A 143,830-nucleotide genomic window follows, 5' to 3' on the forward strand; every position below is an offset into this window, starting at 1 on the left:
CAGAAGTAGCAAAACAAAGGCAGCTGTTAACATTTCCAAGTGGTCAAGTGAATACCTGCAGAATATGAAATCTCCTGAGAAGACCCAGAGTCAGGAGATTTCCAGTTAGATAGTCAGACCAACTTTCAGTGACCTTTCTGAGAGAACTGAAAACGTCTGGCTGCTTGTCAAAACTGAACATCCAACCCCATGGCTGAAGGAAACCCATAATAAGAGATAGCCAAAGCAATATCAAAGGCATGAAGTCCAGGAGATCCAAGTAATGCAGTTGTTTTGGGAATATCCTTTTCTGCACTGCATGCTCCATATTGTTTCGTAATCATATGCAGACACACTAGTTCTTGTTCTGGTCTAATCATGACATCACAAGACTTATTGCCTTGAACATACAACCTCAGTGTCCCCTTTTGGAGATCTCTTAACAGGATAAAACTGATCCAAAATGTTAGCAACTCTTTCATCAGTCCCCGGTCTTGCCTCTTTCCACGTTAGAGCTACAACCTTCATTGTACAAAATTTTTTCATACTACTGACCATGAGCAAAGATATAAAAATCTAGCTCCTAACGGTTTCAGATCAGGAGTTCATAGCCTGTACTATAGTCTGTACTAAGTATAACCATTCCTAGCAGCATAAACCCCTTTTCTAAGGTGTGAGTAAACATACCCAGACCCTGGCAATCACTGGCCATCTGAATTTGGGGTCTAGAGTGAATCAACAGTATAGACAGTTCTGGAGAAATATCCAGAGGTGGTAGAGAGCTAAGGAAGGTAGACAAGGTGCCAAGTTCATTACAGGAGCAGGACAAGGGAAAACCAACAGGGTTTGTGGGCATACTGGTCTGAATTTCCACACTTTGGTGATATAGTGCCAGTAGCATTGATGCTCTAAGTGCAGAGATAAATCATTTGCTGGGGGAACTAGATTCAGGGCCTGCTGCTGTCAAAAATGGACACCTTCCTTGCCTCTATTGTTCTCAGAGTCCAGAGCAGCTGCCAAGCTTCCATCTGCCTCTCACTGGTGAATGTTCTGTTCTGCAAAGAGCCAAAGCCCAGAGTATCATACTCCTCCCCCAGGGTAAATCTCTCCCCAAAAACCTATGTCTATGCAAATAAAGATAGCCTTAGAAAATGACATCAGGTGAGCAGAGCTGCATTTAATTCCAGGGCTTCACTTCAAAAGGTGAATTCATGTCCAGCCTGGACTTCTATAGGAAACCGGCTTTTCTGCAATCACACCATCTGACTCTGAACTCCCCAGGTGAGGTTCACATCTCCCTGTGTTGACGTGCCAGCCGTGGGACTCCAATCCAACATGCTCTCCGATTCCTTGTGATTCTTATTACTTATGACAAAGCAACAAATAGAGGCGAGTGGACAGATAATCAGAGGTAAGTGATACAACTGAACGACAGCAACATCTCAGCAGGGAACAGGCAACTGCTGCAAACCACTGGCTGTTACCCTGGACACCCGGCCTCCTGCAACACAACAGACCTGCATTCAGAGGACTCTCCAAAAACCTACTTTCAGCAGTGAATATAAATGCTCTAGGAACCTGACTCATTTCAGCTTTTCCAGGACCAGCTGTTTTTAATTCCTCTCACTATTCAAAATTGAATCACTTGAATTTGTAATTTTTAGTCCAAACAAAAGGCTCTATATTTAGGAGTTGGGGTGGAGCGAGGAGGGGAAATCTGGTTCACCCTCAGCTACTGCAGAATCGACCAGCACTGGAGTTAGCATTAATGTGCAGAAACAGGGCACCTCAGCTGTGAAGCAAGGCCTGGGTTCCCTGTAGCAGCTGCTGTACACCCTCTTCCTCAGATGATAATGTACACCACAGACTTCCATTGCAAATGTCTCTTTGCAGTTATTTCTCCTAGCTCTCCAAGTCCAGAACTACTCTGCTTCAGATAAAGTGCTAAGTTATCTTACTCAGATTATTGGCTGGGACAATGAAAAATATTCCATCTGCTAATTTTTATTACACCAAATTGAAACCAGTCATTAGGATTTATCAAAGCTTAAGGGAATAGATAATTTCAGGAAGTTTTTTTATTGGCAGTCTTGATGTAATTAAAAGTTAATTATCCTCAGGAAGCTGGACATACAGCTTGTATGTCCATGTCAGGACAACATGGAAATGTACACCATGCCCCTACAAGACTACAAAGATGCTGACAGTGTGGCCCAGGCATGCCTGCAAAAAGGCTGACTCTTCAGCAAAGCTCAACAAACCTGTGGCACACCTTAGCACTCCCCTACACACAGCTCACACCACCGAGCTGCCCCAGGACACATACACTGGCATCCAGGGCAGACAGGGCTACAAGCATCCAGTAGATTTGTCTGCCATTCCTCCTCTGTGACACACCAGGGATCTGCCATCTGAAGTAATTCACCAACACTTTGGCCAGACCCTGCTGCCAAGGGAAATTCAGCTGGACTTTTACTCCCATACTCCATCCTTACGCAATTCCTATCTCTTTCTTCACAGGACCTCCTCATCAAAAATCTCCTTGGCACAACCCAAGCTGGCCCTTCTCTCACTGCAGGAAGAAAAAGCTCAGCATAAAGGCAATTTGTACTGCAGAGCATACATCATTTCTCCAGTCAACACGTGAATCTGGCCAGAGCTTCTTGGACTGCTTTACAGAGCAGTGGACGCTGTCCAGAGCTCTCTGCTCAGTGTCCCTGACAAGATGGCCATCAAAGACTAGGTTAGGGGTCAGTCACCCAAAGCCATTAGCACTCCAAAGTGATTGATTATCATCATGTGTGGTCTCAATCAAGAGCCGGTAATGAGCTGCATTCATTAATCCCATTTATATGTTTGCATAGTCCAGTCTTGAATTTCAGAGAATAAAAAGGCTTCATACTGAGATCAGTACATCATGCTACCTGGTCAAGGATAAGAAAGTCATACAACAGATCAGGGATTTGCATATTTTTCTGTATTTTGAGAATTTCAGCCCAGGTATTTCTGAATATTAGCAGTCCAGCTCCACAGCACGGTCTGCACACCTTCAAACAGCACCAAGTTGCAAACTCCCTTCCACAGGTCTGTACTGCAGTTTCATTTGCACTTCCTTATTTTTACATTTTCCTTGCACAGTTAAAACCACTTTTGATGAACAGAGCTATACCCAACGTTACATCCATTCCAAGTTTCTCTTCCTTTTTAGACCATTATGGATTTTTTATTTTGTGTGAGATGACCACTTATTTCCTACCTGTAACCCACATCAAAAAAGGCAGAATGTTCTGAACATGCCACCACCAGGTCCTTGATTTGTCCCATCTTCCTTAAACCATTCCTCTCTGACAACCTTCTGCACAGAGCCCAATCACCAAGTAACTTGACTTCACACCCTACCCTAAGATACCATCTTGAATGGGCCAGACTTCCACCCTATGCATGAATCCACACTCTTTTCAATAGCATTAAAGCCACAGTTTCCTGCCTCCCCCTCACAAAGATTCCCTTGAGGAATTATAAAAATAAAGGGTGAAATTCTGGCTCTGCTGAAGTCCACTGGAAAATTGCCATTGAGTTTAATAAGGCCAGGACTGACCTCAACACTCAGAGCTCCAGCGCAGGGCTCAGCGTTTCACACACAAGGACAAGGGAGTTTTCAGCTTCACCACTCCTGAAAATAATCCCCAGATTCTCAATGAAGACACTTTCATTCTATTTTACCCTGTCAGAAGTATTCATATTGATAAACTCACTGACCAGAACAGTAGAAACATGCCAGATTTGGAATTCCCTGTGAAATACAGTTCATTTGAAGCAGTTAACTCTGAAGTAGAAACCATATTATCTGAAAAGATGACTGCATTGGAAACCGCACCCGCCTTAGATAGCTCAAAGAATTTGCTAATTGCATGGTTGGCTGTCAAGAAGCTGTCACAACTTTTCCAAGGATGAATTTAATACTTAATTAAATTTTAAAAAGTCCTTTTAAGATGGACAGTTTCAAAAGTTAAGAGGAGCTTTTTTTCTTAAGAGGGTATTAGTTGGTTAAAAATAGATCGGAATAATAAATGCCTTTAAGTGTTCCCAGGCCCCTTTTTTGTAGAAATGTTTTTAACATTTCATGTGGGGAAAATATATATATATATATATATATATATATACACACACAAGTGAAAGGTAATGATACTCAGCCTTTTAACTGCAAAAGAACAGTACATTAAATGTGACCAGAAAGTAATTGTTTAAGCAATTCAAAAACCTTATAATTATGCAATGAAACTTAAAATGAACAAGGCAAAGGCAATATTGACTGCACAGTAAGTTTAAACAAACTTTTACTTTTCTTCTGAAAATCTCAGTCACACCAGGTCTCCTTCTGTGCGATGCCTCAACATATGTAGTGCTGCTGCTCCATGCCACAACGCCCTGCTGGAAGCAATCAGTTGAGGTGGGCAAATGCTATGCCCAATACTTAATATCCTTATTTCAGACCCATAACCCAGAACAAGGAATTCTTTATTTCTTCAAAGGAAAGACCACCTCTGTTGAACACTCTTTGACCAACAGCAGAAAGGTAAGAGATGCCTGGGTAATGCCAAATGGATGCCAGGATGAAAGGGCCCTCTCCAACAAGGGCTTTGTGAAGCCCTATTCTGGTGGTGGGAAGAGCAAGAGGAACTAAGCTCCTGGCAATGCTACCTCTAGTCATCTCTAGAAAGGCAGGATCTGGCACAGACATGATCTCCCAGAGCTGCTCATAGTGCAGGAAAGGAATTTGAAAGATGTAGATTAAAAATACTGATTGGACAAAAAAGAGGAAGATGGGAAGAGTTTGTGATTGCTCATAAGAGAAAAAACAACAGAGACAGAACTACTCTCCTGAGGAGGCTCTTCCAGTGGGATTCAGTGATTTAGGAAATGACCTGGTACAGGTTTTGCAGATTGAGCTGCCTGCTTCTTTGTATGCAGAGGAATAACTGGTCATTCTTCAGAAAAGGCCAGATCATAAGTTATCAATCCTGACAACCAACTGTTGAACTCAAGCCCATTGTCTCAATGAAAAGAGCTAAGAAAACTTAAGGCCAAACCAGATAGAATGAATAGAGCAGCCATAGGTATACAACAGCTCAAAGACTGGGACTGGAAGGATGAAAATAAGAGAAGGAAAGTGGGAGGAGGGAAAATGGGGGGAGGGAAAGGGGGGAGGGAAAAGGGGGGAGGAAAAGGGGGGAGGGAAAAGGGGGAGGGAAAAGGGGGAGGGAAAAGGGGGAGGGAAAAGGGGGGAGGGAAAAGGGGGGAGGGAAAAGGGGGGAGGGAAAAGGGGGGAGGGAAAAGGGGGGAGGGAAAAGGGGGGAGGGAAAAGGGGGAGGGAAAAGGGGGGAGGGAAAAGGGGGGAGGGAAAAGGGGGAGGGAAAAGGGGGGAGGGAAAAGGGGGGAGGGAAAAGGGGGGAGGGAAAAGGGGGGAGGGAAAAGGGGGAGGGAAAAGGGGGAGGGAAAAGGGGGGAGGAAAAGGGGGGAGGGAAAAGGGGGAGGGAAAAGGGGGGAGGGAAAAGGGGGAGGGAAAAGGGGGGAGGGAAAAGGGGGAGGGAAAAGGGGGGAGGGAAAAGGGGGGAGGGGAAAAGGGGGGAGGGAAAAGGGGGGAGGGAAAAAGGGGGGAGGAAAAGGGGGGAGGAAAAGGGGGGAGGAAAAGGGGGAGGGAAAAGGGGGGGAGGGAAAAGGGGGGAGGGAAAAGGGGGGGGAGGGAAAAGGGGGGAGGGAAAAGGGGGAGGAAAAAGGGGGAGGAAAAAGGGGGAGGGAAAAGGGGGGAGGGAAAAGGGGGGAGGGAAAGGGGGAGGGAAAAGGGGGAGGGAAAAGGGGGGAGGGGAAAAGGGGGAGGGAAAAGGGGGGAGGGAAAATAGGAGGAAGAAAAAGGAGGAAGAAAAAAAAGGAGGGGAAATAAGGAGGAGGAAAAAAAGGAGGAGGAAAAAAAGGAGGAGGAAAAAAAGGAGGAGGAAAAAAAGGAGGAGGAAAAAAAGGAGGAGGAAAAAAGGAGCAGGAAAAAAGGAGCAGGAAAAACGGGAGGAGGGAAAACGGGAGGAGGGAAAACGGGAGGAGGGAAAAAGGGAGGAGGGAAAAAGGGAGGAGGAAAAGGGAGGAGGGAAAAAGGGAGGAGGGAAAAAGGGAGGAGGGAAAAAGGGAGGAGGGAAAAGGGAGGAGGGAAAAGGGAGGAGGGAAAAAGCGGGCGAGAAAAAGAAGTAAATCTATTTCTCAAAGCTCAGGGATAGAAGAAAATTAAGCATAATAGAGATGATCCCAATCTGTGTATCATGTAAAGTAGATTCTACAACTTCTACCATTTGTTCGTCAGGGTTCAAAGAATTCTAGTATGATATAGGGTGGAAATGAGGCTTTTTAAAAATTTTTGGATAACAAACAAAATTACATCAAAAGGTTAGACAATCTCCTTAAAATTTTGAGTCCTGACTAAAAGATGTTGGGAATGTATGGTATACAGAAATTCTAGATAGAGGAAGGGAATTTTGAATCAGTTTTTATTCCACAATTAATGTTTAGAAGATTTACAAAAGAACACTTTTTATAAAAATTAAATGTTAATATAAAGTGTTTACTTTTTAAAATTACCTTTTTTATTAGACTATTACTATTCTGTCCTTTCTTATTGCTTCAAATCATTTTAGACATTACTTTTGATGACTATATCATTTTTTAATTACTTTTTCAACTTTTTTTGGTCGTTTTTGTTGTTGTTGCTCTTGTGTTATGTTTTGGTTTGATTTTAAGTTTTCTAGACTGTCTTTTCGTTTTGGAAACTTTTTAATGCCCTTGTTTAATTGCACGCTGTATCAATAATGGTAAAAAAAGGTAGAATTAAATAGTAAAATTCCACAAAAATAACATGTCTATTTTTAATGAAAAGGAAAAAAAAGCAAAAATTTACTGTTTCTAATCTGGAAATATGAACAACATCTAATTTTGTCAACATCTAATTTTGTTTTATCTAGCTTTAGTTGACCTAATGCTTAACATACTAGAAGAAAGCACTTCGGACAAGAATTATTAGAGTCAGTGGAATTAAACAAGTGCTAACCATTTTGGGTATTAAAAAATAAAAATAATAACCATTCTAAATGGTGCCTATTTATAGAAGGTGTCTTTATGGACTCCTTTACCAGTGAAACATTTCCTAGGTCTAAAAAGTATATTACTAAATTAAGCTCTTTCTGCTCTTCGATGACATGCGTTATTGAAGAAACATCTAACCTGAACTACTAGGAATTTGAAGAAAGCTATAGCAGGGCATTGACCTCTTTAGGAAAACACAGAAGTAAAACATAAGGATCATGTTTACTCTGCATGAGTTTCCTGTCAACACTGTTTATTATTGAGCAATAAACACACTTGGACTGTAGAGATACATCTTTAGAAGAGGTATTAAGAATCAAACAGTTTCTGTAAATCTTCTGAGTGGTATTAACATTCAGATTTAAACAAGGTTCCACACATAACACACATTTGATCATCTAACAGGTCCATGTCCAAAATATTTCTGGCTATAGATGTACAGTTAGTATCCGATTCTTCCACTTAGCCTAGCCAAAATGCTGAGATTTAGCCTTATTTTCACTAAAGATATCCTAAGTTATTTTTATAACTGTCTCTTGAGTCTCATTTTTGCCAAGGCAAATTTCTGATGTGGTGGTGGGCTGTAAATGTTTCTTTCTTCCATTTCCCCTCATTTATCCTGCTTCATGGCATTATCTGATAAAAATGCCGTGGACACCCTCACTCCCTCGTGCAAAATATAAACAGATGGGACATCAAGAAAATGCACCACCACATGACTGTGCCCTCACTGCTGTTACAACTGGTTGGAGTCCCGAGGGTGATTTACAGCACTATGAAGGTGACGTTGATAGTCAGGACCAGATAACATTGCTTCTTCAGCAGAAAGCAACCCCCACAAAACCTCATCCATTAGCATCAGCACACGCGTGTGATCTACCAGAGGCTGGAGCAGGGAATAATCTAAGGAATATTTCTCCAGGATTTTATTTTTAATTGTTTAGGGTCACTCAAAACCAAAATGTCTCCGTTTTCTTGTCAAAAAATGGGAGAAAATGCATTGCAAATGCATTTCAGACTGAAAGAAAAGTTTCAGTATGCTCACAACTGGCAAGTGGTGTTTTTTTTCTACTAGAGAATATTTCCTTACTTTTAGAATGTTATATTTCTATGAAGTTTAATTGAACCTGATCTCAGAACCCCCATTTCGAAACAAAGCCTAAACATTTAACATAAAAAATGCTGAAATGACAGCTTTCACTTCGCTTATTTTTTCCAGGGTGGGAAACCTTGGCAAAAAGTGTTTGCCAAGTTTGACAAGGTTGACCACAAATAGTTTCAGTTGAGCCAAGTCTGATTTTCCAGCAATTATACAAGATAACTATTTGTTTTGCCTATCTGTAAAAATAATATTGGCAATCCCACCATAAACCTTTTGTCAATAGCTGATAAAACATAACATATGTGAAGACACAATAGATGCAGCCTTTCTTTAACAAGGGCCTTGGCCAGATATGAGTGCGTGTGGACTGGTGGTAATGAGAGGTCTTGATGCTTATTAACCCCTCCATGCTGTTGTGTTGTACTTGTCCCCTACAGCATGTGCCCATCAACCCCCTCTGCCCAATTCTGTGCCAACTTATACCAGTACAAACCATGGGCACAGGTCCTCACTATCTGTTATGACTATCGGTTACAGAGGGCAGATACTGCAGAAGTGGACCCTTCAAACCAGTTACATATGTAAGAATAGTATCTAGCAAGTGTGTGTACACAGCCAACCTTCTCCCGCTCCTCAGAAAGTCAATGTTCAGAGCAAACCCCTCCTCTGACTTGTCAACACACACTGCCTCACTGCTTGCCCTTTTGAGATTCCAGGCCTGACGGAAGGTGATGGGAATTGAACTTCTGCTCTCAAGAGCACCTGGCTTTGTTATCTCTAAGGGTCCAGGAAGATTTCAGGCACTATCACTCCATGCCATGTCCTGACACTTGACTCACAAAGTGGCACTGGTGTTGGCTTACCTCCAGGCTGTAGATAGTGACTGTCAGCAGTGAGGTGAAAATGAATGGGAGTGGAACAGAAGCAGAGACCCTACTGCCTCTTTTAGGGAAACACTGCATCTGAAATGGCCAAAGAGTCCTCTCTCTTCTGGCTGCCTGAACATCCAGATCTTCATGGCTGTCCAGGAGGCTGAGCTCACACACGATTTTTCAGTTCATTATCTCTGTGTTGATGGCCACTGCAAAATAAACAAATAAATAAATAAATAAAATTGGTCAAGACTAAATGAAAACTGATGAAAATCACAGCAGAAGTTGGATCTATGATACATGTTCCAATTACCAGTGAAAGAAGGGAAGCTCCCCACTTTCCCCATGCAGTTTGTCTCTTCTTCCAGAAGTATACTTATTATATCTAATATACTTATTATATCTAATTATAGATATAATATATAGATATATATAGATATATAGATATATAGATATATAGATATATAGATATATATAGATAGATAGATATAGATAGATATATTATAGTATACTTATTATATCTAATTATATTAGATCTATTTTCTGGATTTGCCAGTCAGAATGAAGAGACTGAAAGACCGTAACCCTAGACAATATAACAAACTACAGCTGATAATTTGATTTGTTTTGAATACACTTGAGTCAGAAGCTATAGCCTCATGATAATAGCATGACATCTCTCTGGAAACAGATACCAGACTACTAAACTGATCTTCTCCCCATTGTTGATACTTGCCTGTGTTACGTGCATAAGACAGATGTAGGAATGCCCTAGGAAGGAGGGAGATAGAGCTTTCAATGAGAAACCAGATAACAGCAAAGAAGCAGCTGCTTTAGAAAACTTCATTGCTTCTAAAGCATTCACAACTGTAGAGGCATTTAGTGTTTGCTCTTTTATCAGTGCAGCTGCAAGTGATAATTCAACCTCCAAGTGGTCTGTGCTTTTGTTCCATTTGAATTGAAAAATGCCCTAACAAAAATCCTTGCTTTGTATCAGGATTATATGCTTGAAAAGAACTGAACAAATTGCATTTAGAATGATCAAAATGATCCATTTTCCTTACCATGTTGCTAGCAAAGGTTGATATTTGCGAATCAAATTTTATCCAGTATTAATATTATTGCCTGATGCAAGTAAGCATATAGCTTTATCAGTCAAATTCTAGGACAGATTTACCCAAAAGACAATTATCTAGATTATCTTCATCTCGCAAACAGCAGTTCCCACCGTCACACATAGACAACACTTGATTTCCTAAGCATCTTTATTATCTCAATATCCCAAAATAGAATGCCTTTTGTATACCAATGCCTCTATAAGACTACACTTGCAAATGCTGTTTCTCCTATTAGGGAAAACAAAAAACAAAAAAACCCCACAACAACAAAAACCATTCTTCCACCCTACTGCACCATGAGCATTACTTCTTCAAAGCCTCCCTCCTTCTAACTCCACAGTGTCCTACAGAGCAGCCAGCAAGGTAGTAAGGAGCTCTAATGTCAGAGACAGAGACTAAGGCCCAGCTTCTTGTATATTTAGGAACCTCATTCCCACTAAAACCAAGCCTTTATCCTAGTTTGAATCCCACCTTTTGTGAAAGACAAGGTCTCTCCTGCTGAAGAAATCTTCAGCACAACATAAGATGGGTGCTGTATCTTGTGATGTAGTGATCTGAACTCACTGCCCACCCCAACAAAACACCATAGCCGTTTTGTCTACAAAATACGGAGAAATGTTTATTTGTCTAAATATAGGGAGCTGTATTTAGACAAGTATTTGAGTCCAGGGAGAGACTCAGCAGGAAAAACATACTGCCAGACACGCCTACTGGATGCTCCCCATTTCCCAAACAACAATTTTCCCCAGCAGAAATGTTGATTTAAACTGTTCATGCTAACGTGAGTGCAGGATAAGGTTATGTGATTCTTGGAGCCACCACACCGGGTCATGAATGATGTAGTAATGAAAAGAAAATTCCTTGCTCATTGCACAGCAAATAAAGACAGGATTGTGAAACTACTCACTGCCGTGCTGAGCTCTGTATACGTACAGAGTCAGATTCTCTGAAAAGCCCTGCACAGAGGATGAAGGGTACTTTTGAACACCATGTCACAGTCATTTCTCTAAAAACTTAAGTGCTAAGCACTATGAAAATAGGATTTTGAGCACAAGTTCTGATATTTATACCCCTGTGTCAAAGTCTAGGCACATTACCTGCTCACAGATGCTGATGGCCCTTTAAATTCTGCTGTGCCATGCATGTGTCCTGGGTCAGAAACTACAAAAGCCTCTTGGGAATTACCTCGGGGCATGATGAAATATCTTCCCAGCAGGCTGGCAAGCTTTCACTCTCTTAACCCCTAAACAGAGATGAACCCAAAGAGGTTACAAGATAACCTCACCATAACCCCAGGTTTTCCCTGCTGAGCTACTGTAATAAAAATCTCTCCTGTGGAAGAAACACTGACCACAGGGAGAAAAAAAAAAAGGACTTTCTGAGCCTGAGTTTCAGTAGTACAGCATAGTCACAGTTTCCACTGACTCCACTTAGAATTAAAGGTGCTCAGTGGCTTTAAGAACTAGAACAAAGGGTCAGTTAAGATTATTTATTTTCTGCAATGCCTTATATTATAATGCCAAGAAGTTTTTTTTCAGGACATCATTATTTCAAATTTCCTAAGCTTTCTGTGTTTTTGCTAGGGATAACCCCCCCAAAAATGAGGTTTTTCCACAACTGATAGACACACTGAACTAACTCATGAGTAGGTAGGTTTTATATGTGGAACATAGATTGCTTTTAATATAAGCTTTCTAGAAAACCCAAAAGTCTACTGTTTCAGCAGAGACATACAAAAGCTTTGGTGGAGGGAGGGTGTATTTTTAAAAGGGAAGCATTACAAAGGACTGATTTTTTTTTTTTTTTCCCTTGGCTTAACTGGGACCCCAGACTGTAACCTCAGCCAAGCTGATAATTGAGAAAGTAAACTAATTACCGTGTATGTCCAGAGTCTGCCCTGCCACAACTTCACTGACCTGAAATTATCACACTGCACCTTCTTTTCCACACTTTCTCAAAATTCAGTTCAATGAAGCTGGGCTGTATCATCTGGTACCTTCAGGCATAGAAACATCAGCCCAACAAATCTCTGTGTAGTGGTCTGAGAGCATCTGTTGTCTTTGCTAAACAAGCCTTTTGATTACAAAAGTCAGGAAATAAATAACAATTTCAAGAAGTTCCTGAAGCCTCCATTTAAAATCCCTTAAGTTGTAAGTTCAAGGAAGGCAGTGCCTTTGTGACAGCACAGCTGTAGATGAAAAAGATTCCCAGGGCCTCCTGGCTATTCTGAGTCCTGGTCTTTAGAATTATATGAATATAGGCTTAAGACCACCCAAATTCTTTTTTTTTTTTTCCTTTTTGAGAGGGGTAGAGAAAGAGACCATGCACATAAGCACGTGAAAGAGACCATTACCCTTATGTTGGACAACTGTAGTTTTACAGTAACAAAGATCTGACAGGCAGTATTGACCTCTGACAGCAGCTGTATTTACATTATAGCCTGAAAGGGAAAGTATGCTGGAGGCAATGGTATATACACTGCATGCTATGGTGGCCTTTAGAGAGATATTTTAACCCACGTGCAAAATCCAGTTGCAGGAATTTGAGTTTCCTTCCAAAGCAGACCCAGGGGGTAACTGACTTCTGCTTAGGAAGTACATGGCTGAGTTTGCACCTAAATCTCAATTCTCTACTCAGGAAACATTCACACAGCAGTAGGACGTGTTCTTCTGGAGAGCCAGAACAGCGATTTGTCCGTGACCAGACAATCCTAGTTATCTCCTATTTTATTAGGATCATCAGTATGACTGATATGCTAGAAGGAAACAGGATGACAAGATACAAGCTAGACAGCCTCTAGTTTGCATGGAAAGTTTAGAAAATGGAAAAATAAGAGATCAAAAACCCCAGTTCAGTCCAAAAACCTAAACAAAATACTCTCTTTTCTTAGCAGAGAGGAAGGAGGTAGAAGTATTTTGAATACCACAGTTTAGCACCTTATCCTAGCTAATCTCCCTAGGCTCCCCAGCAGTTCAAGAGAGAGGATGGGAGGTTCCTCTGAGGATGACCCAGAGCTGGAGGCCCCAGGTCTGCACTGGTGACTCAAGTGAGCACAGGGACCAGAGACAAGCACCTGAGAGGCAGGGGACATGCCCCTTTTAGATTCAGGATGAAAGCAATCCATTTGTACTGGGTCTGTTCCAAACAGAAATCAGTTATACAATCTTTTGACAAGATTTCTTTGTTTTTCTAATTGATTCAGGCTTTCTTAGACTGATGTCTCAATGCAGAATCTAAACAAAGAGAAACGTAACCTAGTGCTTGCCTTTTCAGCAGGGGAAAAAAAAGAAGTTAGGAACATTGCTCTGTCCTACATTGTAGCTTCCTTGTACAACTCCCATCTTTATTTATTGTTCTTCCTTCACACTATGAGTTCTTGTATTGCAAAGAAAAACAGTCCCTGTCTTGAAGAAGGTTGGCAGGGAAATCAAATTTAAAACAGCAATCACATTTGCAGCAGGGTAGTCAGCTAAAATAATCAACACTGTGATTTATACTGTGGCTTCACTTCAGATAGCAGGCAGCTTAGAGCCCTGTTGTGCCAGCACCCTGTGAATGGCAAGAAAAGAGCTCTCACAAGCACATGGAAAGCATACCTGGCCAGTATCTTCAGGTGCTGAAGCTTTAAGCATATGCACATGTCCCACTCATTCCCTTATTCCCAGCTGCTTTTAATCATCTGCCAAAAGCAGGTGCCTGTTCATTAGCCTGAATAACAGATGTGCTCAGTGGTTCATGACTCAGGGTGCAAGAGGCAAGATGTGGTAGGCAGATGGGACAGATTGGTGGAGATGTGAAAGAGGAAGAAGGGACAAAGTTCAAAGTCACAGGAAGATGTAGTATAAACTTGTCACATGGGAGGCAATTTTCAGTCCATTTTATGTTTGGACATAAAAGTTTTCAGCAAGGGAACTATTCCAGTCTTCAAGACCTGAGGAAACGCATTGGCATAGCCAGAGGGAAAACGTGCAGCAACCTGGGTTCAAGCTTGTTCTCTGCCACAAGCTTTCCTCTCACTCATGTCCAGCCACTTACCCTCTGCCTGTTGCAGCCCTCCCAAGAGTGAGATCACAACAACCCCATGCAGCGCTACAGGCTGGGCACAGAGTGGTTGGAGAGCAGCCAGACAGAGAGGGACCTGGGAGTTTGGATTGACAGGAAGCTGAACATGAGCCAGCAGTGTGCCCAGGTAGCCAAGAAGGCCAATGGCATCCTGGCCTGGATCAGGAACAGCATGGCCAGCAGGTCCAAGGAAGGGATTCTGCCCCTGTATTCAGCACTGATGAGGCCACACCTCGAGTACTGTGTCCAGTTCTGGGCCCCTCAGTTCAGGAAGGAGATTGAGGTGCTGGGGCGGGTCCAAAGGAGGGCAACCAGGCTGGTGAAGGGACTTCAGCACAAGTCTTGTGAGAAGAGGCTGAGGGAGCTGGGGCTGTTCAGCCTGGAGAAGAGAAGGCTCAGAGGAGACCTCATCACTCTCTACAACTCCCTGAAAGGAGGGGGTAGCCAGGTGGGGGTTGGTCTCTTTTCCCAGGCAACTCTCAGCAAGACAAGAGGGCATGGTCTTAAGTTGTGCCAGGGGAAGTTTAGGTTGGACATTAGAAAGAATTTCTTTAGGGAGAGAGTGATCAGGCATTGGAATGGGCTGCCCAGGGAAGTAGTGGATTCTCCATCCCTGGAGATATTTAAAAAGAGACTGGATGTGGCACTCAGTGCCATGGTCTAGTAACTGCAGCGGTAGTGGTTCAAGGGTTGGACTTGATCTCTGAGGTCCCTTCCAACCCAGCCAATTCTATGATCAGACTAACAACAGTGACCTCTCATCCACAGGCTTGAGTTGTGGAATGAAAAGGCAGCTTGGATGACCAGGAGGTACTCAGGACACCAGGCATTTGAGTTTGTACAGCTTCCTTAGATGTTACTGGTTAGCTTCCCAAGGCTCTGAGAAAGAGGATAATCACTGTTGGGTGTGGTGATCTTAGAGGTCTTTTCCAACCATGACAATTCTGTAATAATTACTGAAGGGGAAAAAAATAACAAATTAAAGCCTCTTCATTGATTTGTGAGCTTTTCATTGCTTCTAGCCAAGGCAGTTTTGGCCAGTCACACCAAGCCTGACAGGCATCAAGCTCTCATATGTAGTTTAAAGAATAATATTCTGTTTCCTACCTTCCACATCATTCACCTTGAAGAACCCATAGAAATTTTTCCACTCACTCACCAATATACAGCTCCATTGCACTTATCCTGGCCTGGGTACCTGCTGTATAGTAAAATTTTGCACTTCCAGTAAAATAAAATTGAAACACGAGTTAAGAGGGTAGTAATGGTGCATAAGCTCAAGGGCCCAATTTTGGTTTCACATGCAGTCTTAGCAAAAGCCAGCAAATCCATGGCTATCAATCCACAGCAGCGATTCCTCCCACCTACACTATCCTCATATATAAGCTGTAGGCTCTGTAGAAGGGAGCAAGACAACTACAGCTGACACAAGAACCCTACAGACAACATGAGCAGCTTTTCCAGCAAGGCTCTACCCATCTTCTTCCGCTGACAAAGAGTCAGTAACTCCAGAAAGGGCTTAGAGAGGGGAGTAGGGAAACTGCTGCAGTTCAGTCACTGACGTAGGTAAACCTACCAACCACCCCTGCTGCCAGAAAGGACTGTTTCAGGGACTCCTTTCCACAATATTGGGAATCCCTGCAAAACTCCCATTTCTGACGTGCTGCTCTTCTGTGAAATATCCACAGTGTTTGCAAAGAAGTGATTATGAATGACTAACCAGCCATGCATATATTTCAAGAAAACTTGGAAACAACCTTGTTATTTTTGGAAAGGCGTACACTTGTCCAGGGCAAGTTGGCAAGGAATTACTGTGGAAAGTTACCTACAGAACAGAAAGTCTGGAGTGCCACCTACTGCTTTACTCTGGACTTTAAGTTCTGATTTCAAAAGGGAAAAAAAGACTAAGTGCTACCTTGGAGTAGACCCAAACTCAGACATCATCTAGACCTGACAAACACCCCCAGCAGATTCCTCACCAAAAGGTGCAGGAACACTGCCACCAACTATGTAGGAGCTAAACCCACCTGCAAACTTTGTGGCCCAAAGCACAACAGCCCTTCAGAAAAGCCCTGTTAATTTTTATCATAATCATGCAGAGTATTTTTGCTATGTGCACAAGTACTGAAGCTGATTTAGGCTTTTAATACCCCCTCAACTTTATCAAAGATTAGTAGCACTAAGTTCTGAAGATATTCCAAAATTATCCCCATAATATTTCAATTATATATTTTGATATATCCCTAGATAATCCAAAGTAGCATTGTATTGTCCATTGTATGAAAGCATGGTTCATTTATTTTTTTAAATGTTTGAGAAAATTTTGTATAATTTCACCTTTTAATGTAATTATAAGCCTTTCTGCCACACAAAACAGAACCATTTCCTGGCCTCCAGCCTGCTGGTCGGTTGTTACTGCATAAACTTTCACTAGGTTCACAACTTCTCAGGCATTTGCACATAATTTAAAAAAGAAAGAAATCCACAAGTAAAACTCCCTTTTGTTTGCTTTGAACTGCCCAGTCAAATACATGACTGTTCTTTGAATATATTTCAATTTCCCTAACAAAAAATGCACAAAACTTAGAAGAGTCCACAAAGGAAACAGATTCCCCTTTCAGATTATGAGTTACAAACCAGAAAATAAAATATGCAAAAAAAAAATGCAAGGAGAGGGTTGCTTTTCTACCCCAGCTAATAGAGAGCACCAAAGAACCGTAATTAGAACGTGCTACTCAGTACGACATATTATCCATATCACCAAAGATAATATATCCATTTATTCATAAATGTGGTCTGGATTATACAGGCACTGTAGATGCTTGGTTCTATGGTGTCTGGTCTGTTTTGTGTTTGGTTTGGAATCCATTCATTTAGTCCTTAATTTGCCATTAAGGAACTGATACAGCAAGTGTGCACATTAAACATTTAAATACAGGTGCCCAGAGGCATACATAGTTAAACAACTGCAAGTGGTTATCGCTGGAAGTTTCGACAAGTTATTTTCCTTCCTCTACAAAGATGAGGTTAAAGGTTGGACTAGACGACCTCCAGAGATCCCTTCCAACCTAAATCGTCCTGTGATTCAAGCACATGCAAGGACAGGAACAGAAAATTTAAAATCAGACACAATGTAGAGAATAATGCTCTGGAGCATCATTCTCCACTTATACCAGGACTGGACAGAACTCATACAAAGACTGGTTCATACATACAGACCTGAGGAGACTTCAGTCCACATGTTCAAAAGCATCTAGGTGAGAAATTTCCATTGATTTCAGTAGGACTGGAGTTCCTACATACCTGGGGGGAAGCAGGACAATGATCCTGTACAGACTACAGACCTATGGCAAAGCTCAGAGAGACCAATTTCACCAGTTTCAGTGTCATGAATTTAAAGTTTTCTCAGTCACCTGGAGCATAAAACTACAGAAACAACATAGTTCTGGGATGTCTGAGAAGTCTGCAACTCCCAGTGAGGAAAGGAATTGGAGGGGACCCTAAAAGCTACTTCACAGAAATTCACTAGTTAAGTTTAATTGTATTGTATCTGTAACCTTGTAAAAACTGACCTGAACCTCTCTTGTGCCAATTGCAGAAGTCCTTCTACAGAAATTAAAGGGATTTCATTCCATAGCCAATAAGAAGTTTATCTCCACTGGTCTTAGCTAAAACAAATTCTACACGGACCTTAACAGATGTTGAATAGTGTCACACTACTTAAAGGAACATTTTGATGGAATACAGCAATAGGAAAACATATCATCAACTTCCACTGTTTGTCCTTGCAAAACCTCCTACAATTTGGCCTGTCAGAAAACAAAGAGAGGGAGAAAGGGAGGGAGAAAGGGAGAAAGGGAGAAAGGGAGAAAGGGAGAAAGGGAGAAAGGGAGAAAGGGAGAAAGGGAGAAAGGGAGAAAGGGAGAAAGGGAGAAAGGGAGAAAGGGAGAAAGGGAGAAAGGGAGAAAGGGAGAAAGGGAGAAAGGGAGAAAGGGAGAAAGGGAGAAAGGGAGAAAGGGAGAAAGGGAGAAAGGGAGAAAGGGAGAAAGGGAGAAAGGGAGAAAGGGAGAAAGGGAGAAAGGGAGAAAGGGAGAAAGGGAGAAAGGGAGAAAGGGAGAAAGGGAGAAAGGGAGAAAGGGAGAAAGGGAGAAAGGGAGAAAGGGAGAAAGGGAGAAAGGGAGAAAGGGAGAAAGGGAGAAAGGGAGAAAGGGAGAAAGGGAGAAAGGGAGAAAGGGAGAAGGGAGAAAGGGAGAAAGGGAGAAAGGGAGAAAGGGAGAAAGGGAGAAAGGGAGAAAGGGAGAAAGGGAGAAAGGGAGAAAGGGAGAAGGGAGAAAGGGAGAAAGGGAGAAAGGGAGAAAGGGAGAAAGGGAGAAAGGGAGAAAGGGAGAAAGGGAGAAAGGGAGAAAGGGAGAAAGGGAGAAAGGGAGAAAGGGAGAAAGGGAGAAAGGGAGAAAGGGAGAAAGGGAGAAAGGGAGAAAGGGCCTGTTTCAGAAACACCAAGCTTTTAATGGTACTCCCAAGCAATGTGGCTTAGAACAGAAAGTGAGGAATATCAGGACAATATGAGAGAAGACTTGGGACAAGAGACCTCAACTTTAAAAGACCTTAAATTGAAGGAATAAGAATCATCAAGGTCATTTCCCCTATACCCAGCACTGATGAAGCCACACTTGGAGTATGTACCCAGTTCTGGACTCCCTAGTACACAAAAAAACATGGGTTTACTGCTGCAAAACCAATAAAGTGCCACAAAGATCATTAAGTGACTGAAGCACCTTTCACATGAAGGGAGACAGCAGAGAGAACCTGAGACTGCTCAGCTTAGACAAGAGTACATTTAAGGAGAGCTTATCACCTGGTATAAATACCTGATGGGAGGGGATAAAGAAGAGGGAGCTTTGGTTACTGGTGCCCAGTGACAGGACAAGAGGCAGCAGGCACAAACTGAAACACAATGAATATCACCTGACCACAGGAAAAATACTTCTTTTACTGTGAGTGTGGTCAAGCACTGAAAAAGGTTGTGCATAGAGGCTGTGGAGTCTCCGTTCTCAAAACCAGGATTCCCAAAACCACTCAGTTTTCCTTGGTTTTTAAAAGAGCTGATAGAGATCAAATTCTACTCAATTGGGCAAGTCAGAATCATTAAACTGCAATAAAGATCAACAAAAATGCAAAACTGCAGACCAGATGTAATGTATGCTGAAGTACCATGACTGTCTACTTCAGACTGTTCTCTACCTCATCCCTTCGTACTTATAGGAGAAACTTTAATAGCAGGATTCAGACTGCATAATCCTCAACTAAAATGTTATTGCATAAACTGGATTCATTCACCTGCCTCAGTGGCAGATATACATACAAACAGATATCACGGACTGAAAAAGATTTGCCTTTAACCCTGTGTCTGAATCAGAAGTACTGAGACAACTGTTTTTCAGTTCTGAGTAGTATTGAATTTGAGGGCTAAAAATGGGTTTAATTAAATACAAAATGAAAGAATTTGAAGCTAAAAAAAAAAAATCAAATACTGATATGAAATCCTCAGTTTTAAATCTATTTGTACCATTCTTCTGTGCAAAACACCTGAATTTAATAGCAAACCTTCCAGAAAAGAACATATAATATATATAGAAGTGTCTCGCTACTACACAGGAACTAAATCTAATCCTGTGTCTATTTAAGAAATTGGCAAGTTATATTAATTATGTCCCCAAGAACAAGGTTTGGCCAACTATCTTTAGTGCCCCTGTATAACTGGTAGTCAAATAAGCCTACGCATGTAGGCAGCAGTGTGCAGAAGTCAGCAAGTGGCACTTAAAAAGCACAGCATCAATTCACAGTACTTAGCAAACAGCCATGGTTTCCGTGGTGGTTATAAGGAATTTGCCTTTGAATCTGCATTAAGTAGCCAATTTTTCTACATCCTGTTTGATGCACTTAGAAAACATCTGTTTTGATTAACTTGAAATCAGTGCAGCACGTTAACATCTCAGAGGAAATTAGGTTCGTTTAATATGGATTTTAAGGCTGCGTTCCCTTTGCTCTAGTGATATCAGAAAGGGCTTTCTATTTAGAAGTTGTGCTTCTGCAGTGCCCAGCAATGGTGGAAACAAAGCACCCTGAGCACCAAGTAATATAGGCTGAGACAAGAGAGGCCCTGATTTACTTCCCTGGGTGGTGGGCAATAATTCAAGGGAGAAATTGGCCAGATGAGTTAAATCATGTGGGATCCAGACTCTAAATGGGATCCCAAGTGGTGTAGTTTCCCCTTACAAATACAGCAAACAGTGGGAACCTTCAACAAGGTGATCTCTTGGCTTCTGGCATGGAAGGAAAGAGGTGACACAAGATGTTTCTGAGAAGGAAAGGTAAAGAAACTGAAGCAAGCTGCCACCACCTTGTGGGGAAGAATCCCTGCCAGAGTGCAACCACTTTCCTTCCAAATGTGTCTTTTGAGGTGCAGCAAGCTGAAAGATGGGCTTTCTCCACAGAAAAGCTAATTTTCTTCTGGAAGAAGGAAAAAAAAAAACAACAAACCAAACCAAAACAAAATATGCCAAAACCAGCAGTAAACCCTTTTGGAAACATCACTCCAGTATTACAAGTGTTATAACTCTGTTGCCTTATATTGCAGTATTCCTCTCTAGGCAGCTATCTCTGGTTTGATGATAGCTCTCAATGCATATTTGCTCTCTCCTCCCAAGGAAAAGACCACTCTCTCATTTTTATCTATTGGATGTTACCTGAGTTCTGCAGCTCAGAGTTTTCAAAGCAGCTTCAAATTATGAATGAGTTTCAATAAAGTTTGGCTAACAAAGCTCCCTCAAGCTGACTTGAAAAGCCCTCCTGTGTCTGTTCTGCCTCCTCTGACAAGGACTAATGTATCACGTATTTCTTCACATAGAGTCCAGGTCAGCAGAGAGGGCTATGACAGGGAGGTTGTACCTGTTGCTGTAGCAATGATGGCTAATCCAAGCTCTCTGATGAAGCTTGGCAGCTGGCGCAGTTTCCAGGATTTAAAGTTCTTACTATGGAAATCATAGTAAGGCAAATTTGCAGACCTTAGTTTCTTACTTCCCCTCTCATTTCAAAATACCGTCTAGTTTTCAACACAGCTCTAATGATAACTTCACAAAACTCTGTGGTTTTGCTTTGTAGATCATTTAAGTATTTTGTCTCAAGTTGCTCCACAGCTCTATTATGTCAGCTCTAAATGAATCAAAGAAATCTCAGAGCAAAAGCTGCTTGAAATGGGTAATATTCTTCTGGATACAAGTGGAACCACCAATTTTGCCTGATGAGGTTCATTTGAAAGACTACATTGACTTAAGCAAATCTTTCAACATGCATGGCAGGAGTTTAAAGTTTCTAATGGACCATGAAACCAAGCAAGTTTCATCGGAGCTCTTTGAGAATGCTTTTCTTAATTCTACCTCCACATCACCTAACAATTTTGCCACCAATCTTATGATGCACAAGACCCATGGGGGAGATGTACAAGCTGTTGAGGAAAGCTATGACAACCGTATTAGAACATACATCAGGCCCAGGGAGACCAGAAGTTATTCACCATCTTGTAAGTCAGAGCTCCATGGGCCAGTCAGAGAGCAAGTACTGTTCAGAGAAACGTTGATCTCCTGTTAACAAATAAAAACTAGTTGTGGGGGTTTTTTTTCTCTTTCTAAACAGGTTTTTGTTACAGAATGCTGATTCTGTGATTTCTGTATGGAAAGAGGGGCTCTGAATTACCATGTATTCTCTGGCATCCTCCTGAAGTGTCTTTTAAGCTCACTATTTAAAGAAAGATTAAAAGCTATAGAAAAACAATACAGTTGCTGAAATTCAGGATCAGAGTTTTGCTCTGTCACAGTGTTCCTACACAAGTTCATCTCTCTGTGCTCTATATCTGATTTTCCAAGCAACTGAGACTTCCTGCCTCATGGACATCATGTACAGTGAGAAGCTATAAATACTTCTCAGTGTGTGGTTGTAGCAAGGACCAAGAACATGAATACTTCATGTACCTTTACAAAGAAGGTATAAAATTCACGAGTCTCACCATTGGTACCAAAACACACTGCTGACCACTGGCCAACACAGGTATTTCAAGCAAAGTTGAAAGCTTGAATAATTTGAAGCCAGATTTTAGTTTATGCCTGTGCTCCATCCTAGAGGGATGATAAGCATAAGCAGATAACAGCTTTACATTCATTTTGAAATCCAGAATACGCATCAGAGAATGGCAGTTACCTCCAAGCAATGAAAGAACAATCATTTTTTTTCCCAACTGAAGAATTCACATGTAGATTCTTTCATAACAGAGCTTGGAGGGGTCTGTTTAGCAGCAGACCAGCTAGATTTGCTCTCTGGGCAGTTGTGACAGAGCAGCAGATACGGGTTTGCTGAACCCCTGAACAGCAACTGTGTTTTTCCTTTTGGTTACGGAAGTGGCAGCTCCACCAAATTCCAGTTCCTTTTCAGTAGCCAGCCCTTACTGACCTTACACCCCCCTTTTTATTTAAGTTTAAACATTATAATCTGTATTTACTCTACTTGTTTGTCAAAAGTCTTCCTTTAAGAAAAGATAGGTGAAGGAGAGAAGCCTTGTGTTCTTCCTAACATTAACTTAGAGGACAAAGACTAGAAAACTCTTGGTGACACAGACTGGAGTCAATTAAAACAAAATATTCTGCATGCATACTCTCCTCAAGGCAATATCTGCCGCTAGTATGTAATGCAAACCATGTTAAGCAGCTCTGTCTAGCCTGATTTCTATCCAGCTACCAAGGATTCTGACTGAATTTCACCAGACATCAACGTGCTATTTTTTTGTCATTAGAGAGCACCCAGGGAAGTAGCGAAACAAAATGCTTCCTGCTGCTGTTAAAAGCAGGAGGCTGTGATTTCAGTTCAGTCATCTGCTCTCACATTCAGTAATCCACAAATATTTGAGCTTTCTGGCAGCATAAACCCCTCTACAGTAGCAGAGACTTTTTCTCTAAATGGTCCAAGACATTTCCATGTTTGTCTTCTCAGGCTATTGATAGTAAACTGCTTAATAGGAGAGGGCATCTGTGATGCTTTTCCTGATTATCAATAACAGTTAGAAGGCTTAAACATGGCCTGTCCTGCTTCGGTTTTTAAAGGATGTTAATTGAGATCAGATACTTACAGCTGAACTTAATAGCAGCAGAGTAAGTGCACAATCCAGACTACGGAAAAAAAGCTTAAAAATATTTGTAATGGTTAAAAAAACCCAGATCAGCCACAGATGATAACTTCAAAGCAATTAAGAAGTTCAGGGAAGGACCCTGAGCCATTTCTGGTTACCTACAGAGCACTCACTGAAGACATGTATGGAACTCCAGGAGACCAGAAAGAATAATCTTGCTGATTTTGAAGAGACAGGAACAGTTTGGGAACATTTAGCCCAGTGTATTTACCTGATTATAAGCCTTACTGTAAATATAAGACAGTAAAAGACACCCTGTATACCTGCAGCAGAAAAATGAAAATTTCATCCCTTACTCCACCCTGGCCTACAGTTCGTACAGAGATGATACATAGGCAAGCAAAGGTTCAGTATAGTCCTCAAAACACAGCTCCTCTAAGACAACATGGAAAATCATGGTATTTGTGAAATGATTATAAAGTAGCAAAACAAGTGGTTGAAGAGTTGTATTCAGTGAGTCATTGTTAACCATTCACTGGGAGACTGAGAGAATGCATTTACCAAGGTCTTCATCCTAAACACATCTGTCACAGTGCAATAGTATTCAGAAGACCTTAAAAAGCTTTTTAGAGATTAATTTTTAAAAGTATAATTTTTTTTTTTAATTTTAGCCAGGGAAAAGTGCAAGTACTTTAGAGGACAAACACAGAATTTCCAGTTGCACTGATCAGCTGAAAATGCCAGCAGAAAAAAGTTCAGAAACCTGTTAAACACCTTTGGAAGAGAGTAAATCAACAGGAATAACAACATATGTTAGCACATCAGGAGATTTATAGAGTAAGGCAAGGGCAAAAATGGACACATTTTGCAAGACACCAAATTTAGCAAGGGGTTCAGTTTTTTGTTCTCTTCTTCCCCTATGGATAGGACAAGAAGAAAGAGCTACATTTTACAAATGAGAAATTCGGTTGAGAGGTAAAAAAAGATTTTAAGAAGTTAAGTTACAGTTACTTGGAGAGATTATGAAAAACACCTGTCACAGATTTCTAGAACTTGTCAAGGTGGTTTAAGGTAATTATTTACTTGATTACAGGTATACCTGCCAGCCCCTGGTAACTCCCTCCTGTCAGAGCACCTTCTGTTGGCTCCTCCTTTTCCCTGATAACCCACTTCATATCTGCTTGCCTCACTATCTCTTCCTTGAACCACTACTTCCCCTCTTGCCCCAGAGATGGGCAGAGGGAAATCCGACTTTAAAGAATTCTGTCTCAACTGACTAATGATTTGTTAGAATTAGTGTCACTAATGAGAACATTTTTCAGCATTAGCATAAGTGACCCCTTATGCTAGGCTTATACAGTTGCTTCCATTTCAGCATCCTGAACTTTAGGAGTCATGAATAACTTACACATGCATACATCTTGGCTGAAATTTTCTAGGCATGAGGTAGACTACGTAGGAACATCAATGACTCCCACATTATGCAGCTTCCAAGCATTTTCCCAGCTTGGAAAAAAGTATTGTGTCACTGGAGAAATAACCCATGATCCTATAGCTAAAGTCTATAGGATAATAAGATAATAATGCACATGCACAAGGCAGCAGAATCACAACTAAACGTCTGACTGTGGCATTTCTTACCTCTCAGAACTTAACTGTACTTCAACGTTGTATTACCATCAGCTCTTTCTATGGGATCTATTTTACAATGGCATGTGTAACAAGTGATATCTATTGCACTTTATTATTCATCTTTTTCCACATATTGACATTTGAGAGGTAACCAGGGACTTTGCACAGAGTATGTCTGGCAGGAGTGGTGTGTACTGATTAATGTCCTTGCGGTGCTGATACGAAACACATGGGTTATATTAGCAAAGCGATGTATGAAATGATACATTGGAAATTACTTACCTGTTCCATGAACATGACTTACTAAAGTCAGGAATGTTCTAGTGATTAACTCTTACAAATGCATATGAACTTCTTTTTTGGGAAAAGGGTAGTATTATCAGCTACCAATAGCATGTAATGGTTCAGCCCTAAAATCTTCTGAGGTGAATGGCTATGATGCTACGGTAGCAAAATTATATATACAGATAACAATTAAAACACAGTTTATCCTTACAAATTGAAGCTATTTCTTCTTCAGATTTAGGCCACAATTTAAAAAGAATCCTTATAAAAGTCCTTAGGCATATGCTTAACTCTTAGTAAAATCAACATCCCACTGAAACTGTTGAAGTTAAGCATCTGCTTGAATATTTACCTGACTCTGGCCAGTGGGGACTTACTTGCCAGAGTTTTATTTTCTTTATTGATACAATATAACTCCAAAACGTTGTGGACACAAATATTAGCCAAAATTATTAGTTTTTTCTCAATTTCTTGGCCTTTTAAAAAAATCTGGTCTGGCTAGAAGACTGCCTTATCATTAGGCCAACATATTAAATTTCTCTGTCAGTAAAATCTATCTATAGACATACAGTAACAACAAATTAACCTCAATCTGACATGAATGAAAACAGTTTCTAAGTGGTTATAGTTCCTAAAACTGAATCTATATGCAATAAATATAATTATATCACTGAAATTGTTAGCACGTGTTTTTCTTTTGCAACAGACATGTTCACCGTACCATCTTTGTTGTATTGATATGTTCTTTAGTAGCCCATTCTGTGCCTTCATCCTTGATTTAAATCTATGGTGACACATTTTTAAACAATAGCAGGAAACCTCACTTATGACTTTAATTATAAAATGGTGTTATAAAATTATATCCACATTTTACTTTTGGCAGTTGGCAATCCTCATTTAACATAAATAACCCTTCTTGGCCTCAGCAGTTCTCTTTGGTTGATTTCAATGCTTACTGTATGTAATTGATATAAAAACACAAGGTTTAGGAAGCAGTTATTGGAACTTGTTAAAAGAAGTAGTCAAGTTCATAAACACAGTCATTTTGCTATGTTACATGCCAAGAGAATTAATAATATACACTTGGGAAAAAGGGAAAAATTCTGGCTTTTTAAAGAAACACTGATGTAACTACAGTATTCCACTCCTATGTTAATTGTTTGGCTCACAAACCCATGGCTTTGTTTCTCCTCTACCCACAGCTGCTTCCAATAATCTTCTAAAAACTGACACATACATACACACACATACATATTATATGCAGACATCCATTTTTAACTGCACATGTGGACTAACACCAAAATAATTCTGTTGTTTTATACTAAGCAACTAGAGCAAATATGTTAACCTTGTTGTATAAACAAAAGGAAAAGACAATCACACCAGAAGCTGCCCTCAGAAGGCTGAAGTTTAGCACTACTAGAGATGAAGCTTCTTCAAGCCACTGCCAAAAGCAAATTTCCAGCCAGCTGACACAAAGGGGCTGAGTTTCAACTGATGACCCCCAAATTTGTACAAAGTCATCTTTGTCTGTCTTATGTTTAGACATTGACAGCTCTGGTCCAGGAGCATGCAAGAGGTACATGTTTGCATGAACAATTAAGTAACTCCAAAATGGAATTCTCAGATGCGCAATGGTCACACAAGGGTACAAGATGTGCCCTGTACCTAATGCAAGGACAGACCAGCATTTGAAAAACTGAAGCTTAACATTAAAATGCAACATTTTCTTAGCCTGGGGTCAGCTATTGCACAGCATTACTCACAGGATTAAAGATAAGCATGTACTTAAATGACTTTGATGAAGTGGAGACAAAAAACAGCCCAGTCCTCAACAGGGTTGGGCACTCTGTAACCTTCAATGGAAGCTACTGATCATCCTTCACTTTTGAAAACAAATCACCTAGGTTAGGCCCTGCTTAAGATTTTGCAATCTGTTATTTTAAGGACCCAGCTTCAAAAATTTTCTAACTTATTAAAGCTAATTTATGAGGAAGTTCAAAAACATTGAGACTGTTACTTTTAAGCTTCCACTTGGCTGGTTTATCTCAAACCTCAAATAAAAATCAATTTAAGACACAAGAAAGAGACTTTGTGCTTTTTTCATCAGGATCCACTACCTCAGATCATGAGAGAGGCAAGTCACACAACAGGACACAGCCATAGTACAGGACTACGTTTGTGGACAGTTGGGGATCTGCAGTGCCATAGATTGTCACTAACAAATGCCAGATGTGGATGGCTGGAAACAGAAGCAGCCAGGGAATTCAGAGGAAAGTTGAGATGCTTAAAATGTATGTGCTGTCAGTAGTATGATGGGAACGCAGGACAGAGGGGCCAGATGTGCTAATCTCACATTAAAAGAGACTAGACAGACCTGCAAGAAAAAAGGTGAATAAAATGGTTAAGTAAATGAAAGTTTCACTTACAGGCCATTACCTTGAGGTGAAGAGTCCGCTTTAGGAATATGGAAGAGACAAACAGTTTTGCTGCCTCCTCTGACATATCCCCACGCTATCAGTTGGTTTTATACATCCAAAATATAATGTAGTTGATATTTGCTTAGTCAAAGGTGTACACACCTATCCATTGTATATAAACCAGCCTCTGAAACTCAACCAAGTACCAATTTGATTCCTATCCCTTTCCACTGAACAGGGAGAACACACCAGTACCATTGACTGTCACAAGAAATGTCTCTCATCTGTAGCTTTCCACTTCCAACCAATGCTGGAAGAAAGAGCCAGCCTGTGTCTTTGGCCACTCATTAAATCACTCAGCCAGGAATGCTCAAGGACACTGGGATTTCAAGACCGACTCATATCCTCCCTTCCTAACCCTGCAAAGATGGACATAGCCCAGTGTGTGACATAATAAACTTCACAAAATAAATCAGTCCCAGGAGTTTTAATTCTCCTTCATCACTGAACTTTAATACCCATTTCAATTCTCAAAACTCATTCCCCTGCAGCTGAGACCTACAGATTTTAACTAGGGCTCTGCCCAAGAGAGAGGTGTCAGATCAGTCTTGCTATCTATAAGGCACAAGAGGTCCCAAAGCTAGTGGCTCTCACCTTAAAACCAGTGTATTAGCAGTAGCCACAGCTCTTACGGTGTAAGTAATCTGGACTGCCCTCTTTCTTCCTTGGGCATCACCAGGTTTGTGGAAGTGTTCAAAGCAAACCTGAAAACACAGTGACAGAGAACACCACTTTTTTTCTCAAGTGCCAGGTCCTGGGGTTCAGCTGAGGAGGCCAAGCACACCAGCATGTCTTTCTCTGCCCCACAGGTGTTACTCTGTTTCTGAATAAATGAGAAGCTGACTATCTAGCCCTAGCCCTGGAAGGAATTATTTCAGAGGACACCAAGACTCATGAGACACTTGCATTTTCTAACATAAATTTTGATTTTGCTATTTTTATCGAAAGGAGGTGTTTGGCAAAGGGGGTAAGTGCTTCCTTCTCACACTTCCTATTGCAATATCCAACATTAATCCTTTAACCTTATAATTAAGGATGGTCATATTTTCTGGAAACTGAGGTTTTGCAGAATTTCAGGGGACATCAGGGGGAGGAGGAAAAGGAAGTTACAAAGCATGAAGCTTACCTCTTCTTTCCTTATAAGCCTGTGATTTTCTTTCCCCTGTGAAAGAAAATTCAGGTTCTTTTCTTCTGCCTGTCATCTTTTTCTGCTTAAAGACCTATCTCCAACACTTGTTCTAGATTTACTTTGGAGGCCAAGCCCTAAATTGTTCAGACTGCCAGTGCTCCTAATATCAGCCTATACCAACAAGCAGCCCCAGTGTGTCTGCCTCCATGCTTGGCAGGGGAAGATATGTCTGCATTGAGGAACTCACCCATCACTCTGCAGAGACCAACTACAGCTCCCTCAAAAAAAAAAAAAAAAAAAACCAAACAAAACAAAAAACCCACAAAAAGTAAAACAAAACCAAAAAACAAACCAAAAAATCAAACAAAAAAAACCACCGCCACACAACACAAAGCAAATAACTGGCTTTGGCATCATTTGGGAAGCATCTAGCCCCAGGGTCCCAAAAGAGAATTAATATTCAGTCAGATATAATCCCTATTTCAAAGGAGACTGAATGCAATAATTAAAAAAAAAACATCACAGCTGAGAAACTTAGGTTTCCTAACTTAACCAGCAACTGAAATCAAAACCCAAAGCCACATCCTCAGCTAATATAAATACTGTGCAACTGAAGCTGATAGAGCAAGGCCTGTCAAACACACCCAGTCCCTCAGTCATCCTTTTTAACAATGCTGAGGCAGAATAACTTCCCTAACACACATGGGGAGGGAACAGTATTTCTCTGTTCACATGCTTTGGATAGGAAGCCATAGTTTGGGATTTGCAGTGGCATCAGAGTGTTCTCATTCAAGTACTTGTTAGAAACAAAGTAATGGATGATAGTAGGCATTAGAAGCCTTGAAGGAGAAGCAGGACAAAGATTATGTCCTTCGGCTCACTATCGAAGAGTTGAATATTCCCAACAGCCTCAGAAGTCAAGAAACATTTCAATTGGTCAGCTTAAGCCTTGCTATCTGTCTTAACTTTAAAACTTAACAGTGAATTAAAGGATTGTTGTGCTATAGTGAGCAATATAAATATTTTTAAAGCATCAAATATTTAGCTTTCACATTCTTTTCATTTAGCAAATTATTTTTTTTTTAATGAGCTGATTTCCCAGAGCAGGGTAGATTTTTTCTGTTTGGCTTGTTTAGCCTTGGCAAACAAGATATTTACACCCTTCAAGAGCCTTCTAACCTATGGGGCCTAACTACTACAGAAGACACTTGACTGTACCTACGCTCTCAGTTCAGGGTACAGAAACAGGGATCTCTCTCCATGTTCATCCACAGCTCAGAGCATCTACCCTGTGTGTGCATGACCCCTAGAGAAACACGCAGCTCCACATCTACAGGGACTCCTGTTTCTCTTGTTGGTCCAATAAAAATAACTTTATATAAATAGGCTGGTTTTCTTTTTTAATTGCTCCTCAGCTCTCAGCACCACACCACAATTTTCCCTGCCCTGAAGTTTCTGTGGCAGCATTAGCCCATTGCTGCTGTTGAGAGGTACTCTTGCACAAAGCCCTTAAAAGTTCACTACCCTCAAAGCCACTGGTTTTATTTCCCTCCTTAATTTCAACTTCTTCCACAACACCTGCTTATCCCTCACATGCAGGTGAAGCTTTTGCTAATAACAGACACATAATGTTTCTGTAGATTTCAATTCCTCCTGCTGGTTGCTTATCCAACAAAGATGTAATCTTTGCAGTTCTGGTGAAAATCAGCAGCACGTCTATAAGCAGAGCTTTCCTGGCTGAAAAAGAAACACTCTGCTTATAGGACCTGGGAGAGAGTTGGGTTACAATTAATTTTCAAAAGTCTGCAGTTCTCACTCGTCCATGAAAAAAAGAAGGCTTTTTTGCAACTGTAACAAACTCTCCAAAACTTTATAAACCACCAGGCTAAAAGATCCACAGGAAAAGGCCAAGAGATAGCCTCCTCGAGAAATTTATTGAACAACAATGTCCTCTGCTGGCAGGAACGAGACTCAACTGCTGGACTTCAGTGCCTTCCCCATCATTCCGGGAACAGCATCGTGACTACGTCATTTAAAGCCCTAAGCAGGAAGCCAAGAATAGAACAAAATCAACACACCGATGCAGTGCTATTTGAATAGTCTTGTCTGGTTTATCTCAAATGAGGACGGAGGTCAAGCTATATTTGATGCATAAACTTCTGATGACAGGAAATAAACGTATTATCCAACATTAACTTTTGTGACTGCTGCAGTGAACATGGCAGCAACGTGAAATGAATTCTCCCCTCAACCTTACCACTTGTCATCCACTTTTCTTCAGCAAATCAGATCTATTCCACCTACTGAGGTTTTGAAGGCAGAAGCGTGAAGACACTATTTGTCCAACAAGACCTTACCACAAAAAGGAGCTGAGCTACTTTCAAGAGCACATGAGCCTGGGATTTATTTACAAGCATTACACATATATTAGGTTTCCAGACTGCTCAGGTTTCAAAAGAGGTATACAGGCTCTCACCTGACCCAACTGCTCCCCAACTCCTTTTAATGCTCTTAAAGCACACTGGAGTTGACAGCTGCTCTAGTTGGGTTCCTCCAAATGCTGATTCTGAAGAGCCTGACTTTGGTAATACTTCCCTAAATATCTGCTCCAAATCTTAAAATAAAAAACAAAATCCAAGTTTAGGTCTACTGCAATAGATGTTTCTGGAAACAGAGATTAAAAAGCACCCAAAGAGAAATGCTCCGTTTTCATTCTTGGCAGGCAGCTATTCCTTCTATACCTCAGAGGGGCAGTCACACAACTGTACATGCAAAAAAAGCTCATGGATCCCAATTATCATCAAAAGCAAGCATTGTTATAGCTCTAGTTAGTTCTAGGATCTAACCATAATCCTAAAAGCATATAATGACATGCTTTTCCCATCCACAGAGCCTGACAATTCTGTTGAAATTCAGGAAGGTAAACATGAATTATCCAACATATTTAGAAAGACCGAGCAAACTTTCAGGCTTAAACTTTGTCAGATCCCTTGAAGTTCGAGTCTCTTTGCTCTTTCCAACTACATACTCTGGTCTAAGAAAAGCTGTTACCTCTCCCAGTAAACTTTGTTTCCTTTATATCCTCAAAGTACTGCAGTTACACCACCATTACACCACGAGTTTTTCCAAATTTCTTCAGCAGCCAATAGAAGTCGTCAGTGGAAGAAAGCTCCAGTACCTGCAAAGTGACTACACTGCTGAGTAAGGAAGCAGAAGCCAGGCTCAAGATCAAACAATTGTGAATAAGTGCAACAGCTCAGAACTGGCAGATTTTAAGCGTCACAATGACAGTATTTTGGCAGGGAACAGTGAAATGCTGTACTGTAAGGTTATATGAGACAAGGTGATCAAAATAAGCAAGCAAATTTCATCAAAGAAAAAAAAAGTGGAACTATTTCTCATGATCCTTTAGCTTAGTCACCAATTCTATTTATCTGTTTTGAGGGACCATAGATACTTTTATATAACTCAGGACACAAAGAAGAGTTCATCAGTTTCTATATAAAGGAGTCATTTTGGACAGATCAAAACAATAAAGGCACAGGACTCCTGGATGACAGATGCCAGGATGTTAGTAATCATAAATGGTTTTCAAATATGGCCCCATCACCAACCCCCACAGTAGCCCTTTCAAGTGGGAATTACAAATTGCTTACTCGGAGAGGAAATTTCAAACAGACCACTTATCAAAAAGTGCCAAATAAACCTGTCATTGGGATAGAAGTTACAAACCATTCCTAAACTCTGCAGACATTTCCTGAGCCTGTGAACTCTGATCTTGGCTTCTAATAAACATGACATCAGCTCCCCAGTACTGCAGACACAAGACACATGACCCACCACAATGTTATCGCTTCCTCTGCAGTTCCTTGTAGGATCTGTTCTAAAGCACAACATCAATGGAAGACTTTCCACTTACTCCAAAATTGGTTTTGGATCAGGTCCTTAAGGGGAGGTCAGAAGAAGCACAGCACACTATCAGTGCATGTGCTACAATTTGCAGGTATCCACTTAAAAGCAATGCTGGATCTGATACCTTTGAGGGGTTTTCCAGGTATTGAATTAGTAAGGGGGTTTAAGACAAGACTCCTGTTGCTGTCAAAGACTTGAACTGCTAACAGCTCAACCTAGAAATGTAACCAAGCCTCTAAAAACTCTGATTATCATGCATACACTGCGTGGCTACTGAATAACATCTCAAAATATATTAAGAACAATTACAAAATACTAGAAAATTTCAAGCACAGTTTGTTTGAATGACAGTCATCTTCATTTCCACAGAAATTCTAGGGAAAGATTAAAAAAGTTAAAGTTCTACATTTTACTTTTTCTGTCTAGGCACTTCCTTTGCAGCTAAGTTTTTGGTTTTGAAGCTAAAATTAGAAAAGAATATTTAAAAAAAAAAGTTCCCATTTATCTCTGGGCTGGAAACTTGACCAAGAACCCTACCCTGAGACACCGGACAAAACGGGCTATCTATTTTAAGCTAAGATCTTAACATGAACAGAACTAGGGCTCTTAGGAAAAACTTTAAAATACATTATCAAAAGAAGATATTTGTAAATACTACGGAATATTCATCTAGAAAGTGAGCCTCCACTTCAGCCTAAAGGACAGACATTTCCTTCATACTTGAATATTCCTAAAACAAAAAGCCTCATGATTAATACATGAATCCTCCTAGAAAGGAAATCTCCAAAAGCCATCATGAATCCTCGAAGACAAGTATACAGACAAAGAGGTAAGAAGCAAAGTCCAGAGTCTGGGGAGCATAACTGCCTATTTTTCATTTCTGTGTTTTTCTCTTCCACCCTCACCAATTCAGAGAGTGCAATTTCTGTATCTAGCAAAGTCTTCTTGATCTGCATTGGTCAGAAAAGAGAGTTAGCTGCTCCATAGTGTAAACTGGCCACCACCATCTCTAGTCAAGTGTATAGCAGTTCCACATAAATAGCATTCTGGCACAAAGGTGCCAAAACATTCTCAATTCACAGCGGCCTTGGCACATGGCTAGCCTGCCAGTTACCAGCCAAAAGTTTCACTCTCCTCATTGCAGGATACCACCTGCAGTTCTCTGGAACACAAAGAGGTCATTCTGCAAAACAGACACATAACAAACGTTATCTACCACTATCACAAGACTGAGCTGGGCTCAAAGCCCTCTATGCTGTCCTTGCTTCTGAAATGGACAAGAAATGCTCCCGTTTCAGGTTGATGGATTTCACTCCAAGGACTTTTCTTAGAAAGGGAAAAGAAACTCTAAAACACAAGATCCATAGCCTGTATATGCTGATGACCACAAGAAACTATCCAGTTTACATCACCTGATTATTTAGCCTTCTAGATTCATATATGTAAAAATACGTGGATCTCCCCAGTACTAAAAAGGACCAGCTATTCTATACCAACATCACAAAGCCACAGCACTTTAGTAGTAACTCAAAGAGCAAGCGATGAAATCCAAGTGCCAGGGAGGAACCTGCATAGAGAGGGGCTCACTGGAGTCCAGGGTTAGTCAGAACAGCCAAGCAAAGCCACACTGTTAATAATGGAGCCAAGTGATCTTAAATGACCAGGAAAAATCCAGTGCTTTGGATTTAATGACTCATGGAGCAGTGCAGTACCTCCTACCAACGTGCTGTGGCATTCATACCCAGAAGGGAGTGTGTCAGCTACTGAGTCATGCAGCTCCAAAGCACCGGCTGCCGCCAATCCAAATACAAACCATGCCCTGCCCTGTTCAGTCCTGACATTACCATAGCCCAAGGTTAAACACATCTCTCAAGAGCTTTCTAAAATAAAAACCTTTCTGGTTATAAACAAAATACAATTTCCAAACCCAGGTTACCAGGATCATGCCTGAAACCCCAGCAATTTCCCTGCATGCCCATTTAGCTTCAGAACACCAAAGCTCCTACAACACAACCTGCTGAAGGGACAGGAAGAAAAACTGATTGGCCACTTCAGAGAAAACTTTAATACAGTAGCAGGACTTGTGTTTTTACACTACTGACCTACTTTTGCAAATCCCTGGAGTTGATTTTGTCCAGCCTATAAAAAGGAAGAGCTATAAAGGTAGCTATATTCAGTTGTTATGCAATAGAAAGCACAGCTGCACTGAACAAAACCCTTTCTGCAGCAGCACAGTGAAGACTGACAGCATGACTTGCATGCATCACAAAGGCTCAGAAAGACAAATATATTAGAAAAGGGACTATTAAAATAATGCAGCTGGGCAGAGTTAGTTGGCAAAAACCAAAATATTGGGGTGGGATTTAATTTTTTGGAAGGTGCAGTTCACAACTTGAAGCCTTCAAGGCTTGAAAATTGGGGGCTTGCTCAATTGCTTCAAAAGGGAATACATTTGTTAGGATGAACATATTTGTAGCAAATCATGAGGGACCTGCACTGCTCAAACTGCAGCACTCTTTTGGATAAAGAAGAGCTCACCTTTCCAGTGTCAGCCACAGTAAAAAACATTCATGGGTTGATCCATGAAGGTACAGCAAAGAGTTCATACCAGGCAAACGCCCAAAGGAACACCTTCAAAAGGATCATTCATAGCTGTAAGTTAAGCATCTTTTGAAGAGCTCTGCAGAACTGATTCAAAATGCATAATCTCACCCTGAAGAAAAAGAGGTCACAATCGACAAATTCAGGCTAGAAAAAGAGAATCCACCGCTGGTGCTCCTTAAGGTCAACCCAAACACATTACACAGGTGCTCCCAACAGAGGTTCTTCAAGAGCAGCCACAAAACCCCTGCCCAGCCGAGACAATAAGATGCCACAGGAAGGAGGCGTTTTCCATCTGAAGCAAATTGGCTGGAATAGCATCTGCAAGCTTGTAAAAACCTCAAATCAAGTTTGATACAAAAGCCAAGTCCTTTTGCCCTTAATAAATTCCACACAAAAGCATGAATGACATAGGCCAGACACCACCACATCCTCAAGTTCTCCTGCCATCTGTACAGTACAGCTGCACTGACTCTCATACCAGACACCCTCACCACAGAGTCTTCTCCTAGCAATTTCAGGCCTCTTGTGGGGATAAGTTTTGTATAAGCAGCAAGTTGTACACTTTGGCTTAAGAGGTATTTTGAAACAGATAATGCTCCAAACAGACATTATAGTTAGGCATGTTAAAATACATATTTATATTTAAATAAAAATTAGAAGCCACATAGCCTCCACTATTTGCTTTTCATTAAAAAATAAAATCAAAAACCAAATATCAAACAAAAAGACCCATATGTCTATAAAAATACTATCATAACATCTTTTTTTATTAAATGACATTTCAGTTGAAGATCTTCTCTCCCAGATATCATCTCTATAGTGGTGTCTCGCAGTATTTTACAAGCATGCAACAGTCAAATCCTGAACAGGATGCCAAGCACACCTATCATGGCAGAAACCTTCAGTGCTTGCTGGGCACAAAGGTCCCGTAACCTGGATGAAAATATAAACTGCACTCATTGATGCAAGGACAGAGATCCCATCACAGATCTCAGTTCTATCATAAGGCAAGGGCAAACGGAAAACAGGGAGGAAAATCAAGCTTTCCTCAGAGTCCTAAATAGAAAGCATGTTGCCTGCCCTAAGGATTAATCATGCAGATGGATACGAAAGGTGGGTTTAGCCCATGTCCATCCTGTACAGCCCTGGCATCGGATGTCGTGGCACGTGCTGTCACCAACTAACACGACCGAGAAGGCCACCAGATGTCTCCTTCCTATGTCCCAGTCAGTCAGTGATACCCATCTCGGGGTTTCCCCTGTAAATGAGGCTGCAGTGGCATCTGCTGGTCACAGCCCGGAGAGGCAGGCAGGATTTTTGTCGGCCTCGGAAGATCCTCATGTGACTGAAGAGCTCTTCAGGTCGCTTCGGTTTTTTTCTTCACTGCTGTCCCTCGTTGTTATTCGTCATTTTTGCTTTGGGGATGCTACGGTTATGGACAATACAGCTGGAGAGAGGAGTGACAATGTCAGTGGAGAGAGGAGTGAAAACCTCAGGGTCATAAATGCATCACTCCAACCAACCCGGAGTGAGGTACAAGGAAATTCAGTGCCTTTTTATTTCTGGATTAGCTGGGCTTCTGAGCAGGCCCATACAACTGGGACATTTGGACCTCCCTTGGTATTCCTGTTTACCAGACTGTGCAGCATTTCTATTTCCTCAGGTAGTCTGAAGGATCTGCATGAGTGAGAGACAGGATGTAATTCAATTCCAGGTAAAGACAAAAAACGCTGAACTCAGACTGGCAAAAATGATTAAATGAGAGTTGTGTACATGTGTGCTAGTGTGAGAGAGTAGTTTGCCAGTAGGGAGTTTCCTTTTTATCAGCTTTAACTGCAAAGCAAAACTAAACAAAGGCCAAGTTGAATGCAGTTAAACATCACAGTATAGCTCTCGGTTTGTGGACATTCAAGTTCCCAATATCCATTTGATTTTACAAATAAATCAGTTTCTTTCTGCCACAGAGAATAAAATAAGTGGGCCAGCCACAAGTGCAAGCACAGACAAGAAGCCCAATCTTGGGTCAAGGCCAGAAAATGAGAGCTGCAAGTAATGCCACTATTATAACAACTGATATTTTAGTCATCTTCAAAGATAACTCCTTTTTAAAGAAGTATTTAAAACAGTACTTCAAGGCTTGAAAACTTCACCAGTTTTTAAAAGGAGCTGTGCTCTGATGATTTTTTTTTTCTTAAATCAATTTTTAAATATGAAATACAATATTTGTTAATCGGTTTGAAACCCTTTAATCTTCTTTTCACATTTTCTTCACTGTTCTCAGTCTAGCATTGCTCTCAGAGGTGAATCACGAATTAACATGAGAGGAACAATAAAATCATAAGACTTGGTAATCCAGTCAGAGTCTGTGGGGGAGAAAAAAAATAGAAAAGGAAAAAACTACCCTTAGGCACATGAATCTGCAACATGATTTTTCAGAGTGTTAACTATGCTACAGCTTTCACCAATCAGTCACAACCCTTGTGGGGGAACTCTAGGTGCTGCTCAGCCATTTGGAAAATGCTTATACCAATCTAGATGCCAGAATAGAGACAGAAAAGTCTTATTTAAAGCTTCTCTTTTTAAAAGGCTGGGTCTAGCACTAAAAAAAGAATTACGTCTTTGGAAGGGAAAACCAACTCTAGCAGTGCAGCGCTTGCATTGGTTTCCTCAGAAATTATTCAGGGGAATTGCACAACCCACTTCTGCAGGAGCACTGTTTAAAAAAAGTCCACTAATGCATCCCTTCACAGACAGAGGCAGCCCTCTGTTCTACATCGAGTTGTATGGACCAGGGAGGATCTCTTGAGATCTTTCAATGTCAGCCCACCAGCCTCATCCAGCCAACAGTGCACACGAATGTGACCCCACCTGCAGCAGAGTTGTTGGAGCTCTGTTCTCTCCCTGGCTGTGACTCAAAGACCAAAAACTGGCAGGAGTTCCCAGGGAAAGAGCTGCTTGGAAGCCAGCACAGATACCACCACCACAAGTCCTCTGTGAGCCTCAGGACTGAACGCCCAAACCCTGCCCTCAGGCAGCAGCCCTTCGCTCCAGCCAGCCTAACCCAGAGCTGGGGGCTCTGCAGGACTTCCCAAAACTGGAGCCAAAGAGGCTCCACGCTGTACAACTCTGCCTCTGCCACCTGCAGCTCAGAAACACCTGATTTACTGCTCAACCACTTCACAACCTCCAGCCATTCTTCTTTTTGTGCAAACAGAATAAGGACTTCTACCCAGAGAGTTTCCCCTAATGCAGCTGCAGTCTTATTGAGACAAAAGCCTGTCTTTAGCCAATCTGCACATATAACATTTAGTTTCATTTAGATCTTGTAAATTCAACTGTAATATGTAAAGCATCTGAAAAGGATGAGGAATGGTTTAGGGTATTATTAGTATGAACAATTTTAACCTGAAAAGGTAGAAAAAGGACAGAGTTTATCTGAAAAGCTTCCATCCAAATAGCCTCAATCCAACTTCAGATAGTATCTCAATGTCACTCCAACTGAGAAACAGTAACCTAAGGAAAACAGTTATAATAAGAGCCTGTAATCAAACAACTATTTTGAACCCAGTCTTTTGCGTTCTGGTTTTGGAAAGAATAGTACCCAATCCTGTGTTTGCCTTTGGAACTTTTTCTTCACCTGTTCCTACAGTTAAGAGTAGAACTGCAAGGCACTCCCATCAGATATGATCCCATACCTCCACCATTGACACAGACCAGCACACAAAAGGATAAAACTGTAGAGTTTTGCTCACAAGAATTCTCATAAGAATTCTTTTTAAAGCATAAAGGAACACTATTACCAATATTTGCAGGGCAGAGAACAGAAGCTCAGTTATTTGTTTACTAAGCAAACTCCAGCGTGTGTAATCAGCCCCCTGCACAGCTCTGTAGGATACAGCCATTTTTTATTGTGAATAATTCATCCAATCACCAAAAGGCTGTTACCAAAAAAAAAAGTATCAAATCTCTAGATTTGACATCAGGACTTTATCCTTAGTTCCATCTGTTGCAAGGCACATAACTTTACACAGACCTCCAGACATTCCAGTCCTTGAATTTCTTAGAACTTCTACTACTTTTCTCAAGCATACAACAAAGGTGTCATAAGCATGTTAAATTTTAACTTGGGATCTACAAGAAACACAACAGGAGTGCAGAACTAAATCCACTGGCCAACATTTTATATAAAGCTATATCTTGCAGCCTATAACTTTTATTTACACAGTCAGGTATAATAACTTTTAACTCAGAACTTTTACAGCTCCACAGCAGGTGCTTAGACTCTAAGGGTGGAGAAGGAAAAGGTATTTCTTTCAGTTAGCCACACAAATACATATTTAAGGGCAGACTTCAAAATTGGCCTACATTCACTTCGTACCACCTCCCTGTAGCCCTAACTTGGCAGAAGCACAGGAAAGGTAACAGCAAAAACTTCTAAAAGTCACCCAAGCACATTTGACAACCAAGCCACTAATTTATTTTTTTTTCTAAAAAGACTGAAAGACACCATTTTTTTGCTCTGTGTTGCCATCACTGTACTCAAGGAAGGTAAAAGGCTGAATGGGAAGATGAGTTCATCCTCGGTCGTGAAAAAGCAGTCCTGGTGGCAACTAAATATTTGCAGAGCTTCATCACTTTGGCCGAAAGGAGTATGACAGAGGTATGAATCACTGAATCAGCTGTCTGGTGAAAATACACATTGTTATGGTCCATTTCAGGCATTACTGCCCTTGGCCTGTTCTGCTTAGCAAAGACCCCTCTGACTCACCCTTCTCTGCTTCTCACATCCAAAAAGTTTCTGGTAACACTCTTAAATGACTCAGACTTGTGCTAGGCAAGGCAGTGTTTCACCATGAGTTCCTTTTTAAGCATGAGACAGACAGAGACAGGGGGTAGATATTCAAAATCCCTCAGAGGCACCTATGCCTAGAGGGTACATACACTCTTTGCAACCTTGATTCATTATGGATCACTGCTGCTTCCCTCGGCACCAAGGAAAACCCTCTCACATCAAACTCAGGCCCTGGGTCAGATCTGCAATTGAAGCTTGAACTATCCTAAATCAAGAGTAAGATTGAGGGATTTATTTATTGTTCCTTTTAATCCTTTTAGTCCTGATTAACGGACTGAGATTCAGAGATGACTTCTAGAGTTTCAGATATTTAGTCCTCAGCTACTGTGGTATACCAGTGGTATAGCGAAAGGACACCAAAAGATAAACTATTAGCACCTCTAACATTGGCCATTTCTTACAGAGTAGATTTTAAACACGGAGGCCTACAGATCCACTGTGGTAAAAATCAGCTTTTCTCAACAGTTTTGTCAGTATTGCCTGGCTCTCATCCCACGTATGCTTTTTTTTTTTTTTTTTTTTTTTTTTGGTCAGTAGTAGAGGGGATGCAAGAGATACATTGCTCCTTCACAAGAAAAATAATTTAGCACAACAAATCCATCTGCCTTCCCAGTGCATCTTGAAGGCATACTTTAGAAACCTTATTACAAAGTAATACTCTGCAGGTGGAGAGAGGGCACCACTCTTGTACACCTCTGCTTTTTGGCTTTGATGCTGTTACCTCAAGAATAGGTCCCTGATGACTACCTACAGAACACAGGAACATGACACTGACCCTCTGTTCTCACCTTTATCAGAGTCCTTAACTGGAATGTGAGCCAAGATACTCAGCCCAGTAACAATAGTTTGGTTTTAAGGCTTCAAGTACATTAAAAGTAAATTCAAAGGCACCAGATACAAATACAGACACAAATGCATCCGTAAGTGCTTTACAAATGTCTTTATGTAATTTTCATCTCAAAGACTACTATAAGTCTCAAAGACTACTATAAGTCAACTACTGCCCTACCAACTCAGGGCACTCTGATGTGCAGTTATTTAGAAAAGCTGAAGTAAGTTTCTAAAGAAACTTGGGGGAAATACAGCACTTGCAGCAAGCTGACACAGTTCCACGCCCCTTCTGCGGTTCTGTTCTGGATCCGCTTTTGACACAGCCTGACACAGCCCTAGTGGGAAAGTCTGCTTATAGAGAAGGAAGACGTATTACACCTAACACATGGGGGATGTGATGAGTAGCTAAGATATAGAATAGATATAGAATAGAATGGGGAATCTGGAGAATAGATGCATCCATGAACTGAAGTGACCCCAACAGTGGCTGGAATTTACTACTGAGCAAGTTTTTTTCCCTTCATTACATTCACATCAGATATACAGAGGCCTACCAAGAGAAGATACCTTCTCCACACCTTGTGTGTCTTAATAGGAGCACAAACATAAGAATAGCACAAGTCTTACGTGCCCACTTGGTGACAATTTAAAACACCAGCCTTATAAAAGTACAGAGAAGCTATAAAAAGTGTATTGGAAGAAAAAATACACTTTTACCAAAAAATTTAATATTTATCATTCTGTCTCTGTCATGTTACCTTCCTGTGCTTTCAAACCACATTTGTCTACTGAGAGACTCTTAGTTACAGCTGTTTGGTAGGTCCTACAGGAAGAGTAAACAGCTCTAAACAGATCAGGTTGAGCCTTAGTTGACTAATTCCAAACACAAAGCCATATGTTACTCATATCCAGTATTCTGAATCTGAACACTCACTCTCAACTAGAAAAGGGTTTTAGCATGTAAACTGATTAAGAATGTAAATGCAGCTTCCCTGTCCTTTTTCAGTTACTGTTTTCCCCACTCACCACCTCAAAGGATGAGAGAATTACAGGTCTCCAAATCTAATTTCCTCAACCTCTCATGAACATGCTGCCTCCAAAACACACTTTGCAACTCTTCAGAAGTAAATCATCTTTGCCTTTAGTCCTGTGGGTATGGTTCAATGATGACTGAAAATCCACCCAGTTCCTGACACCTACACCTTGAAGCAGTTTATACTAGATTCAAAGATAACTTACCCAATCTTCTTTGTCTTCTAGCTTTTCTCAAGATCTTTTCCTCTTCACCCAGCTCCTCCAGCATACAGCAAGTGCATTTCCCTCTCAAAGGGATCTGGAGGGTGGGCAGGTATACGAGAGTTCCCCCCAGAAACCCCAGAGCAGTTGAGGAGCAAATGCCATAGCCTTCCAGGCACAGCAGAACAACACTGACATCAAACTCCACAGCCTTTTCCCTCAAGTTAGTTATTCACAGGCAACAGGGGGAAAAAGAAATTACTGTTTGCTCTTAATAAGAGGTCAAGACTCGGACCTCTGGAGAGTCATGGTTTGTTAATGCTTCCAGCCTGGCAGCCACCTTTGCTTGTATCTATTATGTCCTGAGCAACTTTTTTTTTTTTTTTTCCTGATTTAATCCAAGGCCTGCAGTTGTGCCTTCAGGAGAGATGCTCATGTGCTTAATCAGTAGAGCACAAAGATTTGTTTCCAAGCTAAACAACAACAGACTCAGCTGTTTCCAAGCTTCCCTAAACTTCTGCATCATGTCTCTGCTTAGGCTGAATGGAGCACCATTTAGCTTTAGTTTTGTGTCTCAGCCATGAAGGGAAGGCAAAACAAGTTCACGTGACCAGGAAGAGAATACATCAGAATATTCTGGCCCTTTTAAGTTTTTCTAAATTCCTTTTTCCCCTATTGAAAGTAACTCAGACTTGAACCTCATGTTACCCCATGGCCTTTTTTGTGAAAAATTATTTGCTCATCTGCACTCACAGCTGGATTTAAAAAAGAAACAAGCCAAAACCAAATAGGTGGCTTACCACACTGTCTTACAAAGAACTAAAAGACACTGAATAAGGAACTACCAAGGAGCAGGAAAAATACTGCTCTGTATGGACGGCTGAGCCAGGAATGCAGAGTAACCCCTTCAGTGCTCTCACCAGCCAGAACAGCCACACCAACACTCAAGCAAGGACTGAAGATGCAGCCTGAACTTAATTAAAGCTCCTGGAATTGGCTCCAGGTGAGTCTGGTTGGGGCCATTGAAGGCCTATCTGTCCCTCCACATGACTGAGAGCTCTGCAAGGTATGAGCTCTCAAGTTTCAGTCTCCAAGGATGTCTGATACTTACACAATCATAGTGTATGCACAGACAGTCTGAAAAGATGAGTGTGGCCAGAGCAGCTCAGTGACTGAGTCTACAACAGTAGTAAGGGGAGCAAATATCCTGTGACATTATCTGTGGTTTGGCAACTTCACAGCTCCTTTGTGCTACTAAAATTAACTGTTTGTTGCCCATGGAGTGTTAAAAATGCATCATTTATACCTCTACAGCTTCTGGGAACTCTTTTTCAAGCATATAAATTTAAGCTGAAATAACTTTTTTTTTCTCTGTCCCTCTTTCATGTTGTTCGTTTTGCTTTGGGTTTTTTTCTCCACTGTGTTTTATCTAGTCACTATACTACCAAGCAACTCAAAAGTTGAAGGCAAGAAAGACTTTCTGTGGGAATCTACCTCCTGGAGAAGCACTTACCCAATTCCAGTCAATTCAACCCACTTTTATTCTGTTCATCATAACACATCCCTACATAAAAAAATATGCCTTGGAACTGAACTGATTTTCTCCAACTATCGTAGATTCATGGAATTGTTTGGGTTGGAAGGACCTCAAAGATCATCTAGTTCCAACCCCTCTCCATGGGCAGGGACACCTCCCACCAGACCATGTTGCTCCAAGCTCCATCCAACCAGGCTTTGAACACTCCCAGGGACAGGGCAATCACTCTACTCCTCTGTGCCATAGGTCTCAATGTCTCACCACCCTCACAAAAAAAATTTCTAATAGCTGATCCCAATTTACAATCTTTTGAAAGTTTGAAACTGTTACGCTCGTCCTATTCCTACTCACCCTTGCAAAAAGTCCCTCCCCAGCTTTTCTGTAGAGGAAGAGGGCTTTAAAACTCTCAACAACTGCAGCCTAAAAGCAACAACCATTTGTACACCCAAAGTTGCTCCATGGCCTTGGAGTCTAGCACACAACACCTGAGATCTGGTGCGAAGGCTTCCAAGACAAGAAAAAACCTTTTAGCCATGGTCACTACACAGCAGGTCATACCTACCTAGCTACAGTTTCAAATACTAAACAGTCCTAAAGTAGACTCGTAGCTATTTGAAACTTACTCTGAAGTCAAATACTAACTTTTAAATCGTATTTCTGGCATCTTTGCACCAGTTCTCACTTCCTGAAAGGAAGATACGGAAGTATTTCAAGATACGGCTTTGCCCCTCTTTGCTCTTGAGCGCAGCCATCAGCTTCCTCCTGGCTGATTTCAGCAGAAAGAGCTTTCAGCCCTAGGCCTGCGATGGCCACTGTGGCGACCAAAAGCTAGTGGCGAGCTTGCAAGCTTCTCCACACCTGCTGCTGGGGAAGGGCGAGGGGTCCGGGCCCTGGTACCACAAGGAGAAGCCTTCACAGCCGCCACCCCCCACCTGCTACCCGCCGAAGGGACCGAGGCGGTAGGTAAGGGGAAGGAAGGCAAGGGAAAGGAAGGGAAGGGCCGCCTCCCCCGGGGGTGCGGGCGGTGGGGCCTGGCCGCTCCTCCCCTCCCCGCCTCTCAAACGCCAGGTGGAAGCGAAGGGAGCGGGAGCCGGAGCCGGGCTTGGGAGCGAGGGGACGGCGGCGGAGACCGCAGGTAAGGGTGGAGGGCGGGAAGTGCCGTGGGGCCGCCGGGGGAGGCGGAAGGCGGCGGGGCAGCGGGTGTCCCCCGTCCCGGCGCGGGCAGACCCGCCGGCCTCCTGTCTGCCCTGCTTGCGGGGACCCGACAAGGGGGCCGGAGGTGCAACGTGGGGCAACTGCATATTTTTTATTTTTATTTAAATTATTGTCGAGCGCTGTTTGGCCAGATCGTCTCTCTCTCTCTCCCCCTCCCTCTCCGGATCACTCCTCCGCACTTCCTCAAAGGCCCTCTCTGCCCTACAGAGATGTGGGGACGGGATCAGCCCTGCCCTCCCAGTAGGCACCTTCTGCAAGGTGCCAGGGCACTTACCCGTCTTAGAAATACTCAGGAGTAACATCACACTCTGGTTTCACATACACACACACACACACACCCTTTAGTGGTTCTTTTCCTGCTTCAGCACGACCAACATCCTCCTGTATTACCACACAAAGTTTGAGGTTCAGGGCTGTGAGGGCTCAAATTTGTGGAGGGCTCGATCTGTAAAGTAATGGCTGCTTTTTTTTATACAGTTGTGTTGGCTTAAATGCTCTGTAGGAACACTGACTAGAGCCAGCAGTAGCCTGAAGCCATGTTTCTGGCCCGTTTGATCTCCCCGTGTCAGGCCATACAACCCACGTGGAGCCCAGGAATTGGGGCGCGTTCCCGGAGCAGATCCAGTCTTGACCCGAAGGGTTTTTCTTTAGAGGTGGAGTGTGCATAGCCCGCCCTGCCAGTTTGGGTTGGTTTGGGTTTTACTACACCCTAGTTCTCTGTCCTTCTTCGCTTCTCCCTTTTAGGAGGCTTGGCTTTCTTTGTGCTGCCTTCTCTGATAGATTTACTAGTGTTTGTGTTTTCTTATCATCGAACTGAAACCTCCTGGTTTGAAGAGGAAGTGGGGAAGAGAGCGGCTTTAGGGGATGATGGGGTGCCAGGATTAGCTGAGGCACTGAGGCCATGGTTTTCTAAGCCAGCGTGAAAGAAAGAATGAGTTTCACCCACCCCTTGGGCTGCTCATTTTCACCCGTGTCAGCACAAGTATTTGCATGCAAAATTAGACTGGGAAGCCAAACTAAATTTTAAAAGGAGAAGAAAAAAAAACATTTTCACTGGCAGAGGAGGGCAGATGAAACTGCTTCTTTTCTGTGTGGACTAAGTGTAGGCTAAAGTGTAGTTCCTCTGTAGGATTTCATTTGGGCTTCTGAAATGACATCAGATGGTTTTCATGCTCAGGCCAGTTGTAGAATTTTTTATTTTTAAAGCTGACATGACTAGTGGCATTCTGACTTTTCTAAAGTCAGAATTTTTGTTTTGCTATGGATACAGTGTGATGATAACTGTTCTTTACACCTTGTACAGCCCTTGTGCTGAAAGCCTCATCTTCCAGAGAGCTCATCTCAGGAGCTGTCTTTTGGACACGGTGCCTTCAGGAGAGGCACAGCCCTTCCCTGCCACTGAGTATCCCCTGCTCTAATATCCCTCTAAGCTAGTACATCCATGTGGCACACAGCACCACAAATTCAAAATCCCAGCTCTATTCCAAAGGCAGGAAAGCCATAGTGTTTTCCAGTGTCCAACACAATGTCTTTATTTACCAAGGCAAAACAAACAAACTTCTTGGATAAGTACCAACCGTTGTTGGTTTAGTAACTGTTCGGTGAAAAGGTGTAGGCTGGCACATCCAAGAACATAATAAAAGAATAGCATTTGTTCTTTGGTGTTACTTAGCCTCCTGGAGACATATGAAGTTACAGTTTTTAGAATCAAGACTGTCTGCAAGTCATCGTGATTTTAGAATTTCAGGCAGACTCCCACCACTGTCTACCAAAACTACGTGGCAAGGCGCTTTTCCCCTAAAAGGATGGTTTTGAGCTGGACATAGAGTTTTGTTTATATTGTCATTCATTTAGGCTGGGGATCAATCCAATCTTTAACAGATATATTTTCTTTGCCATTACCTTTGGAATCACTCTTCCTTAACAGTAGAATCTGCTATTACCACCCCATTTCTGTTATCCTCTCAATGTTGAATTTTATATCAGTAGGGCTGACCATGTGTGATCAAGCCCTAAAGAGTTCAAGGAACCAAGTCTACAACACTAGTATTTCGATAATAAATTTTTAAAGAATTTCACTGAAATTGTTAGATGACTTTGATTTGTGTTGGACTCCAATATACAAATACAGATACAAAATATCAGAAGTCTCCCTAATTAAATTCTTAACCTGTAAGACATTGAGAAATATGAATAACACCTGAAAGTCTAGGAAATATTAAGATGTAACAGCTGGCTGCTGAGGCTGCAAGGAGACTCTTGCACCTCTGGAAGGGAACCTTGGAATGAACATTGACCTGGGCTCTGCCCTGGCATACTATCTTTTGATACTAAAAACTTCTTTTATTATCTAATAGGTAACATAAAGCTTTGTTATTATAAATTGGACAAATAGGTGAACTTAAGTTTTCGCCCTGTTTCTAGGCATGCTATATTTAACCTTTAGCTTAATTTTACATTAATGTAACCTAAATTAGTGTGATCTTGTCCTGCAGTCAGTCCTAGAACAGGTCACTAAAGGTAAACAAGTCCTAGATTTTTTTTATGTTAGAAGCAGTCTTTGTACAGTGCCTTTAACACAGTCTCTGCCTGTGACTTGGGTTCTCAGGTATTGCTGCATGTCTGCAACAAATGGAAGTCATCCACTTTACTGTTTAAGCTTCAATTACAAAGGCTTATTTCTCAGGGTTCTGTTTGGCAGGACACTAACTGTTCATCTGGTATTTTCTCTCAACTGTTAACTATCCCAAATCCTTCCTGCAGCATCACTTTATGTATAACAAGTCAGTCTTCACTAATGAGCGGAACTCCACTGACTTCTACCAAAGCTTCTACTTTGAGCATCTTCTCTAGTTTGGCTTGGCGTGACTCTTGTTTACCTGTCCCAGCAAGGGTCAGGTGGGATATCAGGCAATTCCTGTCTGGTTTTCACCCCATGGGACCAAGCTGGCAGAACTGCAATTGTAAACTTTCAATTGCAGTGAAAATTACATCTCTAAGTCAAATTCCTTTGTTCACTGGACAGATTGTCAAAACAGATCCCACCCACAACTGCCGATTTTATGGTGTCTGGATTGGCAGATTAGCATTGTGTAGTGGGGAAACTTGGGTAAAACTGGGATATCTTTACCCAGCTGGTGACGCCTGAGTTGGGAAAGGAGGGCAAAATCAGAATAAAACTAAAAAATTCCATCTATCTATCTTGCAAGAGCAATCACAGGAGCAGAGTCTAGTTCAGAGGTAACAAGATAACACATCTGAAGTTCAAACCAGGGCCACTGCAAAGTGTTGGTAGCGAGAAAGTATCTTGAGATGCATTTGTTTCAGAGAGTGGAGGGAAAATATCTTTTTTGCTTGTTTGTTTTGGTTTTGCAGAGGTTACATAGACCTTTCCAAAATGATTTCCCCAAGTGAATATGGATCTCATTCCTGGGAACTCTTGGTGACAGTTGATCATCAGCATGAAGAGGTACAAAAGGAATTTTTACTACAGGTCACAGGAGACCTTCATATTGGAGGAGTGATGCTGAAATTAGTAGAACAAATCAGTGAGTAAACAAACCTGTTTAATTAACACTATGTTATTAAAATAATATGTGCAGCTTTCCTTCAGTCAAAAACAAGGAGGCTCTGCCTCACTCAGTTCTTTGTCACAATATGCCAAGCATATATGAGTGCTGCAGAGTCAGGCTTTTATGTGGCTAGAACCCCTTCCTGTCTGTGACTAAAGCCCCTGTACTGTCAAAGTGCAAACAAAACTTTACTTTGATTTCGTCTTCCAGTTAGACAAATATAGTTGGACTATTCAACTCCCTTTCCAGACAGACTTTATAGGTGGCTAGTTTGAAGGGGCAATAAAGGTAGCTGATACCCTGCTTATCCACTTGTAGCAGTCAAAAGAGACAGGATTAGTTGTAAGAGAGGTCTGTCAGAAGTTACTTTTTTCCTGTGCTATAGTAGTATTGCATCCGAAATCTGAGCCACCCTTATCCACTGCATACATCCAATGAGGAACAGCTCTGAAGAGCAGGGACTGGCCAAGTCAAAGTGAGGACATGAAAGGTAAAACACCCCCTGTACAGTCACAGCAAGTCAGTGCTGCAGTCAGTAAGAGAATCTAAGTTTCTTTAGCTCAAAGCCATCACATGGAACTGCCTCCCAAAATAATCACCTGTACTCTGAGGCTGCAGAATGATAGCTATGTACAAGCTTGTATGGTATTTGATTATTGTAACAATGCTACAGGGTTTTCATATGCAACTCATTTTTAAGGTACATTTCTTTTTCCTGGAATTCTTGAATCTAAAAGTCTTCAGTCACCAGCTTCACACAGAAAGAAAACTGCCTGCTAGATTAGACTTGCCAAGTGGGAACTCTGTGAGATTTGCATTTCTATGCATTGATCTAGAAATACAAGATTTGTGGCAACAAAAAAAAAAAAACAAAAATATCATTGAAACTTTAGTGTTTTTTACACAGCTTGACTTCTAACAAAAAGAATAGAAAAACTGAACTATAACAAAACACTTCAGCAAAATCATGTCAAGAATTTTAAAATTGGTGACTTAATTTCAGAGTTCATACTGCCAAATGAATGGTTTTGGTTGAAACACAGGTTTTGAAGGAAACAAAGGGGAGATGCACAGGATATCCTTTCCAAAAGGCTCCTATTCAGTGGAAGGACATTTTTACATGGAACCCCATTGTGATGGACAAACTCTAAGATGTAGTGATTTTGTCAGGGAATCCCTTTTTCAGCATTAAAGCAGGTAGCATATGTGTCATGCATTTTTACCAACTTCTTTGCATGCTTAAACATGCAATTCAGCCAGCAAACCAATGGTAGCCAGAATTCTTACTGGGTCAGAAGACTAATTTTTCACAATATTTTTATAACTGGTGCTTCTCAGAAGCTTGAGAAAGAGCTTGTGCCCATCTGGGTGCACACAGTTTTTGTGGGGGATTTTCAACTTGCAGAAAATCAAGTTTTGGAGTGATTACCCTTGTTACTAGTCTGTATCCTAGCACAATCCCAGCAGCCTTGGCCATGTATAGCACCAGAGTGAGGAGGTACACTTTCCCTCTGGATATCTGCAAGACTAAGGCAATGCCACAATCAGCATCTAGGTTAATTTTTCAAGGGAAACAAAGTTAGTTCCCAATGACTGCCCCAAGTATTCAGCAAATGGCATCTAGGTTTCAGGAACTGTAGTTGCTACTTAAATATGAATAAAGTCTCCTGTTTGCAGAGCACTATTTCCAAACCAAGTTTTTAGTATGTTTGCTCCATAGTTTATTAATAACCATTCTGTGTTTTCCTAGAAATACCACAAGATTGGTCAGACTATGCTCTTTGGTGGGAGCAAAAAAAATGTTGGCTTCTGAAAACCCACTGGACACTCGATAAATGTGGGGTGCAGGCAGATGCTAAGCTGATCTTTACTACTCAGCACAAAATGCTGCGGCTTCGCTTGCCAAACATGAGGACTGTGAGACTGAAAGTCAGCTTCTCTTCTGTGGTTTTCAAAGCTGTCAGTGACATCTGCAAAATTCTCAGTAAGTAAAGACAAATCCCCTCTAGCAGCTAAGTTGGAGGAATTTATTAGGTGACTTTGTTTTGATGTGAAGTCCTTACAAAACTGGTTAGCTCAAAGAGAAATTTGACTGAGTTGACTCAAGATCAAAAGACAAATTACTTTTTTGTTGTTGTTTTTAGTATACAGTGCATGTCAGTGGTTCTCAGTCTTTCTGATAACTGGCACAGAGTGTCAGAAATGTGTCCCATGAGCTGCAGGATTACTGGATAGTCAAAGGCCTGTTTTAAGTTTTGTAAGGGTCCTTGTCCTACTTGAACAGGACTCTGTCTTTCCTGTTCTGTGCCAGCAATTAAGAGCTTGAGCTTATCAGTCTCCTACAGCAGCTTTCACCAAAGGCAATTTTACTGGTGTCAACTGACTCATCACCTACTTTCACTAACATTGATGATACTCAACTCAGCCTATTGATTATATGCATTTACTTCAGAAGGAGCATGTTTTAAATGTTCAAAGCATTTACATGCCCAAGCCTCTTCAGGTCAAGACATACCCAACTACCCCACACATGCCCACGAATGCATTGCAACACTGAATCTTCTCTTTCCAAAAAGGGAGCACCTCCAAACAGAGATGAGGTGTTGGAGCATGCCAGACCTGTGTGCCTGTGATCCACAGGTATATATCAAGTCTGCAAACAGTCTTCAGAATCCTCTAGTTTTAAGGATTCTTTACTTTAGACTTTCAAAGCTTAGGCCAATAACACATTCATCCCTCAAGGAATTTGCCATCTCATATTGACCGCAATGTAGCTTTAAGCAGTTTCATCTTCCAGCACTGGATTCTGAAAAGGATAATGTGCCTGTATTACATTTAACAGCTCTGATAAAGTGATGCCAGAATTGTTCAGATTACGTTTGGCCAAATTAAATATTTCTACCAACATTTTTCTTTCAGGTTGAGTCAATCCAGGAACCCTGCAACTTTTCTCATGAGTAAATACTGTCAGAAATGTATTTGCTTACCCCAGGATAGAACTGTTTTTCTGAAACAGTTTGCAAGACACAACACCTGTCCCAATGGGCAACCCATTAATTAATAGCTTATAGCCAAGACAGAACCTTGTGCATGAAATACAGTGAAAATTAAAAGGCGCAAATTGCAAATCCATTCCTGTTACTGCTTATCCATAAGTCAGACATTTCATTGAGGTTATTATGCTCAAAGGAGATTGCAGAGCCATTGGGGAGAAAGAGTTTTTTACTTGGTGTTCTAAAATGCAGTTATACTTGCTACAAAATTAGGGTTAAATCCTGTCAAAACTCGCTCTCAGAGCCCTAAGTCTTTGGCTTTGTAATTGAAATTTCTGGATTTTCTATGGCTACTACTTTCAACCTGCTAAAAATAAAATTCAGATTGCAACATGAGACTTCCTTAAATGTTGTTACCAGCCACAGGATTTTTTTTTTGATGTAAGCTGCTAAGTGTCAAATGTTTCATCTTGCTTCACTTCCCAAATTGCCAATGTAGATATCAGAAGGTCAGAAGAACTGTCTTTACTAAAGCAGTCAGAAGATGTACTGAAAAAGAAAAAGAAAAAAGACAAGAACAGCAAAGAACCAGCTACAGAAGATATTTTAAACCTGTGTGACTCTCCAGTGAGTTCTGCATCATCAGGTAATGAAAAGCCATGATGATTTTGTTCTTCTGACTGGAAGTCAAAAAGAGGAAGAAATCCTTTGCTGCACAATTAAAACCAAGGAGACCAGTTTAATGTAGAGTGGTGATTATACTCAGTTGGCATGTAATTAGGAGGCTCAGAAGTTACTAAAATCTCCAATATGTCTATTTTTCTGTTGTTTTTCACATGTTTTCCTTTCCATTGGTATGAGAAAGGCTGTATCAGAAAATAGGTGACCAGCTGGTGCCCTGCAAACAGGTTGTGCCACTGCTCTTTGGAAATATGAGACCACTCTTAATCTTTTAAAAGTTTAATATTTAAGAGAATATTTTCCAAAATTTGACAACCTGCAAAGAAAAGAAGAAATAAAGGCTTGAAAGCATGTGTTTCCTATCTCCAACACAGTTATCTATATTTTCTGTCATTTAGTCTGGGGCCAGTAGTCATGTTTAGTATCTTTTCAGTGATCTAGATGAGGGGATTGAATGCTTCCTCAGCAGCTTTGCAGATGACACTGAGTTGGGTGGGAGTGTTGATCTGCTTGAGGGCAGGAAGGCTCTGCAGAGGTTGAATTGATGGGCTGAGGCCAGTTATATGAGATTCAACAAGGCCAAGAGCCAGATCCTGCATTTCAGTCACAGCAACCCCAGGCAACACTACAGGCTTCGAGAAGAGTGGCTGGAAAGCTGCCTGGCAGAAGAGGACCCCGGGGTGCTGGCTGGCACCCAGCTGAATATGAGCCAGCAGTGTGCCCAGGTGGCCAAGAAGGCCAACAGCATCCTGGCCTGTATCAGAAACAGTGTGGCCAGGAGGAGAAAGGAAGTGATTGTGCCCCTGTACTCGGTACTGGTGAGGCTGCACCTGGAGTACTGGGTTCAGTTCTGGGCCCCTCACTACATGAAAGACCTTGAGCTGCTGGAGTGAGTTCAGAGATGGGCAACCAAGCTGGAGGACAAGTGTCTGGAGAACAAGTCCTATGAGGAGCAGCTAAGGGAACTGAGGCAGTTTAGTTTGGAGAAGAGAAGGCTAAGAGGAGACCTTATCACTCTCTACAGTAACCTGAAAAGAGGTTGTAGTGAGGTGGGTATTGGCCTCTTCTCTCAAGCAACAATTTCTTTACTGAAGGAGTAGTCAGGGGCTGTATTGGGCTCCCCAGGCAGGTGATGGAGTCACCATCCCTGGGGTATTCAAAAAACATGGTGATGTGGCACTTCAGGACATGCTCTAAGGGGTGCAGTGTTTTTTTCTGGCTTGACTGTTGGACTTGGTGATCTTAGAGGTCTTTTCCAATCATGACAATTCCGTGGTTTTGTGATTCAGTGAACAAGTAGGAAGACTTCTGTCCTTGATTTCACTTCAACTGTCAAAGGACAAGACCTGCTGTAAACAGTAGAGATGTGAAAGAGAAGGGTTATTTTTCTACAATGGAAAGGGCAAGAGTACCTATGTCAGAAGACACTTTTTACTGGAATAATACATTGTTCTTTTAACTTGCAGGAAGTCCAAGCTTATATAGTAAAACCATGACAACACCCCTTTATGACCCCACCAGTGGGACACCAGCTTCTACAATTACTTGGCTCAGTGACAGTCCCTTGACTGAGCAGAACTGCAGCATCCTTGCTTTCAGTTATCCCAACTGCTCTCCAGAAACATTAGCAGAGATGTACCAGCCTCGGACTTTAGCTGACAAAGCCAAGCTCAATTCAGGGTAAGATGCCTCTCTTTGAGATCTTTCTTAGCTGGCTTAGCAAGGGTAGTAATAATTCAGCTTTTCAAGCATAAAGCAGAATTCAAAAACAACCCCCTGATATATGGCTATAATGATCCTTAAAAATATGTTTTGATCTAGGTCTTTTTCAGAAATACTTTATGGTTTTAATCTTTTTTTCCTTACTCAGCAGTCTTGGCTAGGCAGTTTTGTTTTGAAGTCAAGAATGATGTAATTGTGCAGGCTCTGGACTCAATTCTATTGTTAGATGAAGGCAAATTCAGGTTAGCACAGCTAAAGGACAGTTTGGATAGCAAGCTTGAAAGGCTTCAAATGAGCTGTAAATACACATGTAGATAAATTCAGTAAAGCTCTCAAGCAATGCAAGTAGGTGACTTACTGAATTATACACAAGCAAACTTTGCTTACTGTACACCACAGAAGAATACAGAGTACTAAGTGGTTTAGTGGTGCAAGTGTTAGAGAAAATTCTCACTGTAGCATTAAAATACAGATTCTCATTTTTAGCTCTGCAGAGCATTTAACAGTGACTTTGGTGTTTTACTTGGATTTCACTGGACAACAGAAGTACCTGGAATTATAAGCCAGCAAATATTAAAATGACAAGCAGGAGTTCTAAAAATATACGTACAGTTTTGCCTAGGATTAAATAAACCTTGCATTTCTGGCATCGACTCCTGCTGTTTTGAATAGTGTTGGAGTAAAAATAGGAAGATTTTTAGCTATCATGTTTATACAATGAAAGTTGAAAATCCATATAAATGTTCCACCTTCTTAAGTTATATGAATTTTCCCCAGACTCAGAGGAAGTAGAGCTGTGTGTTTTACAAGTACATTGAAGTTCTGCAGGTATCATGGTTTTTCCTGTACAGATGAATCTGTGGGTTGTTTTCTTCCACAGCTGGCTAGATTCATCTCGATCACTTATGGAACAAGGCATTCTGGAGGAAGATCAACTTCTTCTACGCTTTAAATATTACACTTTCTTTGATTTGAATCCAAAAGTAAGAGCTTTGTTTTTATTGCTATTCATAGTTTTCCTGCTTTCATGTCAAGGAGCTGTAGCACAAGGATACCAAATTTTAGCTAGGATTTTTTACAGTCCTTCAGAAATCAAATCCAACTTCTGCCCCTCAGCTAAGGCTGCACTTTTCCCCTCTGGACACTGAGCCACTGTTCCTCACCTGACACAAGATCTTAACTATTAAGATGAGATCTGAAGAGCACCAGGAAGAGTATCCAGATTTCCAGAGTGGCTGGTTTACTTACTGCCTCTCTTTTAACAAGAAAAATTAATAGGGAAATTTAAACCAACAATATCCTAAATTATATAAAGCCATAACCCCTATTTTTTTAAATGGACTTAAAAATTACATTTATGTTCCACTGCCCTTCACTGAATATTCAGCTTTACTGGGCTGAAGCACTCAGAAGACTCAGGCACTTTAATTTGTTTCAGTCTAATTGGGTCATTAAACACCTTCAGAAAGTTGAGCAGAAGTGTTTTAAGGCCTGGTTGAAAACAAGACTTAGTCTTGAAAAATAACTTAAATGTTGTTTATATATAACTTCTCAAGTTCCTTCTCATTTGCCTTTATTTCCACTAAAATTCAGTCACAGTGGTTTTGTAAAGCCAGTGTTCTTAAGGCTTGTGTGACACACCTAGTGACATTAAAGTATGCTCACTGACCAGGGTAAATGAACGTGAGTTCAAATGTGAATTTTAGAGGATTTGGCCCTCCCATTGATGTTTTTATAAATTCTGTAAATCTCTCACTTCAGGCATCTCAGATAAACAGAAGGGCACTCCCTAGTTCATGTGGCACATTTTTTGGGTGAAATGCCATCCTCACTAAAATTCAAGTATATGTCTCAACATCAGGAGCCCAAACATTCCCCTTCTTTGCCCCAGCCAGCCATGGGGCTGTGCGATAAAATATCCCAAAACAGCTTCAGGCTGTGCAGAATAACTCAATACTACTGGGAGAGGGCACACTCCAAGATTTACCCTCCCATCACCTACTTCTCACCAGCTCTGCGGCTTGAATATTTCTGTTAGTCACTTCAGCTTATTAACCAAGTAGCTAATAAGGGAAACTCATTATCTAACAAATAGATAGTGAATTAAAGCTGTTCACAGTAGGATCTGACAAATGTCAAGCCAGTGCAAAAATAAAGGCAGAACTGAAAAAGCAAAGAGCAGAGGAGAGGAAGTGAGGAGTAAGACTTTCTGTCCTTTGGCAGTAGGAAGCTGATAAATTACACATTCATTTCAGCCATGTCACGTTATTTCACTCTCATAGTGTGGTTTCACATTTCAGTTACACCAGTCCAAGGCTTACTACCACAAAAGAGGATGTCTTAATCTTCCCCTTCTGCTTCAGCCAAGGACTCCTGATTAATTTTCTGTTGGATCAGCAAGCCACCACGTCCCTACACATAATCACACAAGCCAGTGCAAGAGAAGGAGGGGAACATACAGCAGGGCAGAAGTAGGGGTGGAAGGAAAAAACCTTCATGGCTTCAGCCCAACGTTAGTTAGATCAGCTGTAGCTGACTGTGAATCTGTATCTTCATGGTCATTTATGAGCAGTATTGTTCTTTTTCTTGCTACAGTATGATGCAGTGCGAATAAACCTAATATACGAACAGGCCCGCTGGGCCATCCTGTTGGAAGAGATTGACTGCACAGAGGAGGAAATGCTGATCTTCGCTGCGCTGCAGGCACGTACTTGATCCCAGTTGCAAAACCTGTTTCCTGAAGAGGCAGGCACAAGCTAGGACAAAACCAGGGTAGAGCTCAGGTCAATAGCTCTGCTTGGATTGGGGGTCTGCTGCTTGGGTGAGAAAAAATAAGCAGCATTCATCACTAAACCAACTCAATTCAGTGGCAGCATAGCACTATTCAAAATGACACAACTATGGAACCATTTGCTAACATTACATAAAGCAAACCAAACCCAGGATGTAACTTTGATTCTGAAGAGGATTACTATAAAATGTTGCTTTCCACACACATTTTCTGCCTGAAAATTCCTCTACTACAGAATAGTTCACAACATAAATTCACGGCAGACCTAAAAAAGCACAATGTGAAGGTAGGGACACTATGGAATACATATAAATTGAACATGACATATGTGGCTTTTACTGTAGATAATAAGACACCAATGTTTAGTAATAATAAATTTCTTCCTTTAAAGTGTAAACAAAGCTGCCAAAAAATCCCCAGCCTGCCACTGTGGAACACTACAGACCCTTGATGCCAAGTTTCCACCTGGTACAAATGGCACTCAGAGTTGAGAGTACTAGGGATGGAAATATTAGGGCTGATTCAACCTCACATAACAGGATGATTATCCAGTGAAGGAATGCTGGACAATTAAAATAGGAAACTGGTATCAGTAATTGCACTTTAGACCATAGCAGACATATCTGTTCCCTTGTGAACAACCTCATGATCCTGTGCTGCAGATCACAGTTGTCAAAGGCCCAGAAGGCCAAATGGCCTATTTTCATATGCTGTGATTGTGTGTTACTGATATACTGACTATTTGATATTTTGTTTTAGTATCACGTAAGCAAGTTATCATTATCATCAGAGGCACAAGATTTCACCCATGAATCAGAAGTAGATGAAGTAGAAGCTGCACTTTCTAATCTGGAAGTGACACTGGAAGGTGGAAACACAAATAACATTTTGGTATGTCCTTTTAGATCCCAGAACTGCTTTCACTGTGTCAAAACATTGACTTTGATGAGCCAGCCTTGTTCCTGATTTTTTAACAGAGTTAACAGACAATTATAAAGTGCATTGTACTAAAATTATTCCTAATTATTCCTGATAGGAGGACATCACAGACATCCCGAAACTTGCTGATAATCTCAGGCTAGTTAGGTGAGTTACTAAAACTAATAATAAAGCATAGAAAAGAAAAAGCTTAACCATACCAGAGATCTCTTGAGTTTTTCATTCTAATCTGACAGTAGAGCTTTATAAATCAACAAATGTTATAAATCAACAAATACATGAGCTAGGTCTAACTAGCCTAATACTGTCTTCTTCTAACCTTTCTCTTGCTGCTTCTGAGCAGGATTCTCAGCAAATCTTTCTAGCTCTTGGGGCACTGGCATAGCTTATGCTTATTAAAATATCAGGCTCTTTGTATGTCAAGCACCATCTCTAAACTAGAGAGTCTACAAATTTATTTTCAATCACATTTTACTGGGTTTTGTTGATGAAAACCTAGAAAAAATTTCAGCTTTTCCTGAGAAGAATTTCTGAAAGCAACCCTGGGGATTTACTTTAAAAAATAAAAAAACTAAAAGATTACCCCTTTCTAACCACACATGGAGTCTGTTTCTAATATCAAAATGAATTTGAAGTTGGAGTAGCATTATGGTATACCAGATCAGTAATAACTCACCTAAAAAGGGAAACTGAGGAAAGTTCAGTTCTGCAGTCCCACCGTAGTCTCTTGATTTGTGGGTTATTTCAATGACTGCATTGACCTCGAGTCTGTAATGCCTTTTATCACAAAACAGTGTTCACGTTTTAGAAAGATAAAGATTTCTGTTGCACAAATATTTATCAGACTCATGCTGTAGTCAGTGAACTGAAAACTGCACTTGAAAACTGTTAACTGTTGTTAACAGTTAAGCATCGTTAATTATTAATTCCCAATTAAGATATTTTCTTTGACATTCAAGTTACTAAACTGGCTTCAGATGAAAGGGAACTTAAGCCTTTTAAATTCTGTCAGTTACTTGCCTCTAACAATGGATTGTTTATTTTTCCCCAGCAGTAGAGCAGTTTGCTTTTAAAAGCATCCAGAGGTTATTTTTCATCATGAAAAATGCCATGTCTAAGCAATAAATCACTTACTAAACCTAAGACACTGTAGAAACTGGGTAAGGTGTAAAATATTTCTTTAAAGGAACACCACCATTTTGTTGCTATAATTAGTTGCTGAACTGCAAACCTAAATGCAGAGCTCGGCGTGTCACACTGCCAGATCTGTTCATATACTGAACTTTAATTCACAGTGTGTGCCACATCTGCACACTAGCAAATACTACTGTCACATGGGTGTATCTTTTTTTTTTAAAAAAAAAAAAAGCTTTCAAAAAGGTTTTCAGCAGTCTTGGGGGATATAGAAAATTATAGCTCTTTAAGATGTTTTTTAATTTAAGCATAAAAATTGCCATTTTCTAGAAAGGATTCTGAGCTAGGATTTCAGGAAAGGCCCTGGAGAAGGCAAGAGTATAATAAACCACTGCTTTCTAGCTATGTGTATGTCTTGGTATCATCATCTTAGATTTAAAGAGAAGTACTAAACAGACAGTGTGATTATATTTTTCTCTTCTTTTTAACTTCATTGTTGACCTTTGTTGCTATTTGTGGAGTATTTCTCTATTAAAATAATGCTAATACATGTTTTTCTCTCCTGAAATATACTGAACTTGAGATTTTTTTCCCTCCTTGCCCCTCCGTGGTTTTGTTTGTGTATTCTGAGTAGAATTATTATTTTTTTATCTTACTGAAGGGAGGGGAAGCTGGCATAGTGATTATGTTTGACCATTAGTATCTGTCAGTTAATTCTCAATTCCAAAGCAGATATTTTAAAATTTACTGTATGAAAGAAGTCAGTTTGCATTAGCAAAGTATTGAAATGAAGTAAAAGAATTAAAATTAGTATTATATCTACCTATATACCTGTGTGAAGAGCTAGAATACCACTGCTCTCGTGGAAAAAGGTTAAACTACTACTTTTTCTTGGAGAGTGTTATGGAAAAGAAAATTAAGAAAATGAAAAGAAAATAAATTACAATTGAACGATAAAAATAAAAGAAAAAACACAAAGAAGAAAAAAGGGAAAATGATAAAAACAGCCCACAAAAAAAACATGGATGGGATTTAGCTAGAATCTAGGGTAAAAACTACATCCACATCTGAGATTGCTCAGGTACAGTGTTGGTTCCAGATGTTTGTTGCTCCCCCCCTCAGCCACTGGGACAAGTATGAGTAACTCAACTGAAGCCATGTGTATGACCTCAGAGCAATTTTAGATCCATGGTAATGTTTGTGAATGACTCAGCAATTTGTCCATTTCAATGTAAAAAAATATTATGTCTTTTTCACTTTTAGGCCCAGGAAGCTGTCTCTTAAAGCTATCAAGCAATATTGGTTTGTCTTTAAAGACACTTCAGTCTCCTATTTTAAAAACAAGGAATCCTCACAGGGAGAACCTATTGAGAAACTAAACTTAAAAGGTAGGAGCTATCTTTTTCTTTCTTTGCTTTTTCCATTGCATTCGTGCAACGAATAAATCAAGGAATCCCTGTGAGACTCAGGAAGGCAAGCACAGTAGCATTTAGTCTTGGGACTTTTTTCAGTTACAGACACTCTGAAGCAGGCAGGCCACATCTGCAGAAGAGACCTAAACAAAAAGGGTTCAATGCCTTAGTGCAAACCAAGATTATCTGGACCTGGCTTGTAAAATGCCCTATATTGCTGAATTCACTTAAAAATGAGTCGGATAGAGAATGTGATCTGTGTGTCACTTCTATTTCCAAATGTTTTTACTCTGTGTTAAATGATAGTACTCACCTTTGTCCTTGGCCAGTGCACACTGGGAGCAGAGGATTAGGGATGATGCAGTGGCCAAGAATGCCATAGGCTGCACCTATCTACTGCTGTGCAGGACAGCTCCAAGACTTTCTCTGGACCTTGTTTGTTTCATACATGGGGATTTCCATAGCCACAGCCAGCTTTAGGTACTTCTGGAGAAGAAACCCTGGCTGTACACAGGGCAAACACCAGCACCATATATAGCCATCTACATCTGCTCCTGCAGAGACATCATTTGTTCAGCATCAGGGAACCAGTGATGCCCAGGATTCACCTTAGAAGAAACCTTTGAAATAGAAGATTGACCCCTGTGAACAAATGGCTCTACATATCAATCTGCATATCCTCAGTAGGTCAGACAAATGCATGGTAAAAGTAGCCAGCATGGCTGGAATCAAGTAGCCCACAGCCTTGGTGACCCTTGACACAGAGGGGAACTGTAGGCATCCTCTACCTCAGCTGACTCCAGAAGGCTTGTAGTAGCACCATCAACATGAAATACCAGGTCCCCAGAGTTCTGCAACAGCTCTGTTGTAGATGTCACCCACATCCCATTGTCAGTACTGAGTTGCTTCTCATAATGTAGTCCAGGCAAGTCACTCTAGGGTAAAATTTCCAGAAGCGACTATCTTATCAGCTCCTCTCAATTTTAAGCATTGAGGTTTTGAGAGCACTTGGATCCTTTCTCTTCCATGTTGACTAGCATGCTCTTTGAGCTTAGAGCATTCATCACCCTGGCAAGCTAGACCAGACAGTGACCTTAGAAAAGAAAGCCAAAAAAGGCCTGAGCTTCAAAGACAAACAACCTTTAAGTACTGATTTCTAGTATTAATCAGCACTTTGAGTTAGTGATATTGTAATTAAATAAATTCATTTCTTTCTAATTCTCTGTGAACCAGGATGTGAAGTTGTACCAGATGTAAATGTTGCAGCCAAGAAGTTTGGAATCAAATTATTAATTCCTGTTGCTGATGGCATGAATGAAGTATACTTAAGATGTGAAAACGTGAGTATTAGGACAAGGGAAAGTTTGTTGGCAGATTGCCTAGAAGACCAATTGTATTGTTCAAGAATTTGTATAGAAAAATAAGGGTGCTGCAGAGAGTTTATTTATCTGTATGTATAGTAAAATTTAAGAATGATGTGTTAGTCTAACAAAGACTTTATGGCTGAGGTGACAAAAGGACAATAATTCTACATTTATCATCAGTTTCCAACTGAAGCTGCTGGAAAGAAAGATTATTCTATAAAAAAAAGTAAAAAGAAATTATAGTATTTTGCTTCCATGTTTTCCAAGGACTAGGGTTTGGGTTTTGTAAGGTAGAAAATAGTCATGTAATGAAATTTCCAAGAGTCTTTTCCAAAGTACTGAACAACTTTGAAAATTTTAAACCTAATTATTCCATATAGGCAGCCCTGTAGGTGGAACTAGCCCAGTCAGGGAAGAACAACAGTACTCTGGAAACTATACATCCATGCAAAATAAGCAGAGTATCTCCAGAGTGGTTTTATCACACACTGAATGATGCATGAGAGGTGGCCATCTTCATTAATGGTTTGTCCAAAAATATCAAAAGTTGTCTTTGTTGCAGGAGACTCAATATGCTCAATGGATGGCTGCTTGTGTTTTAGCCTCAAAAGGCAGAACGATGGCCGATAGTTCTTACCGGCCAGAAGTTCACAAGATCCTTTCATTTCTAAAGATGAAGAACTGGACCATGTCTTCCCAGGCCGTCTCTGATCCAGAAAGCCTAGACATGAAAACAGAATGCTTTATCTCACCACGGTATACCAAAAAATACAAGTCTAAGCAGGTATCTTGAGCATGGGCTGATGGTTGGGAATGGATGTTCTGGTGATTGCTTGGGTAGAGGCTGAATCAAAGCAGCATTTGAAAACCACACAGTAGAATCATCTTGCAATACTCATTTGTCCCTTTGATATTTAGCAAGAGACCTTTTCTTTTAAATTAACACTGGGACAGGTCTCTCAGCAGTCTTCCACGTACTCCTCCTACATTCACACCGTTTCCAAAGTCATTCATCATGTTGCCCTCGTGATTACACGGTCCCTCTCTTCAGAGTAAGAAAGAAAGGTTTTTAAGGATAGGAAGTTACTGTCTACACCTTAAACAAGAGTGTCCTCCTGCCATCTTGGCCTGGGTTCCTCTCCTTCCTCTCCAACTAACTCCTCGTCCACTGTTTTTGCAGCAGAAGAGTTCAGCCTGTCCATCCTCAGGACGCAGTCTCCAGAGCAGCGAGCTGGAGCTGGACACAGTGCAGCACAAACTCAGACACTGAGACCTTGCTGCACTGTTCTGCCCTTGTAGTTCCGGATCTGTCCCCAAGTGCTCCCTGCAGTACATCTGCATCAACAGTGACAATTGAGTGTCTGTACAGGGCACCAGAGCTAATGCTGTTTGGTTTAGTGAGAGCAAGGGTATTTTTATCCTCTGGTCAGCTGAAACCTTTCTCTCTTCCCGTGTTTCCCAGTTGGCTGCTCGTATTCTGGAAGCCCACCAGAATGTCTCCCAGATGCCCTCAGTGGAGGCCAAGCTGCGTTTTATTCAAGCATGGCAGTCCCTTCCCGAGTTTGGCTTATCCTACTACATTGTAAGGTAATCACACTGTTACAGTGACATCAAGCTGCCATAACGTGTTCTCAGTCAGTGATTTTCAGGATGTTCTCTGACTCCATGTTCTGGAAACAGTCTCTCATTTATCCCCCACGGACCTTTTTTTATTCTAGTAACTTCCATACTGCTGTTTTTTTCTATAGCAGTAGCACTCAGTAGCTCTTTCCTGGAGTGAGACTCTCTGTTATGTCTGCCTTCATACAGGTTTTGCCTGGAGTAACAAGTCACTAGGATTTAACATAGAATCATAGAATGTTAGGGGTTGGAAGGGACCTCTAGAGACTATCTGGTCCCACCCCCCTGCCAAAGCAGGATCACCTAGGTCAGGCCACACAGGAACGCATCCGGGCAGGTATTGAAAGTCTTCAGAGGAGACTCCTCCACCTCTCTGGGCAGCCTGTGTCAGTGCTCTGTCACTCTCACAGTAAAGAAGTTTCTCCTCATGTTAACGTAGAGCTTCCTATGTACTAACATAAACAAAAAACTCACTAAAACTTAAAAAAATACATGTCTTCTGGTGTTCTCAGGTTTGCAACATATTTTTTTCTCCAACTCTTGCTCACTGGATTAATCAGATTTTATGATCAAATTTTTTTTTTACTTTGGATCAGATTTTATGATAAAATGCTTTTTCTTTAGCATATATTCTTTGGTATTTTGGTATTAAGAAAGCAACAAACATGATCCCTTTCTTAGGTGAATGTGGAAGAGTAGCCAGCACACCAAGGTTCCTGTTGTGTTCACAGCAGTTTCCCTGGACACTACCCACAATACAGGCAGGGTTCTGACCTGCATTCTTTTCTCCTGACAAAGCACCAAACACTTGAAAAATTTTTGATCCTGAGGCAACCACACTTGGATTCACCTTCCTTAATTTGCACTTAATACCTCTTCTTAACCATGCTACTTAGGAATCACCTGTGGTATAAACTGCACCATCTGGGAACCATTCTCTGGCACAGAGACCAGGGAACAGCCCATATCTGTACTGTTAAACTCTCTGACTTGCCAAACACCAGCAGCCTCGTGAGAACTGCCAGATCATGGAGGTCCTTGGATGTTCCAGCTCCTGAGACATACCTGGGAGTCATTTGAGAGACTGCTGCTTGATTCCAGACAGAACTCTGCCTGGGACGCTTCAAGCAATTGAACAGAAGTTCACTTCCTGGGAATGTTTCCTGTCACTATTTAATTTACTAACACAGATCTAGATGTTTTGCCCCCTCTGTCAGCCCTAATTCTGTTAAATAAACCCAAAACCTAAACTGCATTTTGTAGCGTGGGCAAAACATCTTGTGGTGTATTTCCACAAACTGATGGACTTTACGTAAGGCACTAATTGTAGTTCAGGTAACCTTCTTTCTGTAAGAGCCAGCTTCATTTAAGGAGAGATGGTTCAAAAGCAGGATTAAAAATACTGAAAATATTAACAGCAGACAGATAAGATTTCTTCCAGCTCTCATTATAACAGTAGCTTCTCTACCAAAGTCATCTTTTCCTAGCTATTTCCCACTCAGAAATTTCTGTCTCCCAAAGGTTCTGATACTTTTGTATTTATTTTTTATCTCTAATCAGAAGAAAGTTGAAATGTTAAAAATGGCTCAGTATTTATGCAATGGGATTTATACTCAGAAACATGCTTATATTGCTAACAGGTGTTTTGATAAGGTAATAGTGATTATAAAATGTTATATCTATATTGATGTGCTTATATAATTTAAGTGAATATAACTAGAACATATTGAAGCATCAGTGAAATAAAGCAAGGAAAATTATTGTTGATGCATTTCCAGTAAAAATTAAATCAAATTCATGCATTTTGGCAGAATAGTATTTTTTAGCAGAAAACAATGAATTGGAAAGATTTCACCCAGATCTACCTGCCCAATTATTTTACATCTTACACCATAGTTCACCAGCTTACAGTTTTGCTTTATAACAAATGCCTCCAAGCTCTCCTTAGTCCCAGGCTATTAGGAGTTTTCCCACATTTTGCACTTTCAGAGGAGAGCAGGTGAAATGTTTCTCTAGACAGAAATGATTGAAAACCAGATCTGTGCAAAGGTTGTGGGTGGTTTTTTTCAGGTTTAAAGGAAGCAAGAAGGATGATGTGCTCGGGGTGTCCTATAACAGGCTGATACGAATAGATATGGCCACAGGAGATCCTATCACAACATGGAGGTTCTCCAACATGAAGCAGTGGAATGTGAACTGGGAAATACGCCAGGTAAAGCTGGAACTGCTCTTTGCATTCAGTCAATACGTTTCAGGCACTCGAGGATGTTTTCAGAAAATCTTCTTAAACTTCAGAGTGAAAAGATTTTTAATGTGTTGTGGCATGTTATTAAATAGGCCATCTAAAATATTTCTTAATGGAGTCACCAGTCACAATTCAGAAACTAAAAGATCCACAGTCTAGAAGGCTGCTACCAAGCATATTCTGTATAACTTGCCCTTGATTTTGATTTGCTGAAATACAGAGACTCAAAGATAAATTCCAAGCCATTATGTTTACTGCTCTGTCACTCTCTGTATATTCTAGCTCATGCATCACCCTTCAGACTGTGGTGATTCGGTCTGTTACAGGCTGAGAATACAGGAACCCAGTTTATCTTTCAAATCCCAAAGTGAGATTGCAAGGCCACGGTGAGAGTTCCTTTGTGTCAGAATGTGGTCCTGAGCAAGATGCCTCCTTTGTGTAATTTTTACTGGGTTGCTCCTGACCCTGATGAGGACTGCTCAGGGGGGGGAGCTGTTGCCCAGCTGTCCAACCGAGAGTTTGGGGTTTGAAAGCTTGAAGCCAGCTCTGTCACTTGTGAAACAAGTGTGACCTGATGAAATTTCAAGCAGCCTGGAAACTGTTCCTTCTTAAACAGCTTTCCGCACCCATCATCAGGGATATAATCCCTAATACTCTGCTGCACTACTCCCTATGCCTGTAATGTTGTTGGGTGTGCTTTAAATCCCTCCCCTCACTCCCCCCCAAAAATGGAATCCACAGCTAGCAATTAACCCCTATTTGCTAGCTTTTAGAGCCGACTATAGCTGGAAATCAAAACCTGGCCCTCAAAAGCAGATTTAGGGTCAGCACATAATAATGACCAGCATTAAACAGTAGTGGTTAAGTATACAGTCAGGCACACCATTCCTGCTCTTCTCAAGTGTTTTAACTTCACAAGCCATTAGAAGAACTAGTTAAAAGGATGTTTTTGATGCCTGTCTAAACAAGCAACAAGATTTTGACCACAAGAGGGCCCTGCCATAGCAGAAATTAAAGAAACAAGCAGCCAAACATACTCTACATCCATCAGATCCAGAAATCTCGGGTAGCCTAGAAACAGGCAATGTTTTGTCACAGTATCTGTGATCCAACCATGCTTTCACACTTGCTCTTTTGTCTCAGATGCAGTCTCTGTTCCTGATTTTGCCATATCTATTTCTTTAGGTTGCAATCGAGTTTGATCAGAATGTATCTATTGCTTTCACGTGTCTGAGTGCAGACTGCAAAATCATCCATGAGTATATTGGGGGCTACATCTTCTTGTCAACACGTTCCAAAGATCAGAATGAAACACTGGATGAAGATCTGTTCCATAAATTAACAGGAGGTCAGGAATGAAGTAAATTCTCTTCCCCCTACCTGCTTCTCCCCACAGCTAAAACAACCAGAGATTAAACAAAAGTATCTCTGATTCCTGACTAATCTTGTACATGTCAATTCATCTTGTAATATGACTGGACAGTTTTTGTCAAATATTAAAGCCAAGGTCACTGGATGCAGTATGGCAACTCCATCATCAATACTGGGAAATTTAAATCATCTTTGTTTTCCTTTTGTACAGCTAAAAGTTTTTAAATAAAGAGTGTCTAGCCACTGGTCATTTTTGAATCTAGTATTTTTAATTGTGACATTCTGAACATTGTGACAAGCTGAACATGAGCCAGCAGTGTGCCCAGGTGGCCAAGAAAGCCAATGGCATCCTGGCCTGTATCCGGAACAGCGTCGCCAGCAGGTCCAAGGAAGTGATTCTGCCCCTGTACTCAGCCCTGGTGAGGCCACACCTCGAGTACTGTGTCCAGTTCTGGGCCCGCCAGTTCAGGAAGGATATCGAGGTCCTGAAGCAGGTCCAAAGGAGGGCAACTAGACTGGTGAAGGGACTCGAGCACAGACCCTGTGAGGAGAGGCTGAGAGAGCTGGGGTTGTTCAGCCTAAAGAAGAGGAGGCTCAGAGGAGACCTCATTGCTCTCTACAACTCCCTGAAAGGAGGATGTAGCCAGGTGGGGGTTGGTCTCTTTTCCCAGGCAACTCTCAGCAAGACAAGAGGGCATGGTCTCAAGTTGTGCCAGGGGAAGTTTAGGTTAGATATTAGAAAGAATTTCTTTACCGAGAGGGTGATCAGGCATTGGAACGGGCTGCCCAGGGAAGTAGTGAATTCTCCATCCCTGGAGATATTTAAAAAGAGACTGGATGTGGCAGTCAGTGCCATGGTCTGGTAACTGCAGCAGTAGTGGATCAAGGGTTGGACTTGATGATCTCTGAGGTCCCTTCCAACCCAGCCAATTCTATGATTCTATGATTCTATGATTCTGTTTAAGCATCCAGAACAAGTAACTTGAGGATATTGTACAGCAAATTTTATTCTCTGCTGCAGCTATGAAACTCCTACTGTAACATCAGCCATTGTTAAAAAGCACAGCATTTAACAGCACTAGAGCTGAATAAATACATATTTTAAAGCTTTATTACTTGTCTAACACTTGCACTGGGAACAGAAAACATTCCATACATGTTCCTAAGTCCTGTAGACTGAGCTACTACAACCCAAGTAGTGATTACACCATTGTTCAAAAATGTAGCACCTGTGTCTAGGTACCAATAAAACTTGTTGAAGAGGCCTCTAAGTGTAGACCTTTCTATGTTCTGTCCCTGTTACTGTATTTCACTGTGTCATCTAACTCTAAACTCGTTCATAAATGAATGATCTAAAACACCTGTAGGAGTTATCCTACTGATGTCTGTAATGCAGAACATGAAGAGATTACTCAGTGATACTGTGCCTGAAGAGCCAGATCTACAGCAGCCAGCTCTGCCTGCTGGAGGGAGCCACACACATCCACCCAGCCAAAAGACATTTGGTTCTGCCCTGCAATGCATCATGATCATGAAAGCAAAGGGAAAGTGAAGCTGGGAGGGCTTGCAAAACTGCAGGACAAACCAAAACTGCTTTCTCATATCTAAAGAAGTATGATGGACAGGTGTTGTATCACTAAAGGATGCTGCAGAAGTGCCTGCAGATTTCTTAACTGTCAGGGAGACAGGATAGCCCTGGCTTTTCTGTCACATCCTCTACTTTTCTCCTGTGCTTGTCAGTAGGTTGCAGTGGAATCACTCTCAGTTTGTGTCAGTTTAAACAAACATTTTGACAAAGGAAGAGCGGACACAGCCTGCTTCCAAGCCTGCTGTACTTCCCCCTCCCCAGCACTTTTTACAGCAGGGCTGAGAAACCATCCAGTTTTTCTTCAGGAGAGGACTTTCATAGTTCTCTCTTTTCTTGACACAGACCAAGTATTTTCCTCCAGTGTCAGAACCACCTGTAGCAGATAGTCCAAGTCCAAACACTTGAAATACTTAACACTATCCCAAGGGTGCTGTGGGAGACCTGAACACACACCTCAGTGCCAGTTCTTCCACAGGCTTTCTTCCAGACTCATCCTTCACCTTAGCTTTGCAGTCAGGATTGTGACTGCCTGTGTTGCAGCCCCTCAGTTGGCAATGACACTCCCATAAAGGGCTGGTCAGGAAGCACAGCCCTGTGCTTGCTGCTCTCTAGGCAGAGCTTGTCACACACTTGCATAGAAGTCCTGTAGTTGCCACCTGAACTTATGAACACAGAGGTACAGGAATCTTGAATGTAGTTCTCATTGGCAGAGTGTGCAACTTGTTTTACTGCTAAGCAAACACTACAACTTGCAGTCCAAGTTGTTCAGACTGGGGTTTCAGAGAAACTCAAATATTTATGTTTTCTTTCCTGCCCCTCCCTCAGTCTCATTCTGTGTCACTGCCTTTGACTGCTGATCAGCATCAGGAGGTCTGCCACCTCATCCTGCCTGGCTCTAAGCCCCACACTTGTAATTTTAGCTTTAAGGGAACGATCCTTCACCTCTGTCCTCTCTCCATTTTTCTTTAAATCACCAGCTTTCTCCTTGTTCTACTCATTTTGCAAGACTTTTATGTGAAAGATAAGGAACACTTAAGAAAGGAATCTGGTTTTATCTGACTGCTTTCAGGGCTGCATGTGACTACAGCTCCTCTTCCTACAAGTAGCCCCTGGAGAGGGGGAAGCAGGAAGGAACGACCCAGGTCCACTCATGATTCCAGGCTGGATCAGAACAGCAGCTCCTGAGAGGAGGCCTGCACCAGCCTGCTCTGCCTGGCACCTGCACCAGCCCAGCTCGGGGGCCAGCCATGACATGGAGTCACCTTTCATCCCACCAACATCACCCTGCATGTCCCAGCCAGACTCCAGACATTCTTCTTAATACACAGGGGGGCACCACGCCCTCCCTCACTCATGCAGTAACTCCATTAGACTTTGCTTTCTTTTCTTTGGACCACCTGATTTACACATAGGGTTAAAAACCACAGGGACATTGTTTTTTAATAACCGAGTTACTAACTGCAAAATGCCAGATGTGTGTGAAAGCAGGACAAGGGTGCCTGCCCTGAGATTTCGCAATGAAGAGACAAAATCCTGGACAGGACTGGTGTTTGGAGGAAAACAGAAACCTTTAGGAAACAAATACCAAGGCTCAGCTGGAACCCTATTGTGTACATCGTGCTTAATTAAATCTAGGTTTGGTCAGGGTGAAATGCTACCCATGTCAGCTGCTGCCTGTTCTTACAACAAATCATAGAAATACTGACAGGTTTGGGTTGGAAGGGACCTCAAAGATCACCTAGTTCCAACCCCCCCTGCGTGGAGGGGCACCTCTCACTAATCCAGGTTGCTCAAAGCCCCATCCAACATGTCCTTGAACACTTCCAGGGATGGGGAAGCCACAGCATCCCTGGGCAACCTCCAGTGCCTCAGTACTCCCACATTAAAGAATTTCTCCCTAATAGCTAATCTAAATCTCCCTTCTTTCAGTTTGAAACCATTCCTCCCTTGTCCTATCTCTCCAGACCCTTGCAAAGGGTCCCTCTCCAGCTTTCCCACAGCCCCATCAGGTAGTGGAATTCTGTAGATTTCACCACTGCCTTCAGCATGCATTATAGCAGCAGACAACACACACACCCCATGGTCTTCTGAGCTAATAGGACTAAATAGTCCTATTCTTGCCACCTCTACCTGTTCTCTGCAGGAAAATGTCTTGCTTGTGCTTGCTCTGTGAACTGACCTGCAAAACTCTTCTTCTGCTGGCCTTAAAAGTCATTCTCCAGATTTTTTCAGGATAGTTTCATTCTTAACCATCACTTGAATCACAGTCAGCAAGAAACACTCATCTCCTTAAACTTCATAGCCTGGTACCATCCTCGCCTTCTCCTGTTTTCCCCCTGCTCTGCTTATCTGGGTGTCACTAAGGAATGCAGGGCTCATCCTTGGCATTCCTGCAGGCAGAGGGGTTTTGTGCAGCACTGAATCAGCCCTAGGGAGTGGGCGTCTGGTTCAGCTCTTCGTGCATCATCCATGTGAAAAGGCTGACAAAAATGCCTGCCTTTACTAAATGTTCCCCCCAGGTTGCAACTTAAGTTCTTAGAAAAGTAGAAAAAAGGGAAGAATAACCTGCAGAAAAACACAGCAACAGCATGAGAACAGGCTGAAGTTACTCACAAATGGGAAATCTCTGCTTGCTGCTGCCAGATGATGTCAAAAAAGAAATGGTGAGAGAGGGTCTGTTGTCTGCTCTGAGAAACCTTCATTGTTAGGCAGGCAGCTGTTTGAGATGTCGTACCATTGTAGTAATACTCCAGGTGATTAGAGTTTGCAGGTAGGCAAAGAGCTGGGAAAAAAAAAAAAAAAAAAGCCTGCCTTAAAAATCAGGCACCCAAAAAGCAGAGACAAACAGGGAAAATAAAAATAATGGAAACTCATTTTCCAAGGGTGCTCTGCTGCTGCTTGCAAGTTCTCTGTATCACCCAGAAATCAGGTGCTGCTGGGCAAAGACTCCATCTGGCTTCCACCTTCACTAAAAATGAGTGGCCCAGTTGCTAACTAAGCTTCCATCTTCACTGAAATGAGTGGCCCAGTTGCTAGCTAAATGGCTTGGCCACTTTTCCAGACCTATGAGGCTGCTTGTCTCAGTCTCCAAAATGAAGTCAGTAAGGTTGAAGGTATTAAAAGTAAGGCAGTTCACCAGTTTCCTTGGGGACGTTTTCCAAGATATTTTTTAAAAACATTAACAGTAAACGAAAATTTGCTGTCTGTAAATACTGAGCTAAGGGCAGCAAATGCAGGTACTAATTAACCCAAGGCAAAGCAGAGCCAGCTCTGGGCTCCCCAGCTTTTTAAAGAGGAGTTTTGCAGAACTGCTGGCAGGTCCCTTTCCCAAAGAGAAAACAGGGCTTCCACCCATCCTGTCTGGGGCTGGACTTCCCTCTTATTCTACCAAATTCTTCAGATTTTTTTACCCTGCTCCTGTTTGCCCTTTGAACCTAAAAGAGTGTAGATCTCTGAAGGTACCTGTTAGTATGGACACAGCAGACCTAAGAGAAGCTCCACCAGGGTTAATCTATGGGATTAGCCCCTCATTTAGGGAACTATTTGTCTTCCTGTAGAGCCATTCCACAAGGGAACAATATGTACATCTTGCTCAGCCTCAAAGGGAATCGCAATGGCTCCAGGGCACCCTACTGAAAGGCAGTATCTTGTTCTGTGGATGTTCTGGTGTTTTTCAAGGCTCTCTCCTCAGGCAGATAGTAAGTGACATGGTTAAGAGATAAGGTCTGCATACATGCAGACTCAGTGTTTTTGGGAAAGCAAGACTTTTATCTGCACTTTAGCACCAAAGCCTGCAGGTCTGTGTTGCCTTCATGTCATGGATATTCTGTTGTCCTGGCAAACGAAAAGCACTGACTACTGTTCTCCCTGGAACTTTAAATCACTTGTTATCTTATGGTAGCAATTGAACAACCACCTTTAAGCTTTTACTTTGGAACAATCTCTATAGATTCATCCCTTTCCAGTTCCTGGCATTAATCTGAGCCCTTGATCAACTTAATTATTATTAGAACAGTGGGAATGCAGGGAAACCCATCTTGGAGCAGGTCCCTTGATGGGAGATGTTTTACTTTGTCAGTTTTATTTATCCAGCAAAGGAGAGAAGGAGCAGTAAGGAAATTTTTCCAAGCCATGCAGTAAGGCAAACGCAGAACAGAGAACACAACCCACGCACAGCAGCACACAGAAAAGCTTCCCAAATCCATCATGCACAGGACGGAATGCCAGAGGCCCTCTCCATCAACCGAGAGAATTCCTCACTGCGGGAGGAGCAGGGCAGAGCTTAGCTTTTGACATTTCTCAAGGGCCTCCTTAGAAAAGTCATTTGTCTTGCATGAATATTTTCAGGACTTACTTCCAAGCCTTAGAGAGAAATATAAATACTTGAAACCTTTTATTGGCGCCTACAGAGGGACCGACCTGAGCCAGCATCAGCTGAGGGAGACTTCTTAGCTTTCTATCACCGTGACCTGTCAGCAAAGAAACGCAGTAATTCCTCTCCCTTCCCCCCTGTCAGTGGGAGACGTGAGAGTTGGGACTACAGAGGCTGATCTTTCCCTTTCCCCCTCTCCGCTTAGACAAAGGCAGACGGAGCAGCCCTGCCTTCAGAGTTGGGAAATCAAAGCCCTCCCACCCACCTCCTGCTAGGGCCAAGGGAGCGGGGAAAGCTGCCTGGAGCCACCCCCTCTCGAGGCAGGGGAAAGCTGGATGCGGGGGAGCAAGCCTGGAACAAACCTCGCCTGAGCTTGTGGGCAGAGCCTCGAGCAGGGAAAGCTGGGAAGAGAAGAGGCACTTCGCGTTTCAGGCGCTCGGCTGAGTCACACAAGTGTATAAAATCCAGGCCAGGCAACCGGAGCCCGGCAGAGTGGAGACACGAGGCATCAGGGCTCCTGGGCAGGTACGTGCAAGCGGATGCGGTGTAGAGCCAGGGACTAAGATTAAATCTAAAATCAGGCTCCAGCAGACCCACTCCTCCCATCCTCTCCATTGCCATGTGCTGGGAATCCAGCAGCTCCAGTGCCCAGGAGGCCCTGAAACTGGTCAGCCCTTGCTGACAAAAAAGACACAGACAACCAAATGATACAGTTTTGCTGCTCCCTACTTAAAACCTGCGATGGCACCAACAGATGATGGTCAGCACAAGACTTGGCACCGTCCAGGGAACAGCAAGTAGCTATTAAGGTTTGGAAGAAGTCTAAGATATTTCGTACTACGTGGGGCTTCAGTCACCCCCGCACGCTGTGATACATGTTTGGGCGAGGAATGATGATCTTTATGGTGCCTGGCAGCACAAAAGAAACCTTAGTAAATCAAGCACTGGCTGTGTCTCCTTTGACACAGATTTCCTTCACAGCCCTGGACAAGTAATTTAGAGGTTTTTTTTTTTCCTTATGACAAAGGTAAAGCTGAGGTGGGGCACTGTGGGAGCACAGGGAATTGTACCGCTGAATCTCGTGCTTTTTGGTACCCGGGCCTTTGGGCACACTCTCAATTTTTGACTGAAGGGTGGTTCAGAAACTGCGTTTTCCGTACATCCTTTCCCCTGGAGCTGGAGCGTGGAGCATGTCTGCGGCACTGACCCGTTGCAGGACCCGGTAGACAAGGTCCGTGACACTGCCAGCAGTTCAGGAGCAGAGCAGGAGGATGAGTGTCCACACGCAGCTCTCCCGCGGTCTGTCCGGTCCAGTCACCTAGTGGTAGTTTTATACTGAAGTGGCACTGGCACTCCCGCGTAGCCCTGTGCTCGTAGCCTACGCGCAGCGGTTCTGGAGAACCCACCTCCTATGCTGCTCCTTTTCTGGGTGCCAGACTGGTACCGAGAGTACTGGGGTGGGAATCAAATAGGTGCTGCAACTCGGCTGCTTTCTGCACGAAAAACTCTCGATACGCTTAGACTAGGACCGCACGATACTCCTGTCCCCAAAGGTTCATGTTTACTTAGGCTTAATTGCAGAAGAGACATTAATTACCGCTTCTGCTGTCTGGATGCAAATAGGAAAGGACTTAGAAATGTTTCGCTTTTAAATAGGTTTTAGCTGCCTGGAGGGATTTAATTTAGCTCTTAATGTTGATGTTTTGTTTTCCCCTCCCTGAAACAAAACACGAACAGATCTTGCAAGTTAATTGCAAGCCACTTCGGAGAAGGATGTTTTCACCCTTGCTCATCCTCTCTCTGTTGGTGGGGAACACAGCATCTTCGGGCCCGGTGAGCAGAGCAGAGCCTGCAGTATCCAGAGATGTCACCACCTTTTTCCAGCTGGCTCAAGAAGCCTTTTGGGAGAACGTTAATCTCACCAGCATGTCCTGCGAGGATCGGAAGAACAGGACCTGGGTCACCCTGCAGCTGACCAACAGCAGCCTGACAGCTTTCCCCATGTGCCTTCCAGAGGCCCTGGAGACCTTGGACCTCAGCAACAACCTCTTGGAAGAGGTGAATGCCATGGAGGTGGCAAACCTCATACGGCTGCGCATCCTCTCTCTGAGGCAGAACCATCTCCGTGCAGTTAGATGGGGATCTGAAGCCCTCAGCAGTCTCCTCTCCCTGGATTTAAGCTTTAATAAGCTGTCATCTGTGCCATCATGCCACAGCTCTGCCCTGCCTAATTTGAGGTGGTTGTCCCTGGCTGGAAATCCACTGATGGAAATCCAGCCGATGGCTTTTTCCTGTTACCCTCAGCTACAGTTCCTGAACCTCTCCAGAACTCTGCTTGGGAAGGATGACAGCAGAGGAATTAGGGAATCTGCTTTTGCCATCAGCACATCTCCCAGTGAGGCCATCAACAGGCCTGGAAACACCATCAACATGCTTGATCTGAGCGGGACTTTCCTTGAGAAGAGTAAGTTCCTGGATTTCCCACTGTTAAACATGGGGCTGGGTCAGGCTGGGGAGAGCAGGAGCCTCACTGGGGCGATGGGTCTGGTCCTTGCCAAGCTTGGGCTAGAGGGGGAACACCCCATGCTGAGAGCTGCAAACATCCTGTCCAAGTGTGCCAAGCACTGTCCTGATGGTCACTGAACTACTGGGGGGAAACCCGCATGCAGACCAACCCCTCAAAGGAAGGGCAGAGACCAGACCCGACCAAACAGGATGATTTATCCCACTGCAGTAATCCACCTCTATCCTAATTCCACCATCTGCTACTGACAGTCATCCCACTGTCACCCCTAAGATTAGCTGTGGGACACACAGGAGGAAATTAATTTTCCTTTCCAGACAGACTGCTGGCAACTTTCTTTGTCCATCCCCACAGTCACACTCTGCTTCATACCACTGTATTGAAGTGGCACAGAGAGGCTTTTTGTGTCAACTGCAATCCACCAAATACTTCCGCACAGGGAGACAATCTCTGCCCTAAGCAATTTACAGCATGACTTTTTTCTTTTATCTGTCTTTATCTGGCACTTGTCCTGTAGAGAATAAAAGAGAAAGGCAGCACAGAGTGTTTTTTTCCGTGTGTATGTGCCCTGTCTCCTGTAACCAGCAGCTTAGGGACTCCCCAGGCTAGAGGTTTCACCACAACTTGCATTTAACAGATATACCAGCAAATTTCCTCCATGAATTTGCCTCATCTCCCTTGTGGTAGAGATTCGGTCATGGAATGGAAAGGCAATTTTGTGTAAGACCTGTTCTTTCAGTTTCATGTCTCAAACTTTTTCCCTGTGCTAGGAGAAGTAAGAAGCTATTTGCTTTTCTCACACCACTCAGGCCTTTGTAGACTTCTCTAACTTCCCCTCATCCATCACTTCTCTAGGAAGAGAAATCTTTGTTCATTTAATCTCACCTAACAAGAAAGCTATTCCTTATCACTAATCAGCTTTATTGCCCTTCTCTCTTCCTTTCTTTTCCTCTGCCCTAATGACACCATGACAAGGCCCATAGGTTATTATTACAAAAATATTATTGCATCGGCCTTCATATACTGTTGTAGTGATTTTTGTTCTATTTCTTTCCTAAAGAGAATATCTGCAGAAGATCATGGATCTTTTTATATCTCTGTGATTTCAAAACATTTTCTTTTTCTTAGGCAACATCCACAGGAATGCTCTCTTTAAGAAACAAGTATAAATCTTTTTTCTGCTTCAGTTCAACCAGAATGGACCAGAGACTTGCCCAACCTCAGATCACTTCACCTGACAAAGATGTCACGATTAAGGAGCCTTGATACTGACTTCTTCAAGTCTATGCCTGACCTGCGAGAGCTAAACTGTCAAGATTCCCACTCACTGGCGTTCGTGAGGACAGAGATGTTTGGCAGCACTCCCCATCTGAGCCAGCTCTCATTTGAGAAGTGAGTAACTTCCTCTTTTTTCTCTTCCTAACCACACGTTGCCTTTGCCTCACAGCACCACAGTGCCTGGGAGACAATTTTTATCAGAGTTTGCCCGCTATCAAATACTTAGGGAGGAGGTAGGGGCATGCCATGGAGAAACACATCTTCTAGGCAGATAACACTATGTAAGCCTGTGATGTAGACCTGATAGCAGCAGGAGAGCTGGTGTAGGTCAAAGAGGTGGCATGAGACTCACAGCACAGTTACTGGTTCTTTGAGATTGCATTAATCATGCTCCCACTCACCTGCTGTATCTCCCAGTCTGCTGGATGAATTCATCTCAGCCTCTTAAGATCAGCATAGATCCACTGAAGCTCACCTGTAGTGACAGACCATGCTTCAAACATCTACCATGGCAGTGTCTCACCAGAGAAGTGGGTCACTGGATTCCTTGCTCTACAAAGGACTGAAAGCTGACAGTTTCCCAAAATGTGCACTGTGGAAGAAGTAAAAAATCTTGTCCCTCTTTTGATGAGAGGGAGCTTCTTATTCAGCATTAGTAAAAGCAATGGTTTAGTGCTTATTTTGGTAACAACAAATCAGTGTGACTGACTTGGTATGTCACACAACTGTTAAAATAATATGGAAACAGTTAAGGTGCTTTACCAGAATAAGGGTAGGTAAACCACATACAGATCGATCAGCATAGAGAAAAAGATTTGGAGGATACCTTTGAAGTTTTCTATAATACAGGCCCAGATCATAAGTGTGTCAGAAAACAAAAACTAGAGCACTGTCTGTGCTCTAAGAAACTACACCCATTTAAGCAAAAAAAACCCCCCAAAAATCCAAACCACCAAAACCCACAGAGTTCATCTCCCAGAATTTAAAAAGCACTTTAAAAATACCTGCAGGAATACCAGCTCAAAGTGCTAAAAATCATGACCCAGGATTAAAAAAAAAACGAAGGAGTTGCAGTTAAAGTCATTGACAAAAGAGAGCAATTTATGAGTACTCAGACTGCAGAGAGGTCACTTTATCACTTTTTTTTTTTTTTCAGGGAGGACAGTTAAGTAGTAAAGGCAAGCAAGGTCTTCCTGTATTAGTCATTTGACTTTAGTAGATGAGAGTATAGGTTAAGAGAGTGGCAATTAACATAAGAAGGGTGACTGGCATAGAGAAAGTCAAGCCATTACAAGAAGACTGAGAAAGAAGCCAGAGAAATGGTATAGAACTAAAGGAAAGTGTAGGTGAATGCATGATGGCAGGGAGAGGATCATCTTTCAGGGAAGATCCTTGCCCTTGTTAGGTCCCCTCTCTTCCAGCTGCCATCTCTAAAGGTGTTATCCCTTAGGACACTTTTGTTATGCTTCAAAACATAGCCTCTGTGCTGTGGAAATTAGAGGTGGGCAGGTATTAACCTGGACTTTAAAGTGCAAAACAGTGGTGTTGGTAACTGGGTGTTACCAACTGGGAACCAAGGAACCAAGGAACAACCAACCAAGGAACTGGGAATAGTGGTTTGTGTCTTACACACACTGCACACTCCAGCCATTGGAAAGTACTTCAGCGCTTGCTAATTATTTACATTTGTCATCTTGTAGCTGTAACCTGAGTTCCTTTAATCCTTGGAATACCAATTCATCGGATAGCATCATCATAAACTTGTATGGAAACCCTCTGCTCTGTGACTGCCAGCTCTCCTGGCTGCTCTCCAAGCCTGAGAAAGTTGTGCTGCAAAAGTAAGTGAGTTTAAGAACAGTCCTCTTTAGATGCAACTTTAAAGCATCAAGTTGTTTGGAAATCAAACATTCACTGTCATCTAAATTATTCAAGTGCCATATATGCTACTCCCTTCCACAAGAGGTAGAAATCCAAAGTAAAGTTCCCTCTGGGGACAAAGCACGGCTGAATTATACACAAATGTGGAAAAATTGACAGGAAGCTGAACATGAGCCAGCAGTGTGCCCAGGTGGCCAAGAAGGCCAATGGCATCCTGGCCTGGATCAGGAATAGCGTCGCCAGCAGGTCCAAGGAAGGGATTCTGCCCCTGTACTCAGCCCTGGTGAGGCCACACCTCGAGTACTGTGTCCAGTTCTGGGCCCGCCAGTTCAGGAAGGATATCGAGGTCCTGGAACAGGTCCAAAGGAGGGCAACCAGGCTGGTGAAGGGACTCCAGCACAGACCTTATGAGGAGAGGCTGAGGGAGCTGGGGCTGTTCAGCCTGGAGAAGAGGAGGCTCAGGGGAGACCTCATCACTCTCTACAACTCCCTGAAAGGAGGGTGTAGCCAGGTGGGGGTTGGTCTCTTTTCCCAGGCAACTCTCAGCAAGACAAGAGGGCACGGTCTTAAGTTGTGCCAGGGGAGGTTTAGGTTGGATATTAGAAAGAATTTCTTTACAGAGAGGGTGATCAGGCATTGGAATGGGCTGCCCAGGGAAGTAGTGGATTCTCCATCCCTGGAGATATTTAAAAAGAGACTGGATGTGGCACTCAGTGCCATGGTCTGGTAACTGCAGTGGTAGTGGATCAAGGGTTGGACCTGAGGTCCCTTCCAACCCAGCCAATTCTATGATTCTATGAAAATGTGATGGGCATAAGCAGAACAGTAGAAAACATTATTAGCTGTGGGTTCTGCTTTAAGGTGAAAAGAGATTATTTTCTCTATTTCAGTTCATATGTCTCTATTAGCTGGAAATAAAAAAATGAGCTGGCTTTCTGGCCTTGATGAGCCACCACTGGGAGATGGAATTGGAAGATTTAGCAAGATATTTAGCAAATTATTTCCTCTTGGCCCTTGCACTCCCAAAGCCTAGATTAGCTCAGGCAGACAACAAAACCCCTTGCAAACAGCTCCGTTCTCACCTATTGTTTCCATGCCCTCCTACAGTTCAGACTAATTACAATAAGATGGAGTTAAAAGAAGTGCTTTGCATACTTATGATCTCTTCCTTTTGAAAGGCCACCAAGAAGGTTTTTCATCCATAGGGGAGAGAGCAAGGAAGTAGACAGTTAATGTTAGATTGTTTCTCATCAGGATGAGCTTAGCAGTGGCATTCTTTACAAAAAAAATGACGCAATGTTTCAGTGAAGAAAGAACAGGAGCTTAGTCACACCGCCTCAGCACAGCTCCAGCTGCCTAAACAGCTGGATTAAGGATCTTCAGAACTCAGTTGCATCTCTCTGCAGGTGTTCCCCTCCTAGCGTGTCATTACAATCTGACCCCTTATGGCAAGTTGCCTTGAACCCTGACACTTTTTAAAGTTCACAGTCCTCGGAGCAAAGAATGTCTCTTCTCAGGCAAAAGATACTCTTGCACGTTATAAAACCATAAAGCCAGTCAGTTCCCAGTGCTGTATAAAGCCCTCTGCCAGTAAGAGCACAATAGTTGAGGCAATCTAGCTTTGTTTTAGGTGTCATGTTTTCTTTAACATAGAGACTGCTTTGGGACAGCAGGTTGCCAACTCCAACCCAAGCAGCCTTAGAGGTTTCTTGTGGAACTTTCCTATTCTAACTTGTCTCCTCTGCAGGGCTTCGGAGACTTTTTGCAGCACATCCCAGGAAGACTGGGACAGACCCTCAACATCTTTTACACTGCCAGAGCTCTATGATAAATGCCAGTCCGTGGAAAACGTTACGCTGCCCAATTCCAACACCTCCTTCCCTGAACACGGTGTTTTCATCCTTAACAGTTACAATGACACTACTGTAGTGACAACAGCAGATGCTGCTCCACTAACCAAAGACACTTATACCAGCTCCCCCATTCAGAGGAATGTAACAAGTACGACAGAAGCCAACCCAACTGGGCTCATGCTGGCAAAGGCAAACAGTTCCCCCCACCAAGAGGAAGTAGTTTCTGCATCCACAAGCCGCCCCCCTTCCTTTGCCTCCATAACCACCTCCCCAGCTTTTCTCCAAGAATTCCACAGTCAATCCTCAGATCATGGCTCCACGACTCAAACTGAAACAGATCAGCTAAAGAGAGAGCTTAGAACAACCGAAGTGACGTCTCACCAGGAAGGTCCTTCCAGCCAGCCCACTAATGATTATTCTGCTAAAGCAACAGCAAACCCTAATGCCACTGACCACTATATCCACCTCTTTGCCACTCACACTGAGGGAGCTACTCCACGACCCAGCCTGCCACAGCTGAACTCCACAAGGACCAGCGCTCAGCCAGAGCCAACATCCACCAGATCACTGATACACTACGTGGATGACTACGATTACAGTGATCACCCATCAGAAACCCCGGAGCAAGTGGCGTATGTTGCCTGCGACTACAACCCTTGCAGACATCTTCAGAAGCCATGCAGTGAACTTCAGAGCGTATCCCAGTGTTTATGCCCTGGCATGTCAAGAGAAGATGAGGTTCCAGATCCACCGAGGCTCAGGGAGGTGTCTGAAGTCACAGACAGCTCCGCACAGATACGCTGGTGCGCCCCAAATTCGGTTGTTCATACCTATGAGCTGATGCTTCATGTCCAAGGCAACGAGGACAGACAGCTCGTCCTGGACAATATTTATTCCACAGCAAGGCAGCACACGCTGTATAATCTATCACCATATACCACTTACCACATCTGCGTGGCTGCTTCAAACAAGGCTGGGTCAAGCCAGACGGGAAGTCAGGGAATTCCAGGGAATTCATGCACCAGATTTAAAACAAAACCCAGCTACAAGTCTGTCTTTGCTGTGCTATCTGCAGCAAGCGGACTCTTTCTCATTTCCACGGTTGTTTTGTCTCTGTGCCTGTGCAAGGCATGTAAAAAGCCTCATAGTGAGCAATATGGTACACACTTAGTCTCTTATAAGAATCCAGCATTTGATTATCCATTAAAACTACAAACTACTAATTAAGCCTAGGTGATTGTTCTATGCATTCAAAGCTCACTGTCCTGTCACCTTGGTGTGTTTTCCTGAGACTCTTAAAATGTCCTTCAGCAAAATTATGAAACACCAGACTTCATTGCCTTCATGTTTCTAGAGGAGAGAAAACACACAAAAAAAGAAAAAAAAATAGTGAAGGTAGCCAAACTGAAAAAAGCCTTTAGACTCTCTTTTGTGTGCTAAGCAGCAGTAAAGCTGGATACTAACCTTGGAAAGTTGTTTTTATAATCACCTACAAAAATAATAGTGTGCAGTTCACACAGTGAGAGGCTGCCTTGCCAGATGTCTGCCTCCAGCATCTCTCATGGATACAGTCAGCCCAGAGCCATTAATCCAAGACCCATCTAACTAAGCAAGACAGACACAGCTTTAATTCGCATAAGCAGAAATGGGTTTTCAATTCCTTCTAGTGTCTGTAGAAAGGTGATACCAATAAAGAGAGCACCACTGGAAGGGGTGAGAGAAAGGTCCAGAGCTAACACCAGGAAATAATGGGTGACTGCAACTGCTCAGCAATTTCAGAGCAGGAAAAAGAAACACGGGGCTCGACTGTAAAAAAAAGGAGAGAAAGTGCAGGATCCTTAGGGTGGGGATAATTGTTTTGTTCTGACTTGGCATGATCTTTTTCCACAACTGAGGCTTCCAAGTGCTACACCAATACCAATTTACAGGCAGAGAGGAGTTTGCAGCAGAGCAGTAACCCACAGGAGGAGGGAAGCACATTAGCATTTGCTTCACGATTGATTTTTAAGCAGAGATGATTGCTCAGTCCCATCTACAGATTTAGCAGGCTCGTCATTTACCTCATACAGGGGTAAAGAGCTAAGTGAAGAAACAGCCTAATGCTTATGTTGCTGAGAGTTGAAAATCTCAAATCCCATCCACTAGGAGCAAATGTATGCAGATATTTTTCAAATGTACTTTATGACATTAATTTCTGCTATAAAATAATAATAGATGCTTGGAATCCCAGTTCTTCAGCAGCTTAAGAGCTTAGAGCATCTTCAAAGAGATGGTTGTTTTATAAGAGGTATTGGTCCAAAATACTTCCTATTCAGAGACCAGGAGGTTTATGTTCCTGAACCTGCATGTTTCTGCTGCTGCATACTGCTGTATAGATACAAGATGTAAAATCCCCCAGATCTCAGCAAATGAAAGGTGCTATACAGTGTAAAAGAGTCTCTGTTCTGTCCATATTTTTTAATGCTTCCAGTATTAATGGAAATAAAAGCTACAGTGTTGAATTCTGGTTCTTTGTTAAAGACTGAGATCCTTGTGTTTTCTTTACAACATAGTAACATTTAGTCTGATAAATTAACTCAAATGTTTTGTTGCCTTGGAACAACCTTTCAGCATATAGTAAAGTAATTTATGGGAAAAGTTGTGTTATCTGATGTCAAGAGCTTTCATTTAGAATGTGCCTCCAGTGGGCTGTGATATCCTCGTGGCTATGGGTTTGCATCCCTTTCCTGCAAATTTGTCAGCTCCCCTACACCAGTGCTGTGAATGACACTGTCATGGGACAGATGCTTGTTGCAAATTCCCACTGTGCCCATCCAGAGCTTGGCTATGCCCCAGGATTCAAAACTCCCAATAGATGAGAACTGGAAATTGAAAAGCTGTGATGGTGTCACCTGTCACTTCGAAAATCTCTTAATTTTCACATCCTCTGGTAGTTCAGACCTGTCTTAGTTTTTCATATTTATTTCCAGCCTGTTTTTTTCCTGCAGTTACTGGAAGGTCAACTGAACAGGCATAGATAGTAATTTATTTTAAGTGAACAGGAACCTTCAGTTTTTGACTCATATTATTCCAAACTGGGACAGGGATCATACACTCCCTTTGCATTTGTACTAAGTAGATCTAAGAGACCTTGACTGGGGTCTTTGGTATTACCAGAAGCAGAAACAAAGTGAACCAAAATAAGAGACTCATGACTAGCAATAATCTTGGAGATTAGCTCTAGAGGAGGGAAAAAAAAATAACGCAACTGGAAAATATTGTTTCAGCATCAATACAAGTTATTCTAAAGCAATAGGACACCGTTTAAAATTGTATTTTGAGAGGATATGCCTAAGTACCCTCACAACATGGCAACTCATCAGCACTGCAACAGCTAACTAGAAAGCCACAAACCCCAGCAGAAGACCTGCCAGGAACAGGATTTGACTTCCCCAAGGGCCCAGTGACCAGGGGATGTTCCAACCCGATGCTACCCAGAATCACAACCTCATTATCAACCTCAACCTTGTAAGAGATAAAAAGTTGCAGGTTTATCACAACTGATTTCTGCAAGCAGTTCTCAATCCAGCCTCTCCTGACTTTTCACAGGCCTTCACTTCCTTTAAGCCAAGGCAACATGTCAGAGCCTTACATTCTTTCAAAGTGCCCTCCTTGGAAGCCATATAAATAATAAAGTCCCACTCTCGTGTGCTCACCTTGCTCCAACTTGAAGCAACCCTCAACAGTCCCTTTTTACCTAAGATGATGAGCCACCCAAAAGTGCAAAGCCCACAGCCAGGAGTAGTGCCTCTTGCCCAGTCACTCTCTGCCCTTCCACAAGTTGGATGCAAGAGACTTGGCAGCAGTAATCAAAACACAGGATTTTATTTATTGACATCTATGGTATGTATCAGTGATTCAGAGGCAGAAGTTCTTTTTCTTTTTTTTTCCCCAGTACCATTTTAAAGTTCCACCAGAATTTATTTTAGTAGTCACCAGCTCTGTTATCTACTGCGTTGTCTGGGTTTTTTTTGTGTTTGAATCAGTGCTTCTCCTACTTCACTTTTTCCTGTTATTGGTGCTATCAGTATTGCCTCCCAGAACTCAGATGTCTTCTAGCTGCTGTAGCCCAAGACCAGGTAAAATAACCATTATTCAAGTGTAGCTTTTGAATTAAGTCACACTGTTTCCTAAGAATTCAGGAATGAAACTTTTCTTTGAAAGCACTGCCTATTGCTAGTTCTTAAAAACAATGTATACTTCTAGAATCACCTTATCCATTCCAGATTTCTTACTGTAGCTGCATCTAACAGTTTTGAAAGTAACCCCTAAAAAACAAGCAGTATTTTAATCTCTAGGGCAAAGTTACCTTGAAGATGATTCTCTGGCTTCTATATAATCCCAGTCATAACTTCAGAAAAAAAACCCAACAAGTTGTCATCCCCATTTCCCAACCTCAAAGCCCAGAACTGGCCTTATTGTACACACAACTAATGACCACTTTGGATGTTTCCTGTATTTTCATTACTGTGGATCGACACCAGCAGCAGAGTTGGCTCCTGTGGAAACTTTCTCACCCACCTGAGAAGCCATGTTAAAGAGCTCTGCCCTGCCTGGTTTTCCCTCCTTCCTCTCCCTCTTTCCGTTCGCTCTCAAAAACAAATCTTGCTTGTACCTGCAGCTCCAAAGACCGGAGCCTTTAAGAGTGTGACTGGAATGGCCACGCATTTCATATCTGAAACAATTTTGAAAGCTCAAAAAAAGCCAACCCATTACAAAAAAAAAAACAAACCAAACTAACCAACCAAACAAAAAAAACCCCAAAACTAGTAATCCACTTACTGTTTAACAGTTCAACTTGTCATACTCTTTCTCTGTGAGAGGAAGGTGACTTGGGAGAGCAGAGGCAGTATTTCAACATGCTTTTTGAAGAGCTTATTTACTTTTCTTCTGACTTTTCTTCCTAAAAAGAAATTGTTCTGCATTCTGAAGAACCTTCTCCATCCACCTGTCAATGTTTTTTGTCTTTGTACAGGACGAAGCTCAGGAAAAAAAAGTCCAAAACGGCCAATAGTGCATGTAGGTGCATCCCCTGGCTGCCATGGCAGAAGTGTGTGCTGCTCCATCTCTAGCTCAGCGTTTGAAAATCAGCCACTGAGACTTGTGAAGTTTCCCAGGAAGCAGAAACACTTTGGGAAAAGGAGCTGATCCCTGGAAAGGCCTCCATCCAGAAAAAAAGCATCTCGCCAAAGGCCAGAACCCACACAGACAAAAGCTTTGCTGGCTGCAAGGGAACAGCGTGGCATAGCCTTATCTTTGGGGCAATAAATTCCATGTAGAGAAGCAGACACCAAATGCCCTGTCACGGGTGGCAGAAGCAGGTTGGTGAGAAAGCTCAGAGCAGCAGGACAAGGTGCTTCACTCTGATCTGCCTTGGTGACAGAAGGAAGCCTGATTCTGAGTTGTCCCTGGCCACAGGCTTGAGATGTAACAGGCCAGCTGGGAGATCATGCAGCTCCAGGCAGGAGGTTATACCACTGGACTGATCGGCCTCTTCAAGGAAGAAGGCAAAAAGCACAGCACCATGCTCACCCAGCAAGCACTCTGCTGGCACAGACGTGATCTACAGAAAAACACATTCATGTGCTGGTAGAAATGAGGATGATTCCAAGGGTTCAGGGACTTGCTTGTCAAGAAGCATCTGAGCCACCATTTCCCTGTGAAACTCCGGTGCGAACATGCTTCATGTTTGCTGAAAGAGATTTTCATAAAAGACCATGATTAAACTCCTCGTGCTTTTTCCTTTTATCAGCTGTCCAAAGTATGCAGTTTGTTCTGAAGCGGGGCAATACATTACAACAGTCATTCCAAACTCTTTTAAAAAGTAATCAAGCAGGACAACAAATAACAATAGTCTTTTGAAACCAACCCAGGAAACAAGCTGTTAAAGTGAGGCTGGTGTTGTGCTGCCATCTAGAGGTAGAGGATGGAATCACCTCCCCAGGTACAAACTCAACGTGGAAGTAACTTGCTCTTTAATCCAAGAACTTTAGCTACACACCTCACAGACAGAGGCCACTATCTTACACTACCCATGTGCATACCCTGTATGCACCTGTGTACCCTTACCTATTAAAAATCCAAGGGAAAGAAAGAGAAAGGAAGAGGATGTGCTATAAAATTAAAAATATCAACAGTCCTGGTCCCGTAGACTGTCATTCAGCAGCGTGTTTGTCCCTGTCTCTAATTCTTTTTGCAGCCTTATGACCAGGAATTTCTCTTTCAAGATGACACTCGTAAGAAAAAAAGTAAAGTTTTTCTTAAGAGCAAGGAGGGGAGGGGTTACTGTCTGGGAAGACCAAAACTGCTAAGATGTCCTGGAACATATTAACATACTTCAGGGAAATAAGATGAATATGCATAAACTATGGGTAATTAAAGCTGATGAAACTGAGGCTGGGGTGTGCAAGCTCGTGGTGAGGTGACTCCCCTTGCACCCAGCACTGCTTGCTTTTGCTCCACAATAAATTCACATGCTGGAGAATATTAGAATGAAGCCTTTTCTTTCTCACACATACACACTAGTAGAAATAAAAGTAATTTCTGTTTCACATGGAATGAAGCAGAAAGCTGAGTAGTAGCCAAAGCCCTGAACAAAACTCAACAGGTTAATAGCCCTACATATCTGCTCATCTAAATTACAGATAGCAGATACCAGACAAGCAATAAAACACAATGCATGCTCCACCCAGTGACACCTCCAAACTTGCCGTGACCTAAGATCAAACCAATCTCTAGCCAAGAAGTTTCTACTGGACACAAAACGAGGCAGATGGAAATAAGAGTGAATGGCAATAACCTTTGAATTACCCAGGCAATCCGTTTTAATTCTCAGTGTACAGACTAACACTTGCAAAACCTTTAATCCTAACTCTGCCCTGAATCTCAGCAACCCTGCCAGACCCAAACTGTAAGTAAGAAGGTAGCCACTAACCACAGCTGCACTAAACTTAGCTCAGCAGCTTGCTGCATACCAAGTAAAAACCCAGGCTCTCCACACAGCAATGGAAAAAACTCCAAATCCAGAAGATTCTTATCACTAGAGGGGCTGTTTTTGCCCAACACACAGTATGTATGCAAACCATGTGTGACAAGGTGGCTGTAACAACACCAGTTCTAACCTTTGTTTCCTTCAAAACCCTTGCTCCTAACCCTCATGTAACATCAAGCAGCACATGCTCTCTGATGGTAACATCACACCATCTCTCTGTGTCTTCCTGCCGGAAAAACAGCTACTTTGTGCCACCCTATGCCAGAACCAAACCCAAGCCTAGTTCAGCACCAGAGAAGCTGTCACTGCCCAGATGTACATTATAGCCTTAACTGTAGCTATACCACCCATTATATACATCCAGGAGAAACCAGGAACTTCCTGTGATACCACAACAAACTCTAAATGATCTGTAATCCGAGGCAACAAGGAGGTGGCCAGCTACAACAATCTAAACAAACCTTAACACTTCTTCTAAAATCTTGGCTCTCTGCTGACTGTAGCTTTAACACTGCATTAATGTTGAATGTTCAGGATTTAGCACTGTTGCCACTGATGCTTGATGCACCTTAAGATCAGGGCCAGAGAGGGCCCCCGGCCCCCCCCCATGATGTTTGTTATTTAGGCTGTTTCTGATTATTTTGAAGGTGATAAAAGTCCACGTCAAGACTGTTACACAGACCTTTCCTCCAGCCATGACCTGGATGTGTCTCTGCTTTGATACTTGAAATGGCTTTGCCTCTCTACCTGTTAAAAAATAAACACAAAAAGGCAAAGACCATTCACCTCCAAACACTTTGCTCTACCAACATTCTCCAACGGACAAAAAGTAGTTTTGTATCTTTCAGTAGTGCATAGATCCAGCAAAAAAACCTTCAAAAGCATCTGTTAGAAATGTCTGAGGTAATCATGTGACTCTAAAGTCCCTTTTTTTCCCCTGATAATATGACAGTCCAAATGCTTGATTTTTGTTTATCACTATACAAAGCTTGTTTCTGACAGTAGAAAATTGCTCACCATGAGGACACGTTTCACTTGCAACAAGCTCCTGATACAGAAGCAGATACTTGGACATGGAAAGCAAGCTCAAGAGCTCACATACTTCGCCTATTTCACAATGTACTGTTATAAGCAGGACCTTACTAGTATGGGGACGTAAATCTTGTTGAACTGTTTCTATCTGTGAGCATTTACGGGCACTGTTAGATTATAAATCCTGCCTTTTTACTTCCATTCAGAAAGAGATGTGCCATAAAAATTAAATGGTTTAGATATTATTTGCCCATTCTTTTGAGCTGCTGTATTTTACTTTGTGCCTCTCTTTGAACACAGTAACTCACATGTGGATTAAAGTACACGGTTTGCACCTAAACCATGTTATGTTTGTATTGTTGCAGATGAACAATTTAAATAGCTATTCAGAAACCACAAAGATAAAGGTACTGAAGCCTTTATATCCATAAGGTAAAGCCAGACTGAGCTAACAGACACAACCTATCTTTCAACTCTAGCATTATTCATAATAAAAGCATACCTTTTTAGAATTCTGGTACAAACTGAAATGGCATCCTTCCAGCATACGGGAAGACCCAGGTAGTACAAGAAAGTCTATGTTGTTTCTGTTATTTTGCTGTCATTCTGTTTAACTTCACTCGGGATAAAGCTGATGCTTAAAACCCTTTTATTTTCAAGAGGTTCTGTAACCATAACAAAACCCAGGTGCTCGAAGCATAGCAGGTCTTGGTTTTATCAGGGAATAAACTGCCAGGTACCACACCAGCATGAGTAAAGGCACAAGACCGGGTCAGGCCAGTGAGTTACAGCTCTACTCACATGGCTGATGCAGCACCCTAATTAATGACCGTGTACCAGCCACCTCTCAAGAATATACTGTGAAAGTATTTCTAACACAGCTGAATGCTGCAGGGGCAAGGCCCACCGAGTGACCTGGTGGCCGTCGTGCAATGGGAGTTACTCCCCCCCTCTCCCCATAACCCTGAGGAGGCTCAGGGGAGACCTCATTGCTCTCTACAACTCCCTGAAAGGAGGGTGTAGCCAGGGAGGGGTTGGTCTCTTTTCCCAGATCACTTTCAACAAGACCAGAGGGCACGGTCTTAAGTTGTGCTGGGGGAGGTTTAGGTTGGACATTAGAAAGAATTTCTTTACCGAGAAGGTGATCAGGCATTGGAATGGGCTGCCCAGGGAAGTAGTGGATTCTCCGTCCCTGGAGATATTTAAAAAGAGACTGGATGTGGCACTCAGTGCCATGGTCTGGTAACTGCAGCGGTAGTGGTTCAAGGGTTGGACTCGATGATCTCTGAGGTCCCTTCCAACCCAGCCAATTCTATGATTCTATGAAACCCCTTCCCCCACGGCCCAGCCAGGGGGCGACCTTCCCTCTGGGCCCTGCCTCAGCGGTGACAAAAAGCAAACCCTGCGCGATCCTCTGCTCCACAGCGGCGGCTGGGGTGGACAGAGGTGGCAGGGACGGGGTGTTCCCGGGGCAGACCCCGGAGGCCATCCCGGGGGTGACGCTCTCAGGATCAGCCCCCAAAGCGCCGCTTCCCCCCCTCCCGCCTCAGCGCCTCACGCGGCCGCGCCCCTCCGCCCCCTAGCGGCGGGAAGGGAAACCCCGAAGCCCCCGCGCGGCTCTGTCCGGCAGCGCTTTTAGGTGTCCGCGCCATTCGCCGGTACGGGAGTTCCTTTTGAGTTACCGGGGCGCAGGCACAAAGCGGACAGCTCCTCCCCTACACCTCCCTTCTCTTTTCCCCCTTCTCCCCTGTGACGTCACGCCAGGCGCCGGCCGCCACGAAGGACTGAGGCGCGTCCTGCGGGTGGCGGCGGTGCTTTCTGGAAGGATCGGTGGGTACCGCGGGGTTCATCCGTCTCCATCCGCGGCGGAGAGCGTCCCTCTGCGTCCCTCTTCATCGGCGGCGCGGCGGCAGTGACCGTGAGGACTGTTCCTTGTCCGTCGGCGGTGAGCGAGGATGCCGGAGAACACGGGAGGCAAAGCCCACGGCGGGGCGGGGAACCGGGCCAAAGGAACCTACCAGGACCGGGACAAGCCCTCTCAGATCCGCTTCAGTAACATCTCCGCCGGCAAAGGTGAGGGAAGAGGAGGGAAGGGAGAGTGGCGGGCGAGGGGCGCTCCGCACTCGCTTTGTGCTGAGGGGAGGCGACCCCCGGCCTCCCCCCGCCGGCAGCCCCGAGCCTGCCGCCTCCCCGCCCCGGAACGAGCAGGGGGGTTGGTTTTAGCAGGAGGGGTCCTCCTGGTCTGCGTTGGCAAGAAACTCGCAGGCACAGGGCCAGTGTGGGTTGGGGAGGGTATATCTGGCATTTGACACAGGCCTGGGGTCGGGTTTCCTGGCATATAGTATTTCTGTGTTCTTACTCAGCTTTATAATGGCTGGAACCAAGTGATCGGATATCAGGTGTTTTGCTTTAAAAAAAAAAACAACGATGGAGATCAGGCCTGATATTTCAAGGTTTTATATCGTTGTACTATTAAGCGCGGAGAAAAGGAGATTGAGGGAACACCTCTCTTTTCAGGTCTCTGAAAGGAGGCTGGAGGGAGGTGGGGGTCGGGTCTCTTCTTCCCAGGAAAAAGTGATAGGAGAAGAGGAAGCTTCAGGTTGTGCTAAGGGAGGTTTAGATTGGATATTAGGGGGAAAAAAACCTCTTCCCTGTAAGGGATGTCAGGCTGCTCAGGGCAGTGGTGGAGTTGCCATCCCTGGAGCGATTTAAAAGATTTATGTAGATGTGGTGCTGAGGGACAAGGTTTAGCGTTGGCCTTGGCAGTGCTGGTTAACAGTTGGACTTGATGATCTTAAAGGTCTCTTCCTTTCTGATGATTCTGTGATTTAGTGCTGGCAAAATAACTGGGAACTGCCTAGTATTGGGAGACACTTTTCAGAATAAATGTTTAGAATGTTGGAAAGTACTTGTAGTTCTTTAGATTAACTTCTAAATCCATTTTTTCTCTCTTCCTAGCTGTTGCTGATGCAATTAGAACAAGCCTTGGACCAAAGGGAATGGATAAAATGGTAAACTTCAAATTTTTAAAACATTCAGCTTAGTGGAGATAGAGTAAAGTCAATGTTTTTAACACAGGATGCTACCTTTGGCCTTGATGTTCTTTTCAGGCCAAGCATGAACTAAATGCACATTTGGTTTGAAAAATAACGTCAGGAAAAATATTTTAGAGCATCCCATTAAATTAAAGGTTTGTAGTTACTGATCAGAGCTGTTCCTTTCCGATTCCTTCTCAGATCCAGGATGCTAAAGGAGATGTGACAATCACTAACGATGGTGCTACTATTCTGAAACAAATGCAGGTTCTGCACCCTGCAGCCAAAATGGTAAGGGGTTTTTTTTTTTCCATGTGTTAGAGCTTACTTTTGGGGGCAAAAACCCCATAGTAACATTTCGTGTGGATTTGAGGAGCATTAGCCACTAGTGACAGACCAAGAAATAGACCTGTTTGTTTGATAGGTGTGATTGGTTTTAAGCTTGGGAGAAAAACTGGTTTGCTTTTGTAAGGGATTTGTTTTCCCATAGCTGTATTTCAGACAAGTAGGTGCACAAGCATGAGGAGTGAGCTGCAAAAGGGTACAAACCTCAAATTAAAAAAGGCACGGCTCCCTTAATTTAGGTAGTGCTGCCTTCTTGAGTAATCATTTTTGTAATCAGCACTGTTAGTAATTAAGTAGCAGTATAAATGCAGACTTGTGTCATAATTTGTCATTTAGCTGGTAGAGCTGTCCAAAGCACAAGATATTGAAGCTGGAGATGGAACTACATCTGTTGTTGTCATTGCTGGAGCTCTTTTGGATGCCTGTTCCAGACTTCTTCAGAAAGGTAAATGCATATTTAATAAAAAAAACATGACTAGACATAGTTAAGGTCCCCTTGCAGTGTATAATGCAGCTTAAAGTAGCTGTTTGCAGATGAAATATGAAACAGGACTCAAGTCTTTGCATTCACATTTCACTCCTGTCCCACTTCTGATTTAAAAATCTGATTTGTTTTTTTTTTAGTTGAATGCATTTCTGTTGATACAGGAAACAGTGCCTGGCTGATGTGATCATTGTTTGTTTGTGAAAACGTCCCTTAGTTACACTTCTCATGGACAGAGAGATATTGTGAGAAGGTATAAATGGCATTTGGGACCAGAGATTCCTCAGGGCTTTTTACGCTCTGCAAATTGATCACCTCCCATCACTTAGGGTGCATGGACCTTGAGAGTGTCTGGTCAGGGAAAGACATGAATTGTGGAAAGCAGCATTTAGTGTAGGTTCTGTTCCAGAGAATTTGAGCAGACACACAGCTGTGGGAAACCACTCTTGGAATAAAATCCCTGTCAGGCTCCTCACAGGTATTACCTGAACAGCCACAGCTTTGAGAATGCCAAGGACAATGAAAACTGTGAGAAAGTATGGACAGTGTAGGGAAGTGTGCTATGTTTGTCTGACAGGACCAATTATGAGGAAAGTTATAGCTTTTTTCCTGAGTTTTAACAGTGGAAAGTAATGAGGGAGGTCATTTACTCAGGAAGAACACATTTAGCTAAAATGTCCTCAGTTTATTCTGACATAGACCCTCTCTAATCTTAAAATGGAACGAGAGGATGAGGCAAAAACAACAAAAAATCAGGACTCTTAACAATCTTTCTGTACTATCCACAGGAATTCACCCCACCATCATTTCAGAGTCATTCCAGAAAGCTTTGGATAAAGGGATTGAGGTGCTGACCAACATGGCACAGCCAGTTGAGCTGAGTGACAGAGAAACCTTGCTGAACAGTGCAACCACCTCACTGAATTCAAAGGTGGGTCTGATACCAGAACTTGGTACCACCAGCCCCTGCTGCTGATCATTTATTAAGAATACCTTGCACATCCCAAACCTAGGTTGATTTTCATACATTGGCTGCCTTCTCTTAGACTGAGTTTCAATTTGAAATGCTAAGTGATGTTGGATGTTGGACTGTAAGAATAAAACCAAGCTTCAGCTGAAAACAGCATCAGAAAAATCAGGTAGGATACTGAAGAGCTTCTGCCAACAGTCTGTGTAGGCAGTTTATGTTCCTGTGGCAGAAACCTCTCAACCAGCATGAAAATCTGGAGAAAGGCACTAGTTTCCCTCCCTTCTGTCTGAGAAGCTCTCCAAGATCTTATTTTATGAGGCTAGGAAAGAGGAATTCAGGTTACTTCCATGAGTCTCTAAACCTAGGTTTTCATCAGCATAGCTTCTGTTGCCTTTAAATGGAGCAGCCTTTGGGAAACTGCCATATTAAGACATTTGGTTGATGGACAGAGAGGGAAAATTAGTTTCTTAATTGAGCAAAACACTGAAATACAATGAAAATATTTTGAAATTACAGTTTAGCAGTGTTAAATATCTCCCCCTTTTTTGTTTTTTCTTTGCTTTTAAATCCCTTAGGTTGTGTGTCAGTATTCCAGTTTACTGTCTCCAATGAGTGTGGACGCAGTGATGAAGGTGATTGACCCAACTACAGCTAATAGTGTGGACCTCAGAGATATTAAAATTGTTAAGAAGTTGGGGTAAGAAGCAACTTCTAGCTAGATTAATGTTGTTCTCTGAAACCAGCTTCCCAAAGCACTGGGTCATGGATTGATTTTCTTTCCAGGGGCACAATTGATGATTGTGAACTGGTTGAAGGACTAGTCCTGACTCAGAAAGTGGCAAATACCGGTGTGACCAGAGTGGAAAAAGCCAAAATTGGCCTCATTCAGTTTTGCTTGTCTGCTCCAAAGACAGATGTAAGTTAAACTAGGACTAGAGCAAAACCTTTTGCTGTAGCATTTGGGGCAGGTTCTGAGTGTCAAAGTAACATTTTTTTTTAGGGCATTTTGATGTTAGCTATTCAGTAGCTGGAATTAAGGACTGCTAGGCAATGCTTAGCTACTCATAAATCTTAAAAGACCTTACAGTTGATATAAAAAGGAAAAGCAGATCAGACATCAAGTATTTCTCAACTATCTCTAATATTAAATATGTATTTTACTGCCAGGAGTATTAGCTTTGAATCACAAGTGATGTGCAGAAACAAACTTCACAACCCATGAAAGGTTATAAAGCAGGTATGTTCATTACAGCACTGGGTGCAAGGGGGATCTCTCCTCCTGACTTGCACAGCTCAGCTAAATGCAAGCAGCTATTTATCACACAAAGCTATACATACACATTACAGAAACAGGCATATGCATACAAGAAGGGAGGTTATTCACATTGGCTATTAATATAAGTTTCTGCCCATCTTCGCATGTGCAGTGTCCCCTGGTGGTCATGGGCAAGGGTCTTATGGAGGAAGGCTCTGAGTCTTCCTCAGGGTGTCCTTTTCACCTTTGCTGAGCTGGCAGGGCTCCAGACAACAAAACTGGTTTTCGCTGGTCCTTTTCTGAGGAGTAAACCTCGTGGACAGGACAGTACAATTCCGCCTCAGTGCTTACTTAGACAAAGTTAATTCCTCTTATCTGTGACACAGACAAATGAGTTCTCTCTGTACCCCTGGTTTTCTACATTTCAACCCGTTATTTTCTAAATATGAATCAATTAGTTTCTAAGTTAAAGAACGTGGAGCATCTTGACCCTGGCTTTTTTTTTTCTCTGGTGTTTAATAGATGGACAACCAAATAGTTGTGTCTGACTACGCTCAAATGGACAGAGTGCTGCGTGAGGAGAGAGCCTACATTCTGAATCTAGTGAAGCAAATTAAGAAAGCTGGATGCAATGTGCTGCTGATTCAGAAATCCATTCTGAGGTGCATTAATATAAATCTACTGGCTTACTGGGTGTGTTTGGGTGAACAGTTGGATTTGTTTGGAATACCTGGAAAATTCCAGCCAAATGCAAAATCACACTTGGCAGTGTGTCAGACTATCCTTAGTGACTGTTGCAGTGACTATCCTTAGTGTAACCACTAGTGGTTTTTGTAATTTGGGTTTAATGCCACTCATGGTTGGTGGTTTGAGGAGTTTCAGTGCTGGTAATTAGAAGTTTGGAACTTGCAACCCAGTTACTACAAAAGTACTATGGGCTGACTATTTTTCTCTTGTTCTTAGGGATGCTCTTAGTGACCTTGCCCTTCATTTTCTGAACAAAATGAAGATCATGGTGGTCAAAGACATTGAAAGAGATGACATTGAATTTATATGCAAGGTAAAGTTATATGAATGGCTGTTAAAGTACTGGCAGTGATTAAAGTCTACCCCAAAACTTAAGTACCGAGCCAGTACCAGTTCATTATGACACTGTGGAAAGTTGCACGATTTCATGTCCTAACTAATTTAAGATAAGAGCAGGCATTTCCGTGAACAACGTTCATGTTGTCAGGAGTGTTGGCATTCACATTTTCTAGAAAGATGCATAACTGTATCTTACTTCAATATGAAGAAGAATGCTATGAAGCGAGCTTCCTGACTGTGCTCTTCAAATTATGTTTATTCTGGATTATTTTTATTGTTTTCTCAGACAATTGGAACTAAGCCTGTTGCTCATATTGACCAGTTTACTCCTGACATGCTGGGATCTGCTGAGCTGGCAGAGGAGGTCAACTTGAATGGTTCTGGGAAACTAATAAAGGTGAGTGAGTGACAAAACATTAGCACCTACTTAACTCTTGCCAATTATTTTAATAACAACTGCTCATTTTAGTGCTATTACTGGTTACTACATTAAAGTACCTACTTCTAACCCCTGAGTAGCCACTGACTTGGGAAGTGGAGTGGTTTTGCTTATCAGACCTCAGTACTGATAGAGAACTTGCAGATACCAACTGAAGTCTCTCTTTGCCCAGAAACCTTTTCTTTTTTTTTTTTTTTAATTTTAATTTTTTTAGTCTTAGTATTTGTTTTATGTTTCAGATCACGGGCTGCACAAACCCTGGAAAGACTGTAACCATTGTGGTACGTGGATCCAACAAACTTGTTTTAGAAGAAGCTGAGCGTTCAATTCACGATGCTCTGTGCGTCATAAGGTGCTTAGTTAAGAAAAGGTAATGTCTCAATTTGATTAGGGTAATTTAGTGTATTAATACTACAGGAAGGTAATAATTCGTGTGTTTATGTAAAAAAATATTACTTACTTTTAATTTCTGCTCTCAGAGCTTTAATTGCAGGCGGTGGAGCACCAGAGATAGAGTTGGCACTGCGCTTGAACGAGTATGCTCGCACTTTAAAGGGCATGGACTCATACTGTGTCCGTGCATATGGAGACGCCCTGGAAGTGATACCATCTACACTGGCTGAGAACGCGGGTCTCAACCCTATTTCAACAGTAACAGAGCTGAGAAACAGACATGCACAAGGAGAGAAAACAGCTGGCATTAATGTCAGAAAGGTAAAAAGAGACTGGACAAGCATAGCGTAGCTTAAAAAGTACTTGGACATTAAAAGGAAAAGTCTTAGCAATAAGGCAAAACTAAGGGGAGAGCAAGTTGGTGTCTTTCTAAGGGTATTCTCCCTGAAATTAATTTTGAGGTAGATTATAACTTCTTGTCTGAAGTTTTAAGAGCTTATCCTGAGTGTTGATAATAACAGATACTTAAATGATATACCATCAGGACAAGGAACTTCCCTCATCTCTTCAAAAACTTCTTCAAAAAATACAAATACAAAGCCAGATGGGATTAAAAGTAACCTTCAGTGGAAATAGGTCATGTAGTACACTGGGGTAGTTTCTTGTCACCCACTAGGCTAGCATAACTGTGCCTTTTCTCTTGGGTAGTTTTGACTGGATATGTCAAATGCGGGGAGGAGATGACATGTACCGTAATAGTCCTGTTGAGAATGGAAGAGTATATAAAACCTTGGTAGTTTAATTTAGAGCTGATTGTCCCCACCAGGATTCTGCGAAAAGAAAACTTGCTGAATCTAACTGGAGTCTGAATTACATAAAGTAAAAGCTACTTGTTCTTGTAGGGTGGCATTTCCAACATCTTGGAGGAGCTGGTTGTGCAGCCGCTGCTCGTGTCTCTGAGCGCTTTGACTCTTGCGACAGAAACTGTGCGCAGTATTCTGAAGATTGATGATGTGGTGAGTAATGTTTGCACTATGTCTTGTCTAAGACTTCTCCACAAGCACCACGATAGTTACTGTCACCTGATCTGCTGTGCTTCAAAATTTAATTATTGTATAGTATTCTTGGTTTACATGCTAATTATACCATTTGGTTAACTTCTGCAATTAAGATAAAACTAGATGCATTATAAATACTGTAGCTTGAAGTAAGAAGTGACTAAAAAACCCAGAGTCTTTAAGCAGAGGAGAAGTAATTGTTATGTAGCCTGTGTCCTTCTTGTGCCTGATGGTATGAACTCTTTGCAGGTGAACACTCGGTAAGCTGAACAAAGCCAGCAGGGACCGTACCCTGGAGCTCCTTCTTTGTAATCTGGAATATGGTTTCCTTGCCAAAAGCACCTGTGGGAATTGTCCTAAAGTTCACATGATTTATGTACTGCTATCATGTTAATTTAATAAAATTTCTGGTTTCAAAAAGGAAACATTACTGCTAGACATGCAGTAGTCTGAGTCTTTGATTTGTAATTTTGATAGAAAATAAGGTAAATCTTGTTCATGTTGCATTTGCATTATGTGCTCCTTCAATCTCAAAAAGTGTAACTGCAAATAATTGGCTCTTGTCATTGATTCTAAAAAATAAGTGCATTTTGCTGAAGCAGTTGTACTTGTCACTTCTTTTGTGGTGGTGGAGAAGTTACAGTTCTGTTCAGGGCAAACCCCAGGAATGAAATTAGGACAGTTTCAGTCATACACACACATCCCTCCCACCCCTCAAAGTAGTTGTTTTTCCCCAAAATGGCTGAGTAGTCAAAGTATACTCTTTAACACTCTTTCCTGAACCAATTAATGAAACGTACTTTGAAATCTCTTAGACAAGGGCTACCCCTTTCCTTTAGGTACTATGTCACTGCATCACAGTGCATTAACTACGGGCACTGGGTTAGGATGAGCTGTGGTGCAGGAGTACAGCTGCCCCATGATTCAAACAGCTCAATGTGTTGTTAAACAATTTCATCCTTTAAAATAAGCATCTTTCAACTTGTAGTGCTTAGCCTGAAATTTTTATTAACCTTTTAATTTTCATTATTGCTATGCAGTGATGATCAGATTCTTTATATTTAAGGGAAAGCCTATTCCATGACTATAATTCACATATCTATTTACCATCAGTTGGAGTTGTAGCTTTTGTGTACACTTCCTCTAATTTGTTGGCCAGCTATTAAAAGACTTTACTATGACACCTACAAAGAACATTCAGAATAATTCAAATACTAGAATTACAATACAATCCATTTAGGCACTGAAGCTCTCCAGCATTAGTTGCTGGTGGTTAAAATAATAAATGATGCCTTACCTCACAGGACAACATCCAGCAATGCTCTCTTTCAGTTGGTATTAACTGAAGTTTACCTTCCTCTTATCTCAAGCTTCCAATCCTTAACTGGTGTGATTTAATACTTTCATAGGTTCTTTATGCAAAAAGTAATTATAATTTACTACACTAAACAGGTCCAGCAATCATTAATGCCTTTCTTCAGAGATGGAAGATCCTTGTTGATCTGTTTATCCTTACTCTGTAACTGCTTATCTGAAGTACAGACTTTAAGAGCTCCTTTAATAACTCAGGGTAAAAAACGGGCTGGGAGAAGAGTTTCAACTAAAATGCTGCAAGATGTTACATATGCACACTGCAGGGCTAGGGGTGACACGGGTGATGGTGCCCATCCATGGCTCCTGCAGGCACTCCAGGACAAGGAAGCGCCTGTCCCGTTCCGCACCGCACCGGAGGGTGCCGGTTGCCCTGCCGCCGCTCCTCCCTGGGCTCGGCAGCCCCATCCCGCTCGGAGGCAGCCCCTTGTTGAGCACAAGCCCCCTCTCCTACAGCCGGGCTGCCGCTCGCCGCCGGACGATGAGAACGAGGCGCGGCGATGGCTGGAGCCCTCCCCTTCCGCCCAACGGGCCGCCTCCCGCTGCGGGGCGGGGTGGGAGCGGAAACCGCTCGCGTTCGGCCGCGGGGCAGCAGCTGTGGGGTTTCGGCTCCGTTCCATCCCGTCTCGTCCCGTCCCTCTGCCGGGTCCTGGCGATGGAGGCCGCGCACCGTGCGGCGCGGTTGGCCGCCTCCTGCCTCCGCACTCCGCTGGATCCGCGCACCCGTGCGCCCGCCGCGCTGTACGAGCGGGGGCCGCCGCCCGCCGCGCCCCAGGTACCCCCGCCCAGGGGCGGGAAGCGGGGGTGCGTGCGGGGTGTCTGTGGCTCCAGGGGCCCCGCGCACGGCTGGTGGGAGGGAGGCGGGAAGCGCCGTTAGGGGTTGTTGGGCAGCGGGGTGAGGCGGGAGGCCTGAGGTGACGGGCTCAGCTGAACCGAACCAGCCTCAGCCTGACCGCAAACCGGCCCCGAGGCCGCCGCGCTCCTCCGGCACCGGTAGATGAAACCCGACAGATGGTCCCGCATCAGCGATCTCTTAATGAGCTTGTTCGATGAGCAGATTGAAGCATCGGCGATGCCCAAGGCCAAGGAAGAGGCTTGGATAGGTTTCTACAGGCGAGAGCTGAAACGGGCGGTTTATAGACCATGGCAGAAGCAGCAGATACAGAAAGAGGTGGATGGTGCCTTTCTCTGGGCTTTCTGTAACAGCTTTTAAAATTTTCTTCTTTGATCATGTAATTCATGTTGCATCAGGGCACTGTGAGAGAGAAAAAACGAGTCGATTTTTTTGCAGTGAAAACCTGGCAAAGCATAAACAAGAATTTGTTAGAATGTCAAAGCTGATTAAAATACGTCTATGTGGAATAGTCTTGTTCTAATTTTTTGACAAAGGCACTAATTCTCCAAGTTTTTAAGAACATACTGCTTTAAAAAAAAAAAAAAAAAAAAAAAAAAAAAGAAGGAAGTGTTTTTGGTAATGCAGGTTCTCAAAGCTTCTCTAATTTATGTAAGCTTTAAAAATATTTACAGAACCTGCTTACCTGCACACAGCTGCAAGCTGACACAGTTCTGGAACTACAAGCTGTGCAGAATCCTTCTCATTTTGCAGTAGGCTATGGAAATGGGAGTAAACATCTATACACAAGATAGCTCATGACTTGTTTTTAGAATGCTTATGGAAATATGAAGCTGAGAAGGGTCTGTTGTGGGGTTGTTTTGTTGGGTGTTTTGGTTTTTTTAAATAAAAGCTATTCTAGGGCTGTGTTGTAATAAAAAAATACACACTTTACAAAATAATTACAACTTTTTTTTTCTTTTGATAAGTCCCTTTGATTATATTTCTGGTATAAATATATTGATTGCAGTGACAGATTTTTAAGAATTTTATGTGCTTTAAATAGGTATAAAGAATGTTGTGGGTTACTAATTGAAATAAGTAATATTTAGGAGAGGGAGTCACAGAAAAGACAAAAAAGAAACATGTAGAATAAAACCAGATTGTTCCATATAAATCTTCATTAACATCTGTATGCAGGTATCTCTATTTGCTGTTACTGTAGTTACTGCTGTGACTGTACTAGACTTAATTAGGATAAAACAATATTAAGAGCTTTGTTCCCTTTTCTTCTAACAGTCAGAAAAATTTACAAACATCTCTTCTAGGATGGTTCTGATTTGGATTCAAATACTGACAGAGAGCAGACCCTCTCTCTAAATGGGAGCTCTGACAAGTGGATGGACCTTTCCAAAATGTGCAGTTCAAATCAAGAATATTACTTGAAGTTAGAGGAGTTGAAGAATGCCCACTTGGAGACCATAGCAAAATTAGAAAGTATGTATCAGAATAAAGTGTATTTCAAAGGAGTACAACGTTTGGACAAGAAAAACACTGCTCCTAACATGTGTTGTAGGTAAGTTTGGTGGGAACTTTTACCTGAAAATCCTCAAATGTTTTGCAGACTTCTCTTAAACAGCAGGTTTTTTCTGGGGCTGCAAAGTGTTACTTTTCTTGTTCCCTATAAGCAGATAACCACAGAAAAGTTGGTTTTAATATTAAAAATGTTTATTAACCTTGCTAAGAGACTGTAAGATTTACAAGTGTGTAGAGACTAGTGAGAAGTGCGTGCAGAGACTGGGCAGCACATTTAGTAAAGCACAGTGCCTTTCCTTAGCAAGTATTGACTTGTTCACCATCAGGATTTACTTAAAACTGTTACCTGGTGTGAGTGCCCAGTGTGCTTCTCTTTCTCCATCTCTTTCTCCTCTCCTCTTTCCCACCAGCACTGTTCCTTTTAATTATTTTTTATGACACCTTAGAGTGGAAGTTACTAGCTTTGCATCAATGATGGACTATTTTTTTCCTCTTTCTTAAAGGCCAACGTGGGAAAAGAGTTCATATCAGCCTCTCAATTTCCACAGATCCTTTTCTGACTCTGACTTAAGTGATCCCTTAGACTCAAGTATATCTGATGGGACTGACAGGGAATTAGAAGGAAATGGTAGTGAAACTGGATCATCTTCATTTGCTAAGCAACAAATTGAAAAAATGTGGGATGGGTTCTCAGTGAAAGACTACATCTTCCGCATCAAACACAGCTTACCAAGCTCACCAGTCTTCAGAGTGACACGGAAGAAACAGAAAGCATGGTCACCAAAAGTTACTGTGCCCAAGCCTTTCCAGATGACTATCAGAGAAGCTAGGAAAAAAGAAAAAAACGTCAAATCAAAGTCACAAATGGAGATGGAAAATAGCTTATTGAAGAAACAACTAGAGGAAGAAGCAGAGTGTCAGAAAAAATTCCGAGCTAATCCAGTGCCTGCTGCTGTTTTCCTTCCACTCTACCATGAAATCGTGCAACGAAATGAGGAACGTAGGAGGTCTGTGAAAGAGAGAAGCAAACTTAAGCTCTTGGCTTCTCAGAAACCGTTTAAATTCATTGAACGAGAGAAGCAAAGAAGTGAAATTAGGAAAATGCAATTAAGAGACCTTTCCATACCTGAAAAGAAAACAAGACTGTTCAAAGCAAAGCCAGTTCCTAAATATGTTTATAGTTCAGCTGTTAATGACAAGCTAAAGGAGGAAGAGCTCTACAGAGAAATCAGGATCAGAATGAGAGCTGAGGAGTTGCTACGTAATTCATCTCTACCTAACAGCAGACTGGCTTTAAAAGATAATCTAAAGAAGAAGCACAAATGCATTGAACTAAAGGGAACAGAACATAAACCCAAGATCAAATCAAATGTTCCAGATTTTGATCTGCTACACCAGAAATTTCAGGAACGGCTCCTCCAACAAAAACAAGTGAAACACCTTACAGTCTGTGAACCTTTCCATCTTCTTACTCCATATATTCCCTCAAACAAGGGGAAGATTTTGAAAGACATTGAAGACGATGAACGGAAGTTGAAGGAAACACGCTGGCCATATGCCTCTCCAAGACTTAATCCTCAAATGAGACATTCAAGTGCAAATTCACATCTTTCAGGATTTGGAGCATCTAAATCACCTAAAATCACAGAATCCACAAGACGACGGCTGCAAGCCATAAGGTGATTATTTTTATGATGCTGTGTTTTATATATGCTTTAAGAATAGACTTCCTTTGTATTTCCACATATGTAGTCAATTTTTCCATGCAGTGAATACAGTACTTAATACATTAATATAAGTGCTTATTTATAGTAAAAACCATTAAATATTTCAATACAAGACTTATTACCAAGCATTGCTAAAGAAACAGTAGTGCATTTTTCTCAGAAGGTCCATAAGAAAGGGACAAATGAGTGTTTTTTCCCAGGATATGCCTGAACCTCTTAAAATGGCACATACCTTGTGTCCTCTTATGCCAACCCTGTTTTCACCCTGTGTTTCTCTTTTGAATTTCTTTTGCCAAAGCTTCCTTTGAAGTCTTGTTTTTACTTTAAAATTAATTTAGCCTTAGTTTATTTTTCCACCCAGGAATTCACTTGAGGAAAAGAGAAAACTGGAAGAACAACAAAAAAGGAACAGAACAAAACAGAAACAAAGAACAAAAAAACTCCAGAAAATTGTAACAACTCGGGCTGAGGCCAATGACCCACATCAGAGCTTAGCTCAAGTTTCTAAATCCAAATTAAAAACATTCAGGTATTTTGTTCCGTTCCCCTGAATCCCTAACCTGTCATTCTACATTGTATGTTAAACATACAATGTAAAAAAATAGCATACGTTAAGTCTAAATAATTACACACTTGATAAACTACACACTATACAAATACTAGTAATAGAAGTGATGAAATCTGTTTTTTCAACTTAGAAACTGGTGCGTGATCTAATGACTTTGGATCAGTATGTTCCACTTTACAGTACTGTAGATCAGCTAAGAGGAGACTCTAGTGGTTTTTTTTCTTCAATTGCCACATCAGCTAAAGAGAAAAAGTTTAAAAAAAAAAAAAAAAAAAAAAAAAGGAATGTTACTACAGAATATCCTTGTACTGCTGGATCAGTAGGTGGTTGGTACTGCTCTGGTACTGTCACCTAGAGTAGCAAGTATTTCACAACTGTCCCAGCAGTTTTCCACTTACAAGGGAAAATTAGAGCAGGAATATTTTAACTCGCCACACGTAGCAGCAGCTAACCAGGAAACTGCTGGTGTGTAGGAAGAATGGGATCTGAAGTTACCTGTAGCAGAAATACAAAAGACTGCTTTCTGTACAACTGAAAAAATGAGTGCAGAGGAAAAAAAGATCAGGGCCCTTTGAGTGTGCTGTAAGTTAGCCATACAGATAGTGCTAGCTTTCTTAGTGCTGATCTAACTCCTGAACTGCTGCTTGACCTTGTGTTTGTGGCTAATCTAAGCATTTCTATTTCCCATGCTATTTAAACCTAGAAAAAAAGAAGTCCCATCTGAATGAGTCTTTAGTGAGATACATAATCTCTCTTGGCATGATGGCACTGGATTAGTCCTGTTGATTTAAGGCACTGTTAGGTGGAGAGGATGAGAGGTGCTGACTGCTCTGCCCTGCCCCTTCACACACAGGCAGGACCTAGGAATCCTAATGTCCAGTAACCAGACAAATTGCCAGTGACTGATAATTGTAGGGCAAACCAATCCAGGGGTAAACGTGATACATGTGATGACGAGATTTATAGCTTTGATTAGCAATTTTTAAATTACCATACTAAACTTTTAAGACATTTAGAATGTGGTCCAGGACAGAGACCTTTCTGAAATGAGTCTATGGAGTCTATGTCTGTCTTTATGGCAGGGAGTTAAAAGGTAATAAAGGTCTCCTAATTTATTTTTTTTTTATGTGGGTCTCTTCTTTCTAGCTAAAAGAAAAAACTTGAGGATTTATTCATTATAGACTTCTAACTCTGCACTGTTACAAGTAAGTTAGCTGAAACAGTGCAGCAACACCTTCTAGACAATACCACCAGCACACTTTTTAGTGGTTATTGACCACCAATGTTGGTGCATCGTGACCAGAACACGTCACAGAAACTGCAGCACATATTTTCTCATATGCCAAAATCATGAAGTGCAGTGGCTCAGCAGTGAAAGCCAGAAGAATCATTGCAACAGGCATTGTGTTTGGCCACGTGGGCAGTCTGGTTATCCAGCATACATCTGCGCCCACCTGCTACCTCCCCCAAAGACAGCTGAAGCAGAAGTGGTTTGGGAGAAGCAGAGTTTACCTATATAAGGTCTTGGAGAACAGAGATGCAGGTCAAAGAGCAGTCCCTTCTAACTATTTTGTTAGAGTCAAAGCTCAAGCCAAATTGCTTTTGCAACACAACCAGCAGATACTGTTAATAACAGGAGTTCTATAATGTAAGTGACCTTGGGCAGAGGATATGCTGACTCTAGGACAGAAGCAGAAAACAATCTTAGTTACAGCAACAAGGTGGAGAATGAGGAGAGTCTGGGTGTGTTTACAGATTTGATTTGAGCTCATTGAACAGCAAATTCCCCATTACAGTATTTATCTTAATCAGATTTCAGGCGTACTGTAAAATACTCATGCTCAATCCTTGTCTGCACATAAAATTATGCTATTAAAAAGCAAGATTACTTCACTAGTGCTGATGCATTAAGGCTGGTACAAATGCTTAACTTGATAATGCTTATTTCAGCACAGGCTGGGTAATAATGTATATTAATGTAAGTGGCTCTTCTAACAGATAATTAGGTTTGTAGAGAGCTGAGAGAGCAAGCAAGTAGCAACAGTGAAGTTCACTCCCTGAAAATGGTGAATAACTTGCCTTAATGCACAGCCACATTGCAGCAATTCAGAGGATGGTAAGGGAAGGAGGCAGGAGGAGACTGGTAAAATGCCCCTGAGCTCTCATACTGGCCCTGAAGTGTCTGACTTAACTATGCTAATGCTGGCCCAGGACAGAGGCAACATGACAAAGAGGTGTCTTTGTCACACATGGAGGATTACAACCCACACTACCTGGATTATCTAGTACTTTCTGTGATCCGAGATACCATGTCAATTGATGAATCAACTGTTTCATTATCCTGCTGTATTGACTGGGTCTTAGCTAACCAACTAGGAAAAAGTAGTTCACTATGATGCAGAATGTATCAAACTTCACCTTCCTATGGTGAATTCTGATTTTATCAGTTATTTCAAACCATTTAATTTTGCTTAGAACACCTAAAATATCTGTATGAAGTAAGCATTTTAAGAAACTCCTAGGTATCCAAACTAGAAAAAAAAAAACTTCAAACCCTAAGTATCAGAAAAATCCCTAAGAATCCGAACTCAGCTCCTAGTTAAACTTAATAGCTAGGATCTCTCTGCTTATCCAAAGTGTCTGGTCCAGAGACAATTTTGTTCAGTACTTACAGGCACACAGTTGCTGAGACAATGTACCTCAGACCCCATAATTACCATAAAATAATCTACCTTTTATTTATCTTTAGGACAATATTTAGTTTGCTGTGAGCATTTCTAACTTTCAGCTGCTGCACAAAAATACTTATTGGATTATAAATTAATAATAATTTACCTTGTACTCTGTTTCTCTTAGGAATTATGAGAAGCAGAGAATGCAAGAATACTTGCAAGAGTTGCAAGAAATGGAAGAAAGAGTAAATCAAAGGCCATTGCTTCTGGAAAGGGTCACTCAGGTTATCTTGTTTCTGTATTATTTCTTAATTTTATCTTCAAATACTGCATGAGATATCTGTAGTCACAGTCAAGCGTTTTTAGAAGTCTGTTGTTATTTCTGTTAGCCCTACTCCCTGTAAAAGCCACCAGTTTATGTGACTAAGCATTTATGAGTTGCTTGCACAGGGAACAGAGATGGCTGTTCTAAACTTGGTGTCCAGCTCAGTTACAACATGAATAACTAAACACAGCAAAAAATTACAGCAAAAATGTGGGAGGGTTAAGTTGAGAAAGAGCAATAAAGAAAATTCAAGTATTCTTAGTGTCTACGGTAAAGCTCAGGTGCAGGATTTTTCTCTCTCCATTTCAGTACAACTGAACACCAGCAGTGTTGGTACTGTGGTCCCTGACCTGTTCCCAAGCCCAGAGAGGCACCAAGTCATAGACTGCTGTATCCCTTCTGTTTCTGAATTTTCTGGTCTGCCACTGCTGTGGGGCAAGGTACATCTGTGTAGACTGAAGACCAAGCCTTCCTCACTTTGATATTACCTGGAGAAACAGAATTTTCACCCTCAGTTTCAGAGGTGGAGACATACATCTGTGTAATCTGTTAAACAGCAAGGTCAATCAATACTACTTTTTTAGGACAGCAGCTCCTAAAAAATAAGACAGAAGGAGAAGGGATAGGGGAGATGCACTAGGAATGCAGCATCTGATTTTCTACATGTCTGTATCTTCCTCCTCCTCCTTCAACAGCTATATACAGAATATATTGTTATTTGCCAATGGGCACAGGGAGCAAACCAAATTTGAACTATTACAGAGAAGGGAAATTTGGTGCAAAATTGCCAAGTAATGTTTTGCCATTCTTACCTGCAGTGAATAAGCATTCAACTTACCAGATGCAATTAATGAAACAGTGTTAACACAAAAAGAAAAGTATCAAAAGACATGCATTTAATGCCTTTATAGAACACATAACCATTGTGTTTTTTCCTACAGAAAAATGCCAGAATAGCTGCAGAAAAGCATTATTCTGATAGACTGAGAGCACTGGGAATATGCCCAGAGTTTATTTCAAAGAAAGGACAAACAACTAAATTGCTACAAGGCTCCAATGCTGAAGATTTTAGGAACACCACTGATGCCAGAGAAAGGTAGAGATTACTGAAGGCTTTTTTTTTTTTTTGTCACTACATACCTAATTAGAAAGCAATTTTTAATGTGAGGGGCTTTTTGTTATTGGGTGGGGGTTTTTTTGGTAGTATTTCCCAGCTAAATATTTGACTATGTAGTCAGCATTACTACTGCTAGCATTAGTATATTTTTGTGATTTTTTTTTTCCTGAATTATGTATTCTTTCATAAGACAGAGGGACAGCACTGGATACATATTATGTTATATACTTCAAGCAAGAAAAAAATTAAGAAAAACACTTCTTATTTGTTCCTTCCACCAGAAAATTCTGGGAAGTTGTTAACAAGTCACTTAATTCTGCATCACTTTTACCGAGTTTTTAAAGTAAGCTTTATAAACAAATAATTTTCAATATGCACTAGGTGTTATTATGTCAAAAGAAGTAGAAATAAATAAAATTGCAATACATAAGCAATACTGTTGAGTGACTTTATAGCACAAAAGGAGACTCTAGTGTCTCCCTTTTCCTTCATCAGTTCCAACTCATCCATGCCTACAGCAATTTGTCCTAGACTACATGAAAGCCCTGTTCCTTTTAAAACCTAATGGAAAACATCTTACTTGAAAGTAAAATTACACACGCATATTGTCTTTTCAGAGTCATGAAGGATATAATGAAAGATATTGAGTCCTTTGAGGAAGCAGCTGACAGTATTCTTCAGTCTGAGCAGTCCTGTGAGGAGAGGAAGCAGGAGGAGGAAGGAGAGAAGAAAAAAGATGTAAAAATCTCCATGCAGGATGGCCAGTCCAGTGAGCTGGAAGATGAGGAAGAGGCAAGAGTCACCCCTCAGCCTTGCCATGCAGGGGAATTTGGGTCCAGCCCCTCCTCTGGCCAGCACCATGAAGGGGAAGAGGAGGAGGAAGCAGAAGCAAAGACAGGCTTGCCACTTGGCCATTCCCAGGAGGAGAAGGAGGGTGATAATCAGTCAAGACCCAGTTCTCGGTCTGACCGGTTCTACGAGTATGAAGAAGAGGGTCAGTCTGACCCTGAAGATGAAGATGCCTTCAGATATGAAGATGAGGAATATGAAAATTATGATTCAGAAGAGAAATCCAATTATGATGATGATGATGAAGCTAACTGAAAAGCAGACGTGAGGCCTGGGGGCTCAGGAACCTTTTTCATTGCTGGCAGTGAAAACGATACCAAAGAAAAACCTGGCACTTTGCTACTGATAGAAAATGCAGTGAATTTAAACCTCTTGGTTCAACAGTCTTTGCAGGACAGAAATTTTGGCTGTTTTCCAGTAAGAAAGATCCAGTTACTAATTTCCACCAAGAAAATAATTCACTTTCATATTAATCTTTATTCTAGTCTTTTGTGACATTAGTGCACCCCTGTTCATAAAATGAACTGCAACCACTCTTTAATAATAATGTCTTCCATGCTGTGTTGGTAAGTACTGAGGTCTTAACACATCCAGCTCTTTCTATGTGCTGGCAAAGCCAGATGAGATTTTGATAAGTAACTTGCCATTATGAGGCCCTCTCAGTCTCAAATATTTCACTATTTGCAGGGTCTGTTCCTGCAATACCCTCTATGATGGTAATGAACAGACCAGACAGTGTTTTTAGCAGAGCAGCAGCTTAGGAAGACAATTGTTATGCAGTTATACCATGCAGCCAAATTAATCTTTTCAGTTCCTCCCTCCTCTCAGGGTTCGTCTTCTGCCCATTTAAGTGAGCTGAACCAGCCCAGGGATAGGGCAGATGAGTGCCATGGCTAGAAAAGATAACTGCTTTTGGAGGAAGCAAGCCATTATATCAACTCAGCTACTTTGTCCAGGTAAAATATTAAGGGTGCTGCAGTCACTGAAGGCTCTCCCTCTAGGGGTAAAATGCCTAGAACACACTGAGAGGAGCCTCTCAGTCTTCCACAGAGGTTTTGAACTCTTACAGACAAGGCAGAAGAGTAAGTCAGCAGAACAATGTTATGCCACAGATCTTGTATTACTCTCTAACCAAGCCCCAAGGCTGTTCTTTCAACTCCATTTTGTTCTGAAGAACTCTTCCCATGTAACGTAATTGTTCCTAACATAATAACAGGTGCTGACATTAATCTTCACGTTTCTTTATTGAGACAAGAAAAATACACTGTGTAAAGCAATAGTATTATTATGTCTGATAAAAATGTAGCCCAATAGTTCTAACTACATGGAAGTATGGAAAGAAGTGCTTTAGGACCTCTTCTTACACACTTGGGTACTTAGGACTACAGCTACTACACAACAAAGAATGAAAATTTAATGTTTGTTTTTTCTTTTCTTTAGATTAGTAGCAGGTTCTTCTATGTTCTTCTATTACTAACTTTATTCCTAAGATGCTATATGCAGTATTAGGAAAGAATGCATTCATCTATTAACAGACCACAAACAAGGACTGCAAATGAGCTTTGTTGGTACAGAGTACACTGTGACATTGTTCAAAGCAAGATCATTGAATAATAAATGCATTTGTTAAAACTACCAGGTTTGCTAAAGCATCTGCAATGATTAACAAAAAGGATATTTTTAAATTATATTTTTCCATGCTGCATGCAAGAGCACTAGCTAAATATGTTATTATTTCTTCCTCTTCACTTTTACAAGTTGTGTAACAATGTTTGGAAGTTTTTTAACATTTCTACTTTTATTTATTTTTGAAATGTGAGTGTAACTAAAAGGAATTTGAAGCTTTTGGTTTTAATTAAATAAATTATTGATTCTATGTATATCATACATGAAAATATTAATCATTACTTCACAAGGAAAATGAGAGTTTACAATCTGTAGTTACACCTGATACCACAATACAAACTCAAGGTTGTGTGCTTGGGTTTGTCAGTATTCTGTAATTCTGTAAAGTTGTACAATATGATACTGAATTCATAGTCATGTATTACTGATACTTTAGGTATCAAGTCTTTTTGAAAGAAGGCAGAGGAGCTCTAAATCATGCTTACTCAAATATTATTTGAAGAGATTTCACATCAGAAAAAAACAAGGAAGAGTTAGTACAGTTTCTGGAGGTTGTGCCTCAACTTTTTTAGCATTTCTGAAAAAAGCAGCATCACAAGGACGAAGGTAATCCAGTTGATACAGTTTACCTACATTTCCAGCAAGAACTTGACATAATTTACTTACAAAAGATCTTAAAGAAAGAAACCAAACTTACTGGAAGAAAAGTCTTAATGAATTAGCAACCAATTAAACTTTCAGGAAAGAAGGTCAGTTTTCACAGTGTGAATGCAGTTCGTCGTAGACACGCAATGATATTCAAACTGTTCAGCTTGCACTGTCAAAAATTAAACTGAAAAAAGAACATGCTGAATGAGCTCATGACAATGATAGAAGAATAGATACAGTTCAGTTTAAATAGCTGCAAAAAATAAGCATGTGATGGTAAAAAAAAATAAATCCTAAACTATACAACTCTATACACTGAAAAAAGCAATTCTGTTGAATCCTGCAGGCAGTCCTGGTATTCCCATCTTAAAAGGGATTTATTATGCATTTGGAATAACGCAACAAGAATGATCAAAGATAAAGAATAGTTTTCATATGCCAATATATACTAGAATTCTTTAATTTGGAGAAGATATCAAAGCTCAAACTTTGATACATTAATGGAACCAGCTATGAGCAGCACAGATTTTTAAATAATGAAATATAAGTAAAAAATATGTTTAGAAATTTTATTTCAAACAAACAGGTAATTACATGTTCCGATAAGAAATTAAAAAGAAATGAAATAACAAAAGAAAACTCACAGATAAGAGAACAATGGGGAGAGACAGGTCAGAATTAATCGGACCTCATGAAGCAAAGCACAACATTGAAAAACTGTTCAAAGAAAGAATAAGACACATGGGCACCATGCTACCATGAAATGAACAACAGGCTGGCCTAAAGCCCAAGTCATCACTGGACTTTTTTTTTTGTCAGGAGAAAGATTTAAAATTTAGACAAAACGGGAAGAAACTAATAGAATGATGTTACTGAAGTACAAATTACACTAAAGGAAAAAAAAAACCCAAACCCAAAACAATAAATTCAACATGAAAAATCCAAATTTAGCACATTACCAAGATGCAGAGTAGTTAGTACCACAGTAAGATAGAACAGAATATGTAGTACTTTTAGGGGCAACTAATATGGAGGGGAAAAAAGTCATTCAATTCACAAAAGGTTATTTAATAGAAGCATTTTAAGGTAACAAGCTCACTCAAGGAAAAAATATGATCATTTATGCTTTCAGGGAAGCTACCTAGCAGGAGAGAGGTGAATACAAAAGTTTCTCACAGATTACTGAATATTCTGTCTTTAGTATTTTAATTAATGGCCCAAGCAGAGAAGTAGAAACATGTTCCAAAATTTGCAAAGAAAATTAGAAAGGTGTATCCAGAAAAAGGTTTAAAAATATCATATGGGAAGAAGAGGATAACTTTGCATGTAGAGTGCAGTATTAAGTAAGAATTTAAAAGTGCATTTCTGTAATATGTATTCAGCACCTGAAGTTGTAAGGAGAGAGGCCCAGGTGACTTGTTGAGCAACAGATACTGAGCTATGAAATGTGATCATAAAAAAGTGATGGAATCAAAAGGTATGCCAGGCACAATATTTCCAGCAGGATTGGAAGAACAGTACTTGTAAGTCCACAAGACACTACAGATCCCATATTCTGGGTATCTAAGTGATTCTCATGGTACTGACTGTGAAATGGCCTTGTCTGGAAATTCTGTCCTGAACTGCATAGCATTCATCTGCTTGCATCTGCCACAGGTTCCCCTGCAATAAACTGTAGCCATGTTCACCATGCTGGAGAAGGCTGATTTTACAAGGCCATCTGAAGGGTCAGATTTGTTGCTTAGCTGCAAGGCATTAGCTTGGAAGTTATGTAATTTGTAGAGGATGCATGTCCCAGGAAAGGGATAAAGACTCTGGAAGTTTAGTGCTCGCAGGCAGTACATTTTTTTACGGAAAAGTTCAAGGATCAAGTGAGCCAAGGCTGGAAATGGTCATGACTTTGTAGGACCTGCACTTTAATAAGCCAGCTGTGTTTACTGCAGTTTAGAGACATCAGAAATGGTTTGTTATTAGCAGTAACAAATTTCACAGGAAAAGAGATATCATTGCCAAATAAACCAAGTGGAAGAAAAAAGCCCACAGAGAAATAAAAATTACTTTAAGTTACAGCCAGATGCAGTGCCCTGGGGTGTGACTGTTCAGCACCACAGACATCTAACTTGCACTTAATTCAGTCCTAAAATGTTAAAATATTGACAGGTTGTACATGAAGCCTATTGATATATATATTTTTAACTGTTTTATATATATATGTATATAATTCTATATATATTGATGTTTTGAAGAAGCCAGAAGTTTGGATATCATGCCTTTTCTGAGTGCAATGCAGTGCTGTGGTATTGGTCTCAGGGAAGACAATAACAATTTTGAAAGCTAATATAAAAGTGACACCTGAACAAGCATACAACTTTGAAAAACAGGCTCCAAAAAACACAACAGCCTGCTGGACTTCAGTGAGGCTATGGAAAAAAAAAGACTGTGGACCACTGTACAGCATCTTGAGCTTTGGCTATGCAACCACCCTTGTGCAGGTGTTCTATCGTTTGGTTTGCCTTCTGAATTTACCTGCATTTCTCAAGCATTCTTTGTATATATGACACAGCTTCCTCCAGAAACCATCTACTCATGTACATAATTACTGAACATCAAGCAGGAGGTTGCATTCTCTTTTCCTTTGAGGAAGAAATTATTACATTGTTCCCTTTTACAGCTGCTCTAAATAAGGAGACTAAAAAAAGAATCAGACTTTTTGAAGAAAATGCTTCAAGTCATCCCTATTTTCAAATTATTTAATTATGGTCTCGTTTAGAATCCTCAGGCTTCTGGAATGGCAGAAAGCAAAATATTTACCTGAGCTTAGCAGATAACAGGCAATCTAAGATCAAAACTTATATTAAATTTTTTTCCTAAGATATGTTGCCCACATATTATATGCCCATATCTTATTCCTAAGATAGAGTTGCCCACAAATCTAAAACAAACATCAGTTTTGTATGCAGAATACATTTGTTCAGGAATACTAATTAGATGGCACAGCTGCATGCTTACAAACATTAACATGCAGATAAAACTAGAAACATTTTGATGTGTCTCCTCACTTTTCAGTGGAATTTCAGTCTTATATCTCTGGTTGCATAAGATTTGATAACTACTTGGCACTGGGAAGAGAAAAACAGAACAAACAAACAAAAACCCCCCAGCAAAAATTGTTTCTTTCTTTAATAGGAATTTCAAGTATTTGAGGAATGCCAGATCAGAACTAAGACTTAAAACAGGATCAGAAAATTTCCCATCCCTACTGTATACTAAAAAACCCCTGGCAGTCAGATGAAGCAGCACAGAAATCAGGGAACACGTGAATAAGGCAAAATGCACAAAGAAAGTTGTAGGATCTGATGAGCTGCTTTAGATATGAGTTTTGTATTTAGGAATAACAGCTTCCACTCTGCTATATGTGCATAAACACACAGAAAAAAATCCCCAATCCAGTTTTACCGGACATCCCTACACACTTCAGAGGAAATACATCATATTTACTTGCAGAGAAAATCCTTTCAGAGACAGCTGAGCTTATAAAACAGTAAAGAGCACAAGCTTTGTCTTTCCCTAGCCTTTCTTTTCCTCCTTGTTTTTCAGACCCTTTCATTGAGTTAAATTAACTAAAATATCCCAACCAAAAGAACAGGTTAGGAGATGACAGGGACAAGCAGGGCTTCACCCTTTTAGTGCTGGCCAGTTACAATCAGTGTCTCACAGAACTGCATTCCAGGATTAGCCACATGAGAAAATCCCCCATGTGCTTAAGTGGCTGTCATACTGAGAAAAGAGATGTTTATAGGCAAGAAATACTGTTATTTTCTGATCATTAAGACTCCAAATGTGACAGTGTTTCATTTCATTAAATTGCGCTGTGGCAGCTGGTTGTCAACAGCATTAAACCCAGGCATATTTGCTACTAATAGTTAGGGCTTCCTAACAATAAGCCAATTACTAACAATAGTTAGGCAGGTTAACAATAAGAAGGTTAGTAAGATTAAGCAGGTTACCAATTAATAGGAAGTAACCACACAACTAACATAGCTAGGGAATTCTAGTTGCCAGCATAATGAATTGTTACAGACCATCCCATTACCACATTATTCAGATCATTACTGTTGCCAAACACAGCCTTCCACGCTTCCAGATGCATGTAGTTCTCATGAAAAGCTTATGTCAACTTAGTATATTTTTTATGTATATTTAATTCCATCCTACATTTTCTAAAACTGATAAAAGATACACAGATTATATTTGTAACAAGTAGTAAAGGCAGGCGAATTAAAATCAGATCTTAAGCTGTTAATGTCTGTGTCTCATTCCGATTAAGTTCTGCTCTGGAGAGCTCAGTCCAGTAATAGCTTTATCCCTGAAGGTACTGGAATAACCAAGGTCACCATCACAGCAGGTCAAGCAATGAGCTCTCAGGTCTAATACTGAAGGGGCCACACAAACGCTAGGTGTAAGTTAACACATTTCTTGATGACAACCCAGTTTAGGGTTTTGAATTCAAGAGTTTCTAAGAAAAAAAAGCAGCTCTAAATGCTACACAGCAGAATCGCAGCTCAAAGTGCTAAGGCTACTCTGACTGACACTAAGGGCCTGTTTATCACACCACTGCAAATTATCCATTATTAAGAAACACCTATCAATGGTTTCTTAAAGTTTATGCTACTGCAAACCTGGCAGTCAGACCAGAAGCATGTAGATGCCAGAGCTGAGATATTAAGCAATTAAGGCAATGTAAAAAAAAAAAATAAAATTCCAGATTTGCCCAGTTTTGAGATTATAAAAGATTATTACTTTCTGCAAACACCTACCCGTTTCATTTCCTCAGTGAGAACTTTCCATATCCCTTGCCTGTTAAGTAGATTCTGTGATTGTACATGTTTTGAACACAGGCAGTGATGCCTCTACAATTTACATTCCTGACCCAATGTCCACTGGCCTCTGCTAGGAAGTTGGTAACCTTGCTGTATTCTCAGGAACTGCTGAGGCAGATCTAGCCAAGGCAGATCTAGTGCTCTTTATCGAGCTCTTATCTAGCTCTTCCACCTTAATCACAAGCAAACTGTCCTCTGATTTTAGCTACTACATTGACACATGAAAAAAACCCACTATCCACTCAGCTTGTTATGTTTCTGAAGTTACAAGGCACTGGGATATTTCACAATTTAAGCCACTTTGCATTGGCTGGAAACAGCATTATTTCCAAATGGGATAAGCTGGAGAATATCCAGTCATTGACACATTTAGCATTAGTGAGGCAGTAAATATACTGGGTAATATTCACCTTTGTGTAAAGATTAAGTAGGAAAAAGTTGCTCATTTTTATTCAACAGCTAGTTCTCTTTTAGACACCTCACAGATGGCTCAGCACCAAAGTCTATCATCTACCATCTGATGCCCTCACCCTAATGCAGAGCCAACAACTCCAAAATGCAGGTCAAACCTCATTTTAGGCCACACAGCTGACTCAGCACTGTTTACCTGTGAAACACACTCAATTTAACACTAAATGAAAAGAAAATCCACGCTGGAAGATATTTCTGTGAAAGCAGATCCTGCACAACTCCTCTCCCAAGGACAGAGTTGCCATGCGTCAGAGGAATTCCCCACTCCCCTCTTGCTGTGGCTGGCAGGTGAAGGCACAGGAAACCCAAGTGGGGGATGTGCAGGTGTGCCCAGGGTCTTTCGGCATGCAGCCTAGGGAGCACTTTCCACACCATTCTCTATGTTTCTTGACATAGAAAACTCCTACAATACCTGCAGAAAGCTTTAAATTCCTCAGACAGAAGTTCTGGAAGGGTCAAGTATTAGGAAAAAAGGGTGAAGTCTCTTCTTCATGGCAATTACCCTGTGAGATTCCTAATTGTTTATCAAAAGGGACTGAAAACAACCAAAAGAAACAGCCCATCACAATTTTTCATCTACATTTGTAAATCATCTTGCAGGAAACCAAGTAGTTTCCATGACGTGGTACATTTATCATTTTTATCATTTTTTCACTAATAGTTTTCTTGAAACATCAGTAAAACACATTATCTAAACAGCACAGAAATGCTGAAAATATCCTTCCCTTTTCTACTGTGAGTTGTATTCCAACCTAACTCCCCATGAGTGTTACCATTCAACACAGTCCTTCAACTCTGCTATTTCCTTCAGGAAAGAATACCATAAAATAATGGAAATTATCATTACTTGATAAATTATTTTTATTAGCGCATACAAGTCTGTGGGTTGCATTAATGAGAACAAAGGGCTGAGGCTGTGTGACACACTTGATAAAGTACTTGTGAAACTTTTTTCTTAACCAACTGATGGCTTCACAGACCAGTTTGCAATTACTTAAAAGTTTGCCTCAGGTGAAAATGAACAGTTCCTCTCCTCTCTCATGGCCACTTATTAGACAATATTTGTGTTTCAGCAACATCTATAATACGTTACCTCATCAACAGTATGACTGCAAAATCCTCACATTGTCCTGTTGCAAAGCCTTGTATGAAGTAATTTTTGAGGTGCAAGAAAACAGCACAGCCTTCCCTCTAATGCTAGTTAAAACCCCCTGAAATGTAGATAGGAGAAAATAATGCCCTCCAAAATGCACCCTCATTCCACAGAAAGGTGGAGGAGAGGAGAAAGAGAATGATTTTTTTTATTTTCCCCAGTGCCTCAATTCAGTTTAATTCTTTCAAATTTCTACAAATTTTCACTCAGTTTAGTTTCCTGATCTGTTCCCTAGCCACTCATGCTGCTTGTGCTATTACAAGAGAGAAATGAAAATAATAAAAAAGTGGAGGAAAAAACAACCTCTTGCAGCTACAATACCAGCCTAACATGTGCCTGAAAACCTCTCTGAGGACTGGGATGCTCTGCAGTCACAAGGGTCTGTTTGGCTATAAAGCAGAAGTGATTGAAACAGAAACACCAAAAAAGCAAAAACATCGCCAACATCAGACTTTCTTTTAGCAAGTATAATCAATACCCTCAATACTGATTTTCCAAAAAGAAAAGATCCCTCTTGAAAAAAAGAATCCTAGCAGAACAGATAGAAAATCTGCATTCCAATGGACATTATAATTTTCCACAAGGGAACTATGAGAGCCTTTTAGGTTTGTTTGTGTTTGGTTTCTTTTTTTGGGGGTGGATGGGAGGGGATTGTGTGGAATTTTTTTAGAACTTCCTGTCACACAAGCTCTTTGGATTCTGTATCCAATTTTGCTGCAGAATGTCTCCTTATGTCCCAGTCACTCAAAAAACAATCCAATCATAACAAGAAGCATTGTACTTGGTACTATAAACACGAGTAGAATGAAATAGAAAGATTAAGGTAAAAATAATTAAAAATAGAACTCTGTTCTTTCCGAAGGAAATAACATGATTTTTACCCCAGCGCCTTTTGTCATTGTGATTGTTAACAAAGGTCCATTTTAGGCTATATCATGACCATATCCATGACATTTGGAATCAGGAAACCCTGGTACAAAGGTGCTTGCACTTTGTCCGCACTGTATGTCTGGGACAGCACTAGATTTCAAAGGGCTTGCTAGAGGTTAACCAAGCTGTTTCAGGGGCATATTTTTTCTACACCACAACTCTGATGGTACCTGCAGCACTGGAGATTTATGCAGGTAACTTGTTGGAACATCTCAGCTCATCTAAATAAAGTTGTCCATTTTGCAGTGGGGCAGGTTCAGCAACCAGATAAATCTCTATCCCTCCTTTTGAGGGATATGTGTCAGAAAAACACTCAGCAGCACATTTCCAAGCACTTACTCCCAGCAAGCCCCCTACCTTTGACTTTACAGAAATAGTAAAAATTCACTTCTCAATATTTGACTTACTAGAAGAAAGAAAATTATCACACTTAAAACACCAAAGTGTTGAGATGTTTTAATTGCTGCCCCAGTGTTTTCCCAGGAAAAATTAATCTTCACTTCCAACAAAATCGTAGCATTTCTATTTACACTGTATGAAATACAAAATTCCCATTGGGATTATATGCATCTTTCCTAGTGGGAACACTTAAAGATCACATTAGTTATTCTTTACTGTAAAAGCTAAAAAGTTGTCTCTATTCAATACCAACAGATAATAAGAGAAACCCTCTAATCCCCCCTTGCAACTGTCTCCTCCTCCTTTTGTAATCTCTCCCAATACAGGAAACAAGCAAAAAGCCACCTTTCTTTCACATATTTCAAAAGTCAAAACACTTCTGAGTAAGTAATGGAAAGAAAACTGCTGTACACTGGCACACCTACATCAACACATCCACATTTCCTCTGGTAAGTGCTTTCTCATTTTCCAGAATCAAGATTTTTCCTTTTTCCCTTTTCTTTGTCCTTTTGAGCTTGGATTTTAACTATTACATTTTCAAAAATTGTGCTTTGTGTTGGTCCTCTGCACCTTGTCTCTCATCCTCAGCTCCTTATAGACAGGTTCTTGAGTCATTCCTTTTTAATTGACAAGCTGGCCTGAAAACACAAGACACACTCCATGTTCGTGTTGAATAACAGCTTAAATGCTCCCCGCCCAGTCTCAACCATCCGAGCATTAATTTGAAAGAACAAGGTAGAAGGCTGGGCCCTTTTAAGAGAAGTGGGTGCTTTGACAGAAACAGGGACCAGGATTTCACCCACATCTCTCTCAGGAGTCATTTTAAAGACTAAAGAGAAATCTTACAGCTGGGCATTTTCCACAAGGAAGAGACCAGAATCCCTGCCAGCTCTAGAAATTAGCTATATTAAAGCTGTGCATTGTCTTGTCAAGATGTAGAACTCTTCTTTAGCAAGCCCACTGATATTAATGAAACCATGCATCTGTTTCCCCTTTCCTGGATCTGTCCAAGTCCAATGCTAATTACATTCTGAAGAAGGAAGCAGTTGGCAGTGGTTGCCACAAGGCTGAATGCTTCCCCTCTGTTCTGGCTGTGCAGAATACAAGACTCCAGGTAAGCAGGGAAGTTTCATGCCTAGGGTACACTACATTTCTCAGCTGGAGGCCACTGGAGACTGTAGCTCTTATCTAGCTTTCTTGCTGACACCCTGTTAAAATTCCTTCTCAACTTCCCTATAACCCAGCACTGTAGGGGAACACTCTGGCCAAGAGGCGTGCTCATTTCCTGTATTATCTTGAGACCATGATGCTGAATCTTCCTGCTCTGAATTCCTTTAAAATAAAAAAGTTTTAAGTACCTTTAAAAATCCAAGACCGACGTTACACCAAAGTCACTCACTTAAGGAGCAATAGCAACATAAAGACTAGAGCTGAAATGCACTGAATCCCTCCCAGCTGCCCAATGGCATTATCAGCTCTGGCAAAGGATTCCTCCATAAGGAGAGCCTGGAGCTCATTCCAGTGTGTGGGTCACCAGAAAGACAAAAAGCTCATGAGCTTTTGAACAAATTAAATTTGTGGTCAGAGACAAAAATAGAATTGGTGAATATCCAAGACAGACTGCCTTCATTCTCATAATATATTTGGCCCATGGAAAAAACAGAATATGGAGTGGTGTGCTCTCTAATGGAACAGATGTCAGGAAACTTTTAGGATGATGAAAACAACTGGTTATTTCAAAGCACCACTGGGCAGTGGCTGTACCCTGACAGCATAGTGACAAAAGAGTTTTCTTCATTTCCTCTATCAAAGATATGAAGTTATATGTCACAGCCACCTTACCAGGAGATGCAGGATAGTAGATGCATTATCAGAGGAAGGAATCAAATCAGTCAGTAAAGGAACTGGTATCTGCCTATAGTTAGAAAACTACTTGTACAGAGCAAGCTGTTCTTCCTGGATAATTGAGAAATACGAGTTCCACTGAGCTTCTAAATACACAGATACATGTATAAATAATATTGTCTAACTGCTAGACATTAAGAATGTTTTGCGGGTTTAAATGTTCTCTTCTTTTGTTCTTCCCTTCTCAAGAGTGTATCTAATAGCTATGGGGAGAACAAGAGGCATGTAAAAGAGTTGTGAATTCCTCCCTCAGCAGGGGCCTGGTATACAAAGCTTCAAACAGAGTACTCACTCACAGACTCTATTGAGCAGCAAAACATTATTCAGTCATCTCTTTTTGACCCACTGGTGGGTGACAGAACAGTGGCTTTCTGGCTTCTTCATCCATAAAGTGCAAATAGTATTAATCCACATTCTCTAGACTTAACAAGATTACTGGGCAGAAAGGCCCAGTAATAACTAAGACATTCTGAGGGAAAGACACGCAGATTTTCATTGTCTCCCAGAAATCTAGGTTCTGCTCAGGACAGGCAGTGAGGCAGAAATGCACATTTTCTGAGGCAGGACTGTCTGCATCAGACCTCCCTGGCAGTGTTTGTAGAGTCTCAGAGGGCTGGAAGATGGGTTGTACTCAGAGCCTGGAGCAGTCTTCATGGGACAGGCCTGGAACAGGCCAGCAGCACAGACTCTCCTGCTGAAGTATAAACTGAGCCATGACCAGCAGCCACATTTCAGGAGAACTAAACTGACCCTCAAGTTTGTATCAAAGAGGTGAAACAAATCAAAAGGTACTTCAGGATCACCATCTCCGTTTGGATGTGGAATCCACTTGATGCAAATCTTCCAGTTGTGCATACATCTTGCACTGTGGTTCATCTCACCAAGTAGTCTCAAAAAAATGCAAATTGGATTCTTCTTGGATCAAATCAACAAAAAGATGCATCCCCGGCCACCACTAGGCAGCCGGTCCCAAGGACTAAAGAGCTAGTCAGCTGCAAAACCCTTGAAACACTTTAACAATCAAACATCAGGTTGGAGATGCAGGTAAAGCCTCCAAGCACAGACCAAAGCCGCCGCGGAGGGCATCCAGCAGGTGGCAATCTGCTGATAGCAGTGACACCAAAGTGAGAAGGAGGTCCCACTTCTGGCATAGGGCTCAAGGACAAGACTGCGGAAAGAGGAAGACAGCGTGGGGAAAAAAATGCTTAAGCTTTACGTTATCTACTTATTTTCTTCTCTTTAAGAAGTTCAGACAAAGCCAGCACAAACTACACAGATAGACTTACTTGTTGTTATGGATAAAATATTTTCTTAATGGTGTAAAAGCACACAGATTTTCCACGAGGCAACATCTAACTTTCACTTCACCTATTCCTTAAAAAAGTGTTCTATTAAGATGCAATTCAATGTATGAGACAAACTTAGTGGTATTATTCCAAGTAATCAGTTTTGTCCACAATCAAACAATGAACCTTTTGTTCCACTAGTGTAATCAGGAAGTGAAAATGCTGCCAAACACCTGCTTTCAATTATTTGAGAGTATCCATCAAAAAGCCAACCAAAATACCCAGCAGACATAATCCATACTATCAAAACTAGAGGTTCTTACCCCTTCCCCTTGTCTTAAAAAGATCAGAAAAGATGTGATTCTCATAGACAAGAGCTCAACATGGCTCTGTATGGAAGGGCTGAATGACTCCAATACAGCCATTTCTGTCTAGAAGTCCCTCTGTCATGAAACACACTCTACTGTACACTGACAACAAGCATATGAAATAAAATAATAATAATAATAAAAATAATTAAAAATTTTAAAAATAAAATTAGAAAAAAAAAGGCAGAATCTCCTACAGCTGAAAGGCAGATGATTTCCTTTCCTTTTGGAAAGCATACCTCTTCATTCTCTTCATCTGTAGGTGTCTTATGTTACATCTCCATCCACCTTGCAGGTTCACAACCCTTTTCTGCAAGGCCTCCGTGTCTCTTCCAGACTGCAAAATGCATTTCTCATACTCATTCTGAATCCTTCTATTCTCTTCTCAGTTTGGACAGTCTGAACCTTCACCTGAAGGGACCTTTGTAGTAGGCAATTAACTTGGATTTGTCTTCCAGTTTACTGGCTCCAGTATGATCTAAATTAAAACTGAATTTTCCAAACATTAACATATAGGAAGTAAACCTATTTCTCTCACAGGCATTCACAGGTTAACAGAAAAAAAAACCCAATCATCTTTTTTTCCTTTTACTTATTAGGAAACTTGGAAGCTGCATGCCTTGCGGTGTACAGGTTCACAATCTATATAGCAAATCCATAGCTTAATTGGGATCAAAAGTCAGTGGCAGATTTTTTAAAGAGTTTACGTTTGTAATCTACAACCACACATATGCTTTAGAAAACACCTCTCCAGCTTTCCTAACCTTCTACTAACACCCAGTGTTCACCCAGAAGTGTGTGTGCAACTTGACTCATTCCAGCACACCTCAACGTGATCCCTGCACTATTGCACTATGAGTATCCCTTCTGAACTCTTGAAAATAAAAATGAATAAAAATGCTATAGTCTGATGGGGTTTTTTCCCATCCACAAGGCAGGGAGTGAATTCTCTCATGTGAGCAACTCAGTTATTCAAAATGACTGGACATTACTAACAGCCATGTAAGTGCAAATGCCTATATAATGCAAAAAACATTACAGAACATGGTTAAAGGCCTCCTGAAACTAGCCCACACATAAAACAGGTCAAAGTGTAGGTCTCCCTCTTTCCCTTTCCCTTCTCTGCCTGCTAGTCCTTCTATCAACTGTTCTCATTTCCATTAAAATTGGCATCTTCCACATCAACAGAGGACAGGTGTAAAAGCAAAAAAACCCAAACAAACACCCTCACTTTTTAGATGACGGAAACACCAGGATTTTAGTAACACATGAAGGTGGTCTATAGAAGAAAAACAAAATAAAACCAAGAAGTACTAACAGAATTAAGTTGATTTTTTTATACAATCTTCTTCCTCATAACTAACAGCCTCAAATTCACCTTGGTGTTATGGAGCTTTTATACATTTCAGTTTGTACCAGTAAAAGTCAGGAATAGCAGACTGAAATTAATAGAATTGCACTTTTCAAACGTAGCACAAGCAGCATGTCAGTGCATGTCCCTGCTTGCTCTTTCTTGAAAGACTACAAAGCATATTTAGGAACCACAATTAGATTACCATTAGACTAATGGCAAAAATTTTGACTTTATGTTTCTTGCATTTGGATTTTCAAGTAACCCCTTCTTTTCTTTGAATTCTTCTGAACAGGAAGTGCAGTTTGTCTTCAGTTAAAACAGAAAGAGCAAAAGATCAATAAACATTTTAATGAAAATAACAAGAGTAAAATCTCTAGTAAAATTTCTTTAAAAATAGTAAAATAGCAAAAATGTCTCACAGAACCATAATTCATACTTTCCACAGAGGTGATTTTAAAAGCCTTTCTTACTAAATAACTTTCAGTTTTGAATTAAAATACAGCCTTGTGAAAGCATCTGTCTGTACAGCTGGCCACATTTTACAGACTGGGTGACACTACAGTAGTATTACTCATTAGACTCAAAGTTTTTTTTCAGAAAGCTTCACATCTGCTACAGAACCACAATTAATTAAACCTAAATAAAAAGAGGCCTACTATTATTTCCATACACACAGTCATAGGATTATCAAAATCACAGTCACCAGAGCATTGCATCAGTGTTTTGCAACACTATAAATCACTATTTAAGGGCTTTAACTGATATCTAACATGCAATCTCTAACCCAGGGTGAGAAATAACCAACTTTACTTCCAGTTTCTCTCTTAGTCTAGTCACACTTCTTGCAACATCCAGGAGAAGGACAGCTTATTATGCACAGTTCAAGATTACACAATTAAAATAATCTCTCATCTCCAAATCCTTAAAGGCCAAACTATTACTTACTAACTAGGGGTCAACTAAGAGATAAGATTGGGAAAAGCATTGTCTTAAAATAGAATCTGGAAACTCCATACAGCTATATAGAGAAAGAAAGGATGCCAGGAGTCCTTCCAGCCACCATTTTTTGCCTTCCTGGTGTTCTATCCATTTTTTAATGAGTGAGTTAGCAGCTGTGTCATCAGACTCTAGAACAGATAATTTCCCACAGAGTAGATTAAACAAGCTCTGATTTTTGCCACCTTTGCAGGTGCCTACATTTAATACAAGCAAAAATACAGTAGTTTTAACTGTGTGGCATCATGTGAAAGCTCTAATCAACAGCAGGGGCTTTAAGGCTGCCCCGTTTTTGCAGACTCAGGAAGAAACTACATTATGTGCTTGCATACTACCAACACTTTATACATGAGAAACACACACCTAACTCACTTTTCACTTGTTATATTTTACAGTTAGAAATAAAAGCCATAGGAATTAAAGAAAGTTGTGATGTATTCATTTAAGCCTATTCATTTAGACCTATTCAGGAAAAAAATCAAATATTTTAGATTCCACAGAAGTTTGGTGAACTCACCCAGAAAAAAACACATATCCACCATGTGTATGTGGGTTTTCACAATAAAGAATCATAGAATTGGCTGGGTTGGAAGGGACCTCAGAGATCATCAAGTTCAACCCTTAAACCACCGTAGCAGTTACCAGACCATGGCACTGAGTGCCACATCCAGTCTCTTTTTAAATATCTCCAGGGATGGAGAATCCACTACTTCCCTGGGCAGCCCATTCCAATGCCTGATCACTCTCTCAGTAAAGAAATTCTTTCTAATATCTAACCTAAACTTCCCCTGGCACAACGTAAGACCGTGCCCTCTTGTCTTGTTGAAAGTCATCTGGCAAAAGAGACCAAGCCCCACCTGGCTACACCCTCCTTTCAGGGAGTTGTAGAGAGTGATGAGGCCTCCTCTGAGCCTCCTCTTCTTCAGGCTGAACAGCCCCAGCTCCTTCAACCTCTCCTCATAGGGTCTGTGCTTGAGTCCCTTCACCAGTCTGGTTGCCCTCCTTTGGACCTGCTCCAGGACCTCAATCTCCTTCCTAAACTGAGGGGCCACAAAAACATTGCCAGGAATAGGAAAAACATCTATATTAGACCTGATAAGCACTACCTGGCATTGAGAAGTTCTTCGTAGTTTGATATTTGATCCATCTCACTTCACAGACACAGCTTCATACTCAATGACAAAAGCAGTTTTCAGGGGAGCTGGAAACATAAGTGACGTGGGTTAACTTTGATACTGACTGTTCAACAGCATCAGGAGTATGAAGCAAGATGTTGAGGCACTGCACTCTCTTCACATCCCTTCAAAGGGTTTGGTCTTAAAAGCTTCCCCATATTACAAAAAGCAATGGTAGCAGTAATGCTCAGAACAAAAATGTTAGGACTCGTGTATTAGTGTTTGGGAGTTAAAAATGCTTAAGTGGAGAAATATAACATATTATTTCTACAGCACTTAGTAGAAAAGTATTAGGTAGCACAAGGAAAGGAGCACCTCTGCAGAGAAGAAAATGAGTATTTTGCCAAGGTCTTTGGTGGATCATCATCCAAGAATCAAACTCTGCATCCTTAAATAAGATAGCCCAAAAGGTCTTGTATTTTTGTGGGACTGCACCTGACAGTACCTTGAACAGGACTGTGCTCCTGTTCACTTCTGTCCAGAAAAGATGCCAAATAAAATTATGTTTCTGAAATCTTAATCCAAATTTTCACTGCTGTATAGAAAAGGTTTGCATATAACAAAATTATAATGATTAATTTCAAGCCTTACAGGTACAGTGTAATGTATTTAAATAAGGACTTATCTATAATTCCAAAGTGATTTTATCCACTGATTTTATCAGCATTTCTACCTCCCAATTCAGAAAAACACTGCAGTGTGACTAATTCCACTCAGAGAAAAAGAAAAGGAATTCAAAACATTACTTTTTAATAGGAACGGTGCCTCTTAATCCCTGCTTTGGTGTCTAACATTTCTGCTATTAGGGAAATACCGAAGTCCAGACCCAAAACATACCTGGTGGTCTCATTATTGCAATATGGTTTTCAGTAAACAAGTATGCATTTTTAAAGCCTTTTTTTTTTTAAGAACTTTTAAATTTTTAAAAAAACATTTTCAAAAATACATCTTTTATGTCAGCAGTATCCTGTATCAAATACTGAGGGGTACACTATATTTGTAAAACTGTTTTAGCAACTTTCTGTCCATCTGTCTGACTTTAAATACTTATGTGCAACTTAAGCCTTATAGTGACATTAAGGAATCTGAATAGATACAATGAAAGCTATGTTACATACAGTTCTGCAATCAAGCAAGAGAGCAATGCACTTGATGATTCTAAGGTAAAGAATTTTTGCAGTCAGAAGTGCAGGAAACCATAGACTCATAGAAAACTGTGGATTTGTTAACCTAGCCACGATGACAAGCAAAGTTTAAAGATATATACTTTTTTTTAGAAACAAAGGTACAAGTTTTAGTATGAAAAATGTGATTAAATGCAACAGATTTGTAAAAGAACAGCCTTTTTTCTTATATTAGTTCTTTTTTTATTACCTATATTTAGAACAATCACTTATCAGTCTGGACTTCAGAAAAGCACTTCATATGAAGAATTAGTTAAAGTGAAGATAAGTATACTATTGTAAGGTGGGACACAGCAAGCCAGCAAAAAGATGAAATAGAAACCATTAGGCTAAGGGAAGGTTGAAATTTAATTTCATTTAATAACTTTTCAAATAATTGGGGAGAAAGAGAGGCAAGGAAAGAGTGCTAATGGCACATGTCTGGCAAGACTCAGCTAGAAGGTATCAGCTTCCTTTGTGTTCAGACTTCCAGTTGCTAGATATTTTAGATCTGATAGCATGGCCCAATATCACACAACCATTTAAGAACAAAGCCAGAAATAAAACAAAAGAAAAACCACAATTCCCTACTCCTTCTAAGTGAGTTTAATTGACAGATTTTTAACAGCATGTAGATGCCTAGCTTCCACACCCTCAAAACACAAAATCTAACCTTTTACAAAGCAGCTATGAGATCAATACTCCCATTTACTCTATGGAAGCAGATATTTAAAAGGCTACAAATATGCCTTAAGGGAGGCAAGAAGTATTTCCTGAGTTTTTCATGTACTGAACCTAAACACATGGGAGCCTGAAGGCCAGTCTTCATAGACACTACAGTGAAATAAATTCAGTAAAAATCCTGCCCCTAGAAATGAATTAGAAATCAGTGCCTCTGAATTCCTACCCAGATTCAATTTTATAGGCAATTAAATTACATAGAGAGTTCTGTTCAACAGCTGACACTCCCAATTTAAACAGCATCGCAGACAGATTAAGATTCCAGTATTAATAGCAATTACTACTTTCATGGAACGATAAAGTGTTAAGACATACACAAACCAAAATAGCATTTTGATGTACAGTAAGAAGAGATTACATTGTTACTACATACTATCTGCTAGAACGAACATGGAGCAACAGATGATGAGCCAAAAATCACTTCTGGTATAAAAGAACAGAGTTCCACTGACTTCAGGAAACTTACCCCAATGTTTCTATGTATTGCAGATTAGTAAGATGACACTCACTTTAGTCTAGTAGAGGTGAAACAAGGTTAAAACCAAAGATTGATATAGCATACTCAGAGCAACTTATTATTTTCACTACAAATACATTTGTAGATGCTAAAAGCCAAGTGACTGTGACAACTACTCACATAAGTCAATATGCTAAAAAAGTAGGATATTTCTACAAGATAAGAAAGAACATATGGTCCTTATTACTAGCTAGGGGTCCCTTTTAAAACAATTTTCCGCAATCTGATTTGCTTTACAATTACACTAAATCCTGTCATGATTGCTCTCGTAGAGCACTTACAGAATTTGGCTTCCCCTGAAGATGTATTTTTCCCTCCCTTAGTTACCGCCTCTATTATTGATTTTTAGATAATCCCTCAGTGACTAGGAAAAGGTTTTGGCAAGCCTCCCCAGGGGCCTGCAGATGCCTATTACCCTTATCAATAGAGCATCCTTTCACCCCCTTAGCTACCATCCACAGTTACTCAGTGTTTGACTATGCATGTGTTCTGTTCAGGGACCAGCAGGGAGAACATTTAATATCCTCTCACTAGCAAACAAGAAAGGCAACAGCTGCTGGCCTCAGCAGAGGGTCTGCTCAGGGAACCTGTCCCGGAGAGAAGTCTAGCTGGACCCAGCTGCAGAGAACTAAAGCAAATCCCCATCCCCAAGGCAAAATGTGCTGTGAGAAATTTGGCCCATTTTGTCCTCTCCTTATTGGAAAGAGATTATGCTATTTGAAAAGGCCTTTTAACGAGTCGGGAAGAACGGTAATCAGAAAAGTATTTTCATTAACATCTCTGACACAGTAAGGCCACATCAGATAAGGTTTTTGTTTTGTTTTCAGAGAAATAGCTTAATAAATACTCTGCTAACCAACAGAAATCACACCTCTGAAGACTGGGCTGCTAGCATGTAAGCTGCTTTCTCAGAACCGACTGGCTAAACTGAGGATAAAACCAAAGTTTTTTAGCCGTTAGTGTGAAATAGAGAAGTAATACCTGGCTAGGGCCTGCTCCTTACTGCAGAGTTTTCCCCATGACTCTCATTGCCAACTTTGTTAGGTGAAGTGCTAAGGTAAAATTGCTTTGATTTGGTTTTAAATTGAGAAAAACATCAACTGGGAACTACCTTTTTATTTATTTATTTATTTATTCTTTTTTTTTTTTTTTTTTTTTTAATTGGATTATAGTCTCAAAATTTTTCTCACGTCAATGCCAAGTCTCAAAACCCACAAAGCAAATACAAGGATGCCAAAGCCTGTTAAACATCATTCAAACATTCTTCCTTTTATTTTTGGGTTTGGCAGTTCTGTTCAGAAGATAAGACATTTACATTTCAGAGTGAAGACACAGCGAGAAAGACTGAAGAGATACAGACTCTTCCCTTAAAGAAAAGCACAGTGCTTTATCTCCAAAACCGTGTAACAGGCTCCTTTAAAAGGAGATGTGGTCTCTTTAGTCTCCAATTGCTTCAGCTGCCACTCAGGAAACGGGAGAGAAATGCTCAGGGGGAAAAGCTTCTCCCCTCCCTCCAACTCAAGCAATCAGAAGATGAGATGACATGAACTCACACTATGGCCCTGAGCCAGTCCCTTAAAAGGAAGCCAGAAGCGTTTAAGGAGAAGCTGGCTGGTGCTTGGGTCTGGCTGCTGCCCATCTCTCCGACAGCAGTCGATGCAGTCTCAGGGCCGTAGAAACTGCTCGGCACTGCAGGGGAAAGGGAGTGTCGGGGCTGCTTTCACCCTGGGAGGATCTCACACTCCCTATCAGTAATTCTGCTAGCTCTGTTCTTGTCCCAGCTTGCTCAGGTTCAGCAAGGCTGGTACAGAGCTGGAATAGAGTTGAGCAAATACCCTCTCAATTCATAACTCTTGTTTTTATTCTGCGATGACGAAAACTGCTGGTTTTCCACTAGCATGAGCATAGCCAAACGTGGACTGCTGTCCTTTTAATGAATGTAATGGAAAGAGGAAGCCTTTTGTTTTGAGGCTAATTAAATGCCTGATTTACGTCTATTAAATAGGTGCTAGAAGTGGGTGCTAGTCACATGCCCCGGGGGTTTGGCCCCTGACTGCCACAACAGCCAACTCCATATCAAATATTCACACTAATTGTTGCCACAACTACCTGGTGATAGTACATGTAAGCAGCCGAGGGCTAAGCAGTCCCACCTGAACTGGCCAGACACCCTGAGAACCTGTCAGGGGGGCTCAGCTTGCTTACAAGACCAGTGTAATTCCTAGTGCAGCTTCTCTGCAGTATCACATAAAAAAAGGGAAAAAAAAAAATAAATCCAAGATCCCCTCTTCTCCCCCCCCAAAAACTCCCAAAACTGGAATCCAGAAGATCAAGCATGCAATTTTCCCCCACAGTAAAACTCTGTCAAATGCTTAAAATACTTTGAATAATTTAGCAAATGACTGAAACAACAAAATACTCACTGGTGCATGGAGATGTTTTTGACTAAATCCAGCAGAGTTTTGTTTCCTACCTAAGACGTAAACCTCTGGCACTCTGGGGATTTGAAACAGAAAGGTTAACAGATTTAACACTTGCAGCTCAAATTGTTTCATTATGACACAGCATCAATATGCTAAGACCAAAATCTGATCACAGTGTGACTTTTGTATACTAGAACGTGAATCCTCTAACTACCACATACAGCAACGGTTAACGTGGCAACTCATTTCTATAGCATATCTGTTTAAAAAACCTCACAGGAGTCTCTTGGTTTATTTATAGGCAAACCAGCTGTTTTTTGCATTCCATGACCTAGGCTGAGGTCTGCTCTAAGTCCTGCATGTACTGAGGCAGCCAGGGTACAGTTAACCTTGTGTAGGATCGAAACGCAGCGCTCCTTCCCAAAGCAGTCAATGGTGCCTGTTTCACTGTATGCCGACACTATCTATGGAACTTAACTTTACTCGTGATTAATCACAAGAAAAATTATAATTTTGATGTGGCAGCAGACTATCTCAGGCCTGGAACTTGGGTTTGTTCATTTTAGAAAAATTCATAACAGCTGCTTTACTCTCAAGTTTCCCTCCTGAAACGCTCATTAACCTTAACAAGGAAAAGCAAATAGCCTCCAGCCAAATGAGCCCATTCATCTTGATAAGATGCAGGTATGTTCCTCATTGACACACTGAAATTATTCCACTCCTATCACCCATGTACCCAGATGCAGTAATTTTCTACTGCTACTCACTTCCATCTATCCTACTGCATTGCTGTACGCGGCACATCCTGATGTGCACCCACTGCTTTGCAACTGAAGCATAAAGTATTATGTACTTTTGTCAGTGAACACTGGGTACATGAATGTGCATTAGTACAAGCAGGCAAAACCCAAAAGTGGTTGCATATAGCATCTCCTTAGCAAAAGTCCACAAGTGAGGAGGGCTGGCTTAAATATATTTTCATGTTATTTTTAGTTGGTTTTAAGCAATAATTTCACTGCAACTTAGAAGTTTCTTGCTCTGTCTAAACATTTTAATAAGGATTCATACTTTTAAATCCTAGCCTTGAGATAGTACTCCTTCCCTTTTATATTTTTACTTTAATATCATTTCAGAGGAGTTTCGCATCATTTACTTAGATTTGTTTTTTGCTTTTCTCTTTTAAAAACCATTGAATATAGCTACCCTGTAATTTTAAAAGTATATATAAATGGAGATATGTGTCCTATTCTAATCTAACATCATTAACAACATTTTGCCAAGGAGCAGCCACTGCCTGCAATCTCGCTATGGGTCTGTCTATTGCAGAAGAAATTAATGACATATTATAGATCATTTGGTTTGATACACAGGCAGACCACAGAAAGTAAAATAAACATAAGCAAGCAATTTCTTCTCCCAGGAATTCCAGTCTAGTATCCTTGCCTGGTTCCCAGAGACCAAACGTGCTTAAAAAAAAGACTCAAAGAGCAGGACAGAAAATAAGCCTTCCTACAACAGCTTTCAGACCAAACTTCTATACAGTCATGAATAAACCCAAATGAACTGTCAGCACAGTATGTCTTCCACACAATATAAGTAAAAGAATGCAAAAGACTGGTTGCTGGACATCATAATTTGGACTCTCCCAATACATTTGGCAATATTTGTCAATCTAGTTAAATCTCCTCTGTAATTTACACAAAGAAGCACAAAATTAAACATGCATGCACTCAGGTATTAACATCAATTTAAATGATCAAGTTAATTAAACCAGGCAAGTTTAAGCATAGACAAGCCCTGCAGTGATTTCTGCTGAACGCATATTAAAAAAAAAAAAAAAAAAAAGATTGGAGGAAAAAAACCCACTAGGTTTTAATTCTTTTTCATCACACAAACATCTCCTGCTGCTCAGATGCTATGCATGTTTTGTGTTGAGCCCTTTTAGATACTGCAAAACTGTTGGGTGGGCTTGCTGTAGGCATTTCCCTATAAGATGTAGTATCTTCCTACATATAGCCAGCTCAGCCTTCACAGCTACTCATGACCTCCTTGCTTTGACAGCCAGCAGGTGCTTGAACTCCTGGCTGGGCTAAGCCTGTACTAAGCTGAAGTGTAGACTGAAGCAGCTCCCAGCTGGCTCCAAAAGTGATCGACTGGATAAATGACTCACAGACAACTTTGCACAGTCCTCCCCTTACGTTCTGAGTGTAGCTCTAGTCTGCTGAGCATAACCTGTGCAAAGTGTAGGATGTGGCCACAAGGTTTGTAAACCTCAGTCTAATCATACACAGGATATCCAAACAGGAGCTCCATATGCCTTTTTTCTTCTGTTTCCTCTGCTTTCTGAAAAGCTGTAACCAAATATTTGGCTCTTTTTTCATGCAAGGCTGCCAGCTTCTATAAATGGACCGAAAACCTGGCAATCAGTATGCACAATCCTGGTTGCAATATCCCTGCTTTGCTGTCTATTTTTGTAGACTCTTCTATCAAATGCTTGCAAGCCAAGGGTATTTTCCTTTGGTTAACTATTCCATCTTGAACAGTATATAAGGTATATTCCTTCAGAAAAGATTCCAACTATCCCTCAGGTGATTTGTACTACATGAAAGACTTTATAAAAGAGTTTTTCTCTCTGTCATTGCCAGATTTGCAAGTCAGTATTTGGCACACAAAAAGCATGCTAATTTATTCAGTTCTCTTATCTTCCTCCTTTCACTCTCTCAGCTGATGCAAGGCATGCCAAGTTCATGGTGCTTCCCTAATGCTGCACTGCTGTTCACTTACTCTTCCAAAGGGAACATTCTCCACATCTATTTAGTAAGATGGCTTTTAAAAATAGGAATGCAAAATCCAGTGCTGAGTTCAGGATAATTATGGGAGATAAAGCAGGTGCAAATATTCTCCTACACAACATTTTCTGATGATAGGACAAAGAAAAACTACTTTCAATGGGCTTAGAGGGACTTTTCAGAGCATTTCTGTTCTACAGATTTGGAGGACTATAGTAAACAACCTGTTTAAGGAGTCTGGCCAAGCTGGTAAGTGGAACTGTAGTTCCTAAGTGATGTTCAGCTTGCTTGATAAGTCAGCCAAGCACCTTGCAGTCCGTCCATGAGATTCCTGTCAGATGAACCACCTGGATTTGCATCACAGAGCACTTGGCCCAGACACAGGGCATTTAGGCTCCTGATTTCTCTCAGGTCTAGAAATCAGGACCTTAATGACTTCACTGAAGCACCTGGTAGGCCTTTGCTTCAAGATCTTCAAAGGCTACTGGTTTAGTCACTGCCTGAAGGGAGACCCAATGAGCCAGGAGCAATGCTGCAAGGTTTTTTAGCATGACAGTAGCATAGGAGGGACTCACAAGTGTTCCTGGGGTGAATTCAAGTGGAAACTATCACCACTTCAGACTGGCATCTGAAGTCTGTAAATTCATCCCAATGTCTTCCAGATATGGCAACCAAAACCCCTTTCACCTCATGAGTACTAGAAAATGGTTTTGATTCAGTTTCAAAGGACCAAATTATGCCAGACAAGACTGAGTCTTCTGAACAAGATCAGGAAAGTGTCCATAGCCCCTTAAGATGCATTTTGTCCCCAGACTTCCCACATTTATCCATGTCTTACTCTCACAGAGCTCCCAGCTGAAGACAGGGAATTTAGAAACAGTGAAAGTTTGATAATGGGAAATAAATTCAGATAAAACATACCTTAATTTGTGTCTTACTGGAAGTTGAAGCTGGGACCAGACACATAGCTTCACATGCCTATGTAGCCCTGTATTTTGATTGTGTGAGGGTTTCAGAAAGCAGCTCATGGTGGTTATACTCTAAAACATCACAGAATAATGTTTCTGGATGAGAAATATGTTACTGTTTTATTTGGATTTTAGCCTGGTTCAAAAATAAATAAGAGTTTCTTGCATATCAGCTTTTAATTTTCCAGCATGAGAATTCTTCCGTATTACTGAATTCTACACATTAATGTGATAGTTCCTTGATCCTGTGGAACCTATTTCAAACCAAATCGAAGTCAGTCTAAAGATTTGTCTGCTTTAGCAGTTAGTTTTACATATCCATTGGATTTTTTTTGTTGGGGAGCAGAAGCACTGGGGAACATATTCAGAAGCAGACGTAAGCTTTTGACAGAAGGTAGGGATGCAACCTCTTTAATACAATAGAAGGAACCAAAATTAAATTTATGTGCCGTCAACTTGATGGGTAGGCAAGTTCCATCAGTAGCAGGTGCACAGTCTGGGAACCCTATCTGTTTCAATCCTGACACGATTTCTGGCATATCCACTCTCTTTAATTAGATACCTCTGCAAAGCCAGCAGGTCCAAGGAAGTGATTCTGCCCCTGTACTCAGCGCTGGTGAGGCCACACCTCGAGTACTGTGTCCAGTTCTGGGCCCCTCAGTTCAGGAAGGATATCGAGGTTCTGGAGCGGGTCCAAAGGAGGGCAACCAGGCTGGTGAAGGGACTCGAGCATAGATCCTATGAGGAGAGGCAGAGGGAGCTGGGGCTGTTCAGCCTGGAGAAGAGGAGGCTCAGGGGAGACCTCATCACTCTCTACAACTCCCTGAAAGGAGGGTGTAGCCAGGGGGGGGTTGGTCTCTTTTCCCAGGCAACTCTCAGCAAGACAAGAGGGCACAGTCTTAAGTTGTGCTGGGGGAGGTTTAGGATGGACATTAGAAAGAATTTCATTACCGAGAGAGTGATCCGGCATTGGAATGGGCTGCCCAGGGAAGTAGTGGATTCTCCATCCCTGGAGATATTTAAAAAGAGACTGGATGTGGCACTCAGTGCCATGGTCTGGTAACTGCAGCGGTAGTGGTTCAAGGGTTGAACTTGATGATCTCTGAGGTCCCTTCCAACCCAGCCAATTCTATGATTCTATGATTATCTCCAGTGCTCAACAAGCTGTGCTTAAACCTCTCCCACTTCCAATTGATGCTGTCTTGTCTGGTACCTCCTCATGCCACCCATCTCTCTCAGCCAGGAAGCACTCTGTCTTGGCTACACCAACCCAGTCCTTCTACATCAGCCTTTGTGCTCTCCTCATATCCCTCCAGAGTGCCAGTTCAGGAAACTAAAAGGTCAGAAACAAGTCCTATGAGAACTTTTCTGCTCCCTAAACTGCCCCACTCTTACTCCAGAGCTGGCACAAGGCAGGGGATAAGCCCTCTCTGAGACAGCCATCCATATATAGCTGTAATGCAAAATTTAATCTCAATGTGGAAGCACTCACACCTTGGACCACTCTTTAAAAGCTCATACACCACCTTCAAAGGCAACACACTATCAAAAGTCACCTTACAAATTCTCCCATGTGCATCTTTTGTCCTGTCTTGGTGTCCACTACAAAGAACAGTAGTGCTGATGGTATCTGAATGTGCTTCATGTGTGCTATTGAATTTGTTACACTGTTCAAAAGGCTCATGAATAGCAATAAGCAGCAAAAGGCTCCTAGTAGAAAAAGAAACTTAGATTTTTTTTCCCCCCAAAAGTGTAGCAAGTACTAGGAAGTTCTTAGTGTCACCTTTCAAGCTAAAGAAAATGCACCAAAATGGTCTCAAACTATAGATTATTTTTTTGCTAACAGAATGATTTACGCCTATCAGTGATTTTTCTTATTCCCTGTACTTAAAATATTCTCTTGAACTGCCCAGAATTCAAGAAGTTTTAGAGATGCAGCCTTTACTAATGCTGACACAAATGCAAAAAGCCAAAAAGTTGCCTCTTCCAGACTCCAGAAGGTCAAACAAGAATAAACACAGCCAAGAATTAGCCCAGAAATTTGGAGCTAGACAATGAGCAATCAAATCTTACTTTGATTATAGTCATTATAATAAAAGTCCCATCGAATGTCTTCAGAGGGGGTGCCAAGGGGTTCATCTTTCCTCCAAAACCATTCTGCTTCAGGCACTAAACACTCAGATTTCCAGTGCTGCAAAACACTGGATCTCAAATCCAGCAGAGCCAATTACTACCTGCTTTTTCAGGACTGCCCTGCTTAATGTTGGCAGCCAGCATGCCTGGAGTATCAGACATTTCTCACTGTCTTTCATTTCCTTATTTGACTTTGCTGACCCCAATTGTGATATGGTGAATCACATCTTGTCTCCAGATGCTCCAGTTCTACCCAGTCCTTAATTTCAGACTTTACCACTGAGGCTGGGGGATTTATTCAGAGGCACAATAGTTCAAAAAAGCTTTGCACCTTTCTAATAAAAAAAAGAGATTCACTGTAACCTGCAGGTAATCTCTGATCAGCCAAACAATTCTCTCCCAGGTCCTGGCTTGCTTCACAAACTACTGGTTGTGTGCTCTTGGTTGATCATTTTGTTGGCATGTGTTGGCACGTGTTCCAGGAGTGTTTATCTTCTCAGATATTAAGACAGTCAGTGGACAGAACTGACTTCTGTAACATCCCAGGGTCCCATTTCGAGAGAACTGACAATTATTCTCTCAACAGCAAATACAGAATATGCATTTAACACCCATGTTATTGAAATAACATGTTAAGCACTAGTATACAAGTTATAATTGGTGGCTTAAGGGATCCTGTTTTTTCTTCTAATACGTCTAATGGAAGTTTGAAGTTATTTTGCTAGCTAGACAGGGATACCTCTTTTGTGGTTAAAAAATAGCAGTAAAAGACTGAGTCCTCAGCACCAAGTGCTTTAGAGTTTTACAAATAAGTAATTAAGCCTATCAATCTAGAATGATACCTTTCTATTATTTACAAGCAGTAATGCCAGTACTTTCAAAAGCAAATTTTTGTGCATTTTCTTTCAGCCAGCTTTTACAATCCATTGCCATTACTTGTCCTAGACATTTAAACAGAAAAGATATGTATGAAAAAAAGATCATCCATGTAAACGTATGTGTTCAGATGAGGGGATCCCTCTGAAATTTTGAATGTAAAGGACCAGAACATAATCACAGAACATATTTAGTATCTTTACTGTTGGATTTTCAAAATACTACTGTTCTGCTCCTCTGTTAGTTCTCTGCTTCTCTTATAGTGTTTGATAAACCATAAACACTGAAAATAACAACTGTCAGTAAAGTATTTCCCAAAACAAGTGTTATTTCAACTATTCAGAATTCCTTTATTACTGTCCAAATGCAACTCTCTGCTATAAAGCAACAAAAAATGTTTTTCAGAAGTATTCCATTTGACAACAGGAGAACGATATCCCTCCAAAGGGGATCTAGCTTTTCAGCAGAGAGTGTTTACTTAAAAGACAGCAGGAAGGACAATATATATAACAATCTTTACTTTGTGGCATTTCTTCTTTCAAAACATTGGTCTCATCTAAAAGGGAACCGTCAGATTTGCACAAAAGGCTTAATACCTCACATTAAACTAGGATAAATTATACTGCCTGCCAAGCAGCCACAGACAAAGGAATGTGCAATGGATATCCCCAAACACAACCAAGAGTGTGCTGTCAAACTGCTGACCTTTCTTAGGAAGGGAGGGCTGTGTGGACAGCAGTTTCCTCACACTCAGTCGAGGCCTGGTGCAAAACACAGGCCAATGGGAAAGGATCCAGAGGCTTTGGATCAACCCTAGGAGACCGGAGGGGTTGTTAGACTATGGCTTCAGTTAAACACCAGTGACAAGTGTCACCACCACCCCCAAGTTCTTCTCCTCAGGGCTGTCCCTCAATCTTTTCTCTTCCCAACCTGTATTCATGCATGGGATTGCCTCAACCCAGGTGCAGAACCTTGCACTTAACCTTGCTGACCTTCATGTAGTTTGCACAAGTCCACTTCTCAAGCCTGTCAAGATCCCTCTGGATGGCATCCTTTCCTTCTAGCATGATAACTTCACTACACATTCGGTTCCATCAGCGAACTTGCTGATGCATTTGATTCTACTGTCCGTGTCACCAACAAAGGTGTTAAACAGCACTGGTCTGAGTACCAACCCTTGGGGAACACCTCACATTCACAGATGGGGAACATCTCCATTTGGGCACTGAGCCACTGATCACAACTCTTTGGGTGCATCCACCCAGCCAGTTCCTTATCCAGTGAGTGGTCCATCCATTGAATCCACATTGTTCCAGTTTAGAGATCAGAATATTGTGTAGGGCACAACAGTGTCGAATGCTTTGCACAGGTCCAAGTAGATGGCATGTGTTGCTCTGCTTTTGTCCACTGAGGCTGTCACCCATCATACAAGGCCACCAAATTAGTCAGGCAGGACTTGCCTTTATTGAAGCCGTGTTGTCTGTCACCAGTCACCCCTTTGTTATCTGCATGCCTGAGCAGAGCCTTCAGGAGAATCTGCTCCATGATGTTGCCAGGTGTAGAGGTGAGACTGACTGGTCTGTAGTTCCCTGGGTCTACTTTTTTCCCATTTTTTAAAATGGGGACTATGTTTCTCCTTTTCCAGTCAGCAGGAACTTCACCAGACTGCCATGACTTTTCTAATATGATGGGTAGTGTCTTTGCAACTTCATCTGCCAGTTCTTTCAAGAGCTGTGGGTGAATCCCATCAGGTCCCATGGATTTGTTCACCTTCAGGTTCTTTAGGTGGTCTTGAACCTGCTTTTCATCTACAGTGTGAGCATCTTCCTTTTCCCAGTCCCTGCCTTTGGCTTCTGTAACATGAAAGGTGTGACCAGAGTCCTCGCTGGTAAAGACAGAGGAAAAAAAAGTCACTGAGTATCTTGGCCTCCTTTACACCTTGGGTAACTATCTCTCCTTCCTTTTGGAGTGGGCACACATTTTCCCTAGTCTTCCTCTTATCATTGACATACCTATAGAAATGTTTCCTGTTGTCCATAATCCAATTCTCTCTGTGCTTCTGCTTTCCTAACTTGATCTCTTGCATCTCTGACAACTTCTCTGTGCTTCTCCCTAACCATCTGTCCTTGCTTCCGTCCTCTGTAAACATTTTTCTTTTACTCCCAAGTGTGTCCAGGAGTTCTTTACTCAGCCACACTGGCCTCCTGGCACTCCTGTCTGTCTTCCACTTCATTGGGACACACTAGTCCTCAGCATGCAGGATGTGATCCTTGAATATGGACCAGCTTTCCTTGGCTCCTTTCCCATCCAGGTCTCTATCCCATTTGACCCCACTAAGCAGACCCTTGAAGAGACTAAAGTCTGCCCTTTTAAAATCAAGTGCCATCAGTTTACTTTGCACTTTCCTTGCTGCCCTAAGGATCCTGAATTCTACAGTCTCACGGTCACTGCAGCCTAGTCTCCCATTAATTTCTACATCACTCACCAGCCCATCTCTGCTGGTGAGTACAAGGTCTAGCAAAGCTCCTTTTCTGATTGGTTCCTCTACTATTTGGAGGAGGAGGTTGTCATCAATGCACTCAAAGAACTTCCTGGAGTGCTGGTGCTTTGCTGTGTTGTCCCTCCAGCAGATGTAGGGGTGATTAAAGTCCCCCATGAGGACCATGGCTTGCAAGTGTGAAGCAGTTTCTGTCTGTCTGAAGAGGGCCTTATCCACTTGGTCATCCTCGTTGGGTGGCCTGTAACAGAACCCTGCTATGATATCACTTGCCCCTGACTTCCTTTTCATCCTGAACCATATGGTCTCTGTCAGCTCCTCACCCATCCCCAGGCAGAGCTCCATGGACTCCAGCTGATCACTGACATGGAGAGCTACACCTACTCCTCTTTTGCCTTTCCTGTCCTGTCTAAACAGTTTATACTCAGCCATTTCCAGTCACAGGAGCTGTCCCACCACATCTCGGTGATACCAATAACATCACAGCCCTGCAGGCAGGCAGGCAGATGTGCAACTCCTCTTGTTTATGCCCAGTGCTTTGTGTATTTGCATAGAGGCATTTGAGATGTGCCCCCAAAGCAGCTTCACTGACAGGGCTTGTATCTATCTGTACATATGCTTTCCTGTTGGCCTCTTCAAGGCTCAGGGCACCTGTTGGTGGCTCTTTCCTTAGTGGCGTAAAAACTTCTCTTGAGCTGAGGTGTTGGCTTTGCCCCTAGCATCACTACACAATCTCTAGGCTCATCTCTTGTGCCCCAGCTTTATCCCTTCCCCTCTTCAAACCCAGTTTAAAGCCCCATTGATGAGCCCTGCCAACTCCTGGTCAAAAATGCTTTTCCCTTTCCTGGATAATTCTGCACCATCCCGTGCCAGCAGATCTGGCGCCATGTAAACTTCTCCATAATCAAAAAAACCCAAAATTCAACCTATGGCACTGCCTCTAAGCCACCTGTTGATCAGGTGTCCTCTCCTATTCCTGTCAGCATTCCCTGTCAGTAAAGGTAGTGAAGAAAACACCTGTTCTGCTGAACCCTCTACCATTTGGTCTAGCACCCTGAAGTCCCTTTTTAATGCCTTGGGACTTCTCTTGGTAACCTCATCACTGCATGACCAGCAATGGGTAGCAATCAGAGAGTCTTACCAGAGCTGGGAGCTTCCTAGTAATATACCTGACCCAAGCCCCAGGGTAACAGTAGACTTCTTTATAGGATGGGTCTGGCCAGCCCTCTCTTCCCCTCAGGAGGGAATCCCTTACAACAATTACCCTCCTTTTATTTTTTGAAGGAGTGGTAAAGGCTGCTGTTTGCCTTGGCAGCTCCTTGGGTGAACTTCTATCAACACCCTGATCAACAGGCCCTCCAGTTCCAGTGCCCCACGTCTATTGTGCAGGGATACCTGAGAAGGTAGAGGAGGTCGGGAAGGGGTTTGCCTGCCTGCCACCCCACGGAGGGACCCATTATCCATTCACTCCCATCACTTTGCTTCCCTCCCTCTGCCTGATGACAGGAGGAGGGCAGGGGGTCCTCTGCTTCTTGTGGCACCTCCACCTGCTGCCTTTGCCTCAAGGCCGGCAGCATGTGGTTCCACCCATCTCTCTCCCATTCACATTTCCAAATATTCCTCAACCTCCCCACCTCCTCTTCCAGTTCTACCACCAGACTGAGCAGGTTGTTCACCTGGTCACAGCGTGCACAGGTATTGTGACTGCTTTCCTCTGAAGCAAGTGATGTATACAACACCTAAGCTTTTCAAACAGCACCATTAAAATTAACAAACATTTTACTCTTTTACAAAACGTGAATTACAGTGTTCTCTCATAATTGATAGCATGTTTTTTTATATTTGTGACTATTTTAGCAATTTAATTGTGTGATCATGCTGATAACAATATACTAGCAAGTACACTGAAAAACAAAGTAATTACCTTTTAATAATAAGGCCTCTTTCCATCATCAGCTGTTGATGTTCCCTTGTGATCTGGGCAGGGGGAAGCTTAGTTTTGTTGCGTAACATTCAAGGCTGCATTTTATCTTTTTTTTTGCACCCAAAGCATCTACTGACTTCAATGAGGAAAAACAGAAGCTAAAACAGGACCTAAAACATGGAGAACATGGAACACTCAATACTTGTGCAAAATGGTTGATTTAAATGTAACAAGCAACATTACTGCACAGTACTTGGTGACTGGTGAGAGAAAAAATACGACTGTGTGAAAGTATCCTGTGCTCCTCCGTGGTGTGTAAATTCCTCAGTACTTTAACCACAAGCCTGAATAAAATTACAAACTATGAATCCTGCTCAAGCACATAAATCTGTCTTAACACTGCCTCACACTGATGGTTTCACATATAGTAAGTAAAAGAAATTGTTACATGTGAGTTTCACAAGAGATTTGTTAATTAGTATTAATTTTTGAAGCTTGCATGAAGTCTTGCACACTGTCATCCCAACACTAGGGAATTGTGCTTTTTTTATTCTTGCAAATGAAATATGCAAGAGAAAACAAAAAAAAACGTTTCTATTTATGTAAAATAAAAACAGCTAGATAGCTCTAAAATATGGCAAAACAAAAAAGATGTATTTGCAGCTGAAACATGAGATGAAGCAAACCAGGAAAACCAGAAGAAATCTAGATCTTCCTATTTGAACAAGCAATCATGTCTCTGCTTTTCACCTGCCAGCTCCAGCTGTGCACAGCAATAAAACATACCATACTCACAGTCTGCTGCTATTGTCTTGTGAGATTTTTGTTTAGTCTGTAGTAGATGGCTGTGTCAGAAAATACTAATAATAGAGAACTTTGTATTATCAGAACTCATGCCAAGCAACTATAAAGAATTTTGATGGCTCTTTCATTTCACGTGGGGCTCTAATCTGCAACAATGACTTTCTTCCAGCATGGGTGTTCCCTCTTTGTGACTGACAGTGAATGTAAAAGCCAGGATAACAGATACTGGCTACAAACCACTTTGATATAACCTGTTCATTTAACCATTTAAAGCATCCATCATTCCTAAGCTTTAATTCTCAGTTCCGGACTTGGACAGGATGCTCAGACTTTTCTTCAGCAATGGACTGACCCATTTATTTCTGCTCCCTGGATTTCCTAGACAAAATGACCACAGCTGCAGCTGACTCAAGCACACACCTTAATGAAATCAATAAAAACAGTGAAAGTTTTTGTTAGCATAATTCTTTCATTTCACAACCTGGATCAGATACAATGTAACACATCTGGAACAGAATTAACATTTTCCAACTAATGCGGCATTCTTAGCAAAAATATACTTCCTGTAAAACAAGCAGTTCCTATTTATGTCCACCACAAATAGTGTCCTATCACTGAAGTTCAGCACTGGGGAAAAACCCACAACAATCTGTGTAATGAAATGTTAGAAGAGAGTTTAATCTATACACATCTATGACTGAACTAAAAACCTTCCTCTGGAGCTGAGACAGATATTCAGAGAGCAGTATTTTCTTCCAGGATACATACAACTCATAATCTGTTCTGCTCTGCAGGAGAAACGGATCTTTTCCAAATGGCTGCACCGAATGTAATTTTCCATTCCATTTTAACATACTGCAATTACTGACATTGCTACTGCAAGGAAAGAAGGTGAAAGTTAAGTGTTAGTTTGTAAGATGTGCTAAGCCATTAATACAATGCCCTTTCGCAAAGTCACAGATCTTCAGTCAACAGCAAAATAACATAAGTTCTGCTGACCAACTACAGTTAAAACAAGGTAGATTATTCTTTTTAAATAATAAAATATAAAGCAGAAAATTTGAGTTATTTCTTCCTATATATAAAAAAATCTGCAACTGAAATAGATGCCTATCTCTACTAGAACTATTCCCCAACAATGACCAGAGGCTAGTGTGGTATAAAAAAAGCCAGTAGGATCAACTAAGGATAAGATTT

At 41.5% G+C, this 143,830-nt stretch overlaps 4 protein-coding genes and 1 long non-coding RNA gene across 13 annotated transcripts; 4 read left to right on the forward strand and 1 right to left on the reverse strand.

Annotated features, from left to right (window-relative positions):
• Nucleotides 1–44,812: 44,812 nt before the first annotated feature.
• Nucleotides 44,813–67,235, forward strand: FERMT1 (fermitin family member 1). 5 transcript variants are annotated; one of them, XM_030448569.1, is made up of 15 exons: nucleotides 44,813–44,890; nucleotides 48,522–48,694; nucleotides 50,469–50,702; nucleotides 52,211–52,357; nucleotides 53,859–54,072; nucleotides 54,995–55,097; nucleotides 56,710–56,817; nucleotides 57,665–57,796; nucleotides 57,942–57,991; nucleotides 60,242–60,366; nucleotides 61,624–61,730; nucleotides 62,317–62,538; nucleotides 63,217–63,341; nucleotides 65,445–65,586; nucleotides 66,805–67,234. In XM_030448569.1, exons 2-15 carry the CDS (start codon nucleotides 48,544–48,546, stop codon nucleotides 66,976–66,978), a joined length of 2,034 nt encoding a protein of 677 aa, XP_030304429.1. In that variant the 5' UTR covers nucleotides 44,813–44,890; nucleotides 48,522–48,543; the 3' UTR covers nucleotides 66,979–67,234. The 5 variants fall into 5 exon arrangements, with proteins under 5 accessions (XP_030304429.1, XP_030304432.1, XP_030304433.1 ...); XM_030448570.1 differs by having other exon boundaries at nucleotides 44,821–44,894; nucleotides 66,805–67,235; XM_030448571.1 differs by lacking the exon at nucleotides 44,813–44,890 and adding an exon at nucleotides 44,971–45,066 and having other exon boundaries at nucleotides 66,805–67,235.
• A 6,118-nt stretch (nucleotides 67,236–73,353) lies between these two features.
• On the forward strand, nucleotides 73,354–82,984 carry LRRN4 (leucine rich repeat neuronal 4). 2 transcript variants are annotated; one of them, XM_008500554.2, is made up of 5 exons: nucleotides 73,354–73,475; nucleotides 74,688–75,414; nucleotides 76,662–76,866; nucleotides 78,453–78,590; nucleotides 80,378–82,984. In XM_008500554.2, exons 2-5 carry the CDS (start codon nucleotides 74,724–74,726, stop codon nucleotides 81,708–81,710), a joined length of 2,367 nt encoding a protein of 788 aa, XP_008498776.1. In that variant the 5' UTR covers nucleotides 73,354–73,475; nucleotides 74,688–74,723; the 3' UTR covers nucleotides 81,711–82,984. The 2 variants fall into 2 exon arrangements, with proteins under 2 accessions (XP_008498776.1, XP_030304552.1); XM_030448692.1 differs by lacking the exon at nucleotides 73,354–73,475 and adding an exon at nucleotides 73,717–73,759.
• A 7,287-nt stretch (nucleotides 82,985–90,271) lies between these two features.
• Nucleotides 90,272–98,048, forward strand: CCT4 (chaperonin containing TCP1 subunit 4). The gene is made up of 14 exons (XM_030447746.1): nucleotides 90,272–90,618; nucleotides 91,504–91,556; nucleotides 91,782–91,871; nucleotides 92,262–92,370; nucleotides 93,198–93,340; nucleotides 93,955–94,076; nucleotides 94,163–94,295; nucleotides 95,157–95,296; nucleotides 95,598–95,694; nucleotides 96,007–96,117; nucleotides 96,399–96,529; nucleotides 96,639–96,873; nucleotides 97,455–97,568; nucleotides 97,860–98,048. The coding sequence occupies exons 1-14, from the start codon at nucleotides 90,501–90,503 to the stop codon at nucleotides 97,872–97,874; spliced, it is 1,611 nt and encodes a 536-aa protein (XP_030303606.1). The 5' UTR covers nucleotides 90,272–90,500; the 3' UTR covers nucleotides 97,875–98,048.
• A 1,309-nt stretch (nucleotides 98,049–99,357) lies between these two features.
• FAM161A (FAM161 centrosomal protein A) lies at nucleotides 99,358–110,484 on the forward strand. Of its 4 annotated transcripts, none has more exons than XM_030448457.1 (7): nucleotides 99,358–99,756; nucleotides 99,993–100,152; nucleotides 101,142–101,389; nucleotides 101,853–103,028; nucleotides 106,501–106,600; nucleotides 107,583–107,737; nucleotides 108,376–110,356. In XM_030448457.1, exons 1-7 carry the CDS (start codon nucleotides 99,482–99,484, stop codon nucleotides 108,860–108,862), a joined length of 2,601 nt encoding a protein of 866 aa, XP_030304317.1. In that variant the 5' UTR covers nucleotides 99,358–99,481; the 3' UTR covers nucleotides 108,863–110,356. The 4 variants fall into 4 exon arrangements, with proteins under 4 accessions (XP_030304317.1, XP_030304318.1, XP_030304319.1 ...); XM_030448458.1 differs by having other exon boundaries at nucleotides 100,039–100,152; XM_030448459.1 differs by lacking the exon at nucleotides 99,993–100,152 and having other exon boundaries at nucleotides 108,376–110,484.
• LOC115598142 lies at nucleotides 99,698–102,147 on the reverse strand. The gene is made up of 3 exons (XR_003987422.1): nucleotides 102,080–102,147; nucleotides 101,413–101,494; nucleotides 99,698–100,236 (listed from the first exon to the last, which is right to left on the reverse strand). It is a non-coding gene; the product is annotated as an uncharacterized LOC115598142 (long non-coding RNA).
• Nucleotides 110,485–143,830: the final 33,346 nt, after the last annotated feature.

This window comes from Calypte anna, chromosome 3, assembly GCF_003957555.1.
Source record: "Calypte anna isolate BGI_N300 chromosome 3, bCalAnn1_v1.p, whole genome shotgun sequence".
In the NCBI taxonomy this organism is placed as follows: Eukaryota; Metazoa; Chordata; class Aves; order Apodiformes; family Trochilidae; genus Calypte; species Calypte anna.

Bases quoted from the DNA above. Each gene is read 5' to 3' on its own strand.
- FERMT1 (XM_030448569.1), top strand. From the start codon at position 48,544: ATGATTTCCCCAAGTGAATATGGATCTCATTCCTGGGAACTCTTGGTG. The intron at 48,695-50,468 runs GTGAGTAAACAA...GTGTTTTCCTAG, and splicing joins GAAATTAGTAGAACAAATCA to AAATACCACAAGATTGGTCA. The intron at 56,818-57,664 runs GCACGTACTTGA...ATTTTGTTTTAG, and splicing joins TGATCTTCGCTGCGCTGCAG to TATCACGTAAGCAAGTTATC.
- CCT4 (XM_030447746.1), top strand. From the start codon at position 90,501: ATGCCGGAGAACACGGGAGGCAAAGCCCACGGCGGGGCGGGGAACCGG. The intron at 92,371-93,197 runs GTAAATGCATAT...TACTATCCACAG, and splicing joins TTCCAGACTTCTTCAGAAAG to GAATTCACCCCACCATCATT. The intron at 95,695-96,006 runs GTAAAGTTATAT...TTGTTTTCTCAG, and splicing joins ACATTGAATTTATATGCAAG to ACAATTGGAACTAAGCCTGT.
- LRRN4 (XM_008500554.2), top strand. From the start codon at position 74,724: ATGTTTTCACCCTTGCTCATCCTCTCTCTGTTGGTGGGGAACACAGCA. The intron at 75,415-76,661 runs GTAAGTTCCTGG...TTTCTGCTTCAG, and splicing joins CGGGACTTTCCTTGAGAAGA to TTCAACCAGAATGGACCAGA. The intron at 78,591-80,377 runs GTAAGTGAGTTT...TCTCCTCTGCAG, and splicing joins GAGAAAGTTGTGCTGCAAAA to GGCTTCGGAGACTTTTTGCA.
- FAM161A (XM_030448457.1), top strand. From the start codon at position 99,482: ATGGCTGGAGCCCTCCCCTTCCGCCCAACGGGCCGCCTCCCGCTGCGG. The intron at 99,757-99,992 runs GTACCCCCGCCC...GAAACCCGACAG, and splicing joins CGCCGCCCGCCGCGCCCCAG to ATGGTCCCGCATCAGCGATC. The intron at 101,390-101,852 runs GTAAGTTTGGTG...TCTTTCTTAAAG, and splicing joins GCTCCTAACATGTGTTGTAG to GCCAACGTGGGAAAAGAGTT.